This window comes from Nesoenas mayeri (genome assembly GCF_963082525.1).
Source record: "Nesoenas mayeri genome assembly, chromosome: Z".
Taxonomy (NCBI): Eukaryota; Metazoa; Chordata; class Aves; order Columbiformes; family Columbidae; genus Nesoenas; species Nesoenas mayeri.
In genome coordinates, this window is record NC_137542.1 from 24,367,527 (window position 1) to 24,511,705 (window position 144,179).

Genomic DNA, 144,179 nt, shown 5'->3' on the forward strand with positions numbered 1-144,179 from the left:
TCAATGGGGCCACACATTTCACCAGCCTCTTCCAACTCACAGCCAAGTGCTAATGAGAAAAACCTTGTCAAAAGGGAGGCTTTGCTCTTCATCTTACCCCCTCCTCCCTATTTCAACCTGTCCTCCACCCTGTCCTGGCACTGAAAGCCTTAAGGAGGGCTGTGGTCATGCTATAGCCCTGTTTAGTGCCTTTCTGTAAGCAGAAAGCTGAATCTTTAATAGAGTATAAGGAAAACCTTTTGGATATTTCATAGAGAAATAAGCTCTTTGGCTAACTGGACCAAGCACTATTGGATGTCACCTCACAGTGTTGGGCTCTTAGGAGCAAGTGGTGGGGACTAGGTTGCTTTACTCTCAGCTGATGTATCAGAAAGCGTATGGTGCAGGAGGAAGGATATTTTGATAGAACCCGGGAATGCTCAGATCAGCTATTTCTAAAACTTAAGCAGCCAGTGGAAGCGATTGATGGAGAACTTGAAAAAAAAAAATGGAAATTGTTTCAATGAATGACTGTGAATATGATTCTGGGTAAAATGAACTATTCATAGTTCAAAACATTTTGCTGGAGCTAGCAAAAATGTCACCAACAAAACACTTGATATTTCATAGGATACTGAAGTAAATTAGAATGATTTTATTACATTTGAACAAAGATGGGCAAAAAAACCTGCATTTCCTAGTGTGGCAAGTGAGAAGTGTTACAATGGAAGGCATAAAAAAATAAAGTCAGGCTGATTAAAGAACTCATATTTTGTTTTTCTGATGTGTCCAATGGATGTAATTATCCAATATGAAAAACATGTCCTGACTAAACTCAGACCCACCAGAGTTTAGATTGACCATAAACTCTCTTTGAACTACTTACAGAAAAATAAAGCAAGCACAGCTTAATGTCCTGTCTTTTGCTGGAGCTTATAAGCTGTCACAGGATGAAGGGTGCTACTTATGGCTTGCACAGCTTTTCCAGCCATTAAGTGTTGGCTGAGAAACAGTTTGTCCAAGTTGTTTATTCCCCCCCAACCCTCTCTTAAACCATCCAACTATCCAGAGCAACATTTGGTACACTCCAAATCCCTCACAGCCCAGTCTGAATTTTTGTTCTTTCCATAACAAAGCAAGAGCTTGCAACTTTAAATTTATGACAAGAAGATCCTGCTTTTCACACAGGAGTGACAGGTTATCTCCTTGCTCTGTGAATAATAAGACTTGGCCACATTAAAGCCAGAGTAAGCATGCAGGTAACAGTGTTCAGCCAGGATACGCTAATTTCTGCATACTATATCACGTCAATTTATTTTGTTTGTTACAAGAAATGGCAAATCCAGTGATTAGCCAAGGCAGAATTTTTATGTCCTCTAAATGGGACAGATTCGTGTGTCCTCTACATGTTCTTTGCTCATTCCAATATAGGCATTGCACTATACAAAACCCCCACATTTGTTACTAAATGGCAAGGTTTATTTTGAGAATGCAATTAGTATGTAATACGCTGGAAGATGAATAGCTATTGTAAATACAGAATAAAGGCTCAAGCACCATAGCTCTTCTGTTCCTGTATTTGTGTTTTCCAAGAAAAGACACACAGCACTAAGCTGCGTAACTTCCACAAAAGGTGCTATAACTGATTTAGAAAGACAATGCCACAACAAATTAGCATTTCAGATTGACATACATGTGCATGCATAATCATAAGATTTCAAAACATGGGCCCAGAGCCCTGTAACATGAAGTGCTCTTGATCCTCTTCAGCTGTGCTTTGAACTTTGTCATCATGCCCTATACTCAGCTCCTCTGCCTCAGCTCTGTAATGTAGGCCACTAATTTTCTCTAATCAGTTGTGTGAGTGTTAGTACACCTTGTCAGCTCATTTACATCAGTGAACACTAATACAATAGGAAATGAACATATTGATTTAACTCAGATCCCTGGGCAGCCGCCACTTAAGAACATACTCAGCCAAGTTTGAAAACAGCAATGCTCTTGATTGCAAAATGACTTTTTCCCTGCTGCTGCCCTCCCCACACTCACTTCTGATCAATACAGCATTCTGATTCACACACACATCTTCCTCAGGAGGCTTTGAACCAACTTAGTACAACTGCAAGCTCAGATAAAACATTGGCATTTATTTTCTATGTTGCAAACTACTTCTACATATCTCTTCTCTCAGGATTCACAGAAAATTTGATTCTTTTATTGAAAGGCCCTGTAAAACTGAAGTAAAGTACAAGATTAGAAAGGTAGAAGTAGCAATGACAGAGGATGAAACTCATTGCATATCACACCCTAAAAACACATGGCAATTTGTTTAAACGAGACATGGGTGAGTTTCCTAGTGGAAAGGAATTCAATGCTAAGATCTATCAGAACTAATGTGTCCCATCACTCTTGCATTCAACAGTTACAGTATAAATCTGTTCAATTTCACTGTAACTGCCCCAAAATCAAATGTTTGTTATGGATATACACCAAGAATGAAAAAGGCAAAAAGTTGTTCCTCCTCTGACCAAGGCTAGACCAAGTAGAGGCAATTTTCAATTTTTTTGAGATTAGCTTCAAAAATTATCTTTCAGTTTTGTCATTAAACCTTTGAATTTCATATGTATTAACACCATTTAAATACACAGTGGCTTTTGCCCACCTGTACAATGAAATAAGGCTCTAACATCTCCCACCTTCCAATAGGAAGGAGTGGGGGCAACAAAACCTATTGTTAATGCTTAAGCTTCCTGGAGCAGGTTGGCTACAAGCATAGCTAAGATAATAATTTGTAACTCCTTCAACAACACATAATACAGTCTTTATTCAGCAAATAGCAAAGTCATTTCACACCATGCCAAAGGTCAGCTTTTCCTGTACTAATAGCTGATCTGGGAGGATCAGTGTTTTGCTATCCTACATTTTTTCCGGGGCCTGGAGATGCAATTTCCTACAATCTGCAGGCAATTTCCCACCAATTTTCTTGGGGAGCTAATAGGCTGTGACAGGAGATGGAGCTAGCAAGCAGCAGGCGGCTTCAGAAAAGACAAATTGCATCTCTGCCACCTAACTGGGCAATCTAGAAAGATAGAGTTTATAGCTTTGTGGTGTTATTGGGCCCCATGCTAACAGCAAATCATTCAAGCTGCTACCTGAATTTCATATTCTTTTCCTTCTGAATTTGTTATCACCACATCTTGCTTTGTAGCAGTTTTTCTACAAATGACAGTTAAGCACAGATCATGTATGATTACTAGTTTAACTGCCTTTTAACTAGACAAGCCTTGCTAAATGCTATTCACACTCAGAAACAGTGAAATATACAGTCTCACTGTCAAACACAGTGATATTTTTGATTATTTTCATACTTGTCACGATACAAAGCAGATGCCAACAGAAAGGGATTGATTTGTAAGCTAAATTCAAATGAACCACACAGTGCAAACGATGGGAACATTTTAAAAAGCCACTACAATGAGCACACCTATTGTGATAAGTCCCACTGATCATATAGAGTACAAAAGAAAAGCATTAAAAAAAGCCAAATATGACAGCTAACTTCTCCCGCTACTCTAGCGGTGCTTGAAACCTAAGAAGTTAAATTGAACGGTCTATGATCAGTTCAAAACCATCCATACCTTACCGATTTAAAATTATTTAAAGTCAGTAAAACTAGCAAATCTCTAAGAACGATTCACCATATCCGCTTTAATAGAAACAAAACTGAGTTAAAGCTGCTAACCTTCACCTAAGATATATAAAAAATAATGAATTTAAAAAAATTATTCAAAGGCACATAACACTAGCAACTATTGCAAGTCATATCTGTCACTGTACTTCCCCTTACTATTACAACAAACCTAGGGGATAAATACTGTAAACACATTCTATTACAGAACCCTGTATATCTGTATGTTTTTCTTCAAAATACAGAAGAATAAGTTTCTGAAAGCATGGAGATTACTAAAACCAACTAACAATATTAATGAAATTATTATAATTAGCAAAATTTGCAGGCTTAATGATACCTTCCATAAGAATAAATTAGGTAGAGTAAAAACAATTCAATCTAAATTATTGCTGTCCACCGGGAGACAAAATTAGTACTGAGATGTATAAAATTTTACTATAATTCAGCTCTAAGGATTTTTTTTAATTACTTAAGTAATGAAAAAATGTAAAATTACAGTGAACAAAGTGTTGAAATCTAACATGCACTTTGAAACTCTCACATTAAAACCACTTGTCATTAATATCCCCATTTCATATTTGTGGTTTTTAATAAGTTACAGCTAGATAAAATACTGAAGAACCAGGCAGAATTATAAATAAGAGTATCGGGTCAATAGCTTGCACTCAACAGAGAAAAGTGTCTACATAAACAAATTAAAAAAAAAAATATGAAAACCATACAAAAACCAGAAGTACTTCCTTAAACAGATTCACTGATTAAAAACACCAAAGAGTATCAGGACTTGAGAATCTTGAAATTAACAAATGAAAATTAACGATTTCTCAACACAAGTCTATAAACTTCTTGTAGTACACATTCAAAAACTCAGTTATATCACTCATTAGTGAATATTCACTCAACTGCTGTCAGAAATACACATCTTACATAATTAACAATCAGAAAGACAGAAAACGAGAAGCATTATGTATGTATAATGCATTAAAATATCTCTGTAGGATTAATACATATCCAGGAGGAAACACAGTGGACCACAGTAATAAACTGGTCCCTGTATGAAAAGGAAACTTGTTCCACGAAGCAAATTTAGTGTGGCTGCAAAAGCTGAAGCACTGAACTCCAAAGTTTTGTTGCATGCATGGCATGCTAAGCAAATACCAAACTGACATTAAGGTCACCTACATACTTAGCAGCAACATTTGGCTGATTCATCAACAATCAAAAATATTTTGAATTTGCAAAGCCACCAGATTGTTTACTTCAAATCTAATTAAGAAAATGCTTAGGTCCAACTGCAAAAAATAATAATATCTAGATTATTTTTTAAGAATAAAGGAAAGGAAGCTTCATTGCCCTTCAAAATATTTTGCTATATCAAACCACAAAACAGGAGTTATTAGCTTACTTGTATCCAATTTTTAAAGTAATGGAGTAATCCACTGTGGATTGCTGTAAGGAAGTGGGACAAAGACTAAAATGAACAGATGGATTTTATTTTAAACACATTAGGCTCACTACCAGGAAAGAAACAAGTGATTTCTAAGTTTCCCAGTGCTATGGGTTAACTTCCATTTATGACCCCTTCATTCTGCTTGTGAACTTTTTAAAACTGCCATTAAAATCAGTCCTTGAAGAAATCACAGCATTATTTGCAGTTCCAAGCTATCATCTCCACTCTCTATGCTAATGATAAGAGTATACAAAAGGGATAACGATAACAGTATGTTTGACTGCTTAATCTCCAAATATGTGTTATCTTCATCTCTAACTCATTTTTGGCAGAAAACTGATAGAAATTAGGTTCAAGAGATACTATACCTTTGTACTGTGAACACAGAAAAGGCAATCCATGCCAAGCTTTATTAAACAGCAACTGCCTAGTGCTCCTTGCAGCATCTCTTCCATGAATTAAAATAACCTTACTGTGGGCAAAATTGAATCTGAAATTTTAGGAGAGGAATGATCTCCAAATTTAAGTTTTACCTCAAAAGCCACCACCATTTTATTTATTTTTTTTTTTCTTTCCATGGCAAGTCAACTACAGCAACCACAAACAGTAAAAGTATGACTATGGAACAATGATGCTACCTTATCTCTGGGTGCTTGCTTTAGTAAGGAAAATTATTACAACGTAACACTGGCTGTGTTCAGCTATCCACTAAAAGATTCAGTCAGATTCTCCTGTGGTGGGCATATCACCAACAGACTTGTTAGCAACAAAATTCTTACTAATACTTGAGCCAGAGGACACAGCCTTTCATTCAGCTTCTAGGAGTGAACTGTGGCTTCTGGCAGTAAGGAATATGGTGGGGAAAAAAAGGCAAACACACACACACACTCCAAAACTCTGCTCAGATTTGTAAATAACTAACATTGGTCCCCACACCATCAATTTTTTTGATATTCAGTTTTCTGAGCACTTTAGCTCCAAGGAAACACAAATCCGGCTTTCTCAAGAATTAATATATCATAGAAGCAGTAGGTTCTTTTGTTTTGAGATATAGCATCTTTCAAGAACATTCTGCCCTCTAAAAGCAATTCATTTATTCTTCATATTTTTCTTTGTATTTTCTTATTGTATTCCATGTATAGATTTACAGTTATGTGAGAAGAAAAAAATGAAATCAAACAAACAACCCAAAACAAACAACACCCAACACCCATGTGCCTAATGTGTGTTCAAAGCAGTTTCTGCTGGTTTAGAAAATGTTCAAGTGTTTGTGCTCTCCTATATAGTTTAACAGAAATTGAGTAAACTTCTCAGAAATGTCAAGTAAGCTAGACCCACGGGGAAGATTTTTAGAGCACCTAGTTTCTACATGTCTGGTTTTCCTAGCAAAATCTACCATGCTGCACTAAGCACTTAAGCTGCGGCGGGACATCTGGGAGCATGTTGCTGAAAATGGGATTATCAATGGCTGGAAAGCTGATCTTGAGCTAAAAAAATATTAGGTAATGGGAAATCCTGAGAACTGGCTGTGATTTAACTCTTTCCTCTTAGGATTAGATGACTGTTTATGATGTCAAAGAAATGCCCACTTGCAGTTCCAATACCTGGCTCAGGTGTCCTTGAATTATTATGCAGAAACATCTGAACAACTTTATGGAGAAACAGAAGTCAGTGAAATCACTTACTGGAATCTCATTCTAGGTGAATTTTGTAGATTACATGGTAGACTATGACAAAAATGTATGTGTGTGTATCTTCCTGTTCACCCTTGTCTTTCTCTGTATTCTCTGCCATGAATGCTTTGTTCTGATGTTCATCAGGTCCTACACTGAGCAGCTTCACCTTTCCCATTCCATAAAAAAAGACCCCTCTCTGGCAGGACACCATGGCTGAAGTCTTGTATAGATCTACATTCTCACTTTCTTTTCATGCAGTTGTGGTAGGAAAAAAAAAAATTCTTCAAAAAGACAGCACAGTTGGAGCCAGTCGAGCTCCTCCAGTAAAGTGGCTTAAGGGCTAAACACTTTATCAGTAGTGCAAAATCTGAATTCAGTGTTCTTCCTTAGCCTGAAAACATTAAAATCCACCTTTCTTAGTTACCACAATGGTGGAAATTCCCCATCGACTCAAAATTGCACCCACATAATACAAAATATGAAGAACTACTCTAACAAGACTACATGATCCCACAGGCTCATAAAATTCGTTTGTCAATAAGGATTTAAGTTACTTAAGTAACTTATATACTTCTGAAAATTATACCTGCATTACCAATGCAAAGATGTGACAGAAATATTATGGTCCATCATTTATATACAAAACTGTGCAGGTGACTACATGATAGATTCTACTATGATGTTTATATTACAAAATAACACTCTTACTTAAACAATCTATGAGCTTCATATTAATTTTGTGCTCTCTCTTCCCTTTAAAGGAATAAAAGCTTTTAAAATGCCAACAAGTTTAAAAGAATTTATATGGATGAAAATTCTCTCTCAGGGACTCACAGCTTGTGGGTTGATGTGAGGAATTATCTTTGCCTGGAACTACTATCAAAAAGAGGTACTCTGACACACTGACAAACGTATTGTGTGGAATATCATCACAATTTTCTGCACGATTGATTTATAAAATGTTATGCCAAGTGCACATATAGAGAATATACAAATTAGAGCTGGCAAAGGATTTTGTTCACTTGAATTGATATTACCACAAATGTCCTCTTCATCAGTTATTGTTTGCACTGACATCCAAATACGTCATTTGTAAGGACTCCCTGCTTCTATCTGGCACCAGTGTTAGGCAGAGTGGCACTGAGACATCTCTGAATACTTAGGGCCACCCAGTCAACAAAGACTGTCCCAGAAAGGGGCTAATAAAAGGAATCTTTCAGGACTGTAATTAAATTGACAACAAAAAAATATTAATTACCTACACCATAGCTACTGCTGTACTTCTTTTTCCATGTGTTTTTCCCAGTGCCTTTTATGTTACTGCTGGTCTGGGTCGATCTATTTCTTCATTCAATATGCACTTATTTCCAATCACTATTTACACAGGCCAGAAGAACTTACAGAAGTTTTAAGCTCTACAAGTTTTAAATCTTGTAGGTAATAGAGTAGGCAGACATGCCAAGATGTCACCAAACGTACCTTTTAATTAAAAATGACATCTATCAGTGGTATAGGCTTTACTGTTTGAAAAATGAAAAAAGTTTCACAACCTATACGTGGAATCTGGGAAAAAAAAAAAAAGAGAGGACTATTGTATGATGTGTCCCCAAGTTTTCAGACCCAATGCTTAAACTAGATTTGACTGGAGAGAAAAAGAAGTGACTCCTTAATTACAACCAAGAAACATATGGTCATTCACATGCATAAATAATGTCCAATTCTGTAACTGCTGACTCACTGTGCAAGAAAACACCAGGTATTTTGGTATTTTCCTGACATCGTGATTTTGAACCTTCTGATTGATAAGAATGTGGTCTTACTAGCAACCACTACATTGCAACTTACAGCAGACCCATGTACATGTGTGTATTTTTTTTGAAAGTTACATGAATGTGTTAAAATACTTGCATTCTTGGTTCCTCTGATATCTACTTTTAGGAAAGGCAAAAGAACACCTATGAAGTAAAAGTCGAGGTAATAGTAGTTTGGAAGAAATCCAAATGTTCCTAACTACAGCAAATTTACCAGTTTTGCTGAACAAAAACCAAACAAATAAACAAACAAACAAACATCGATGATCATTGGCAGAGTCAGACTTCAGAAAAATTTCAGTATGAAAACAGGGTTGGCATAAAATTCAAGTAACCTAGTACATACTCTTTTTTTAAACTTTCAGTTTTTAAAATGGCATAGCACTTCACATGATTTCATAGTAATAAATAGTATTTGTTTTAAAAGCCTGACAATTCTGCTTTTTTGCCTCACTCTGAGAAAGTAATATAACCATTACCTAAGCTGGTCTGTTATTTTCATACAGATATTCACAACACAGCAACAGACAAAGATATAGATACACATGGATAAACCACTAATTTTAAATGTCTACGAAACCAGATTATCATGAATAGTGAACATTTTAGATTCCAAATGCAAAGTTAATATATTAAGGCTATGACAATTCTAGATGCTATAGAATGGTTTCAGTAGAATGGTCATGTAAATTGAAAAGAAAACTGATGTCTCCTCAGACTGGAAATTGAGAAAAAATTTGCCCCAAGATGAGAAATTCCCTATCCAGTCATTGCATCTGTCAGTCAAACTTGTTTCTTTCTAGTTACATGTCTTTGAAAGAGCAGGGATATAGGTCATGGTCAAATGCTAGCAAAATGAGAAAGCAGTTCTTCACAGATGAGTCTTAACCTGTCTACTTGTTTGCATAATCTGAATTATTTGCTCAAAGATATCCTTCTGTTCACCTGTACTCTCCATTAGCAACACAAATTCTAATTAAATTACAGAATTTAGGAAATGCATGGTCGTCACTGGTGCAATAGCTACGTTTGTCTAGCGCACAGTGGTAGAACTCATTAATACGAAAAAACATAGTTAGAATATAATGTAGACATTCTCTCCTCATCCATTTCTCTTGAGTACATCAAGAAAACTTGATTTGAAGATGCATAGGCTTAGTAACTGGCTGCTTAGCATGGCTCTTCACAGATGTCACACACTGATGCAACAGTGGAAAGGACTCAAAGATTGCTCAGTATGAATACATAGAACCTATAGGCCTGTGTGGCTAGCATGGAACACTCAGGAAAATTAATTCTAATTAATTTGTAGAGTGGATTAGTTAAAAATCAAAATATTCCTGTGTCAATATTGCCAGAAGAAGAAGCGAGTTTAACTTAGTTTAGGTTAATTCACTTCACTTGCAGCCCTGCAAGTATTTATAATAACGTTGTTTAAGTGATCCCCTGTAAAATTTACACTTTTGGTAATTTAAATTTACCTGAGTATCTAAGGATAGACAAGACATTAAAAACGGAATGGTCATTAACTACCACTTCTCTGTAAAATACAAAGGGTGCAACTTATCTAACTTTGCTTAATCCTAGACATCCTCAGTTAACGAATAAAGACTGATGTACTTAGCTGAAAAGTAGTCTTGCATGAATTCTGTTCAGCTGGGTGATAAAGGAGAGGGAAGTCACCTCTTCTTCTAGCGAAATGACCAAATGACTTATGATTAGGCACATATTACTGTATTTGCCAAAGAACAGATGCATGGGACATCAGAATAAACTTAAAATAAACGGCACAACTTTATGAAACGTTCAATTTTTATATTTACACTATAATTAGTACAAAATTGCCTTTTTTTCTGTAGCACAAGACAGTATCTACTGGACTTGGTACCCTAATATGTCAAAACAACTACTTTGAAGTATGATAAAGGAATCTAGGAAGAGTTATAAAGAATAAGACACCATTTTCAAACTATACATAGTGTTTGCTTTTGCTTCTAAAAAGGTTCTTATATCCCCAAAAGGTTTTTAATTTTAAATAAGCAGGGTGGGAAGGGAAGGGGTGAGGGGGAAGACTGGTTGTTGGTACTAAAGCCTTTACTGTAATAAACTAAATATATTTACAATTTATACAAATGTTTGACCTTCAACAAAAATACAAAAACATATCACAAGATGCAAAACCAGCAAACAAGTTCATCTGAGACACCATTGCTTTACACAGGACAGAATGCAATTTGAGCTGCAAGGAACATAAAGGTATTTATCCCCCATATTCAGGCAATGAGAACAATTTGTATGAGGTCACGAAGAAAGAAAAAAATAAAAGGCTCCAACATTCTTCAGTAGATTCAGCTTTTAAAAACTATGTCAAAAACCTAGGCTACATCTGTCCATCTTGCCTCTGTGTTCCGTTTGGTCCACGTAGCCAGTATTTAGTTGCTGGATGTTGCCTTCTATTTGGAAAAATCGGAGTAGTTTCATGGCAAGGTCTGGAACCTCAATACTTTTGTTCCTTTTTAAAAGGCAAACCCTTTCTACTTCTACAATTAAGAACAATTTTGGCCCAGTTCAACTTCTAAAATTTATATCCCCATCATATTTTTCAGTAGATAACTTCATAGACTGTAGCCTTTTTGTCTCCAGAGCCAGTGACTATGTACTTATCATCCACAGAGATGTCACAGCTAAGCACTGATGAAGATTCTTTGGACTAGAAGAAAAATAGAAATATATTACATTACTTAAAAACCAAAATCTGTTACCCTCACCTCAGCATCCCATTTTGGGTAGATGACATAGGTGAAGAAATCTGAGTCCACTCTTGGGACTCCAGGTGTCCTAGTTTTTCTTTAAAAGAATCATCATCCTCACCTGGAAGATACTGGCCCCATATGGAGTTCTCCATGCATTAAGAAGGTTGTCTTTCCCAGTACTTACAAACCATTTACCTAGAACAGAAACCAGAAAGACTATGAAAACATGGGAAACAGACATCTGACAAATTTCAGGTTTTCAACTCACATCTACAAAATCTGTTAAGTAATTACCATTATAAAAAGCTCACCATTAGTCAACATAGTACTTTTGTTTAAAATCAACAATTTAAAATCATGCTTTTGCAGTGTGTTACATACTAGGAAATCCCTAGACTCTGAAAGTAGAAATAGCTTTTTACACACAAATCAACACTTGCAGAAGCCTTTAGACAAAATGGGTGGTTGGTTATAGATAAGTATGTTTGAATTTATAAAGCAGAAATACTTATTCATAACTTAATGAAATTGAGACACTAAATAAATTTTGATTATCAAATGAGCTATGACTATGTAATAACTAATCAGCAAAGCATGAATTAGAGCTCTGACCTCCAGTTCTGTTTTCAGGGCAACTTACCACAGTAAGCAAACTTGAGTGACAACACGCAGCTCTCATGAAGGTGCAGTTGATATTTATCTGGTTTATTTACATGCAGCACTTCCACGTTGCTGCTCTCCATTCCCACAGCTAGCCATTCACCAGTAGGACAATAACCAAGGGAAAATATCTGAAAATTAAACAATATTTACACCTTTTATTTTTTTTCCTACACTTCTATTTGTTTTTCTTTTTCTGCAGTGGTTAAATTAATCACAAGAAGGAGAGAAGGAGAAGGGCCAAATGAAATTCACATAGTTTAACAGCAAGACTGCTGTTCAAAATTGAATTGACTAAATAACCTCTGTTCTTACCATTAACTTAGAAAAATAGGAAAGGATAGTAGTGTCGGGCTATCATTTTGTTCTGGAATTTAACCATACAAAAGCTCCAAACTATTGGGTTGTGAGCAGCCAAAAGGAAGAAAAGGAACAATCTGCCAGTTGCACTGGGCTCAATCACAGCTTTCACTTTAAATGCTTCCACCATACTACACTCCCCCTGGCAAGATATAGGAAAATCCAGTTACCTGTGATGTGAAGTCATGCTGTTGTAGTTGTCTCCCCTCTCTCAAGTCCCAGGATCTGACAGTGTTATCCAAACCTCCTGTCCAGAGCTTGGTACCATCATTAGAAATGTCAATACAGCTGGCTCCGTCTGTGTGGCCCTGGAATTGTCTGATAAAACAAACCAGATTGAATAATGATTTCCTGCCAGAGTACAAGGTAAACACTGTTCTGGTGTTAGTTTTGGACTCTGTACGTGCGTGTCATCTCTTCTGTGTCTGCTGATGGGCAAAAATCAGCCCCTCCCTCTTACTGAGCATGAAATACAACAGTATTATAAAAAACACCTTTTGGGTGCTAGAGAAATGAATTGCATCATGGCCAGCTCAATAAACTGAAATATTTCCTACCAAGATTTGAACACTAAAAAAAACAAAAGCTCGTGAGAACATTACAGTACAGTAACTATAGTTAAAAGCACTAAGGACAATGGAGATTAAAACAAGTGCTGAGGGAACAAAACTCCTCAACTCCTCCAGTTTCAGAAAACAGCTTCTGTATTTTTCTTTGGCTGCAAGTCAAGATGATAAATAATGAGCAAATATTAACAGGAAGGGATCCAAACAGAGATCCAGACAGTTAAAACACAAGCATTGCTGAGTCAGCGAAGTTGCATTCTCTATGGCATGAGATCACAAAAGTCTAAATGGTGCAGTTTGTTTTAACATCTTCTCATTAGTAATTCTCAGCTTTCAGCAACCAGAAGGTCATCTCAAGTTTTCCTTAATCTTTTTGGCAAAAGCCTTTTGAGGCTCCTGTATTTTTCATCAGCAATTTGCTTTTAGGAAAGTCCTGTGCCTCAATGTGAAAGGTGGAAGGCGGGGCAGGGAAAGACAACTAGCTTGGGAATGAACGGTATGAATCACTGGGAGCTGCCACAGAAAGGTCATGCGGCACATTTTGTTTTGTAGCTCTGGTCTCAAAATTCCACGTGTTATCAATTAGCAGGATCAGCCAGCAAGTGGTGGGAACATATAGAGCAAACATTCAAACTGCAAGACAGTCATACATGGAGAGAGTGCATCTTTACAGAAACTAAGCACGCATAGGCCAAACTGAGGGTTTTATGTAACTAAAATATTTGTTGATCTAAAAGTTCAACAAACAGTAAAATTTGCCTGCACATTAATATGTCTTTGCAGATAAGCTTACCCTAATTATTGATATACAGGAAGCTTTACTGAAACACAGGAAACTAAGCAGACTTTTCAGTGTTGTATTCAGAACTTTTAAGATATCACAGCCTTTCCCAGTTTAGGCTTTCTCATAATATTGTAAGCCACCACTACTTTGGTAACCATAAACCAAGATTTAACATCTAGTAAATGTCACAGGTAATTGCTAAGAGCCATTTCACATACGGCTCTATTTTTTCCTCATAGCACTGATACCAAATATTGACCTGCCAGACATTTTATTCTTTTACTGATACATTCATTAATCAAAGACCTAATAAAAGATTTTTAAAGTAACTTACATGGCAATCCATGTATTATACTGTTTGCAATATGTTCTGAAAGTTTTAGAGATCAAAATCCCCACCCAAACTCAAAGACTTTTCTCTCATGAATAACAAAACATCAGTAGTCCTTTATGCTTTCCTAAGGAACTGAGAGAATCCAGACTTTCAACTGCTTTTGTAAGATTCATTTTGTTACTTTTCATCGCTAAATAAGAACTGAAAATTCTCTTTATCACTTAACAAGGCTTAAGACAAAGGAAAATAACAAACCTCAAATTGTTCCCTAACAAGCACGTTCATTCTACATCAATCACAAACCAGCAGAAACGTTGCTTGTAGAAATCTGCAGACAAATCCCAACTGACTGAAACCAATAGGAACTTTTACACCGACCTCAGTAGGTTATGGACCAGCCCTTTAGGGCCTGGAAGTGCACCTTTCAAGACAAGGTTGAAACTACCAAAATTAGTTTCTGCCCAACCCGGGTGCAAACTGGAGTCCTTGGATAAGAAATACAATTTACATTGCTGTCATGAATTACTATTCAGGGAGATAAATGTTTATGTAGATACCCAAAGAGTAACTTCTATTAAAGTCTTCTGTTAACAAGTAATGACTCACCTGACCAGCGTCTGATTGTGCAGATCCCACACTGCGATGTTCCCATCACTGCAGCAGGAAAAGCAAACCTTGGAATCAGGGCTGATGGCCAGAGCGTAGCAGGCAGGGGCTGAGGATGTCAGCTCTGCTTTTATACGAGGAGTTGGTGCTGCCAGGTCCCATATGGATAATGTGCTGGCTTCCCCGCCAACTATTAGGGTACAGCCATCAGGCAGCAATTTACATGAGCGGATGTAGTTATCTCTGTTCTGTACAACACAAATCACCTCAGTTATGTTAATACATGCCTGCTAATAATGACCACCAATATGATTCTGACTGCATCCAAGTTTTAAAACAGTAGGCTATTTTTTCCACTATCAAAGTAAAGAGGAACCAGCAGATCTTAGAAGGTTTCAAACGCCTACAACTCATCACTAACCAGAGACTGCAGCTGCAGAAATTAAACCGCAGACTCCTGTTGCCACAGTCTACTCTGTTCTAAACTTGATGAAAGCTAAGTCTTCCAAGTCATTACACAAAAACAGAGCCAAAGAAAGCTTGCATTTCTGCAAATGCACTCCATCAACTAAGGTCACCCAAAATAGAAATATTAAAGCAAATGACCTTTCACTTGGCATTTAGGCAACCTTATACAAAAATGCAGTTCAAGGACCATGCCTTTCAGGTTTTGGAGTTTTTTTCAAATACTATTTTGCAATCACCATTTTAAAGTTAAAATATTAAGTACTCCCATACTGGTCCTTCACATTTGTGATACTATTGCTGATTGTGAGGTTCTACAGGGGATTTAGAGGTGGAAAATATTTCAGCCTTATTACAGGCTTGACCCCTTAAGTGTATTGGATGCTCATTTCTCTGTAACAGCTGCCAAATTAACATGGTAACAGTTGTTTAGGAAACGGAGGGTTAAGGTCTGTAACTCAAAACATAGAAAAAAATGCTGTAAGAAGTATTAAACAGCATTACTACTACTAACTTTCTTTTTCTTTTCGTTTTTTTAATTGAGAGCAAAGAAGCAGCTAGTAGTGCAGTGGAAATGTTGGCTTACTTAGTCAGCCATTACTGCTCCACAACTAAAATGAAGGCAGCTAGAACTGTGCATCCAGACACATACCTTCCACAGAACAGAATACATATTCAACCATACTTTTACTACTAGACAACATAAGGGTAGCAGTAAATAAAGGGTGAAGTGTAAACAAACAAAAAGCCACACCAAACAAAAAAATCCACAACATCTAATTGAATCAACATTGAAGCTAGCATTTCAGAATGTGTATCACTGTGCTTTACAATATTAAACCTTCTCAGTTAACAGTTCACAAATATCTATGCTGCTTCTAATATGAGCAGCATCTTTCACTGAGCCATTAACTTTTTTGATTTAGCTTTTCAGCTACCTATACTACCACACTCAGTCCCTTTTATACCCTGCAGACATCTAAACAACCAACCAAAATGTATTAGTTGTGGATCACCAACAAAAAGCATAGCGAGACTTAAAGCGACTCTGGTACCCTGTCATATTCTTTCATTATGTGGTTGCTACACTCTTACAAAAAGAGAGGTTATTGCTCCTGTTTTGAGTGAAACACCTAGGAAGGTTCTGTGCAGTCCTGCATAATCCAGGCCACATTCCTTCTAAATCGATGCACGAAAATGACTAACATGACCAAAAGGAAAAATAAAAGAAAAAAAAAAATCAGGTACACTCTATACTCATAAATCTTATCTGTTATTTCACCCTTAGTGACAATATATATCCCTAAACAAACAAGTACTCTTCTCTGTAACTTGACCTGTTTTGTGTTAAAAAAACCCAGCAAAATATGTAACACAGGAAAACAGAACTGCCTGCTATTTCCTTGTAATATGAACAAAATCCAGACAAAGACAGCTATTTCCTTATTGAGTCTCCAAGGAGAAGCTACCCTTGTGAAAAAGTTCCTGTTCACCTACCAGGCAGTCTAGCTGAGAGACAGGGCTCTTGTTGCCAGGCTGGCTGATGTCCCAGACTTTGACGCACCCCTTCCCACCCGTGTACACGTGTCTCGTGGGGTTGCTGATGGTAACTGCACACACCACTTCTCCGTGGTTCAGAGTGTTGATCTGACGGGCATGGCGAGGGATTCCTGGACCGATGAGGGCATCAGGAGGGAAAGGAACCGGCTGCATCTGACCATCTGCAGTAACGTGAAAGGAGTACGCTCTTTTGGGGAAAAGAAAGGAGAGAAAAAATAAATCAGCCAGTTACAGTACTATAACAGAAGAAAAAAGTTACTTTATTTGATTTCTTTGCCAATCTTTGTCTCATAAAAATGAGAGCTACAGTTCCAAGTAACACAGGTGCATGAAGCCTCAGAGGTAGACAAGAATTCACAATAGATATTTTCAGCTTGCCTCACCTGAAGTAGTCATGCAGTGGTGAATGATTTTAAATTCTACCCTTAACTCTAGGGACAAAGGTCATGGCTGCTATCCCTCAGCCACCTTGCTAATAAAAAAAACCCAAAAAAATCTTCTAGCCATGGTTTCTAGCCAATATGTCCAAGTCGAAGTACCATAAGCCTTGCAGCAGCAACCCCTTATCAGGCACTACTCTTTCAGACTTCTTCCATGAGGGCAGCACCTGTTGCCTTGCAGTAGCACTAGCCAAAGTTGAAATTTTGCTCCATTTCTGCACCCCATCTTTAACATCAGCATCAGCTGTACTCACATGCCTCTCTTTCCAGCTGGTAACTAGTGCTTTAAACAGAAACTTCTTCTCAGTGAGCGTGACAGAACACTGGAACAGGCTGCCCAGGGGCATTGTGGAATCTCCTGCTCTGGAGGCATTCAAGACCTGCCTGGATGCCTTCCTGTGTAACCTCATCTAGGTGTTCCTGCTCTGTCAGGGGGATTGGGCTAGATGATCTTTCGAGGTCCTTTCCAATCCCTGACATTGTGATTCTGTGAAAATAGAAACCTGCAGGGTGGTTGCACACACCTTTCAGCAGAAAGCTGATACTAACTTCTCATAATTATGTTTTCCTGAGTAAGTACTTTGGAACAGCTGAAAGGTTTAGTTTCACATGTAGTTTTGGTACTTCTGTAACACCCTTTACTTGTATTCAGTGCATGACTTCCAGTATACAGAAACTGAGAGTTGAGGAAGTGACTCCCAGTACTAAATAAAAGCACTTCTCCTCGGTGAAAGTACACAAGATTATTTCTTCGTGTTTACTGTACCATTTAAAGCCAGCTCTACTCAAAGATGAGGGCACAAGTAGCAGCTAAAAAAGGTTTTCAGGGGGGTTCTTTCTTTGTTTTAAATAATAATGAAATTACTGCTGCAAAAGGCTGCTTTTTGTCATACTGGTGAACTCCTTTTTTGCTTCTTCTGTTTTAAGCACATTCATAGCTCACATTTTTTATGCTGTTGTTACATTAACAGCACTCTTCAAGAGGCCAAAGTGGATTAAAAAATGGTGAGACATAAGTATCCTTTTTTACTAATGAGCTACCTTTTCCCTACTGATACCTTTCTTTATCTAATATGGCTTTGTGTTCAGAATTGCCCTTTTCCAAATGTACCTTTTTCCTCAGAAATCTCCAGTCACTGTAGTCCAAGTATTTGTATTGCATTCCTCTTCCAAGAACACAACAATCGATAATACAATTTAAGCTTCTGTTCTGAGCTCTGAGCTAGTATTTTCGAAGTATTTTATTGCATGTTTCCAAGTATTGCACAGTTTGAAATAACAGAACAAGCAAGACACCTTGAACCTAACAGGCATCACAAAACAAGTGAATATGCCCAGAAGCAGAGCACGAGATATTCCTTTAAAACCCAGTGACAATTGGAGGGCAGAAAGAATTCCATAGCTCTTTCATACAGAAGGTAGCAGTGGAAACAGTCACCCCATGCAATACCAGCACTTTTGCAGAAGGGAAGGTTAAAAACTGTTTAACAGTAATTGCTATTTAACAAAGAAGAAATTAATAGTGCATGTATACGCAATCCCCATACCTCAGTACCTCATTTGCTTCATGGTTGGACACGCAAATTGAAATGGTGGATGAGTGAGTGGAAAAAAAAATTTAAAAAAAAAAAAATTAAAAAAATTGTCATTATGGAAATGTCAGGAATAGGAAATGCAAGGTAAGAAAATAAGTGCAAAGTTTACTCCTTTACATGCATACAAGATGCACAGCATATCAAATGTATTTCTTCCCATTGGAGTCTTTCTTTTTTTTTGTATGAAGAATTACAGTAATGATACAGGCTTAACTAGAAATCTGTATCATTTCTGTAAAGAGGAGTAGAGACAGGACTGTCCCAAAGCAGTTATTCCCTAAACAAATGAGACACAGGATGGGAGAAGAAGCAGAAGAGGAGTGGCAATCAGACTGCTTGAGGCTGAACAACTGCTCAGGTTCAGGTACAGAATCCAACTATAGAGTCATAGCACTTAAGAGGCTGAAAAGCTGCATACCATCCCAGGCTCTAGATCAAAGTCAGACGCAGAACATTTGTTAGCAATAAGAGTACACCGAAATGCACAACTTTGAAGTCTCAGCCTGCCCTTGCTTTTATCATGGACAGAAGAAAAACAATTAAGCAATTTTTTCCAGCATGTTTAAGATGAATAATCCACTTGTGCATGATTATTTTTTAATGGAAGGTTACAGCATAAATGTTCTGTTCAATTCGAAATACCTAAATAATTGGTGTTTTGAAATGCTTCTGTGCACACACACACAGCTTCTCAGTTCTTGCTGACATGGGTGGGAGGAAGACAATAGGAACATTTTTCAAGTGCTTCATGCATACTATAGAATTATGATTATTCTTCTGCTCTGAAATGCCAGAGACTTATGCAGTGTACTTTTAATCACATAGAATTTTACCAGTATGCCCATGTTTCAAGTGCAGTTATACAGATCATAAGAGTAGTCTCTTTTTTTTATCATCATGAGCATGCATTTGCTCCCAAGACTGGTTGGTCAAGACTCAGGGTGGCTGAGTTTGAGTGCCTAACAAACAGACCAGTGACAGTTTCTTACAAGCCAAGACAGCTTTTTCTACAGGGCAAGTTACCAGCAATCCACTGTGTAAGGACATGGCTATCCACTGCTAAAGCCCTCTGCCCCTGCCGAGACAAGCTCACAAAAAAGTAAATGGTGCTGTTTGCTTGAAGATGTGTGGCAGGTCATGCTAACATCACTGCTGTCAGCATATTTATGTGGTCTAGTAACTTGTATCTACTAGGTATTATGGTATAAATTTTCATTAGGCATACCTTCTACTTTGAAAAAACTTCCATCATCTGTGTGACTGACACTCCCTAGACAATAAAAGCTCATCTCCAAAAGAACACAGTACTGGAGACAGCAGTGCAAATGGCACTCAGCCACTGGCTGCTCAGTTGTTGTTGTCCTTGACTACCTCTCCATCAGGTCACCATGACAGAGGGCCTACTCTGCTTCATCTAGGGAAGACTGTGCTGCCAGTGCTAGAGCTGCAGGTACACTTGCATGCGATTAAGAAATGACACTAGATATATTCACAGACCTGAATTCTCAAAATTGGCAAGCATTTTGGCTATTCAGCCTTAAAAAAGTAAATATTACATAAAAGTTGGTATCTTGAGTTCTCTAAATCTCAAGGTATTTCTTGACAGGCACTTCTTACCCACCCATCTTTCTCCTCAATAAACTGCTATTGACATCTTAATTCCATAACACTGCAAAATATAATGTGCATTTTTGTCCTTTTGACATGATCTTTTAGAATGGACAGTATACACTAGAAACTGCTATTCAGCTTCACGATAATGAGTTTTCTGTCTCACCCATATCATTCTGCCTCTATGAAATGACTGCATTTTATGATTATCCATCTTCTGGCAAATGACTGTTGGCATTAAAATAGCCCTTCCCCATGTTGGGCTAACAGCCACAGTGAACAGAGGAACCATTCTTGTACAATGTAGCTATAATTTAACATAAAACAAGCTAAGTATATATCAACTAATATGTAAATATAAACTTGTAATTAATTGCATATTATGAAAAGAATAGTTACAAGACAAACACATGCCTTTTATTTCGGAAAAAGTTCTGAGAAACAGTATACTGTCACTTACGATTATATTCTTTCTGAATAACAGAAATATTCTTCTGATCTATTGTATTCAAAAACTTTCCTCCTCTCTGTCAAAGCAGCACTGAGAACCTGCAGAGTTCCTATACATTACAACACAGTAGGTAATACTAATACAACCCAGTTTCTCAGTTTAAATCTGGTAATTATGGCCCTCTAACTTCCAAATAAGCATAAAGTAAGTAAGCATCATCTGACCTGCTGAGGAGCATTCAGAACAGTTTTCTCCCGTTCGAGGAAATATTTGAGAGCAGGCCTCCACATCAATTCACTACTGAACAAATCAACTAAACTGCCTGTCAGCTACTCTAAGTATTCAGATTGACATAATGCATGTAATTCCTGCCTACTTAAAGCACCATGTCTTATAAAAAAAAACACTTCATCCCTCCAATCCATCCCTTCATACCAAAAACACGTCATCCCTCCAATTTAAACAGAATTCTTTAACTAGCACAAAAATCCCCCAACTACAAAACATGAAAGCAGACATTTCCTTCTATTGATGACTGCATTTTACTTTCTGCTCTTCTTTGTACTCCTGCTTATTTTCAGCTGTATTTATCACAACAAACAGTGAATATCTGAGTATAGTGTTTCATTATATAGGACAAAATGCCAAGAAATAAGGATAAAGGTATAGAAATATTTGTACAGAAACAACAAAATATTTAACTTCATACATATCATCACATAATTCTATCCAGAGGTACAAGGGGGAAAAAACAAACAAACAAACACCTTGTTATTTTAGAACATAGTAAAATTAGCTTTCCTTTAACATATTTCTTATTGTATATTCATTGAACAACTGAAGATCAGGAGAATTGAAATCTCTTTAATTTTTGCCTTGAGCAATTCTAGAACAGCACACTATTCCTCTTCAAAAACACAAAGTCAGCTCATTCCTAGGAGATGAAAGAGTTAACATTTATTAATACCATGTGAAATTCCCTGTTCCTACTAAAACGAGAAACGTGTATTTTCAGCTCTTTCTGGTGTCCGTGTATAATATCTTGTGCTTCATTTAAAATCACATTTGAAAAAAATACTGAGAAATGCATTTGCCTTAATGCTGCCATTAATTCACAATTGTAGACAACAGGGAAGCAATACTATGGACAAAAATCTTACCACTGAGCTTGAAAATCTGTGTTCAGTGTACAATTCAATTATTAGAAGGTATGGTTCACATCAAGGAGAAATTCACAAGAATGTTAATTTAGCAACTATGGAAGACTAAAAGCTAAATAAGTACCTCGCTAGAAAGGTTATGCAAAGCAAAAAGCACGATCACAGCAACACACTAAGAACTAATAGTCCAGGGTATAGTTAAATATACCAAAATGACAGAGTGCAAGACTCAGCGACCACGGATCCATGTCCAAAACTAGTACTGATTTCCCACCCAAACCTAAGACAAATTATTGATTAGGTGATGACTCAAGGCAATCTCGAAGGAAAAAACATACACTCTCCAAAAAAACCTAAAACAAAACTAATTGCTGCTAAGAAAATAATCTACTGATGGGAATCAACTTTGAAACCAATAATATGACAATTTATTTTATACACATTCATAAACACATATGGATAAAATCCTTGTCCATAAAATCAATTTCTGAACTACAAAGAGCTAAAGAGAAAAAAAAATAACTAATAACAGGTCACATGTATGTACACCAAAATATCAAACATGAAAAACCTGAAAAGCCTAACAGGAAATTAAAAAAAAAGTAAGTAAACAAAAGTAACCCAAAGCAAAAAAAAAAATCCTAAATCCACCAAAACCAAACCTGCTACCAAATGCAAAGACTAGCTCATTTGTAAAATTCAGAAACTGATGAAGACACTGATTTTCTAGATTGCTACCCAGTCTCCTAAGTACATCTGTACCACCACTAACAAGGTTAGACTCTGCAAAGAGGAAATCTGAAGGATTCACATCCAGATACAGAAAAACATGGTAATAAAAACTTATATTTAATCAAGTTACAAAACAAGGCAAGCAAAAGACAAGCTTTACAGACAACAGTCCCTTGGTAAAAGCACCTAGAGAAGTAGGAGTGGGGTCTTAAGAGGCTACTTACTTTCCTAACAACTCTAGTCATTAAGAGACACACACTAGTTAAAGAAAACTGGGTGCTATCATAAATGTCATTCCTTTGGAAAGAAAATAATTTTCTCTTGAAAGCAGGGCAGGGTGAGAAAAAGTCCCACTATAAACACTGATAAAAATGTGCAGTCGTGAGCATACACATATGGCTGGGGATTCAACAGTTCAGTTTGAAAATTCTCTGTACCACTTGCAACAAGACTCAGACTAAAGCTCCACATCTCATAAAACAAACCTTAACTGCACTCTAGGAAAAGGCCAATTTTTAAAAGAAACCAGGAATACTCCACTAGTTTGCACGATTACATAATCCATGTACTTCGTACCAAATATATAGGAGACTTTACTAATCTAGGTAAGAGATACTCAGAGATACTGCAGGTAGCAGACAGCATCTAGCTAGCTGTAGCCAACCAAGACTAAAACAAGAGGTCTTTCTAAAGCTGTCAGTGGAAAGGTAACAGATCAGTTTATGGAATTTTAGGTTTGCCTCACAATAAAGATAAGCAAAGAAGTCACTTCAGAGGAAATGACTGGCTCAGTCAAGCAACATGATCACAAGAAAAAAAACCTATGACAAAACACACCAAGTCAAGTGGAGAGTATGGAGAATGTATTGTAGTAGGTGATCTACGAAGCAGTGTGAGTAAAGTGGTAAAAACACTAAATAAAAATATTTTTAAAAAGAAAACCACACAGACTAATTTAGCTATGAAATACCAGGATACTAAGTACAGCAGCATACCTGCACTGCTTTTGTGCCTTGAATAGCACAACAACTAGAACTCAGACACAGAAGATTTCTGACTGAACAAAACCAGGTTTTCATAGCTTATAATGTGAAATATTGCCAGGGATTACTAATTTAATAAGTCATTGAAAGCTTATAAGTATACCTGTTTAAGGGTAAAAACTTACAGCCACTGGAGTATGCAATCTCCAAAAAAACGTTATATAAGTAATCCAAATTCTACTAAAGTCAGCAAGGATGAATCTGACCATTAATAAAATAATTTTGAGAACAAAGCCTGTTCCTTACTGTACTAAATTTAAATATGCCACTATCTGATATATATATATAACACCATCTCACTGAGCCCCCACTTTGGTAATTTTGTCAACATACCACCAACTTTTCTCTAAGTAAATCCAAGATTTAACACATTTCTCACACTGCCAACAGACAGTTAGCTCTCTTCTCAGAAGTGTGGTAGATAACAAGGAAAACACATTCAGGATGGCTTTCCTAACAAAAGTCTGATGCTTTCCTACTGTTATGGAAAAAGAGTAGAAGGAAACACATACTTTTTTTCCTGTAACCTGATGTTCTTTCAAGGACATTTGCATGACTAACATTACAATGTATGACCAGCTACTACAAAGAGTTCAAAATGAAGGCAAACAGAAATATGCGTGTATGTAACTTCCACCACAGTAAGTCTTATAACTTAGACAGTATCCTAACGGTAATAGTTTCTAAGTTTTTTGAAGCTGCCAAAGGAAAAATTAAATCATGACAGACTGGCAAAGAAGAAAGTATGCACAAGGAACACACAGCACAGGAAGTGCAGTGTTAAGTGAGTTTCAAAATTATCTAAGTACCTATTAGACAAAGTAGTACATCTACATAGTTGTAACTGCAAATTTTTGTTGCAAGAGAAAACAGGACAGAATATCAAGTGTAAAGGGACTAAGAAGAGGGTCTAACAGAGTGTCAAAAAAATCTATTACAATTATGTCTGTCCAACTCTCCCCAAGAAAAAAGATTAGTCAAATTTGCAGTCCATGCTCTGTTTGCGCCTACATAGACTGCCTGTCCACACATACTTAAAAACTCTCAAAGACAAATTGCTGAAAAATTTGACGTATGCTGTTTTGGTGACCTTATTTTATTATAACATCAATAAGCCATAGCATCATATTAGTATTTTATTTAACCACCTCTTCATCAATAACTAAAACTTTGAAATAAGAACAACTTGTTTTGAAAGCTATCCTACATCTATGCACCACCTGCTGTGCAACTGCTTCATCATCCTTCTGCTCTTCAGCTGCACGCTCGCAAAAAACGTTTCGCAAAGCCTGGTCAATTACGCAAGGTGTGCATCAGTTGCTAAAGAAACTGCTTCAGATACTCACCATCATCAAGAGCTGCAGACTCTCAGGGCTGGTGCCAGGCAAGGTGTCTGCGCGTTTGCATGAGACATTTATGCTCAGTATAGTACAAAGTTTAGTTTCAGTATGTTTTTATCTTACACATTTTACCACTGTCTCCTAGTTTGTAGTGCCCTAAACGTCCCCCAGAAAGGAAGAAATAAAAAGCATTAAAGTATACCTTCAGCAGCTTTTCCTTGAAATAGGTATATGTACAACTATTTTGGGATATAACAACTACCATCTGAGAATTCATATACTGCATTTCTTACTAGCAGAAGTCTAAAACAATCTCTTGGGAACAACCAGACACTATTGCCTTTGGAATTCTTGTTCACTGACACAAGATAACTTTATTCTCTCTAGATGTTACCAAAATGTTAAAAGTTACTTACGGTTTTCCCCCAGGAATCCCTGCTAGATTTGGAGGGATTCCAGGTACTCTCATGTGAGGAGGAGGATCAAACCCAACCTGACAACAAAAAATGAATTAATCTCACACTTTCAATTTCTCATTCAGCAAACCCCTTCTCCTCACCCCCAAGATACCAGGCATTTAACCGAAACGTTGCTTTTACCCACAGTATTAGGTAAATGCATGTCATTTTGCAGGCAGAGGTGGAAACAACATGTTTTCCTTAGACGTGCTTCGGCTAGAAGTATTTGTATGAGAATAGAAAACCAATAATGCATATCATGCGTTCACATCACTAAGCATAACACAAATATCCCCTGTGTTAGCACAGAGCAGGCCCTGGAGTGAGTCCATGGCACGTTGGGGTGTAGGCACACCAGCGCTCCCCAGCTCTGCAACAGCCAGCCTGCACCCACACAGGCACGGCGCTGTGACAGGCAGCAGCTTCAGGCCCCAGCCAACATCTCTGCTGGGCTCCACGTCGCATCATGTGGGCACGTCAGCAGACAGATCTCTCATGTGGCTACACCATAGGGTGTCTTTCCACTAAACTTTTATATCCTCAACAAATATTTATGTCAAACAATTCAAACGGAAATTCTGGCCTAAACAGCCTGAGTTTTTCTTCTGAAGACTATACCTGACTTAAAATTCTTCACGCTTGAAGGAGTGCATATGTGATTTAGAATTGCCACGTTTTCATATAAAAGCCCTGTTTGCCAGTTTGAAAAAAGTAGCCGTATCTACAATAATGAGATGATGACAATGTTAAGTCCAATCTTGCAAATACACAAGCAGGTAAGTCTATCTACATGTAAAGCTGCCACCAAGCTTATGTTTGCAGAATCAGGCCTCTAGGTTTTTCTGCTCAACAGCAACTGTAACTACTATGCTCCACTTACTATACCCACAACAACAACTATTCTTAACAATCCTTATGACAGAGGTCCAAGACATGTACCAACCAACATAGAGACACAGGTAAAAAGACTTGTGTATGTTTCAAGATTAATTTGTTGTGTCTGTGCAGAACACAAATCTGGTTCAGTAAGAGAAAAGCAGATGCTGACAGCACCAATCAAATGTTTTGTACCTACCACAGCCTACTTTTTAATTTAAAGCATACAATTATTTTTTGGCATTTATTAATCAGTGAAAGCACTGATGAAGGTAAAGAAAAAAGGAAACATTCATAAATACACCAAGTTTCTTTGCTTTCAAGGTGCAAATGTGTTTCTCCAGCCACGCAGCAAAGTGAAACGCACAGTGAAGCTGTCAAGCCTCTGGCGCTGCTGTAACTTGGGAATTTGACAGTGCTAAATGAAGCATGTAGCTCTTCTCAGTCAACCACAACTCACGCGACTGAGATTGCATGCAACGTATGGCCTACCATAGGAGACCTTCCATAGGCAACCACAGCAGCTGCAGCAGCAGCAGCACTCATCTGGGGTGACATATTGTGCAGACTGGCATAGGCTGCCCCTGGACTGGTTAATTCTCCATTCATGCCAGCATGAGGTACCATTCCAAATGGAGCAGGGTACGGTCCTGGAACTGCCAATGGTGTCCGCAAACCTGCAGCTGCAAAATAAAGAAGTAAAGTAGTTCTATTTTTATATTCCTGCATACAGGGAAGAAAACAACCCCTTTTGTCCCCTACCATACCTAATCTTCCCACATACTGCCAAGAAACACTGCCATAATTTATCACTACCACCACCTCTTTTCACTCAGTATAAATAAGTTCTACTGAAGTCTGAACTTGCTGATTACTTATAACAATCTCTTCTAGAATTACCTATTTCCATTTCTGTAATATTTCCCTGTTTACATTAATCTCTCCTTTGCCAAATTAAGCACTAAAGCTGACAGACCTGGTTTACACAGCTCATGTCTGAAGTAACTGTGCTGAATAGCAAAAGTAAACTTCCCCCTGCATTTGTCAAGATTTACACTGCAGCAAATATTAGTAGCTTCAGACAAAAAGCTAGAGAAGAGATTGCATTCAGAAGAAGTACCAGAAATTTCTGAGAAGTCTTTTTATACTGTTTTCAGTCCCTGGGTTATTTGTGTTAAAAAAAAAAAAAAAAAGTAAACAAAGAAGGATAAGAGATAGAAAGGTATTCAAACTCTTGATAATCCAAACATCTGCTTCTCATCAAGCCCTCTCCTGATATCAAGAACAAAGCAATACATTTAGTTAACATTCACATAGAACCACACATGTAAAAAAAAAAGATTAATTTTGGAACCATAAAAACACGTGAGGTAATGCATTACCAGCTTGGTTAACCAGAGGGTCCATTGTTGGAGGCTTGCCAAGGCCTGGACGAAGTCCTGGAGTTGCGCTAGTGCCTGGGGTTGGCACATCACTTCGAGGAGTTGGTGTGCTGGATTTCAGAACAGGCGTGCTGGCTTTTTCATGCTGGTATCATTAAACAAATTAAATGAGTATTATTTTTAATCCAGGCCATATTATACAATTTATCACAACAGCAGCTGGGATGCTGGGCACCTACTACTTAGTCCCTCAGCCAGTTTTCATAAATCCACGCAATGCTGACAACATTAACTTGTGAAAGAGAAATGCTGACCTTTTTGATTGCTGCCAAAATTAAAATAAGAAATGAAACGTAGAAAGTTATTTTTCCTTCTTCCATTGGCATGAAAAAAAAAAATCCTGAACTTATTTTTTTTCAGGACAATAGACTATGCATCACCAAATCATTTTAGCTTGAAATCCTTACTGTCTCAGTTATTACTGGACACAGTAAGTCTAAGTAGAAAAACAAAGTATCACCATAGTTAACAGTATAAAAAAATTGTGACATAGAAGCTATGGAGAATCTGACCAAAATATTATTGATGTTTCAGGAAAAGTTTTCAAAGAGTAACAGCTTATTTAGAAGTTTAACAAAAGCCTGGAAAACTCCTTAGTCACTATATACAGACTGTGTTAATCCATAAAACTACTGCTCAAGAAAGAACAAATAATGCTAAAGTGATTCTTGTACTATGTAATAAATTTGCAACTCATTTGACAGAAGTGCAGAAAACATAAGAAATCAAATTGAAGCAGGAAATATTGCTGAGTAGGGAAGCAGAATAATACTGTAAAGGCCTGAAAAAACAGCAGTTGCAGGGAAATGGAGAGTGAGACTTTACAAGAAAGAAGACCACTTATCCAGACAACTACCCACCAGACTCATTTCTTTGGATTTTAGGGAAGTGGAACTTCCTGAAGAGGCTGTAGATGCTGGACTGCTAGAGGCATCTTTCTTGAGCAGGCGGGTTTTATCTATACCGTTTTCACGTGGTGAATGAGTGGGACTTGCCCTTGGAGAGGAAGGATCCTAAAACAATGAGAAGGGAGGAACAGCACAGAACTGTGTCATGGGTTAGTACATAACCAGCACTAAGAAGCCTATGGGGAAAAAAACTAGAAGAATTTAAGCAGTAGGTTCAAATGACAAGACATTTTGTTATCTCTATAGAAAAAAAAAAAAGCTGAAATCCCTCCACATCAATTTAGAGACATAAAAGCATATAGTAAGCAATCTGGTTTCATTTTACACTATATGCAGTCATAAACGGTTTCCAAGCATAGAGCTTGAAATCTAAGTATACCCAAATACAAACTAAAGCAAGCACAGATGACATGTGATAAGACCAAGAAAGACCGAAAGGAACTGCAGTAATTTACACTGTTCTCTACACACTGCTAGTGACAACAAACATTTCAATAATCTATTTTAGGCCACACAAACCTTGCTTAACTTTGTCTTCAGAAGAAGAGATAAAGATGCGTGCTTTATATGCCGTAATATCTGCCACTTCCTTCTAAATATCATCTGCAAATGCCTCACTACTTAAATCTACAACAAAGATGGAAATCACCTCTCAGGTGGTTATCTTCCTCTCTTCCAGAGCACTGTCTGTATTTACTTTAACATGAAATAGCCAGCCCAGCCAGCTACAATGGCATCAGAGCTCCAGGTCCTCAATGCTCCTCTGGCTCATGAGAACAGCAGCAAGGAGGAAGCAGTCCTCACAGGAGGGCACTAACTCCACAGATCGATGATTGAGCAGTTTCACTGTAACCAGGGCTTCTGAAAGGATTACTAAAGTCCTTAATTGGTTATCCATTTTTCTACTTGGCTGACATCATTTGGGCACTTGAAGCTGCTGAAGACACTTCTCTGTCAGATTTTCTCCCTGTGCTTTTCACAGAGCAGCAGAATCTCACTACCATATTCAGGCTTCCTAAACCTCTTTGTTGTATGAAATAAAAAATGAAGGAAAGGGAAGGATGTTCCTTTCACCTTCATGCCACCGCCAAACCTCTGACTTTAGCTGACTTCCATTCTAAAAACTAAACATTTCTGGAAAATGCTGTATTTAACACAGCATGTTAAAATACTACTAAGGTACCAAAAATCTTTTTAATAATACTCCTGCTATTAAATCCAAGGTCAGGTATTGACTTCCTTTTTCATTTGAAGACAGTAGTTTGAGAACCTCTGCCCTCTACCTGCCTCTCACCACAACTGTCACCACTACAGAGCAGCTGAGAACTGTCAGAACATAACTGCTGAGAGAACAGTCCTGGACAAAGCAGTAGAAGGAAAAGCTGACAAGGCATCTAGATAAAGCTCAGAGGAAGACATAGTAACTGAGGTACTAACAAAGAAGAAGTTGTGAATATTTTAACATATCCACACAGAAGATTCTTTTTCTTCTAGCATCTAAATGCAGTTTTCCTTAACTTTTGGGCAAACATCAAGACTACAAAAATGAAAAAAGTTACCTCATTGGACACATCTACAACCAAGTTATCGTCACTCTTGTCCCCATCACTGTCCTATTAAAAATAAATAAATATAGTGTTCATTTCAATTAGTACATTAAGAGCCCAGAGAGAAAGACTACACATCTACTCAGACATTCTTTTTCCTAAACAAAAAGCAAACCATCTTTTAGTACTTACGAGCAATACGGTAAACAATGAAAACAGGAACACAACACCTTATTTCTGCTTCAATAATAAAACCCAAATAAGATAGAAATAGTTGAAAGGTGGTGGTCTCACCAACAGCGCAAGACGGTCAAAGACTCCTCCCTATTACCACTGTAAACAGTGTTATTACTACTCCTTAACACAAACTCATTCTTTTCATGTGCATACCTAAAAAACTCAGTAAGTTGCAGAAAGCTTTTAGGAATTCGTTTAATGAATCAACTTCCTCAAAGTAGTAGAACAACTTTTGTTCTTTTACAGAAAGGAAAATTTTGAAATGTAAAGTTCTGGGGAAGAAAAAGCTTCAGAAATGACAAGGCATTTCAACATTTTATGCCTAAAAAACCCAAAAACATAATACTTTGACATTCCCAAACTGAAATGTTTTATTGTGGCTTGTCAAGCTTCATTTTCATTATTTCACATAAATCTGTGTTCACCTGAGCTGTTCTAGTGCCTCCTGATAGCTGTTACACAAGTGCCTCCTGGTCCCTATCTCCAAAATGGGCTGGGATGTCCCAGTAGACACATGCTATGGTACACAGTGGTCTAGTGATTTCCACAGAGGAACGTGATGGTTCAACCAGAAGATGAGTCTTAACTCCAGAAAAAAAAAAAAAAAAAAAGACAGTGAACAACAAGACTTAAAATTTTCCTGTGGGCAAGTTTGATATTTCCAGTACTTTAAGGTAAAAAGTTTCTAGGCAAACAAATCAGCTATACAAGACTGCTCAAACTGTCCCCTATCTCTTGCTTTCAATGTCTGGGCTATCACACTTAACACTGGCAGAGGAACTAGAACACCAGTTCCTTCTTCTCACTCCAGGCCATAAATATTTCAAAAAACCCCTGAAAAACCCAAACATGTACTTTCAACCCTTTCCTTCTTCTTTAGCAGCTGAATATTGCTGCAAGAAACATTGCAAACATAGTGGAGAACCCAGAGTGTCACTGAAGACAGAATGGTGGCTCAATCTGCCACTCAGAAAGCTGTCCAACCATAGGGTGCAAAAGGAAAAGGAGCTGGAAAGCTTCAGCTTGGGTTATCTGCCACTCCTTGAAAAGTATGAAGCACCCAGAAGGCAAGAATAGGTTAGAACATATTTGTGTACGTGGGAACACAGTAAGTGGGACAGTTGTTCACCAGAAATGCCACCCCTGAGGAGGGCAAAAATAGCTGCCAAGCAATGATTAAGTGTACTCCACTGCCTTTCTCATCTTGAGAAATGGAAATTTACTGGAAGTATCAAAGGCATCTCTTATAGGGACTTTTAGTATCAGAAAATTCTGCTCACTCACAATCGCACAGGTTGAAACTATACAGATTCTAACATGAAAATCACTCAGAAGACAAAAAGAAAAAAAAAAAAAAGCATTTTGCATGTTATTTCCAAAAGCAACAATTCCTAAAACTCATTTATCTCCCTTCTGATGAATGCAGTACTTCCTTGTCCCTCATAGGGCCTCACTTAAAACAAGCTCAAAAGCAGCAGCTCTGTGTTTGCAGAATCAGGAAACCTTTAAAAAGAAAGATCATCTTCCAGATTAGAATAAATCTGGAACTTTCAAATATCCTTATTTTGCTCAATTCTTTATTTTGATACTGCTTTTATCTGTAAAATCCATTTCAAGGAAATAGCAAAGAGATCCACATGTTTAAAATGTGGATTAAAACAAACTGCTTCTACAATGCAATAATATTTTTTTTTCCAGTAGAAATACAAGAAAGAAAAAGCAAAATAAGTTTTTCCTCTATTTTTTTTTTTAATTTAAATAAGAAATGTAGCTTAAGAATGCTTAATCTTCAAATATTCAAAATGAAAAATTCCCATAGAATATAAAACCCTCAAAGTTGAGGGAATAAGATAGGGACATTTGCCAAACCCTTATGTATTCAAAATGTGATTATCAGAAAGTGGTGAGAATACAACTTGCAAAACTGTAATAGTACTACAATGCCACAGTGTGTAGAAAGGGGAAAGTAGCCTCATCTATTCTTAATAGTTCCAGGCTATCCAGTAGCTGCTCAGAGATACTCTAGGTCCAAGGGGAGAAATTTCCCTAACAAACAGTGGGGAAATAAAGTGATTTTCTCTTGGGTTTCAATAACCAGGAAGTAATTAGTGATAGGCTTTGTAGAAACCAGACAATCTGCCACACTATTGCTGCCTAGAGTAATATTTTCTCTTAGATTTAAGTTCTGCTTCTTAGTACTCTTTCACAGCAGTACTAGTGTCTAAAGCCTGTTTAAGTATTATCCTGTGATTTGATTAAGAATTTAGACTTGAAGCTGAAAGCATATGTGAACTTTTTCAGGTTCATGTACCATTATACGGAAGGGCCTCTTCAAAACCAAGTAGCAAGCAAGCTAGGTAAAGATGCAGAACACAAACAGTGAACTTATTTCAGTTTGCGTTCTGCTGAAACTGTCATATCAACCAAAGCAAACTTTAATAAGCTGGCACAGCCTCTTCAGATACGCAATTTGCAATGGTAATTATTACCCAAGGTGGTAGCAGCTAGTATCAAAAAAATGTACTAAAGCCCCTCAAATCAACAAAATCTTCCATTTCAAACCAACCTGCAGGTTTAGAGCAGTCCAGAAAGGATCTCTTGCTTGGACTCTGAGAAATGCCCCAGAATACCTGTGAACCCCAAACAGCTACACCTAGCTCATTATTCCCCGTTGAAGAGTATTACTTGGCAATAGCCCAAACTATCGAGTCACAACTCTTCAATGGTAATATGGTCTCCCTGGCACATATATTCATCAGCCTCTGGAAACATCCTGCCTTGTTCTTCTTAGCTCTTTTACTCCTTACATCAGAACAGTATGTGCAAATAAATTAATCATTTCTTTGACTCAGATCTGCTTACATAGTGGCTGGAATCCTTATCATCCACCTTTCTCTTTTTGATGTCATTGGTATATTCAGGGCCATTCCTGCGTTTATCTGTGCTTCGCAGACTGTCTGGGACCAACAGAGAATTACTCTGCAAAGACAAAAAACAAGGTTAATCAAAAATTCTTTTCAAGATTCCTTTACATATGCTTAAAAACTCAAATTGGATATGATAGATGCTTTAGAAATGTGATACCTACATAGTCTTTCATTCCATTTAATTCAACTCAAAGTCCTCCAGGCAAACATGTACAGCTTCATGCATTCTAAGAAGCTCAGCTTTTCGTTGTTCAACTTCTCAAAAGTTTAGTTCACTTGTCAGTCATCATCTATTTAACTACTTAATTCAACTGAATATATTGTTCAGGAGAAGCAGGATTGCTGTTTATTCATGAGCACATAACAATGATTTATTTTTTTTTTTTAAATATACAGATCTCATATAATAAAAGAGACTTACTAAACATAATCTGAATGATGGCTCACCTCAGACCATCATAAACAGTTGAGGCTTTGATATGTCTAGACCTGCAGGCATGGATAGATATATGGCAATGTGCCTTTAACTCTTCAAATAACAAATATTGAGCAAATAAAGTTATGCAGTACTCATTTGTGAGCTGCTGTAATCTCTAGTTGGATGCCTTCAACAAATGTATGGCAAACAAAGATCAAATATTTTACTTCCAGCATAGCATTCACGACTAGTGTAAAATTAAGGCTAAAGTGTTGTTTAATAAGACTTGGTCTGAAAAACTGAGGCGCACACAAACACACACACAAAAGACTTATCTTTTCCTCAAACTACATGGACTGCTTTCATTCATGCTAAGTTATGCTAAGTACAAACTGTTGACTCAAAGAGAAAGGCATTTTAGACATTTTTCAGTCACATGACAATTTGACATGCCCGTGATTCCCATCTCTGCTCCAGCTAAAGCATTAAAACAATGTTACAATGAGTTCTTTTAAGTGCAGGATTAGCATATGCAAGAGGGCAATTTGTTCAGTGATGTGTTAATGCTATGAACAATACCGAAAGAGTTGAGAAAAAAAAAATCTCATTTCACAAAGACCTGGTAAGCTTAGTTCCTAAAAGCCAAGTACATGCTTACATAAATAAATATATGCTCACATAAAGATATAAGTAAATACGTATTTACACACATACACATATCTCTCACAAGGTAAAAGCCTAATACTGACAGATATATACAATGATATAAGTGTACGCCCTCAAAGGAAATACTTAGATCTACCCAAGAGCCAGAGATATTTACTCTTAATACAACTCAAACATATACTAATAGCCAGTGAACTGTGCACCAAATGGCTTCCCGTTTAAAACTTGAGGACAGCAGGCTAGTTTTGCAGAGACGTTAATGTTTAGTCCTAAGGAGAGGGAAAACAAAACAGGGTACATAAGCCAATCTGAATCCTCTTTTTCCTACTTCAGAAGCTGCACTTTAAAGGCAACCCTAAGCTCTTTTATTCATGACTATTCAAGCTAAATAAATGCCAAGGGACTTACATAAAGCATACAGGAGGGTATAATGAAATTCAGTAAAAAGAAGCTCAAAATAATGTCTTTACCACAATGTTTTGCAGCTAAAAGGTGGGCTTGTTGGATCACTGAACTAATTGCCTTGACAAATAGTCTGTATTTAACCCCTTATCCACTCCCAGATGCACACAAACTCAGGGATTCACTAGTGTGAAAAGCATTAAAACCCATCTTCTAAATTTAATATAAATTTAATATTAAGAAGCAAGCTGTAAATTCAAACTTGAGCAGAGATTCATGCTTTACAAATGTCTTTTCTTCAGGAGCAAAGTCTTTTAGTTAGGAGATACTTCCCTTAACAAAAATCATTATTTTACTTCTGAAGAGTTTAGAATGGAACGATGAAGGCAAATGTAGTAGAGTGAATAAATGCAGTTTCTCATTTTAAATTACCAAAACTATGCACAAATAATGGAAAGGTGGCAAAGGGGCAGTGGCTGGGAAAAATTTACCAACCCTGTTATTTGAAGTTACTACACAAAAGCGTACAGAACAGCCCACAAATTCTGGCATCAAATGCATGTAACTACAATGGCCAATATTTTTTTCTGGTTTAATGTAAAGTCTACCTAGAGAATGCTGTCAATATTCTGTACAGTTTGTATTATGGAATTTCAATACTGTGAAGCATAGGTAAGACCTCCTATGTACACCTAGCTCCCACTGTCTCCTAAATGCCAAACAAACACTATTACATCTCCTCAAAAGACTGATGGCTTACTTATCATGTTAAAATACAATTATAACAAGCCTGTTCTGCAAAATATTCCCCTCTATAGTCATATTTACACTGCCCTTCTCTGACTTACCACATTCATTTAAATCCCTGTTCTCTGAAATCAGACTTTCCATGCTAAAAGTTGTAGAGCAGCCTTTTTCACAATAAATCCACTAGCAGTTGCAAATAAGATCATGCCATTACTCTGGCAAAATTTAACTGCAACCTCAATAATTACAAACTTGCTGTTTTCTTTCCCTTAGTAGTTCAAGGAAGTTCTAACAATTGTGACTGAAATCAGGTAAAGCATAACTTTTGATGAAAACCAGTTTGCTACTGTAACCTACTACCATAAGATTATATTCAACAATATGAAAATATGCATATCTTAAAGTAAGGGTGTATCCTGACCCATAAAGTAACAAAGGAAATACAAACGAGAACTGGGAAAGAAGATCGTATGTGCTTTGGGCTATTGACACTTCTTACCCACTTAATGTTAAGGTTCAGGGAACAGTGAGAACAGCCTACTGAAAGCGACCTTTCCTCATTTCAGCTCCGGTACAGTTTATATTTGTTATATGTTCACTACCAAGCATACGGTTAGCTAGCAGACAGCAGCAACAGCTTCACAATGATAGAGTTCTCCTTATCTTCTCTTTAAAAAAAAAAAAAACAAAAACTAGTTCTTCTACCACACCTACTAACATCTGATTTGTTTGCAAAATAGGACACTTTTATTTTAGCTATAATATTTACATAATTTTCAATAATGCTATAGAAATTTTCAGCTGGGATTGATCTTCAATAATAACATTTGTACATAAAGGGAAAAAAGATATCATTTTGTCTTAATTTCAGCAGACTAGACACAATTGAGGATAATCCTTGCTTTCATACTTGGAGTTCAATTTATTAGGGATTACTAATGCAACATCTGTAAATCATGTCTCTCAGATCAGAATGGTCAAATCAATTTTATGTAAATGTTTTATTTTTGTCCCAATAATTCCATATTTATTCACATAAATTCCTTCTTCAAATAAGACCCAAAATAAAACAAAAAGCCTAACGTAGCACTACATCCTGTAAGAGTTACCACACTGGATAAGGGCTGTGTGACAGGAAACTGAGGATCATAAAGCGGTCTTGTTGCCAGCAAAAGTTAAACACTGAAACCACCAGCAGCAAATTTGAAAGTAAAACCTAGTAATGACACATAGAGAAAAGGTAGGTTCCCTATTAGGAGGATAACACTCGCTATTCAAATGTGGTTCTTCAAGGGCCCTGCAGTTCCCCATTGGAACTGCTTCCAAACCACAACTACGTGTGCCAGCGGTATAGGCTCAGCACCCACTGTATCTCACTTAGCCCTAGTTATCATACAGCACAGACACCCCGCTAGAACATCCAGAACCGACAATTAACTTTATACTGATCATTATAGCAATTAAATAACAGTATTTACGTGACATCTGTACTCATGGTTCAACTACACCTGGTCTCAACTAAGAACTTCTCTAGTGCTGGGCTCCTTATCCCTCCCAGTCCCCTTTCCCCCAAGGACATGCACACAGACACTTGCTCTGTGCTTGGCCATTCACTGTCTCTGCACATCCAAACCAACTGCACTCACCTGCCATCAGAGCCTGTCATTACAGCTCCTGACCTGCGCTTGCCCATATTAAGCAGTGCCACTGTGTTTATTTAACCTTACACCAGACCTGTGCTGCTGCACCACACCCAAGTGTTATCTACAGATACCAGTTCTTAGACAGTAACAAATGTACTCCCTTGTTGAATAAGCAAAACAGGGTCAAGTCTAACAGCTACAGCCACATCAGTTACTCAGCAGTCCCACTGCCCCTAGTTGGGACTCTCTGATAGGACTATAGTGGACATTTGAAGAGGGACTAGCGGTTAACCATCCCCCAGCAAGGCACGAGATTGCACTCAAAGTTATTTAAATCAAGAATCATTAACTTCCATTTGTTGAATATGCTTCTTACAAACATGCATCAACAACCCGAAAGTTGACTTACAAAGTCAGTAGAGTTTGTTTTAAATTGCCAGTGACTGAAAGCTACTGACTTCACCCTCTTTTCACTCACAATTTTAAGTTATATTTATACTAGTATGTTAGAAACAATGAAATCCAGAACCCTAAATGGATTTGAGTCACTCTCCACATTGATTCCATAATCAGGAGATATTAACAGAGAATAAGACTTCTGTTGATTTCAGTATTTTCTAGCTGATGTTTGTGAGAATCAGGGTATCCATAAAAATTTGTACCAGAACACCCCAATCCTCTTATTCTTTGCCATCAGCCTCATGCTGCTTTCTATTAGTTACAAACTAAACTGCAACGTGTCATCCTACATCTCTTCTGTATGAAAAATTTCTGCTGAAACTAATTAGCAGTTTGCATCCATGACGACTGTAAGATTTGACTTACTTCTAAGTTGACAGAACCAATAAAAATAAAAGATATAACTCACTAAATAAACTTGCATTTTTAGATTACAAGCTATATAATGGAAAATAAACACTATTCACAAAGGCCAAGATGCATACATGTGCTACACTGACGAGTATCCTACATTTTCATGTAACTCCTTCTTTGATTTTTCTCCCTTATTTAGAAGAATTAAAATACTAAATGAAAACAGCTTGCACATATCAACCAAAAAGCAGCATCCAAATGTGCATGCTCCATTCCTCCAAGACTGGGAGAGGAGGAAGAGGACAGAGAGCTAGAGACACTGAAAATTCTTATCCTGTAAGAAAAAAGCATTTGCTTTGCAAAACAAGAGCAGCATTTATGCTCAACAATGTAGGTTAAAAAAAAATTCTTGCAAAATGTATGACTACTTCGTAAGTCTTAGAAAACAAGTTCAGTGTTTTCGTGAGGACAAAAGACAAACATCAGCTTTAATGTAAACTGCAAGTCAGATTTCACTGTCTACAAATTATTACTGGTACAACAGAGCGCTTCAGAACATTTGCATTTTGATTCTGTCCAAACAGCATACCAGAACAGTGGGAAGACAAGCAATAAATGAACATCTAAGATGAGTTTGAGAAATGTTGCCAGTATGTTCCCTAGAGAAAAAAATGCAGACATCAAAGTTCTTTTCCACTGATGTCTCCCAAATCTTTATTAATCTTCAGTTGCAAAATTTGCTTACTTCACCTGGCATCATTACCTGCAGCCAGACTATGTCACAACAGTAGGGATGCCTGTCTTCCCACAATAACATGACCCAGTTTTGAATGGTCAGAGATACATCAGCCAAAACCCACCTGCCATTACCTACGTAGTCCTGTAATTTAATTTTGACCAAATAATTTTAGCAGTTCATGTATGAAGTATGCTATTATTAACAACTCAAAGGTTATATATTACATAAACATGCATTTGCAAATAACTTATTTTCATTTTACTTCCCAAAACTTTAAGCAATATAGAAAAAAAAATGTAGCCCTTGCCATTTACATAAAGTGAAAGAAAAATGGTCACTGATCACAATCAAGAATAATGAAACCACTACATCTTTATATTCAATTGTAAATACATGAATCTCACTGCATTATTAAGTATTTCTAAAGACATGATACATAAAAGCTCATGACTGCTTATTTGCCTAAGGAGACTTCAAAAAAAAAAAATAAAACCAAATCTTATTTAAAAAACAATATGCTCTATCAATATGCCACAATGTAGTTTAACTCAAAGTTATGTAAAAAACCCCTCACTTTAAAACCAAATAGGTAAGCGCTAAATTGTAACATTTCAAACTTACACATTTAAAGCTGTCAGCTTCTACTGATGACAGTTGAAGGTCACTCTAAACATATGTGATGGAAAACATACTGTAGAACTGCACAGTAATATCAAAAATGAATAATTTAGATAACTGACAGACAACTACAGGTTTTGCAGTCATGGATGATGAAAGCAAGCCTTTGTGAGGATCTCTAGCAGCACAATTACACTAATACGTTACTTTGAAAATCAAATTGATCTTATCTTGGTGACCCAGGAGTTATAAAGTAATTTGCAAAGTAAGAACTTACTGCTCAGTTGAAACCATATGTAAAACTTAAATAGACCTGCTGGTATGCTTGTGTACTTGTGACCAATTTTATACTATCCCTAAAAATGTATTTTATATTAAAAAGGAATCCATTAAAAATAAGAGAATTAGAGAAGTTCAAAGACTAAAACATTCCCAGCTGCTCATTTTAGCCACAAATTTGAACTGTCACTGAAATTATGATTCTTTCACTGAAGACACCATTTACTGCTAAGCCAAGATTCTAATGTAACACGGTATTCAAAAAAGTTTAAGTTCAAATTCAAGTTCACCTGTAGTCAGCTAGTAAAGTTTAATTTAATTACAAAGCATTATTCTCCATGGGGATCAAACAGAAACTACGGACACCACAGTGTAGTAAGCTGAACTTGATATATCCATACAGCAAAGTTATCTTATGAAATAAAGTCTCAGATTGTTTAAAGGTTACTTAGGCTTTTTTATCCTGTGTTTCCGACTACAGATAATAACCAAGAAATCATGACTCACACATATGGAGATAGAAGTGACTCCAGTGACAGTTTTATGTAGTTTAATTAAATAAAACTGACATATGCAGTAAACTAAGCAAGTGATCTTGCAAATTTCCCACAACATAAAAGCCAGATTTATTTTTTGACAGTTCTCCTGCCATATGCAAGAACTATTGTCAGCTACAAGATGAGTTCAGAGTCCAAATCTCACAATACTGTGAAACATTTGATTTTAACCCAAAAACCCTTCAGGAAAGTACATGATGGACAGGGGCAAGTAAGGATGGGAAGAGGGCAAGGCCAGGAAACTTAACAACCACATCAAATCACCAAGTCATCACTCCCACATGTCCACGAGTGTGTGTGTCCATACACATGGACTGCAATCCTCCTTCCTTAGCTCTTAAGATAACTTGATGAGAATCCTGCAGTTGACTAACACCACTCAAAGAAATACATACTACTCAAATAAATATGTCCCACTCAAAGAAATACATCCTTAAGAACTCTGAAGCTTCAGGAAAACCCAGCCTAAAATTATTTCCACAGCTACACTGTCATTAATAACATTAGGCAAGCAGAAATGAATCCTTCTTGCTTAGTAATCTAGAAACAAAAAAGTTTGCTGCAAAAGATATGTAGATTGTTTCCAGTAAATAACTGTCAAGCCCTAGTACAAAAAACTAAAAACAAAAAAACCAAAACAAAACAAAAAAAAGAGCAGCCAGAAAAATCAGAAGTTTAGTACCATAAAGGTATCTGTCAAATAACTTCTCCTAGTTATTTTCTAATTGAGAAAAGGAAACAAAACAGAGCTCAAATTCACCTCCAGCATCAACAAATAGCATTAGTTTTGTTACTTGAAATGATGTGAAAGCTTCACCAGTCCATCTCCAACAGATTAATATAGCAATATCACTCAAAACACAACAGTATAAGAAAGCTGTAACAAAGTAGTGCTTGACTGGTTTTCAGATAAGATTGTCTTAGACCAATTCTATTACAGCTTACGTCTAAAAGGAAAAAAAGTATTGCTAAGGAAGTTATACCTGAGGCACAAATTAAGCAGTAAACACATTTGTAGGGCTTAAGGAGATTCCATCAAAGAAACTTCTAGGGCCAAACACCATCATGACACATGAATTTTAAATTTCTCACCTGTTTCACAACTGTAACTCCTGAAAAACCTACAGGAAAAAATTTTAACTCTGACTAATGACATTACACTTTAATTTCCAGTCAACATTCTGTTTGATTTGCAGCTTCCCTTACACCCTAAATATGTAAACTAAAGTTCAAGCTTCCCCATAATCATTCTGCCCAGAAACAAATCCAATTCATACAGTCCCACAAACAAATGACTTGGTGTTCTGCATAAATCAAGAGCTATCTTAACAGAGAACACCTATGCCCAGTATCATGAAACTAACTAAAAGGAAGACAAAACAGACAAGCAGTGCAATGTCTGATTATTACATTATACAGAAGGGGAAACATTAGCAGGAATGTTGGTACTTACTGTGCCCGGCTCTCTGTCTGCTCCCGCAGTAACCAAGAAATGCACAGACATGCCCGTTCAGACACAGAGGCAAGAACAGAAATAAAAAAGGGGGGAAAAAATTAGAACACAAGCCGCAAACAGTTTTAAAATGGCTTTTATTTATATAAGTCATTGCACATTCCTAATACAGTGATTTCCTGAAAATTACAGTATTTTGTAAACATGATTTACAGTTTAACCATACACAAAGCCTAGTTGTATTTCATGACAGAATAAATTACTTTCTTTTCAAAAATTAGTCAAGTGCAATTTTGCCCAATATTTAATTGCGTACTAGATTTTAAGCCTATGAAACTAAAGTAACAGATGCAATTATCTAAATCTTCTGTTTGAACACATTCACTTCAAAATTTAATTTCTTGTTCCCCCTAACTTCCCACCCACCCATTTAACAACATGACTTTTTTGCAAAAGTTACCCATTATGCAATTAAACTGTTTTCCACAATACGGTGCAGGCCACTTGTGCTACAACTAAGTATTTACTAGGATGTCAACATGCCTTGTGAATTATAGAGCAGGTGACACCTAGAGATCCCCTTTTAAAATACTGAAAGCTTCAAAGCTGAATTTTGCTTCAGTGGTATATATGCAGACATTTTTAAGTTTGCCAACAGTTTGGTTTTGTTTTTTTCTCATTTTATATAACTTGATTTCTTTAGAGATGCACATGATTTGCAGCAATGTGCAAATCTGACAATGTCCTAATCAGGCCTGCCATGCCTCTCACCTCTGTGGTGTTCTGCATCGTGATGCTTCTTGTCATCTTTTATTGCCAAGTGAGACTGCCCACCCAAAGCACTAGAAAGGGCAAGAAGGCCAGCGCTGCTTCCGAGTGGAGGGATTCCTGGAGGCTGAAGTCCTGATGGATGTGGTGTTAGAGGCACTGGAGGTCCATGGCCATGGGAGAGATGTTGAGCCTGCAACTGCTGCTGCTGTTCCCAGTAGTATCATAATCCCAAGAAGAACAATGCAGACCACACAGTTTGGGAAGGAAACAGGAGAAATTTGGTTAATTACTGAGAATCAACAGTGGATTTTTTAATTTGTTTTAAATCTAGCCTCTTCTATTTGTCCCACCACACTACACACCCTGTATTAGAATCACAGAATTATGGAATAGTTTGGCTTGGAAGGAATCTTCAAAGGTCATCTAGTCCAATGCCCCTGCAATGTGCAGGGACAGCATTAAATCATGCTGGATGTGGACTGCTCTGCTCATGCCCCATAAGCCAAAAAAGTTTAGCTGTATACTTGTTCTTCAGTCCAAGGAACTCATTCAACTACTGTAGGTTGTTCTGGGCAGCTAATGCCTGCTACAGCACCATGGGTGACAAACAGCAGCGACAGAAGGCCCATATACCCTTCCCTCTCTATAGAAAGAAGTATCAGTGCTCTGGTAAAAAAACCAAGTTTCACTGGCAAGACTGATTTAAAGTCTGCCCCTTCTCTTCCCCCAATTTAGAAACAGTAAGTAGGTTTCTACTTTGAATATTAAAAAAAAATAATCAAATTACACCGTTCAATTTCATATTTAGTGTAGTTAAATTTATATTTTGTTCTAGCTAAGCTTAAAAAAAGAAAAATCTTTAGCTAACACTGTGTTTAGGAAACAACTTTGAGCTTAAAATCCAGGTATTCCACATAGCATAAATAAAGTCATGGAATCCCCAACAAGAAACATGATATTAATGAATTAAAATACCTCCATCTGTTTCAAAAGCAGCTTGCAAGATCAGTGTCATAATGAATGAACATATAACACTGTAACCAATCTGGCAAAATAACCTATAAGCAATTTTAGAAACAGAGTCCTTCTAATGGAAGGACTTCCTCAGAGTTTAAATACTGAGATATTTTCTAGTTAAAGTTCTTTTCCAAGTTCAGGTAACCATTGGATTTTTCCAACATGCTAAGTCAGATTTATTTCGAAAATTATGCTCCAAAACCATCTTTAGCTTAGTCATAGCTCCCCTTTAGTCTGCTACAGGTAAACAAATTTTCTGCCTCTTTCCTGCTTTCCTGTGCCTGGGTATATTAACAGAAGACAGAACAAACCTCTCCACTTTGGCCATGCTCCATCATCTCTCTGCTGAAGGTAGGCACCATGAAAAAATCTAAAGTACCACTCAATTCACAGGATCAAAGAGAAGACAGACAAGCAAATGCCTGAACAGGATGAGCTCAGTTAGACATGAGAGTTTGACCTGGTGAATACCAGTCATCCTGTAAGAGCAGGCAAAATTGTTACAGTACTGCTGACAGCTATTGAAATCACACCTAGACCAAAGCTCACAATATTTCACAAATTACTCCAAAGTAGCTCAACTTGAAATAATCAAAAATATTTTATCTGCTTCCATAGGCCCCAAAACTCTTCAAGACAAACTGTCAACAATACCTGCATAACATCTACTGGTATATGAATAACTTAATTTATTACTATTTAGATAATTACTGTGCCCCTACACTTTTACTTCTCCTCATCACATGCCAAGACATGCCTTGAGCTGTTTATAAATTTACGTAGACACGAGTGTCTGACATTGAAAAACTCTGGACTGGACCTGCTAATATTTCCCTTTTCTGCTGTCCCAACTGTAAAGCAGCCATCATTTACTTATTTTTGAAATACAAGACTGTTTAGTGACTTCTCTAAGGCCTCAATTTTACAAAATATTTCTCACAGTATGTACCAGGAACTTCTACAAAATCAAGCAGCTATTGCCAATGAAAGTTCATTTAACTGAAGAACTCTCAGTAAAGGTGTTTTTTGTGGGTGTTGGGTTTTTTGTTTTTGTTTTTTATCCAGCCTCTAAAGAACAAGAGGACATCTCTCTTTTCACAGACTTTATCAAGACTTCAGTAGTTTCCAGTATGTTTCCTCAAACCAGAAGATAACCTGAATGTTTTGGCAGACTCTGTCAGGGAGATGGTACCTTAGTAGTTTCCTTCCTCATTGGCCATCTAAACCAAGTCAGTAATCTGCACTTCAACTGTGAGACAACACGCATCAGCAGTACTGTACCACATGCATGGCATTTGCCTTATTTGTCTCCATGCTGCTACTATCACATGGGCACAGTAATCCCCTCTAACAGATTCCAAAGCGGAGAGCATGTGGCAAGAAGGGCTAGGTCTTGTTTCTGCGGTGCAAGTGCGTACAAGTGGTGGAAAGTAATGCCCACAGTAAGGTGTGGAATGGAATAAAAGAGCTGCAAGTAGAAATGCATCACTCTGCATTATCCCTTAGAAACTTTGCAAAATGGTTACTGAGGGTAACACAGGAAAATGGTACCCTAAAACGCTTAAATATTGAGCTATGTTAAAGACTGAAAACTTGATCATGGTCCTTTATGCCAACAAAGGTATATGGTAGTTCAATGTTTATTATGTGAGGCTCACTGCTGTTTAAGACCAAAGTATATCGATTTATTGTTTATATATTACCTATCCATAATAGGTTTAAAGTTCTCCCTAACATATAGATAAAGATGATCCTTTCTGGAAGTTCTTGCTTTTTTCATTTAAAAAATTAGAATTGTTAAAAGTATATTGTATTCTCTTCATAGAAGGGGAGAAAGGAAAATGTGCTGCACACAAAGGAAGAAGCTAAAAACCAGGGAGATGGATAACAGCAGTGCTCAGCAGATGTATTTAGTAACTAGACATTTGCCATAGTAGATCCTAGAAACAATTATGCTATGCATATAATCACTTTCCCGTCACTTCAAAGACACTAATGCTTGCTCTGTCACCTTTTAAGAGCTTAGCAGCAGTGAGATATAAAACGGAATAAGCTGGCAGCAGTACCATGGTCTACTAGGCATGTTCATTAGCACTTAATTAAAAACCAGACACCTGCCATAAGAAATATGCTCAAAAAAGGATGAGTAACAGGTCTGTCTTACTACCAATTATTACCATTACTTGCAGAGCAAAGGCTGTGTCCACTTTCAGAGAGAAGTGGGAAGGTAGAGGAGAGTGCAGTGATGCATACTTAAGTGACTGCACTGAGATAATTAGCCACAGCATTGATTTTAAAAGCATCAGTAGTTCACCCACCATTTTGTTGCAGAACAGAAGTTCTTCATATTTTCAAAGGGAGAAAAGGAATGGCAGACAGCTTACTTTACTATCTAGATGCATGGTTTACTGGCTTTTTTTTTTTTTTTTAAACCAATATCCCCCTAACCAGATTGCAAAGACCCAAAAATCCACATATGAAAAGCACAGCACCTGCTGGTCTGAGGAAGCACCTGCTAAAAATTTTAAAGGCAATATGTTTTTTTTACCTCCAACATTACAGGCAGGTTCCAGCTACAAAGAGCTCTATAATTAATTTTTAATCTCTGCCATAGAATTCCAGAGACACGGTTAGAAAATCTGCTTCTCAAAGACTTACTATACATAAACAATGACACGTCTCTTTGGGCTCCTTCCTTATCAAGATAGAGCATGATCTCCTACAATCACACTTCCCACCTTAAAGTAGCTCTGTTGATGTCACAAACACCTATGATTTACTTTAAAAATCTAGTTTTGAATTCCTAGCTTTAAAAGGCTAGAGTAATGTTTTGTTCTTAAACAGATGTGTGATGTGCTATTCAGTATCTGTTGAAAAGTGCTGAATTAAGAATTCAGATGTAATTGTACGTGAATGGTGAAAAAAAAGTTTATACCTGGTCCCAAATCACAGCAGCTGTCTTCTCCTGTGCCCTCCTAAATTAACACCAAAGAGTAGGAAAGTTTTCAAATCCCTATCAGCGCTAGCACCACTAATACTATCAACAGATTCCCTAAAGCTCCACAGAGGTGTTTTGAGAAAAGTAACTGGCAAGCACAAGAGTCATTTAGAGACCTAAAATGTAAAGGGCATTATTTCATGTTGACTTCTGTAAAGTCAAAGAAATTAGATTTTGTTAAATTCAAGCAGGCAGAAGGATATGAAGGGAAAGTATGTATTACTGTGTACAATTTTATGGCCATATTCTCTTCCTTCCAAAAGGGAAATCTTCAGGTTTTTTATTTGCTTGCTTAAGTAAGGAAATGAGAGCCTGTACCATGCATCTATGGCCAATGAACACATAAAGGTCACTTTCTGAGCACAAACAGCTAGCTGACCAAGCAGTAACCTTCTCCCTCCCTCTTTAGAAAGATTCTTAAAACTGCAAGGTTACATTGCAAATATAACCTTAAAAAAAAAAAAAAAAAAAAAGAAATTATTCAAGGTAACACTCCTATGGGATCCAGTCTTCTCTCTCATTCCAAAAGAGTGCACAACCTCACAGTAGAATCTTGCAGGAGTAAACTCTAACTAGACAGTCTAAGTCATTAATTAATACTTGCATTTAGGTTTGTAGGTACTTTTCCAAAGAGTATTTCACCTGCAGGGAAGAACATATTGCAGGACAACAACCAACATCCCTTAAGAATACATCCACATTCTTCTACAGTGGAGTGACTGCACCAGCAGACAGGGCAAGAGCCACAGACGTCATCTACGTAGACTTCTGGAAGACCTTTGACATGGTCCCTCACAACATTCCTGCTACTTAATTGGAAAGATATGGGGTTGATGGGTGGATTGTTAGACAAGTGAGAAACTGGCTGGATGACTTCATCCAAGGAGTCAGTGAGACTCAATCCGAAGAGTCAATGGTGCAACATCCCCCTGGAAAGCAATAACTAGTGGTGCCCCTCAAGGATCCATAGTAGGACTAACACTATTCCATATCTTCATCAAGGACATAGCTAATGGGATTGAGTGCACCCTCAGCAAGCTTACAAGTGACAGCAAGCTGAGTAGTGCAGTTGATTCATCTGAGGGATGTGATGATGTCCAGAGGGACCTTAACAGGCCTGAGGAGTAGACCCATGCAAATCTCATGAGGTTCAACAAGGCCAAGTGCACCTGCGTCAGGGCAATCCCCAGTACCAATACAGACTGCAGGATGAATGTATTGAGAAGAAGCCTGCAGAAAAAAACTTGGGGGTATTGATAGATAAAAACCTGGATGTGAGTTGGGAATGTGCACTTGCATCCCAGAAAGCCAGTCATTTTCTGGGCTGCATCAAACCAGCATGGCCAGCAGGTTGAGGGGTGTATTCTCCCCCTTCTCCGCTGTCATGAGATGCCACCTGGAGTATTACATCTAGCTCTGCGGTCTAGGGAAGGCTCCAGGGGCACCTTATTGCAGCCTTTCAGTATATAAAATGGGCCTATAAGAAAGATGAAAGACTTCTTAGCACACAGCCTGTAGTGACAGGACAAGGGTCAATGGCTTTAAACTGAAAAGGATAGGTTCAGATTGGACATCAAGAAGAAAATTTTTACAGTGAGTGTGGTGAGGCACTGGAACAGGTTGCCCAGAGAAGTTGTAAATGCCCCATCCCTGCAAGTGTTCAAGATCAAACTGGCTGGGGCTTTGCACAACTTGATCTAGTGAAAGATGTCCCAGCTCATAGCAGGGGGGTTGGGCTTGATCTTTGAAGGTCTCCTCCAATCCAACCATTCTATGATTTTATGACAGATGAACAGACTGACGTATGGAGCTACCCAATATGGGTTGCTCATTACTCCACTTTCAAACTTTGCGTCACCAGCAGAAGCTGAGTTTCTTCTTCATTACTTTTGAATATTTCTTCTTCCTTGATAATATCACCATTATATAATACTAACTAATCATAAAGCAGTCCCTGCAAGACATTTCCTTCTGATCTATTTGAACCCTAATCTCCAGTACTGTAGCAGCAATCTGCAAAACTAAGCTGCAAAACTAAAGTTCAAATTTGCTTTCATTTGCTGATGACACAAAACTGCGAGGAGTGCCTGATAGACCAGAGGGCTGTGCCACCATTCACAGGGACCTCAACAGACTGGAAGAATGGACTGACAAGAATCTTGTGAAGTTCAACAATGGGAAGTGCAAAGTCCTGTACCTCAGGAAGAATGAACCCATGCACCAACATATGCTGGGGGCCACCCAGCTAAAACGCAGCTTTGACAAAAAGTACCCAGTAGTCCTGGTAGACACCAACTTGAACGTGAGCCAGCATTGTGCCCTTGTGACAATGCAGATAAATGGCATCCTAGGCAGCGTTAGACAAAGTACTGCTAGCAGGTTTCCCTCTACTCATCACTGCTGTGGCCACACTTGGAATACTCTGTCCAGTTGTGCGCCTCCCAGTACAAGAGAGACATAGACATACTGGATAGCATCCAACAATAGGCCAAAAAGGTGATTAAGGGATTGGAATACCTCACATATGAGGACAGGCTGAAAGAACTGTGACTGCTTAGCACACAGAAGGCTCAGGAGGGATCTTACCAATGTATATAAATACCTAAAGGGAGGGTGGAAAGAAGACAGAAGCAAGCTCTTTTCAATGGTTCTGAGTAACAGGGCAAGAGGCAACAATCACAAACTGAAATACTGGAGGCCTCCTGAACATAAAGATTTTTTTTTATTTTTATTTTTTTTTTTTTTTTTTTTTTTTTTTTTTTACACTGTGATGGTGACTAAGCACTGGCACAGGTTGCCCAGGGAGGTTGTGGAGTCTCCATCTTGAAGTTACTCAAATCCGTATGGACACAGTCCTGCATAACTGGCTTGAAGTGGTCCCACTTGAGCAGTGGGGCTGACTCAATGACCTCCAGGGATCGCATCTAACCTCAGGCATTCTGTGATTCTGCAGTTCTTATTGCTTACTGTTTTCTCCCCATTTAAACATGTTTTAGAAAAATGAGTCAGCTACTGCTATCATTCCTTAATTTTCTACTGAATTCCTTTGAAACATACGCATTTATTTTGGTTCATTTGGTTTCCTTACTTCCTCTTCTAAATATTCAGTTTTCTAACAGATAGGAAGCTACATTATATCACAGTAAACAAGCATCTCCAGCTAGCGAGCCAAGAATGAAGCCTTTGTAGCTTTGTTAAAGTTATCTGAAAACTATCTATTATGTGAACAAGCCACAGTGCCTTGGGTGCAGAAGAAAGTCTTAGGCAAGCCTCTTCCATCTCTAAACCATGTGAAATGTCATTGTACTACGAAGACTGAAGCCCACAGGACAATATGGGCAAAAGCTATTCAAAGCCATATATATCAAACATATAAAATTTGTGTGGCAGTGGCATGGTTAAATACCCAACTGACTCATGGGAAAAAAAAACATTCCTTTCTTTCATGCTTTATTACAGAAGATGCATAGGATGGCACCTGTGGGTCTCAGTGTAGAGAACAGATATGAGAAACCAAATATCATATTCAGAAAGAAGATGAAAAAGTTAAGTTTGTTCTTTGTTATTATTTTCTACTATTGGAATCTGTTTTAAACTAATGTTAAATTTCTGAACAGAAGCCTCTTCAAAGTTTTTCCACAGTTCCTTTTCCCATTTTTTCAAACAACACAAGCCATCCTAATAAGCCTCAATTGCACATCAACTTTTTTGAAGCAGTAAGGGGTTGCATAAATTGCCTCACATAAACCAGAAAACTGATGCTATATTGGGATAAAAGCAGTTTCTCCCCTTACACAATCCTCAGGCAGTCCTCTTCTCACAAATTAGCTTCATCTCTAAGGTAAGTGAAATAAGGGTGAGAAGTTTTATTTCACTGCTTTGCTGATATAGAGATTATAAGCACACTAACAAACTAAGCCCTTTACCTAATAAGAAAACAAAACAAACAAACAAAAAAAGCCAAAAAAAAAACCACCAAAAAACTCACCCAAACAATAAAAGAAACAAAACAGAAAAAAAAAAAAAAACCACAACAAAAAAAAAGGACGCTCAGAATGTCCAAAGTACTCCATGAAGCTACTGCAAAACAACACGAACTCCATGGTTCTCAATTAGAGTCTTATCTGTTTTCCTTTCTTCACCCTTTTTTCTATTTGGTCACTTGATTCCTTCCTCCCTGTGTTATTTCCCTCATTTTCAGAAACCATTTTCAGTCCTCTGCTATGCAATCCTCCTTCAGGAATCAAGTCTTGTCTCTTTGTTCTTCGGAAAACACAAAATATGAAAAGCAATATTGATTTCAACTAGGTCATGAAGATTAAAAAGACCACTTAATGCACTGGTGCTCTCACTATACTTTTACACTGATGCATATTTGTCTCACTGTAAAACGTATTTCTGCTACAGATTTATGCTACACAGTTTTGCCATAGAATACTCAACCTGGCCAGCTCCAGAATCTGGTTTGTTGTGGTATTTTTCTCCTTGCATTAGAGATGAAACTATGTTCTTTAATCTTGCTAAAGTAAGGAAGGTTAGCATAAACACTTACTAGAATAATTCTCCATATACTTGCTCTATAAGGCTAAAAGTCATTCTCTATCTAAAGAAAGAAAATAAAACCTAATTACAGTAATGAAGCTTCCACATTAACTTTTCTGTAACAAAAATAAGTATTTTTTGATTGGCATAGTTCAAGTGAAAAAAAAAGATCCAATAGAAAAAAACACAACACAGGAAAAGAAGGCATTTTGACATGGGGCCAGCAAACCACTGATATACATGGGTAACCTCCAAATTGCCCACAGAGGGCAACTGAGATTGCCAAGAAGGGTCAAAGCAATTATACCAAAGCCAGCTTTTTCCTACCAAAACTCTTCAATTCAATTTTCCTTACAACAGGAAAGTTTTCCTGGGAGCTCCTTAAAATCCTTATAAGACATAGAAATACTTAACACTTCTCTAGCTTGTATTTCAGAATGTGTTCTGTATTCCATAAGAATTTTTTTTTTAACACAGAAAATGAAATCTCTCAACATGAGAAAGGCTTAGGTTGCTATCAAGTCAAATTACATAGCCAGTACCTGCCGGTACCTATAAGTACACACACAGTACTTCCACTGAATAACATAGATATTAATACTGTAGGTAGGTTTATACCTATAAAACTAGGAAACAAGTTCTTCAGTACTCCCCGACATAATGCAAACAGCAAATTTAATTTCAAACGGTAGCTTATTAACAATTGATTAGTGGTCACCTCACCATTATAGACTGCAGACATACAGACTGCAAGAAGGAAAGAAGCACTCTATCTTTTCCTTAACACTACGCTGAGCACCAGCTCTGATCATTGCTGTTCCTTTCTGTTTCACATTGAACAGCCAGTTTGCTCTGCCCTTCCAGCACTTTGGAGGGCAAACCCAGGCACCAGAATTAGAAAGACAGTTATTACACTTCAGGGCTCGCTCTTCAAAAAGCTCACTCTTGTAAACAGTAATGCCAGATGTGGGTGACCCTACCGAAGCGATGAGACCGCACCCAGTGAATGAGCATATCAGCCTTTTATCCACTAAAGTGATCAGCAATTAACAACAGTTTAGTGATAATTGTTAAATGGCAAGATTTTTAACATCCTATTGACACAGAGGGAATAATTACAGAGTACTGTCAGCATGACTGGCACTTTCACAAGAGCAGATCTGCACTTGCAGCCCAGCTACGCTGCAGAGCCGCCACAGATTGTCCCGCGCCAGCAGAGCCCTGCAGCCAGGACACCGGACATCGCCAGCACACGGAATTCTTCCAGTTCAGCAACATCTTCTCTCCAAGGTGCATTAGCAGTCCACTAGTGTGGATGTGTTCACATAAAGGTTTTTTGCCAACAGAAAAGGGGTTTCTTCCCTCCTCCATGCTTTTAGGCACTGTAAGTCGACCTAAAACTTAGTAGGTTGTACCATGTACAGACCCATTGACGCACAGCTAGTGTTTCTGTCAGCAGCTATGCTGGCAACACAACAAGCAGCCCACGAACTACAGAAGGCCTTTTGCTAGCATAACCTTCTATATATACACACAACATTTTCTATATCATATTTACACAATTATATAGTTTATATCATATCAGTAATATATTGTTATATGCTACATATACTACGTTATATATTATACATGTTATTCTGTATATATTACATATTGCTATATATTGCTTATGCTTCTATATAAAAATATAAAAGTTCTTCTGTGTTTTTGTATATATAACTTTTTCACAGAGAGCTGTTCTTCTAAAATTATGTATTACAGGTCTGCTATGAGAACAACTCCCTTCTCTCACAGTCTCTGGCAAATAAAGGAGATAGAAACAAGTCAGAGGAATAAGTTCTAAGGGTCCTCGTATTAATAATGGTACTTTTTTTCCGTGGGTTAAATAATGTTCTTTTTATTTCCCTTGGGCTAAATACTGAAGAAATAAGGGACAAACAGCAAAGTTGAAGTCACACTGGAGGAAAGAGACTCTGCAACAATGGAGGAACCAGAGAAGCCTTTATAAAGGACAGATGTCAGAAGGTAGGAGGGAGTGGTAGAGTCAGTGAAAATGGCAAAACTGATCCTTGCAGAGGAAAATGTTTTCACCAAAGGATTTCCCAGATTCTGAAGGAAAGTAACAAATTCAAAATCACAGAAGATGACCTTAAATTCTCTTGGTCCAGACATGACAAAGGCTGGTTTTCTGAAGCCAGTTACGTTCTTCTGATCACTGTCAGGTTAAGTCAGTTTGTGAACAATGCTTTTCTTACATTTTAGACAAGTACATATGGCTTTCTCTGGAAACTCAGAAGCAAGTCTTAAGTCTCTATAATGAAGCTGCCTACACACACTGCTTTTGGTTTGTGGGAACCATAAGCACATTTTTCTTCTAAGGCAACTCTAACTTCCTGCTATTACCCACCTTTTAACCTCATATCTACACACCAAAACTAACTAGTTCAAGCATGCACCAATTTGGAAATGACTTAAAGATATTAATCTAGGGGTTTTTATTACTGACACATGGTTATCTCAAAGTATTTACTTTCCTCCAAGGCTCTTATAGTCCACAGAAGTTTAAATCTTGCAAAACAGAAGACAGTAATTACAGAACAGAAAGGCTTTTTGGTAAATTAAAATCCATAAGTTTAATACAGTATTTTAAATCATATTTGTCACCCTTTTGTCCCAGCTACTACTAACTACAAAAGCATTTCAGAGATATCAAAGAATAAAAAATACGAAAGTCATGAGAAAAACATTACTTTTATTTTTATCTACTGTTCCAAACCACAGACCAGTTTCTTGGAAATTCCTTATAGATTCTAATGACTTCTTCCTACCAAATGACAATCACTTCTGAACATGCATTTGAGTAATCCAGTTTTGCTAATCTTTGCTTTTACTACCTCAATACTACTGCTTGTCAGTATTCAATTTAAAGAGCTACAGTTAGCCAGCACCTTTAGAAACAGTACTGGACATTCTCAGGAAACTAAGTGTTATACAAGACAGCAGCCTCAGCAGTTCAGCAAGTAGTCTGAAAAAAAGAAAAATAATGTGGCCAGCAGATACCAGGAATCCTGCAGCTGATGCAAACTCTTCAGCATTTTGAAGAGTTAGAGCAAACTGCTGTACCAACTGTCTTTATTTTGCCGTGAGTATTTCCTTAAGTTATCCCAAATGCCTATGCCAGTCTCTCTCTGTGCACTAACAAGGAAAGCAAGCTTCTCTCCTTTCTCTTTCAGTCCTCCTACACAGCCCCCTATCTCGACAGTTTGCCTTGCTCTTCAACCTCGAAAAACCACAGTGGGTTGGTGTTTTCTTGCACATTTCCAGTGTTTAATATTTACAGTATTTGTGTCTACCTATATCTTCCTCTAGCTTCTCTTCACCCATCTCTCTGCACTTTCCTGCTCCACTGACTTCATCTTTGCCACAATCACCCAGTTACAGGTATATTTTGCCTGTGCAGTTCACACTACAGGACTCACCCTTTCTCCATTCAGCACACTGACAGTTCCTCTCAGTGCATCAGTGTTATCAAAACCAGACCACAGTTCCTTTTGAATCTGTATGCTTCATTTTTTGTACCTTTCTCTCCTACCACAAAGTAGTCCAGCTTACAGCCCTACATCATCCAACATGTAAACTCCCACCATCTTTCTCTATTCCTACTCATATTGCAGGACAACGCCACAATCATGCTTCGTTTGATTTAACCTCATGGGCAGTCTCAGCTGAGTTTCTCCTTTGTCTGGGCCAACCAATTGATTCTTCCCAGCCAACTCCTCCCTCCTCCAGATCTAGCATATCTCAGACTTCTTTCAAGAGAAGCAGTGAAGGTCACATCATATTTTTATCTCAGCCTACTGACTCTTCACCTACTCCAATTCCCTCGCACGTCTCATTTCCAGTATTAATGCAAAGCAGACATATTGTAAGAAAGAAGAAGGTATGCTCATCTCTTCAGTCTGTCTCCTTTCATTTCCTTGCTAACTTGGGGAAAAAAAGTGGACAATATACAAAAAAAAACTATCTTCAAACATAGAAAGCTATTCTGCTTATATATACTTAGATCAAGAGAGGTGCTTTGAATCACCCTCTGGAGGAGACAATCCTCTGGGATTAAATAACCTACTCTTCCGTGCCAATGACTTTTATATACACATATTGAAGCTCCTCTACCTCAACCCACCTTCAAAAGTAAACCTATCCCTAACCCCTATTTTGTCTTTCCGGTAGCCCTTCCATATTTTCTTTATTAAAGTTCACTGAACACACTTTCTGTAAATCCTTGCTTTGAAATGTACTCTTCCAGCACTTTGACCCATTTTTAGTCCTTTCCATTCCCCTGAAACTACTTGTTCCAAACCAATGTGTTTAACGGAACCATTTGGAGTGAAGTTCATAAAAAGAAGGAATCATTTCTTACACCATTATCAACCTCCTCTGCTTCTACCTACTTAGCCATTCCTGAAAAGACATTCTCCATTTAATTTTCTGGTCTTCTGTTTACTATTGCCAAATACACAGGTTTTTCTAACCTTACCGGTCCCACCTGTGCCCCTCTCCTGCTGCAAAACAGAAAAACTTACAGCTCTACACCATTCAACATGTATATTCCATATCCCCAATTTCTGCTCAGTAGACAGTAGTTTAGCAAGTGGTACCTCGCATACTCATCTCATCAGAATCTACCTTCTCTCTGCATTCATAGCTGCATATCTTCAGGTTTGAGCTCCAGCCAACAGGAATTTTTTTCAGACATCTCTCCTTCACTCCTTTAGCGAAAGCTGCTTAGCTTCCGAAATTCATATCCATATACTTGGTCTCACCTTTAACTTGTAGCTCAGATACTAGGTCTAGATGAGAGAGCCACATAAACATCTTCTGTTCTTTTTGGACAAGATCCAAGATCTAGCTTTTTCTATCCACCCACATATGAAACCTTTAAAGGAAAGGGAAGTCTGGCCTGCAGTTCAGTTACATTTAACTTTTGAATGCTATTTTCCCCTCTTTGGAATGACTGAGAATATAATCTTCTCCAGGAAATGTCTGTCTCATGTAGACACTATCCTCTTCTACATTGCTGCTCCTCTGTTTCCCCATCAGTCCAGAGTGCAGGGAATATAAGTGTGTTGGGGGAGGAGGGCTGGTCAAGGGGAGACCAAGTTTGGTCAACGCGATCTATTAATTCACATCTTACACACCTTCTCCCAGGTTTTCTGTTTTTACTAGGGCAAACTACAAATACACATCAATAACACCTTCCTATTTTTCCTCAGACTTAGTGGCACTAAGAATAAAAAACTGACTGCTGTGTGGGGACTGGTATTTAGAGAATACCAATTGCCACACAGATGAATAACATCTACCTTCGCCACCCATTTGAAACTCAGTTTACAAGTTTGGAGCCTTTGTATTCTAAAAGCTCATGCTGTGACAGAATCCTAGCATGTAGTTAAGGTTTCCACATATTTTAAAAAACAAATATGAAGAATAACCCAGGATGTTGCCACACACTACAGTTCCTATTGCCAGAGTTTAGTAATTTAGACTTGAGGTTAGCTAGCCTATGTTAAAAGTGAGGACACTGTGTCTCGTGCTCACTATGTCTCATTTTATTTAATTTAAAAGAACCAGGCAATTTCCCCTCCCTCGGGACATAATGCAGATCATGGCTGAGGAGGATCTAAACTAATGCTACAGCTGCTTAGCTTTTCCCTTGCTTTAAATTCTGCATTCATTTTTGCTCTAGTCTGTATTTCTATTTTATAATGAAACATACAGCCTAGTTATTTATAGGCTTTCTAGGGATTAACTACACACTCATAAGAATAAACCCTCAAGAGGTTAACCTCATCCTCTTAAGCTTCACACACTACAATCCCAGAGATAGCTGGCAACCACAGTCAAGAGAGAAAAAAAAATAATCCCACATCTTGCTAATCCTTTAGCCAATCACCTCACGCAACAGTGGAGAGGCCTCTTGGAGGCCTACAACTCAATCTGTCTCAAGAGTACTGTCTATCCAAAAGATACAAATTTCATAGAATCATTATCAACCCATCTCAAAAGGCAAAACAGGACATACCTGACTACTCAGTGGTACAATGAAATCATGCAACTAAAATGCAATGCTGAAAAATATTCCAGTTTGCTGCTTGTACTTCCCATTCAGATATTTGCATATTCTACTCATAGAACTACCTAGTTTATTAATTTGAAAGTAAATTAACAAATTTGTCATTGTTTGCAGCCAGACAGACCAGTTCACCTGTCCCTTATATTTCCTAGAATGAACTTTCAGTATCTTTGATTTTCACGGCAGATCACATCTCTAACAAATAAACAAACAAACAAAACAAATAAACAAAAAAAACCCCACAACAACAATAAAAAAAAAAACCAAACAACACAAACAACAATAACAAACACCGCATGATAATCTACCTAATTATTTCATACCACAGTCTGGATTCTCCTGTAACCGTAAATGTAGACACTGCCTGAAGCTGCAGCAGTACCAAGGACTTAACAGGTACACTTATCTTTTAAGTCAAAGGTTTCCATTTTGATCATTATTTATCTAGCATAATTGCTACTTAATTCAACTTTAAAATAACAAATGGTACAATTAAAAAAAAAATGGCAAGAAGTTGCTTAGCTACACTGCTGCCCCATGACTGGAAGGCACAGCCTTCAAGAACATGCAGGAAAAGTATAAGGCCAGAGATATGACTGTTGGTAACCAAATATCATCCACATTTCTTTCCTGAAGTAAGAATTTTTAATCAACACAGAGGATTAACACTGCTTACAAGCTCACTGAGTCCAACTGTATTACTTTAAAATATATATATATATATATCTATACATAAAATTCCTTCATTCTCTTTTTTACGTTCTAAAGATACACCAATTCCAAAGCCTGGATTTTGACTTTGTAGGTAAATTCTCTGAAAAATCTTGGTCTTATGAGACTACAAGTCCCTATCTTCAGTATGTCCTCTAATAGGCTTCCACTTTTTCAACTGAAAATGGAAAAAAGTATAAAATAAATATAGTTCAAAACCTGGTTGTATTTCCAACATTTTTCCCACTATTTAAAGGCTTTTTTCCCTTCCCAAATTCAAATATGGCCCAGCAGCAACAGAATTGCTCTAACTCAGGAAAGCCAACTGGGAAACACTTGAATCATCTAGTGTCAGGAAACAATGGCATGTAAAGAGAGAAAGGAAGGAGGGGAAAAATGTCAAACCCTGACAAAACTGCAGCTTTTATCTAATCATGAGTGAGAAACCATGCAAGTGAACACCAGCTAGGAAAATTAAACTTTCCTGCTACCCTCAAAATTGCTTGTACACGTGCACCCTCAGCAGTATGAGGCCAGAGGCTACTCGATTTCATCCTCTACTGTTACAGATTGCTCCAGCCTATTTGCATTCTGAAAAGAAGTTTCATGATCTTTCATGCTCATAATAGATGTCTAAACCGTCAAATTACTATTTCTTTTCTTATCTTGAAAGCCACTGAACTTTAACAGCATGGCCCTTCCATTGTTCTTTACACTAAGTCAGGTCCCTGAACAATACTGACAGCTGCTATAAAACTGGGCCGTGCTCATTCTCGGTGCAGCTGCTGCTTGTAGGAACAGACAAGCTTCTGATGTCTCCTCCCCTCTGGGGAGAGGGCTTGACATGCTGTGTGCTCAGTGATGGGGAGCAAAGGTCCACTGAATTGTCAACCCAATTTTATGCTATTCAGATTTTCCAGGATGCACACCATCCCTTTCAAACAAAATCAAGCATATGTCGGAGCATGAAACTTATTGTGCAGCACAAGATAATTATTGATCATGTAAGACTGAAAAAAAAAATCACTGTGACATATATCTAACTTTAGCATTACGTATATGCAAGATCACTGAAAATTTTGTGCCCAATGTGTTCCTCATTTACAATTTTGGACTTGTATGGTATCACTCAGAAGTCTTTCAGAAGACACAGGAAAGTATCTCTTCCACTGATTCTTAGATAATTTAAAAAACTAATTCAAAAGGTTCAAAAGGAAAGTTCTACTCCTGCTTCCAAAGAGCCTCTTCCCCTTCTTCCCCCCGCAAAAAAGTTGTTAATTGCATGTGGTACTTGTAGATCCTATTGCTTTTAAAAGACTACACTGTGCAGACTTTAAAAACATGCTTGAGACAGCAAAATTTGGTTTGGCTAAGCAGCGCTATTTTAAGTCTGGCAAGAATATTTTAAAATATATTTTAATACATATTTCCATTTACTGCATAAAATATTCTTTAAAACTAGTTCATTAAAAAAGGTTTTCCATTCCATTTTCATCGTAAAGAAGTAATTCATTTAAAAAAACTGCAGGAAATACAGTTCTCTAATCTTTGCTAATCAAATACCACAAATGTACATGTGCTGTATTTCAAAGATCAAATCAGGTATTCATAAAGTAATTCATTACACAAGCAAAGCACAGAGGAGATTGTGACAAATACAGATGTAATTGTGTGGGTTTCTAAGATGTGATTAGCAAATCAACTAAGTAACAGTCAAAATTTCATACGAAGGGAAAAACCAGCTCAGATTTGAAGGGGGGTATGTTTATGCAAAGCTAATCTGTCAAGTGTAATAAAGCAGCTTGAATAAAATTTAAGCTGAAAATCCACTGAAGCTCCCCATTTCAGGGAGGAAAAGCTATTAAAAGGAAATGAAGGTCACCCTCCCAGTTTATTTCAACTAATTGACTGCCAATAGCTTACCACAGGCAAACCGACTGCAGATCTGCAATTGAGAAACTGATGAAAGGAGAGTTTTCAAGCTGAGGCTCATTCTTTTAATCCTCCCTCACTCCTATTTTTTTTTTTCCATCTCCAGTTGGGATGTAATTTTAAGCACAGATGGATTAACTGGTTCCATTGTCTGTAGACGTCATTGGACTATGGCACTGTTAATCCGTACAGCAGCATGTCTAATTATCATTACAAAGTGTCTGAGGGAACTATAAAGACCAGCAGGGCATCTTCTCACAAGCAATTAACATAAATTGATAAATGAGTAATTTGAATCTGCTCAAGGCGCTCACATATGAATAAAATCAGAAAGGACGGCTTCTTGTTTCGGCTACTTCTTTCACTTAGTCTGGAAGGGCAGAAAACACGAGAAATATTCTAGACTTAGTGGTGGAGAAAATGCACTCATGCAGTGGAAGGAATGTATGGTTCAGAAAGTTCATTAATACAAAGCAAATGACTTGTGATTGACAACCAGTCACAAGCAAGCAGTATTAACTTATTTCAGCATATTTAGAAGTACAAACTTGGTGAAAGGCTATTAGAACACTGTGTCAGACAATTAATACTACTTCAAAAGCAAGTGAAGTTTCTTTTCAGTAGCTTGCTAATTTAAAATTCATGAAAGATTCACAAGAAAGGGAAAAGAAAGAAGAATGAATAGTTGTACAGGCTCCAAGAACTCAAGTGTCACAAAAAGCATGAGGCAAAGGCAGCTAGATCAACTGACATACAATACCTACAAATAAACAAGCAACTCTCCTAATCATTACATTTCTTGCAAGAAAAGTTTTGTTACACCCAGCATCACTGCACAAAATGATGCTCTGACGAAGTAAACTATTAACTTTATCCCTTCTAAAAATCTGTCTGAAGCAAGACAAACACTTCAGCAACATTGGGCATCAATACAGTGTCACATATCAAAACATTAAGCTTATTGCAAAAATAGTAAAGCAGTAAGATATGAAAGCAAGTTATACACACTGTAGGAGGTAGACCTGGAAGGCCACGTACCCCGATGATGGCATTCAGTTCAGCCATGGTCACTTGTTTGGCACGTTCTACGGCTTGGGCCACTTGCTGCTGATGCTATCAAAAGAAGAAGGGGTATGGGGAGGAATTTGTGTTAAGGTATTGCCCACACCAAATCAAACGTGGATCACAGACACTTGCACAACCAGTTTTCTTGCAGAAGCCTAGCCTACCTATTCCAAGACATCCCATGCAAATAAATAACAGTGCCTTATTTCTCACCTGTTCAAAAGCAAACAAGAGCCCTGAAGGCACCTAGCTTACCTCTTCCCCCATGCCAATTCAATATTAATTTTCTGGCAAATGAGTAATCAGTTTCTAATTGAGTTGACAGGAAGATAATGTCAGCTTCACATTAGTGTCAGTTTTAACATTTATATACTTTGCACTCACACAGCAAAACCTACTGAAATTTCAAACAGGGAAAACAAGTGCTTCACTGACCTCAACAAGAGTTACAAATACTACTTGTGAACTGTAGAGTTTGAAAAGGCATATTCAAAATAACAGGCTTCAAAGTGTAACAGCAGCTGCCCACAATATGCTACAATCACAGTCATCCAGACCAGATGCAGGCTTGTAATCTTAAAGAGTGTTTTGCATCTGAGCTAACTACTCACCTTTTACATTAAAATTTGATACAAATTACATAGACAAGATAAGCATGCTGATTTCACTGGATTCCCATTTGAGAACCGAATATCATATAAGCAATTGCCATGATTAGAAATAAAAGCATTTTCTTACATTGGTAATATTATCCAAACTCCCACTCTCCTCAGGCAATGAATAAGGCTGAGCCATTGTCACTAGTTTGAACTCAGATTTGTTAGACTGAATTAGCAGGGGGTTTGCACACTTCAGCTATAACAGATGTTCCTTACACTTGTGTATTGTGACAAAATTAACATCTTAAAACTAGCTAATTTGCAAACAGAAAAGCAACATAATTGCACTTTAACAGCTGAACAGTTTTACTTACTTCCTGAGACAAAAATGGGATGACTTGTGCACAAATTGTATTCAATCTCTTGGCGATTTCTGTCTATAGAGGAAAAGTATTTTGATTAAAACTGTGGTTTACATTTGTTGCCATATATCAACTAGTGTACAGGATGACATTACGTTCACACAGTTAAGGAAGGAACAACAAATCCACATTTTCATACTACTGCCAATGTAAATAGTTAATATATAAGCCCAGATGAGGACAGAGAGTTAGTTAGCTACTCTAAGACATCTGCCATGTCTAAAGCATCTAATCTGTATACACATTTAGGCACAAATCTGGTCCTTGTATATAGCTCATTAACAAGTAAAGCATTTTTGAAATCCATTAAGTTCAAGATAAAGCCTTTTAAAAGATAGATTTATTATTACTCAAATTATCAAGCAGCATAACATGAATGCGACAGGCATGGAAGAAAAATGTTTCTTTCATGATCAATTTTATCTGCTTATTAAAAGGTAAAATTAGTTTTGCTGACAGAAACACACCATCAGTCATACAAAAGAAACATCAAAATAGAAGCAAGACAGAATGGAGACAAATGGTATAGACTTCTAAAACACCCATATTGAGAGAAAATTAAAATTATGCAGAAAATGAATCAGAAAATGTGATAATCAATAACAACAAATTAGTGAAACCAAGAATAAGGCTAGGAGCTAGCAGAAAACAGAACAATCCTTCACTGAAAGCAGCAGAGAAGACAACAGGACAAAGTCCAACTTTTCCACAGCTTTATCTATCTCAGGCTTTTATATCTCCCACTTCTAGCACATGAAACTGAACACAGGATTTCTGGTAGGGCACAGGTATCTTCTTCTCCCATTACTCAGTCTTGGATGTACTTACAGCTTTTCAGACCTATACATCTGCCCACCATTCAGAACCACCATTAGAATTAACCCTCAAGTCTTAAAGGTACTTAAGACGGTCCTACAGTTTTCCTTAAAAACACTTCCTGCAGTCACTGTAGTACAGTTGCACAAAACTAAAATTAGCATCTAGATTTAAACAATCTATATATAAGACACGCTGAACAGCTCCTGTCCATCTCTGTTGTATCATTAATCCATGAAGATATTTCTTGGCTTTATTTGTTTTAAGACACAAAACTGCTGACAATCATTAGGCCTTCCATGAAATGACATGCATAAACCTAAGCAAAGATAAACTCTTCCAAAGAAGAGTTAACATTGTTAACTCGTTTGTCTAGTTTTTCCCTGAGCCCTCCCATCATCCTCAGTTTCTTAGGAAGACATTACTATGCACTGATCCTTACATATCAGTCAAGCAGTAATTAGGATACAAAAGCCAAGTGTGGCTTTTGTGCCTCAGCAGACAGGTGATTTGGGATTTAAATACAGCTGGCAAGCTTTAACACCTCTTTCCTCACCTCTGACAGACACAGGGAGAATTGTTGATAGCACTGAGACTAAAACAACATGTCTCTCTGACACAAGCTGAACTATCCTACCAGACCAAAGTTTGGCATTTGACACATCCACGCTGAAGTTTTGCAGAGACAAGCATCTCCAAAGCAGTTCTGGGATGGTTTCTTTCTATGGCAAAAGGGTTCCCCTTAAACAAGTTCAATGAAGTGACAGTTGCTTTACAGCAAAACCTTTCTCCCCCTGCAACAAGGGGAACAGATCTCTGTTCACAATAGCAACAGCTGCCATGTCACAACCATAAAATATCCGCCATTCTGTAGCCTTTAGGACTTACAAACCAGCACAGGCAATAAAGGAAGTTACCAGCTTAAGTATTATCAGACTTCACTATTACCAAATCGTTGTTAATTTCAGTGTCTACGCCACTGTGAGAACTTATGTACTAAAGGGCATTTTTCCACGTACTAGACATGTCTTCCCAGAAAGCAAGGTCTGTCAGGTATGGAAAGAAAGTCTGTTACACAGTAGTCTGATTGGCTGATGTTTAGCTAAGATATTTAAGGTTTGAGAAGTTAATTACCCTAGACCAACAGGATTACCTTTGTTTTTCAGGACAGAAGACAGGATGAATCACAGGAGGTGATAAGAGAGAAAAGAAAAAAGTAAATAAGACATTCATCTGCTTTTTACTGGAAAGTTCTTTGGTCCATATGGCCTACACAGAGGTCTCCCTGTTTCATAATACTGATATACGTATACTTATTGCAGCTGAAAATGAAACAAAACAAACCTATTTTGAGTAGTCTATACAATATGCAAGTTGTTCACGTTATTAGGTTTTCCTGCAAAGGTCCCAAATATCTGAGCTTCTCTATAACAAATAAGATAGCATATTAGTAATATTCATCTGCAGCACTAGGTGAACTTCAAGGTACGTGCCATAAATCAGTTTATTTGGGGACTGATTGTTCCTATTACAAGTGCCAGTTAAGATATATTTACATTGAAAGAAAACTGAAAAGACTATTCTACACTTTGTAACAAAAGTCTGCTTAGATTTAAAAGGCAGTTTGCCTACTAGTCGTATTTCCCACATACAATTAAAGTACTTAGAATTACTTATCCACTATGAGATCTCATACTCTGTTTACTGCCCCCAAATGTTCAGTAAAAACTATTCTTATTCACAAACATGTTAAAAAAGTATTTTTTTTCTCTAGTGAATTGCAGAAGTTAGATTTTAATGCACAATTCACCTAATCTTGCCCATCAGGAGTTGCAAGAGTTTCTTTTCAGAATTGAGAAAAAGGAACTTTCATTACTTTAAATATGAACCTAGCTGTTCAAAAGGCAATGTACATTCACCTTTCAAGGTAAACCATCTTGAAGTATACATGTGTGCATGTATATATATACATTCTGAAAGAAAAATTTTTTTGAAGTGTTCTAGAAGAGCTTCATTAATCAAGACCAGACATTTGGTGGCATTTGAATAAGCTACGCATTCCAGATTTGGGGCTCATGCATTTGAAAGTCTTAAAAGAAAGATACTTATCAGTTACTTCTAGAGGCCTCCCAATAAAATGTTAGCTATTATCCAAGAATGAGTAAACAAAGAAAATTTTGCAGAAAGCTGCTGGAACATAGACAAACATGACTAATAGCCCATGTTCTTTGGGTCCTTGGTAAAGCAGACTGTAGAAGCCTGCATCTCTCATGAAAGCCCTCCTAGCTCTACAGCAGCTCTTAGCAGTATCTGAAGTGCCCTTAATTGTTTGTGTTCTTAATGCAGAGCCACTTGAATACATTCATTTTTAATAGAGGACTTGAGTGTGGGCCCCATCAAAGAATGACAAAACTACATCATTCACTGGTTCTTGCCGTTGTAATGACTGTCTTTTGATTTATTTGCAAATGACAAGCTCGTCAGGCCCCTGAGTGAAGAGCTACCCTCCTTTCTGAAGTATCATTAAAAATTAACATGAAGGAATTCAGCTGCATTTTGTAAAATTAAGTTGAGCTGACAGATTTTTTTTCTTCACTGAAGTATTTTTTTGCTTCTGTTCCATCTAATTAAGGACTTAAATGTTTTGACCTAACCATTGCCAAACTCAAGTGTTTGTACTTAAGTTTGTCCCTTGCTAAAGTGAATTCTTAACATAATGGCAAAGAACAAAGCAGCCAGACTAGTTACTAAAAAGAATATGCATTTAAATAAGCCATTTTACTAAGCAGTTAAGAAAGAGCTTGTATATACAATTGTAAGTTTTTTCCCCTCTGCACTGTTTAAAAAAAAAAAAAATGAAGTGTTTTCCTCTACAGTAGTATATCCTAGATCATTTTGAATTTTGACAGCTTGTACTTTGCAAAGCACCATGTAAGATATCATACTTAACACGATTTCTTAAACACCTACAGATTTTTGCACTGGAATGACACAAGGGAAGTACAATACAAGCATCCAAACTCTAACGGTATTTCTCACCACACCTAACACTCATGGTGTTATCACTAAGGCTGGAAGCCCTAGCCTTGCTAGCCACGGCTGTGGGTTGTAAGTGCAACCTTTCTCTGAGGAGAAATAGTTAATCACCTTTCAGCTTCAGAGATTTCAACAACAACAATTCAGGGTTTGCTCCAATCAGTGTCTACCGTATATGTCCCAGTGGTGACTATAGGTAGAACAACCATGGTGATCTAAAGCAAAAATTAAATGTTAACATGATGTTACTTTTAACAATCAGTTGTATTGTGACAAGCAGCCTGTTATCAGAGTTAAGACTCCCCAAAGTTGTCCAGGCCCACCTATACAAAAAAGTGCTCATCTAAAAATGTCTACTGTATAACAGAAGCTTTTTTTTTTCCTTTTCTTTGCAAACTCCACTTCCTTCATCACAAAGTTAGATCACTATTTGAAAGCACTCTATCACTACTTCTTATGGACAGTGTCATGTATTCTCATTTATTACTTTTTTATTTACTTTAGTTATGTCAACCCAATTTTGAGAATCACATTTGTCATTAGACTGGGAAGCATATAGCTTAGGAACAACATGATTAAAAGTAAAGCAAGAAAACCCAGAAGTTCTGATGATGCCAAAAAAAGAGCATGTCCTAGTCCATTCCTCTAAAGCAAAAGAATCAGAGAATCGGCCTTTAATATACAGAAATAATATACCATTAAATCACATTCACAAAACCTTTGGAAGGTAATTCTGAAGTACTCTGCCTCCACTTATATTTTCAACATGTAGAAAGCCAAATACAACACTGAACTCCTTCTGGAAGAACAAAATGGACTTCCTGCCTTTTACAGCATGTAACACAGTAATCCACCAGGGACTAAAGGTCAATGTTGCACTTTTGGTCATTACTGAATCATTTGAGATTATCTGTGGTGAGGATGGGAAGAAAATCGAAGGCTATGAAAATGCTGCAAATGGCTTGACCTCAAACCAATTTTCATCTCCATCCATCTAACATACATGTGGATAAAAGCCCTCTTTATGAGACATGCTTGACCATTTTTTTTTAATCCTTGTTGCTAGCCATAAATCAGTTAAATATTATATCACTGCAATAAGCAGTACACTTAAATAACACAGCCTTTATTCTTTTTGTGACTGAGCTCTTCAAAGACAAAAAGTATACATATTCACAGAGCAATTACAAAAAAAAAGAAACATTTCACTGTGCTTAGCTCTCTGCATGCTTTGTTAGAACTTCGCCACAGAAAGACTCAGCCACTTACAAAAATGTGTTGCTAAAAATTCAGGGGGTGAGGGGATGTTTGAGGTATAATTAAATCTCTAAACTTAAATATTCAAAAGCCTCAAATGATTAAGGTTAGCATTCTGTGAACTTTGTTATTCATGAGCTATTGAATCCACGTTGAGCACTGAGATATGCATATATTATTAATGCCCTTTTATTTAAAACTAATACACTACAATCTGTTTTGGCAATGGCCACAACAGGAAAAAAAAATAAAAAGAAGAAGAAAAAAAAGGCAACATGCCATTTAAAAGTTTAGGCCTCCATAGTATATCAATGTCAAACAACAGCATGTCAAGCTAAGATTCAATTCAGGTAAGTGCCACTGCCAAATTTTCTTGTTCCCAGACGTGCTTTAAGATTATTTTATTGCTTAAAATTTAATTTGTTCCAACTCGCGTCTCCATGACAACGTTGGCTAACCCTGCAAATCATTTGGGTAATTGGATATCTTATCTTTCTATTGCTCTCAAATCGAATGATTCTGCTAGAACTGCAGCAGCCAATCAAATTTACAGGCCTCTTGAGTAATAGACTCGCACAAGTAGCCACATTCATCTCCCCTTTACCGCCGTATTAACTACCCTGTGACAAACTGTGGAAGTTGGCCTTCAAACTCTACTTTAAATTATAAACACTGTCATTACTAATACTCTCACCAATAGGCGGGGGTGGGAAGGTTTATTCTCAACAGATACTTGAAATTCAATCTGACAAGCGTCAATGGGTAGCACTCATTTCAGCGACAGGAACAATCTCTGTATTTTGGGCTGAAGCTGTCAGTTTAACATGACATATCATTAACAAATAGAGCTTTTCCTCTGCCCCACATTTGTACTACTCATTTTAATTGCAAGGTCAGCCACCCACAAGATGATGATACTGAAACCCCAGAAGACTGGCATGAAAAATCTTTAGCTATGAAAAAACCCAAAACATCACCATATTGCAAGTGGGAGTAGGGAGAAGAAGAAGTAACATAAGTATTAACAGAATCAAAACTCGAAATTATAAAGCTACAGAATGCCAAATAGTTTCCAAAGTTAAAACAGTAATTTTTTTTAAATTCACTGCCTTAACTACATTTATCTGAATCCTCTTAGATGTCAATTTGAATTACAGAAAGGTCAGGTTAATTTAAAGAAGGTATATATGATGCAGAAGTCAACAGGAACTCTTGCCAAACATCTACTACAGGTTTGGACTTCATTCAACTGTAAAGTGAAGTGACTAGATATATTTCAGGTGTCTAATTTCAAGGTTTTCTATAATAATAAAGAGAGGCTGCTGCGAAGCTCTCAATGAACCAATGTACACAACTGTCCATTCCATTTGCAGCTGTAAATCCTGTAGAACCTAAGCCAACTGGCAAGAAATAAGCTGTTGTCAGGATGTTAAAGTGGTCCTTTCACAGATCTTCACTATATCAAGACTCTTCTTGAACTTGACTAAAAAATATAGCTATCAAATTTCTCCTTTAATCCAACTTCAGCCCATCTTGGTCAAGCACTCACAACTACAAAAAGTTTTTATTCAAGTTTTAGTTCCACAACTTACCTTCCACGCCTAAGCTAACCTTCAATACACAAATAAGTGTTTAAATCTTGAAATCAGTACACAGCTTTATTTTACTTTCCAGCACACAGAGTTCTGACTTTTTTTACTTTCCATGAGATGCTGAGCAAGTCCAATGCTGACTCCAATCCAGAAGAGAAGGCCTTGCTACCTTTGCTTCCAGAAGTACAATTTCTTCACACAACACTGGAGACATCTGGACTTGTCCAACATCTCAACTAACTAGTCAAGCAGAAAACAGCAAAGAGCCAGCTTAGACCACCACAAGAGTGAGTTAAATAGGCTCACAGGAGGCATCCGTCAGGTAGCAGAGCAGCCCAAAGTATCAGAAGAACCAGGCTGGGAGCAGAGGTTTTTTTGGGGAACAGCAGGCTCCCCCTTTCCCACAGGACTGAAATCTCATGTGCTCTTACAGTGCTCCAGAAGAAGTGTGGTCTCTAAAACTACCCAGCATACTTTACATTGTTACCCTTCAGGACATTACAAACTAAATTTCCTCTGGACAACTGAGCTACACTATACAAGAAATGAGATACAGAAAAACAGTATATCTGCAACCGCTAAGCCCCTATCAGAAATGAGCCCTCTTGACTTCTCAGTCATTATTTTAAAACTACTTAATATTTTGCCCATCCTCCCTCCCACAAGCTGCATCCAAATTTCTGCATACATGGTCACAGCACTTGCCACACTGAGACACTTTATTGGGATGGTAGTAGAAAATCAGAGCTGAAAAAGTGCCTAGAACCACACAGCTTCTAAAACTTAGAGAACAAAGTTCCTCAAACCAAGCACATATGTTTAGAGTATATAAGTCAATAACAAAACTCCCAGTCAGGATTCAGTCCTTATCAACACTCAAGATTATAATAGCAGTAGAATCTGGATTTGACTAGAAAAATAAGCATGCCACCTGCCAATAAACAAGACATATCAAAACATGGGCCTGAAATATGGAGGAAAAAAAAAATACACTATGTTCACCAGGACTTTAGAAATAACTTCTAAATCAAACTTTCCAAGATAGTCACATGCACTTTTGTATCTTAAATGCAATTTCACCATTTTACAATACTTAGTGTATTCACAGCTCAGTTTCAAAAATTCCTCAAGTCAGAGAAACAACCAAAGGCCTTATAAAGGTGTTCATATCAATGCTTCAGGTGCCATCAACTGACTCACTAATGAATAACATGAAGAGTGACAACTCTTTTTAGCAACTAGCAGAATAATCCGCTACACAGGATTTGGAAGGAAGGTGAATATAATAGAGGTTTTCACTACATGGGAAAAGAGTTTGGAAATCTTTCAGCAAAACCTTGGGAACACGTTAATAAGTTTCTTCCCCATTTTATTATTTTATTATGTATATTCTGTTGCTCACAGAATGGAAAAAAAATAGTAAAGATAGCATCTAGATTACATTCTAATAGAGAAGAATTGATTGACACTGTCAAAACAGAAATTAATTTGATTGAGACTGACAATCATTGCAGAGTTAATAATTACTGGGACAGGATAGAGGAATGAAAAAGCCAATAAGACTTCAGGAAAGCTAATGCCAACTGGTAAGATCAGCTTTATAGGATCTGTTAATGAGCGGGGAGATAAAATAGCATTACAGAGAGTTGACATTTTCTTTATGAAACAATATTAAGGACATGGATCACAGTTAATACACCTGAGAATGGAAGAAGGGACAGAGGAAAAAGGGAACGGATGGAATTGTGCCAGGAAAATTCTTAACTGACTTCAAACAAACAGGAAAGCATACAGGAAGTGGAAACTAGGTCAGGTGAGGCAGTATGAACATATACAGCAGCAGCACACATTTTTGTAACTATGTGCCACTAGTAAGCTACAGCTAAAGTAAAGCTAGTGCTCTACAGGTTGGAATAGTTGGAGAAGAAAAAAAAATGGTCCAGTCCCCTCAATTAGAAAAGGAAAGATATGGTCAAGGGACATAAAGAAGGCCAAATTAAGCTATGTTTTTTTGAATGTGACTTAGCTATAGAAGAATCACTACCAACCACATAACATAAATCACTAGTTATGCAAGGTCAACACTACAGCTTACAGGAAAAGAACAGGTCAGAGTGTTCCAAGTAAAATGTCTTCAAACTGACATGGCCTGATGAAATAAAAAGAGCACATTAGTGAACAGTGAGCAGCAAGCAGACACCTTGCAGAACCCACACATGTCAAACAAATAGGAAACCTCAAAAGGACAATGCCTAATAAACAGAAGGCAGCCAATGAAGGAACAAAGACACTCCAGTTTAATTACCATTCCTTAAGTCTAGGGCATTAAAAAGCCTCTTATCCATGAACATCTGTGTGAAAAAGGGATATAAATCACAACTCAGAAATATTTTTTGGCAGTAAATAACATCAGAATTATGCAATGTCCAAAAAGAGAAAGTAATTATAGCTAAGAGAAGCAGATGATGTTAACATCCTCGCTAAGAATTTAACAGTCATAGCACTCTTAGGAGTAACAAACTGCACAACCCAGCTAAAACTTCAGAGGAAGAAGTATAGAACTGCTTGATGATTAAACCGTGTATGAATACATCATTCTCTTCTGTAAATTAAGAAGGCCTGCATGCATGATAGGCCCAGTATTTTTCAGTGTTTCCCACTAACAAGCATGAAGATCTCTTCATTTGCCCTAATCCTTAATTTGCAGAGAGCTTCAAGCTGAGAAAGACAGAATATGCCAGAGAATAGCTTCAAAACTCACTTTGCAAAGAATGAGAAAGTGGACTACAAAGGAAAAAGGACAGGGATAAACAGGAATAAAAGACCATAGCATGCCTAGACAGGAACATAAAGGAAAAGGAAATAATGGGCCAGGAAGGAATCTCTCGGTCACAGCAGATCAGAAGTTGAATGTAAGTCAATAGCATGTTGTTGCAAAAAAGGCTGCCACCACAGTATGCCAGAGGCTAAGTAAACCCTCTCTGCAGCTCAGCACGGCATTTCCTCCCAGGAGTACCGCACTTCATCAGGGCAACAGCATTCAGAGAATAAACATTAGACTGTAGAGGCATTCAAAATCGTTCTGGAAGGCAGGCGAATGATCTGTTCTCCCTGTCCAAGGTGAAAAAATGCATAGTAAAGGAGCTGAAGCTGTAACAGAAGAGAATGAAGTTGTAACTGAAGAAGCACTTCAACAGCAAGGACATAAAAGCACTCTGCTACCTGGAGAGCTTGTGAGTCACCACTCCTGCGAAGTCTTTGCTAACAGATAGGACAAGCATTCTATCAGGAATGACACCAGTATAGCCAGTCTTGCTAGAGCACAGGGAGCCGCTAGGTACTTTCCAGTTCTGTGATTCTACAGTTCATACTTCAGATTAAAGAAACAGCATAAGAGCTTTCCATAGGTCTTGTTAATTAAAGATTTTGTGTTTGCTTAACTGGCAATTTACAGCCATAATTTGAGGCCACAGACAGCCAGCTGCCTGCACAGTAACAGCTGGAAGCCTTATATCCATTTAAAAAACCAAAAATTTAGAGTGACCTTATACCCAAACTCACACATCAGCAGTGATAAAACATTTCAGCTTTTTTGGTTTTAAACAAAAAACTTTGTTGTAAATGGAAACTATTGTGGTAATACCACAAAAAAAATTATTTTGCTGTTAGTTATTTTTCACAAGAAGTTGTGGGTTTTTCATTCCCTGCCCTCAGGCAGTTAATTCAAATCTATACATTAAAAAAAAAAAATTGAGATCATCATACCATGAAGCAGAAACTACAGCAATTTGAGGGTTTTAGAACACTTAATTTAATAAATAGGCAGATTTCCATAGCTCATAAAAACTATCCAGTTTCAGATGACCTTTCATCTTCTTGACTTAACAAAAGCAGGTTTCCCCATAAACTTACTACCTAAACAAGGCAGCTGAACAAGCATACCCATTCTTGCTTCCCTTCTCCAAAACTGAAAGCTATGTTTTTGTTTTTGCTTGCTAATCCATAGAAGCCTTTAAAATGGCACAAACAGAGGCAGCAGTAGTTTGTTCTCTAAATCAATTTTATCCCCAGCCATCAACTTGATGTTCCAGCACAGAGAAAGAACAGTCTTTCCCTTCTAATTCAAAAATCCATACTGCCATTGCCCTTGCAAACTGCTAAACAAGCAGTATCGGCAAGTCACTTGTGTTCTGTAATATATTTACTGCAAATCCCAACGGCTCGCCTCCTAATGCAGTTTTCTATTGTGTCTGTTCGTGTCAATACACTGACTGGTCACCTTACAAGTAAGTTCCTTTGACCGACTGTTTACACAAACATCAAAAAGCTTCAAGAAGAATAAAAAAGACTGAAGAGAAAAAAAAGAACTTTCATGCTGCTGGGGGAGGGAAACAAAAACAAACAAGCTAACACCCACACACAAACAAAAAACACACAACCCTACAACAAAACACAAATTAACCTCAGTTTTCAAGTTCTGTTATCACATAGCCAAAAGGGCTAGTTAGTTCTTCAGATCACCTGAGAAGTACAAGGTATTTCTAGATAAGCAGCCCCTATACAGAGCCTACCTAACACCCCTTAAAACAACTTTAATTTGTAATTTAATCATCTATGCCAATTTGTTCACCTCTGAAGAACATAATGAAAAGGCAAGAGCAACTCAACCAGTCCTCAAGCAGAGATTAGAATCTTAAACACTGTGCAATTTATCATTAGCCATAGAATACTATTATCATTATCAAAAATTCAGTGAAACCTACCAAACTGATTAATTTCTTTAACTGTTTTGCCCATACTAGAAAATATATTTTATAACAATGAGACTTGCTAACAACTAAAATATGCCTCAACATGTACGAACTTAAAATACTACTACCCTATGAAATAATGCTATAAACATTTTTCTATTCTCATTTCACTTAAATATACTGTGAATATGGTTCCAAGTGAGAAAACTCAACATTGTTTCAATTTATTTTTATGAATCTTGACACAGCAACAGAGCGGGCTCTTTTTTTAAGTACCAAAAAAAGTGAATCACTAGACCTTCTTTCAAAAAGGGACAACCTCAGGAAATAACTGATTTTTAGAACCATTCAGATTTAAACTAGAGTTCAGTTAAGAATAAACTGGGTTTCAGCAAGCTCTAATCTAATCTTCAACCCTCTCCAGCACTACGCCATAAACAGGTCACCAGTGGAGTTTCATATGAGCCTTTACTGCTATCTGTTTCCTGAACACTTTCAGCAGCTCAGCCTGGAAAAGAAAAAACAATGACGGAAGAACTGCAAAGAGACCTTACAAGTCTAAGCGGGCAATGAAAAGAATTGTATATTAACAAAATTTATGTACACAGCGAGTAGCCATCCCTGACCTCAATGTAAAGGAATGGCTCCTGAGCTTATAATCATCATTCAGGAGCAAGAACCTAAATGTGAAAGGTGACTCCAGCAGTTCAGCACTCCCTGGCAGCGAAAAGAGCAATCTGATACTGGGAATTTTACTAAAGGGAAAAAAACAAACCAAAACAAACAAAAAAACAAACAACAACCCACACAACAACAAAACAAAACCAACCAACCAAACAAAAACAACCACACACAACCAAAAAAACCCACACACATCCAGAAATAATATAAATCTCTGCTTCATCTGCAGCCTGAGAACTGCATTTAGTTCTAGTCCCCTCATTTCAACAGGATAAGTTAGAAATGAAAAAGGTTGAACAGAAAAGCAAAGAAGATGATCAAAGAAATCTACACAACTGTGTGGGCTGTGACTGCCCAACCTGAAAAGGAGTCAACAGAGACGGGTTACAACAGAGACATAAAATTTTGAGTGCATTGAAAAAGCAGCTAGGCATCGATAACTTGTCTATTCTGAGAGCTAGGAGACATCAAATAGTGGAAGCATGGTTCAAAGTAAACACAGGTTGGTGTGTGTCCTGCACTTGGGAGAGCCTCCCCACAACAGCACAGCCAGGATGGAAACACACTAGGAAAGAGTTCTGCAAAACAGGGAATGGGTGCCCTGAACAACAAGTTGAATACACATCAGCACTACTCCCTTGTGTTGATGAAGGCTACATCTCACACTAGGATGCAACTGTATGACTGTAACAAGCTGGCTGATTAAAATCAATTGTTCTTCTTTTTGTTGCGCTTGTGTGGCAAGAGGAAGCAGTTGCCAAACTGGAGCAAGTCACTAAATGACGCCAGTAAGATGATCAGGCAATTTGAGCACACAGTGTACCAGGAAGAAGTCAGTTTTGTTTAGTTTCAAGAAGAGGAGGATTAACGGGACAGGAGATCTGACTGTTGACAAAGAGTTGATTATGGAGAAGACTAAAACCTCCTCTGAGAGGTGCACAGCAGAAAAGCTAGCATCACCAGTGCAGAAAGGCAAAGTCCCAATCCCTAACATTCTGTGATTCTGTGTGAAGGTCAAATACTGGAAAGCATTGCCCAGAGATGTCACATAAGATTATCTCTGCAAAATATTTAAGATAGAAATTTGATACTTGCAAAAAGCACAGCCTGTAAGCTCAGGTTGAACATGAGACCGATTTGCATGTACTTCAGAAGTCATTGCTTAGAAGTGATTGCAAGGACTGATCTGTTAAACTAGCTGTTTTGACAAAGAGGTGCTGAAAAATTGGGAATTATCCCCATCTACTGTAGTTTTTCCACTTTCTGAAAGAACTATGAGAACAACTACTATTGCTCAAATAGCTACATCCAGAGTACAACTAAGTAATATGATGTAAAAGACAAAAGGAGTGGTGTTTGACATAATTGCCCTTTGATATCCCTAAGTCTTATTTCAAGCAGAATGATAACAGCTTTGAGTAGAACTAATTAGGTTATCATTTTTAAAATAAGAGTACTATGCACTCTTCCCATAAGTGCCAGTTAATCTGAAACAGTTTTTAAAGGCTTTTACTGTATGCCAGTGGTGACCAACTATCAAACCTGTAAGATCTTCCAGTTTGCATAGGAGACACAACACAATTGTACTGCTTTGCTACAAACACTTAAATGCTGGAATAGGGTGGGATGAAAGGCTATTAAAATACTCAGCTTGATTTGGTATAACAACTAGCAGAAGGAAGAAAAGCATTTCCCCAGAATCTGTTGTAACAAAAGGGGTACTGCACATTCACAAACATCTTACTCTTCTTCTTGCCCAAAAAAATACCAGGATTTTCTTTTGCCCACTTGAACCAATCCATATATATACATATATATACACATATATCAACAGACATTTGGCAACCTAAGTTCCAGCAATGCATGTGGCTGGTAGGAATGCACCTCCTCTCTCCCTCCACAGTTCCATGAGGAACCTGAAACCTGGTAGACAAAGTCTAAAATGTGAGATGATCAAGCAGTATTTAACATATGCACAGTGTTTACACTGTGACATACTTTCACATCAAGTTGTATATGGAGTTGACACAGTAGATGGTATCTGACAATATGGTTATCTAAAAACCACACAGAGGCTTATTTCACACAGTGCCCCGAATCTGTCAGATAACTCCTTAACAGTAATAATGGTCTTGAGCTTGAGTGTGGTTCAAAAGTTGAGAAAGTTGAGGTAGTTATTCTAGTCTTTCCTCCCCATTCAAACTGGCAACTCCAGTTGTGGTTGAAATGGCTGCACTGGTGATAAAACTGTACTCATTTAGAAACCAAATAGTTGTAGAATAAGTACAATTTTGGAGTGAAAAACATTATGTTCCAATCAACCTTACAAAAAACAGATTTTGTAAGCCTTATGTGACAGGGCCAACTGTAAAATGCTCTTGAAGCACTCACTGCACACCACACCAAAACCTTAAGGATTATGCATTTTTCATTCCAATAATTAAAATGCAAAGAGGAAAGAAATAAATTCATTTATCTTTAAATCCCTTTCAACAGCACAGCCATCCTACTCGGGAGCTGTAGAGAGCTAACTAAGCTCCTTAATTCTCTTCTATTTAACCCACTCCTGAAAACTGATATTCTGATATACCCATAAAAGTTTCTGTCCTTTGCTGTTGAGCATTAGAAATGATTCCACAAAACAGTCCAGGCTAAAACATTTAACTCTCATACAATTGGTTAACGTAATGCAGTTTGGGAGTTTGTACACTCTCCTACAAGCCTCAAGGTACCAAATGACAGATCTGCCTCCAGGCGGGTCACAGACATCACAATAACCCATCCAAAGAGACGGAAACCTAGCTGTCACCATTGGGATAGCAGAAACCCACATACTGTAGTAGTTTATATAGTCTGTCAGTTGGTTCAGTAGTGATGAATTTTTCTTTCTTTGGCTGCCTGCCACTGAACAAAAGCTAATCTTGCACCTAAACAATCTAGGCATTAAACGCACAGGAAGCCTTATCTTCTGACTTATGACAGAAGATGACAAACAGAGCCAGTGAAAATAAAGAGGTACTGCCCTAATAGCCAAGAGCAGCAACCCGTTACGTACAGCATGATTTTTAACACCCAACCAACTCTATATCTTGGCACTAACAGCTGATGCATCTGCTTTGCCAGCCAGGTTGTCACAGTGGGAAAACTCTGACTTGGATGGTATAACACAGAAGACAAAGTTAAGACCATTCTGTCTTCTTATGAAAATAACATCTGAATCAACCCTAAATTAATCTTCAGGTGCTTGTTTGTTCCACCTATGCAAATCTTAGTAACTATTCATCTTAAAACAATTAACTCTGAAAATGGCATAAGAATCCACACAACATCCTCCTAAGACCTAACCTTTGAAATTCTTTAAAAAAAAAAACAAAACAAAAAAACAAAAACACCACACACAGAAACAAGACCAAAAAAAAAAGACCCTCACAAACCAGCCACAAATATGCCAGAAAGATTATTTCCTGACCACTGTTCAGCCAGCAGGTTGAAATGCAGCAGCACCTGGACTTTAGGACACACTCCTGCAATTAAGCACTTCAAAATGCCCAAACCGAAGTTGTGAAGGAAGCCTTACTATGGCCATTTCTGGACTCAAATGCAACATATTCAAGTGGAAAGCTCTGCACTGCGACTGTTTGTGTATGGAAAGTTCACCTCAATTAAGTTTATAGCAACATGCAAGTCCTGACTAACTTTTAGTCAACTTGTAACAGATTACTAATTCAAATGAAGACAGAACTGCTGCTGCAACTGTACCAATACAAGAAATCAAGCCTTTCACAAGCAAGCAGACTTCAAGTACTTCATTTTATCAACGTCACTCTACCTTAACAGTGATATATGCACCACACTGCATAAAAAAACCACTGCTGCAGTGTAATTTTTCGGTTTTTTTCCAATCAGCAGCGCAAGCACTACGAAGGGCTTCACATAGAGTGAGTACAGCATCCAAATAGGAGGCAGGCCTTAAAAATATTAAAGCTCGTTCAGTGGAAAGTTTCCCCATCACTGCATTTTTCAGTAACAAAGACGTTGTCAGAAATGACAATTTTTCGTGTCCCCTGATGATGCCTTGCTAGCATTTGGTTATAAGCCATAAAGCAGGAATAATTTCAGCCTGTCAGGAATCTAGCTAATGCCCAGTTTCCCCCCAGAGAGAATTCCTGTCAAACGTAATGAGAGCTCCAAAGGCCCTCTCTACAACATAATGAGCACTTAGGCCATGCTGGTGATCAGCCAGCAAAAAGCATCAATTTGAGCCTGGCTACACCCTTGGGGCTAGACGTCACCATTTTTAATAAGAATTATGATTATTATCTGCCAAAAGCCTCCTCAGAACTTATCGTTAGCCATGGAAATTCAGAAGAATGTCATTGGTAGGTTACAGGAAACAAAAAACCTAAGACCACCTACATACCGACAAACTGTAACACCATTTGGCATCCTCATTGCAGGCATCTAAATCAAAAGTCTTTAACAAGAAGGTGCTACTTTTACTGGAAATCAGAATTACTTAACATGTAAAAGCATAGTATATGAGACTCATATCCAGGGAAACATATTTATGCCTTCAAAAGCTTATTCTTTTCTTAACAATGTAACATGCAGAGCAAGTGTGCTCTAGTTCCCCTGGCTAAAGCCAACATAGGTATAATGCTCTGTTATAAATCTTAAAAGCTTCCAAAGTAGCACTGCCTACTGGCTATGTAATTATAGTTGCCATACATATAGAACATTAAACCCTTGCAACACACAGATGTTGAGGTCAAAGTGGAAACCTGAGTTCTGACTCTCTTTAATCTTATGCGCTTAATTGATTCTATCTAAAGATAATTCCTAGTACATTTACTAAGTCACACATTCTCTTCAAAGATCTTCTGAAAATAACATCCATTTCACACCAAGTAAGGCTCCTATACAGATGTTGGCTTCCTCACAGGTTACAGTGTGCCAAAAACTCATTTAGTAAAATTAAAAAAAAAAAAAAATCCCAGAAAGAAATCTCCAAATCACAATTAAATCCCCAAATTATGAAGTCACCTCACAGAATAACTGATGTTCTTCTAAAACACAAGACCCAAGAAAACCAATGCAGCTACAGTACATAATCAAGTTAAACACTACTCTAGTTGTTCCGTCTACCTATTCAGTGCATTACTTAAAAAAAAAAAAAAAGTTGTCTTAATATTTTTTCTTTTACCAAGATTTTAGATTCAAACAAGTATACCTCTGAAAACCAAGAGAATACCTACCCATGTAGAAAGATAGCATGGAATTATTCTACTACCTTATCAAATGTAATATTTTTAGGGGAAAACAAAACAAAAATCAAAGACCCCAGAGTTACAAAAGCAAACTTCAGCTCTGCAATTCACTCGCTTAATGAAAGTCTTTGAATACGCTGAAGATCCGAAGCCTGAACTAATCAATTTCTTCGCTGTGCCCTAGCCGGTCAGCCATGCTCTTTAATTTAATGAAACAAGAGTTTTAGATGAAATAGCACATACACATAACGAAAGAATTGTATTGTTGCACTTTGAAATGTGTCCAACTGTGCAACTCCATCTAATGATAATTTTTTTTAAAAGGCCATCGATTTCTGAAAGACTTATTGTACCAGTATCTTGATGAAAAAGTGAATGTCAGCATATCTACAGAATACTTACACCCTGCCATTAATGCTTTATTTGGCAGACAATGACTACTCAATTGAGGGTCCTCTGGGCTGAGCAATCATTTAGCTTTTCTTCTCTTATGAGGTCCTTAGTGTCTTGTTCCAGTTCAATACTCTTTTTATTCACCATTATAGTGGCTGTAAGTGTGAATTTTATGGGAACTTGCAAACTCATAGTCATAACTAGAGCTTTCCAAGCCACTAATCTTTTCATACCTTTAAATGGCAAGGATTTGAGCAACTATCACTACAGGCTACACAACCATAAGACCAGTTCTACATATCAAAAGCTCTACCACCAACAAAACAAAACCATGTAAAGCACCGAATTATACTTTTGAAACCACAGACAAGACCTTTCCTATTTCACCAATGTATTTCAGGAACAGTACGAAAAAAACCTGGCATTTAACCTAATCTCTCAGAAATCTACCTCACTGGACAGCAGGTACGCAAAGGTATACTAATCAGCTACAAATCAGCCTATTGATTCAGACACATGATACAGTCATCCAAACATAAACAGAACAGCTACATTTAAATGCACTAGACAGACGGCAGATTTTGTGGTAAAAACAAAATGCCTTACCTGTTTGTGCATTTCAATGTTTAATCCATACGACATTTCATAATACTGCAAATGAAGAAGCACACATTATTTTCTTCTGCTAGCTTACATTGTATTCGGAGATATTTACTGAAATCAATAAAAAACAAATACACTTACCATGACATAGTGCCTCTGCATTTCAGTCTTTTCGCTTGCCAGTTTCTCACATTCCAATTTAAGGCTACAAAATAGATCACACTTTAATGTAATTGTTACATCATTCATTTTGACATCTACCCATTTTCTTTGTATTTTGACAGAAGCAGATAATTTTAAAATATCTCATAAATTAACAAGCAAACACAGGAAGACTTAATTAAAACTTTAAATACAAAGCCTGAACAGTAAATCTAAAAGGCATTTCATGGGTGTTGTGTCAGACCTAAGCTGTTTCCAGAAGCTAAACACAGTCAGACTTCATGTTTTGATAAAGAGCTGCTATGAAGTGCTACAACTTTCAAGATGCAACAGGATCTGAATTTCTCCAAAGTACTTCTCAGTAGTAAAATAGAGATATTTCTTTGTAGATGACAGCAAATTACTGCCAAATAACACAACTGAAGTTTACAATTACAACTTGAGTATGTCTATAATTCTTAACCTTCTAGCTAATGTTATCTTGCCGGCAACTTGAAAATCCGTAACTTTGATTCTCATTTACTGGAAAGTTTATTTTCTATTTTTGCTTCCATAAATTAAGTTGCATTTGGCACTTGCCTATCTAATGGCATCTAAAAACAGTATAATTCTGACTAATTTCACTAAGGGTAAATGCCTCAACATCCCCTTTGCTCCCTGGCAAACTGATTTTTTTTTTTTTAATAACACTAATAAACATCCTAAGGAACAGTTAGTGTGTAAGCCAGCATTTTTCAGTCATAGCTGCAATAGTACATGTTTACACTGCATTTCTAAAGTAATAAATGGTTTAAACAAGTGAACGATTTTAGATAAGACTGAAACCACAGCATCATAGGTAAGAAAGAGGAAGTCTAATCAAAACCAAGCAATTTTTAACTGGGAAACCTGGAAAGATTTTGTTCCTATCCAGATCTTGCAGGTGCACATAACTACAAAATTAAAGAAGATTAATCCCCCTTAATGCCAACTGCCTTTTTTATGCAAGAGCCCATACCCTAAACCGCTGTGGGGACCTCAGCGGCAAGCACAAATACAACAATAACATCTGAAGGACAGCATAGCAATCAGAAACTCATGCCATGGCTTCAGTAGATTAACATCAACTTTGCGTCAGTACTCTAGTACTTGTGTGCTTTAACACTCCTTCTTGGCTCTTCTAAGAACCGCATGTTAGCATTTTATTAAGCTGTACATTAACACCACAGACAAATGAGCAAACATGAGAATTAGCCTCCTTAATGCTCTGTGCCACAGAATTCGCACTGGTTTTCTCTCAATATACTTAAAGTCCTCCACGTAAGGATGCCTAATAAATATTTTTTTTTTTTTTTAATTGCATATAAGCGCCTAACTCCTCCAGTTTCGACGTTACCGGCCTTTCGCAGGTGCCCGGGCAGCACATCGGCAGGAAGACCCGTGCAGAGCAGCAGCGTCATCTCCTGAGCGCCCCGTCCTCCGCGCACCCCCCACCACCGCCGGGATCAGAGCTCCCCGCGTCGCCTCTTTCCAAACCGTCCGGCGGAGGCCGGCAGTGCCGGGGCGGTCGGGTCCCGCGGCGGGACGCAGCGCGACGCCGCACGCCACCGCCTGGACGCGGCCGATCAGTGCAGCCCCCCGCGCCCGGCCGGGGACGGGGCAACTACCCCCAGGCTCTGAGGCGGCCCGCCGGCGCTCACCTGTGGTACTGCGCCTGGAGGAACTGGAACTCCTCCTTGATGCGGTCCAGTGACTCCGGGATGGTGAATTTGAAAGGCTGGCCCGCAGCTTGGTGCGGGGTCTGGTGCGGCGGCCGCCGGTGCGGGAGAGAGAGGAAGGTTCAGACACAGTGCGGGCGCCCCGCGAGATGGTGGGGGCGGCGCCGCCCGTCCCGGCCGGGCCGGAGGGATGCAGGGAGGGATGCGGGGAGGTAGAGCCCAGCCCGGCCCGGCCCGGCCCGGCCCGCCCGCCTCCTCCCCGGGGCGCTACGCACTTGTTACCCACCTTCCCGTCCCTCATCTGCGGGGGACGAGGCTAACCACGCTCTGGGAACCGCTCTGGCCCCGACCCACCCGCTCCTGCCGCCGCCGTCGACCCGAAAGCGGGGCGTGCCGGCTCCTCCCCGCCGACCCCCGCCGCGGGGACACGCCCGACCCAGGCGCCGCGCTCGGCGGGGAGGGGGATGCTATGCTGCCCGGCCCAGAAGCAACCCCCCGCCGTCATTCATAAAGCAAATAAGTTGCCGACGAAACAAAAGCGGTCGGAGGAGGGGGCTCCTACCCTCCCTGGCCGCGCCGGCAGGCAGGATGCACCATTCCCCCGAGAAAGGGACAAACTTGGGGGGGCGCCCGCCACCCCCATAGCCGGGCGGGGGGGCGCCGGCAGTGCGGTGTCGCCCAGCCCCCGCCCCGCTCCCCCACCCGCATGGAGCGGCGACCCGGGCCGTACTTACGGGGTGCCGGCTCTGAGGGAACATGGCTCTGGCCGCAGCGGGGTTCCCTCACAGCGTGGTTCTCACGTCGAGCTCTCCGCCTTGTCCCGGCTTCACACTCCGGGACGCCGAGGAGACAGGAGCGGCGACACTCGCCGGCCGCTTTCCCTTCGCTGCCGCGAGCAGGAGCGGTTGAGGCGCCGCTCAGTGTCCCCTCCGCGGGGACATCCTCCGGCCGCGGCGTCCTTTGTTGCTGTTGTTCCTGGGAGGGCTGGGGTTGCCCGGAGGAGGGGGAGGGACCGCGCTCGCGACGGTCACCGCCGCTCCGCGCTCCTTCAGCTACGGTCCGGCCGACGGGCGGCGCCTACAGCACCCGGGCGCGGCGGAACGGGACCCGACGGGACAAGGGGGTGGGGGACGGCCGCCCCGACGTGGGAGCGAATAATGGGGCTCTCAAAGTGCCGATGCAACTGTAAGGCCGGAAACCTCGGACGCAGGCGACTTCTCTCCCCACTTCTGCCTCCTGCCAAGAGGGGAAAATCCAGGCGGACGAAGCGGTTCGCGGTGTCAATGATGGGACCGTCGCAAGCCAGGGGGGCGAGGGAAAGTCTCCGGGGAGGGCCGCGATGCTCCCGGGCGTCGTCGGAGGGGCCAAGTCATCGGCAAGATACGGAGCGATGAACAAGAGAGGAAGGCGGGAGCAGGAGGAGGAGGAAGGGGGCGGAGGGGGCCTCTGCACAGCCGGCCCAGATCGGAGCCGCTCCAGTAGCACATGCACGAAACGCAGGAGGGCAGAGGAGGGGGAACCACACACGCAGCAGAGACTCTTCCGTTAGTTGCAGCGAGGTCCCCTAGGACAAAAGAAAAACGAAACTCCTCCAAATGTCCGTTGGTCCGACCGGTCAAGCCGCCCGCTCGTCGGAAAAAAAACAAAACCACCACCAACAACAAAAAAAAACAATTAAAAAAAGATAAAAGCGTCTGTTTCGGGCTAAATCAGACGAGAAGCTCCTTCGTGCAACGGCACCACTGCAGCCGCCTCCGGGCGGGTGCGCATCGGAGACCTGCGCTTCTCACCAGGACCCGCCGAGCGCGTTACATCGCGGCGGCATCAGCAGCAGCAGCATCCTTATCCTCCCCTGCTCCGCGCTGACCCGCCGCTCCTGGCCGACCCAGGATGAAGTTCTCCCCGGTGCAAAACCCGGACCGGAGCTGCCGGAAACGCCACCGGCCTCCTTCCCCGCTCCGCGCTGGCTGGGGCAGCCGGGGCGGTCCCGCGGGAGGCGCTCGGCGGGACGGTGCGCGGCCCTGGCCGAGGGTACGCGCCGGGCTCGGCCGCGCCGCTTACATTAGCACGCGGTTTCACACTCCGCCAGCTAACCAGCCGCCCGGCCCCGCCCACGCCGCCGCGCAGGGGACCGCCGCCGCCTCCACCCAATCGCCGGCGTCTGCACCAACGTGGGGCCGTGATGCGCCCCGGCGCCGAGGACCAATGGGGAGAGCCCGAGCCTCGCCGCCTCTCAGCCTTTCGCTGGGAACAGTTTCTGGCGGAGCGGCAGGAGCTCTTCGAGCTGGCCAATAGGAGGGCGCAGAGCGCGGAGAGCCGCGGGGAGGAGGGAAAGGTCGGTGGGAAGGAGAGTGGAGAGGCAGAGCTGTCAATCAAAGTAACGTGGGGCGCTCTGGCGGGCGGGCTCAGTGGGGAGGGGGGAGCGGGGGTGCCGGCGGGCGGCGCAGGAGGCGCCTGCGCGCACCCTGCGCCGGGGCCGGCGGCTCCGCAGCGGAGCGGGGGGGAGCGGGGCGGGGGTGCGGAGCGGAGCGGGCGGTGCGGAGCGGTGCGACCCTGCGCTGCGCCTGCAGCCCGCGAGGGGCCTCTTTTCCAAGGGGCTCGGTGGCCAGGGGCGGTTTACCCACCAGCGGAGGCGCTTCTCAGTGCTCTGCGTGCCTATTGCGGGCGGATGCTCGCGGTGCACGGGTCTGCATCCGCCATCTCTTGCGATTCACTGCAGGGATGCGCGTCGCGGCCGTGGGAAGGATCTGGCCCCTCACCCAACCAGTACGCTCACGGAGCGTGGCACGGGGCACTCAGGGAAGAGGCTCAACTTTCCTGTCCCGAGAGTTCGCGTTCTAACGCCGGCAGGCGGGTACGGCACCTCTGCTCCTCTTCTGTTTGTAAAGATAGGGGTGCATGCTGTGGCAGCTGCTGGCGGTGCTCTCAGCTATACAGAAACACCGTGAAGAAGGATGAAACCTCACACTTGTGTGCATCACTCGAATATACCAATTAGAGTGACCCTCTGATCAGATGGAAGTTGTCCTTTGGGCAAAACAAAACTTTTTTTTTTTTTTTTTTTAATAAGAGAGGTCTGCTGGAGAGAAGCTGTCAAGAACTTCGCTGTTGTAAATGGTTTATAGGCCCGCTTGAGGTAGATGAGGGTCAAACAAATTCCACCGACTCTCTGTGACTACTGAGATGACAAACGGTGACACAGATTGCAGTGGGAAGTAAACTTCAGAACATATCCTCTATTAACAACCATGTTATTCATAGCAGAATTACATGATAAAGCATGAAATAATGGTACCTTCAAACTTAACATCTTAAGACGTATTCATGCTGTTAGTATACCTATACACTACCTAGAAAGAGGCCTTAAAATGTTGTATCACATTGTTTAAACACAGTAAGACTAGTTTTATAATTTGCATTTTCTTACAATTCCCCATTAATGTTTACAAAATAGACTTATTTAGAATTGTACTATGCTTCATCTTTTACCCTAAAGAAAGAGCAGTCTATGTTTAAAATTTGATATTACGTTTTATATGAAATTTGATATGTTGCAATATCAAGATACAGCTTTCTCGTTCGCAGCACTAATTTCCATAGCACATTATTCCCAGTTCTACATAGAAATGAGCAAAGAAAAAGAAAGAAAATGACATTCCCTCAGTCTTCTGCAGTGAAGTGTGTACTTCATTCTGGGACTGCAGAGCTTTGACAGTGAAAACAGATGCATGTGTGTCTCTTTGTGTGTGTCTGTGTGAATGTATATATGTACACGTAATAGTGTCCTTACCTATACATATGTATGTGTGGTCACATGCATGTAATGTATATGTACATACATCTTTGTGAATACATAAAAAAACGTGAAGACTTCTAACATTTTTAAAGAAATTAGGCAAAATACCTTTGGTAGTGACCTTTGATAGATTGTGTTTCCCGGGCTGGGAATGTAAATTTGTCTAGTGTTCCATGTGCATAAGTGAAGTTAAAGATCTTGGATTCTGTTCCTAGATGTTCCCTTGTAGTCTTGGAAAAGGCAACTCACTGGCACTGGAAAGCTTAATTCATTAATGCTTATAGAGTACTCAGATCTTCAGATTAAAGATGCCATAAAAATGCAAGCTATTATTATATACTTTGTGTATGTACCTAGTAGCTATGGAGTCTGTAATAATGTAACACTTACCTAACTTCGGTTGTACTTTGCTTAACCTGCTGGCACAAGTTGTTAATGAGATATTAACAGATATGACATTAAAACAACACTATGTTTTGGAACATAAACAAAAGCTTTTTTTTTTTTTAATTGCTCGCCTACATGAAAGTTGAAATGTCTTGTAACCTTTATTTGTCATCATTAAAATGTCCAAGGCATGTTTTAACAGAAACAGAAAAGCTCTATTTTCCTGATTTTTTTTTTTTAAACAAGAGCTTTTAGCCTACTTAGACGCTGGAATCAGACACTTAAGGGCATTTTGAATGTTCTCCATAATAACTGAGATAGAAGAGCTGTAAAAGCAGTAGTAGAATAAAATGTGATATTTTTTTTTTTCAGATGAGAGCCACTGACATTACGTAGTATGAACAACAACCAACATGATCTGATATTTAATTTGAATTTGAATTTGAATCTGAATTTATAATGCATCATCATTGGCTGACTAGAACATAAACAATTCCCTTTTATTGGATGACTAAAAACCTGGATTAATCCCAGAAAATAGAGCATCCATATTCCATGGCAATACTCACTATTTACTCCACTGAAAGGCCAAACTATGGCTAAATATTGTAAGACCTTTATTCAACACAAGGTAGTATTTTATACCAGATCATTATGCCACAATACTGTACATACTCTACCCAATTCTCAAACTGGACTAAAATAATTGTGTTTAAACCTTTGTCTCGTGTTTAAAAATCCAATAAAAACAGTGCCTTCAATATTAACCCCCCCAACCATTTTGTTTAATCATCCATTTGACTCTGCTGTTTGAAATAAATTATTTTTCACTGTAAGCATTTCAATGCAGTGTTCCTAACTCATATAGCAAAGGGCCTAATACTGCACTGACTATGTACTGAAAACTGTCACTGAAAGCAGTTGGAGCTTTGACTCAAAAAAAGACATTATTGGGTCCAAAAGGTACTTTGAATATACTGAAAGGGTTTCATTTGTAGCATCTGTTCTTTAGGGAAATGATGTATTGTATGATGTTCTTTTTATCATGCTGTTTATATTTTTCCCTTTACGGTTAACAGTAATATTTGCAAGCAATATTTTTTAACTCCCCACAAACTGGCACATATAATAAATATGTTGATGATGTTAATCACTAGGCGTTTGCTGCAGGTGGGTGGGAAACAATTTAATAAATTCGTGATTTATCCCACTGTTCTACTACCTCTGTAGTGAGAGCAAATCAGTGGAGGAAGCAAATATGTAATTCAATAGATGTTATGCTTTTGAAGTTTTAGATTGAGAGATCATTGGATTTTCAACTGAAAGAAAATCAGAGTACATTTAAAAATTACGTATATGTGCATGGGGGTGTTATTTTTTTTTTTTCTTAATGGCAGGAAGGCAAATGTGGAATAGAGAAAAAAATAGTATCTGAGTCATACAGTGCATGTGGTGTAGTAGTGACTACCTATGCAGCTGCAAGAATAATAATTGTTATGAGAGCATGCAAAACAATATAACTTTAAAACTATTTCTTTATTTATGAAGTGCAAATGATGTGAGCAGGGTAAAGCAATTACATTTCTAATTATTCACTATCTTTTGGCTAATAGCCATTGCATACCCTCTTTGTAATTTGATTTCTTTTTAATTAGTAGCTTTCCTTGTAGGCAAGAGTGTTCAAAACATTGCACTAAGTCATTTTACCATCATGACTGTACTCTCTTCACCCATTCTTTCACTCTTGAAAATTCCCTGAGTTTAATTTAAAAAAAAAAAAAAAAAGTCAGTAGCAGATCGTGCAGCAGTAAAACCTCAAATAAAATCAGATCCAAAGAATCCCTTGTGGTTTCACACAATACGGTAAAATTAGAGATTGCAGGAAACCAACAAAATTAAACTGAGAACATTTGAAGAGAAATGACCAGGCTTTATGAAAATGACACATTGACTGGCCAGTGTGTTTTTTTTATCAACAATATCTTTGTTGAGGCATAGATCAAAGAAACCTGCATATGTTTTCATTTTGTTCTAAGTCTAACCAGAAAATTACATCCAGATGTTTAATAGGCGTTCTGTTGGTTTTTCTGCATTGATTAGATATGTTGGTACTGTTTGCTTACAAGTGTAGCCGGATCATTAGCTAATGCAAAGAAATGTTTGCAGCGAGTTGCTAATTAGGTCTTTTGGAAACTCTCCATACTCAGGAACAATTTGTACAGTGGCCAGAAAAACTTGCGGCACTTGAGAAGTTGCTTTCCCTTCTGCGTCTGGGAAAAAACAGTCAGTCGCTTTCCCTAATCTTCTTTTGCCTACAGGGATTGCAGTGTGATCCCAATGGGTTGAAGTGCAAATAAATTAGGAAGAGACCACACACACACACGCACGTGCACGCGCCCCCTCAACACCCCCCCCTCCCCAATTGGCTCTTTCAGTCAAAATGCAGTTGTACAATCTTACAAAAAGCTAACCATAATGGAGTGTTTAAAACTAAAACCTGTTAAATTCTCAATCTTCATGTTATCAAATATACAGCATTTGTGAGCATACTTTAGAGACAGATGGGTAAGCCCTTTATGATAAATGAGTGTACTTGAATTCATTACTGTGGTACTTATAATTAAAGCAGCTCTTTCACAACTTCACCACTTCTGCAGGGTACTTCAAGACAAAGCTTAGAAGAAGTGTATACATGGATGACAGAGGGGTGAAAGAGATGCAGAATAACTTTAATCTGTATTTTGTTAAGTCTAAAAACAGGGTCAAACAAATTACCTGTCTACAATATTGTCGGGGAAGTTTTTGTAGACTTCATGACTCTGGCCTGATAACCTTCTAGGTGCAAAGTCACCTTTCAAAAGATGCTTGACAGTGTCAATGACCTTTCTAATAAAGACCACCTGCCAGTATATCACACTTCAGTCTGTTGCAGAATGAGGTCTCCACCACAGGAGATGACAGCAAAAGGAGCAATGTGTGTCTGTTTTGTACAGTAAACAGGGACACATGCTCATACCAGATCCCTGATCCTGTTGTCATGCACATGACTAAGTTTACTCCTGGAAATAGTCCTTTTGAAGTCAATGACAATGCTTGCATGAAAAAGGATATCTGTGTCAGACTTTACCAAATCAGGGCCACATATACAGAATGCAGTTGTGTGTGACATACATATGCAAAACACATGTGTTTTTACCAATGAGGCTTAGCAAGTATAGAAGACTGGGTTATATCCCCTTTAGTGAGAATTATCTAACAGGGAAGAGTGTCTCAGAGGTACAGTTAACAATTTCACTTCAGTGGACTAGCTGTGGTACACTATATTTCCTTGACTTACAAAATCCTAAAACTTTTCCAGCCTACTTTTTTTTCCCCTATGTATTGACATTTGACAGAAATAGTAGATTTTTGTTTGTTTGTTCCCCTAAGCTGTCAATAACAACTTAGCAAGAGTCTACAGATCACCGAAGATCCTTAGAATTAAAACCATGGATGAAATAGCATTGAGACAAATGGTCTTGTGGAAGTATTCCTTCCATAACATATGTTGAAATGAGTGAAGTTTCATTTTAGAAAGAAACAGATTATCTGAGTGGGAGAGATGGCTCCAACTGAACTGGCATTTCAAGGTTAGGAACAACAACTCCTTCCTTCTGCAGAGGTACATGAATCCCTGTCTTTTACCCTAATATCTGTTCTCTGTGTATGAAAGCAGCAGCCTTGAGGAATCTTTTAAGTACAGATGTGATAAAGAAATATTGTGTGCAAAATCATGACTCTCTGTGAGCCAATACGAACTAGGTTCAACTGGAAGTTGGCTGGAGTTTGGCAGCTGTTTCTTTAACACTTCTGCCTCTCAGTTCTCCGTAATCTGAGTTCTTGCCTAAACTGAGGTTACAAACCCCAGATGAGCTTCTTTCATACCAACCATCTCCTCCAGACCTCAGATTTCAGTCTGGTGGAGTCTAGATGAGAGCAGATTGTGCTGTCCTGCTGTCTTTTCATAACGCTGATGCTGTAATGTGCTGGCATGCTATGGCTGCAACATCTGTGGAGATGCTTTTCCAGCACTGGTGGCAGAGAGGCACTAGGTCTGTTTCCAGCTTTCCCTGTACTGTAAAAGCTCTGGGCTCCCATATTATTGAGGGAATGGATTTACCAATATGTCTGTTAGGATCCAATGGGGAGCAGAGAGATTATGAGAAAGAAGTTGCTGGACAGGGATAGTGATGGGGAGGAGTACTGGGGAGAGGGAATGGGATTATACTGGGAGGGAACACTTCAGTAGCAACATGATGCAATTCTTAACAAATCCTTAACAAAGGAAATTTCCTTAGAAAAACAACATTGAACCTCAGGCAAGATTGTAAACAGTTATAGTTGCTCACAGTATAAAAAGAAAATAATTAAATGTCTCAGTCATCCAGCACTGTCCACTTTTCTGTTTTTCTTCTCACTCTGAGCTTACTGTTCTTCCACTAGTTTCAATGGAGGTATCTCAGTTTATATCCTAAAGGGCTAATATATAAAGACAACTGAAAGAGCTTTTATAATTTTGTGAAAACAAAGGCCTAATGAGTACAGTACAGCTGGGATCCTGTATGTTGAATTGCTTGGGTGAGGAGGGGATGGTTGTATGGGGTTTTTGGTTTTGATTTGGTTTTGTGTGGTTTGCACAAGAATGATTTACCATCTATCCACCTGAGCTCAAAAGCAATAAAAAGTATGTGCATATCCATAATTTACCATTATAAATTCAACAGTTGGTAGTAAAATATTTTCTATCCAGCCTATCACATTTTCTACTGTAGCTTTACTGTGCATTAATGTGCTTATGCATACTCAGGAGCTCAGCTTTCTGAGTTACGTAGCATCCATGCAGGATAAATTCTCAATGTTACAGGACCCCAGAGCATAGCTCAGGAGAATGTATATGCCCTGAAACTGGCAGTAGATTGTACTTTGGGAACAGACTGGATCACATAAGTGAAATAATTATATTTTCATTAAATTTACAATAAAATAGTTCGCAAATCTCACCAATGCAAACCATGAAAAACAGGGAGAAAGCAATACAAGGCATACAGATGTGCACATACACCATTTAGCATAATTATATATTGGATTAAGTGTTTTCCTATTGCCCATATGGACAGATAACAGCCCAGTGTCACTATTTTGCTTCTGAATTAAGGTCTTTCACTTAAATGAAAGATAGATGTGATTAGTCTTCTGAAGGTGGTTCGATACAAGAGCACTTTCACCAGTGTTCTTCACATCTGCAAGTGAGCTATCTTTGAAAGAAAAAAGACAGTATTTGGGGATTTGTAGAAAGTTGTGTAGACCATTTTTAATGAGGTCCTATGAAGCACCTTTTCTGAAAACATTCTATTGCATAATAACACACTGCCAATACGTCCCTCTCCCCCAGCATTTTGCTTTTAGCTCAAAAAAGCTGGCGAATATTTGTCTAGCAAAAGGAATAAGTGATTAAGCATTTAGGGATATTTCCTATGTGCATTTTGCATGACAAACTCTGAAGTCTTGCAGAACAATTCAGAATATGGCCTTTAATTTTCAAGGGAGATGTACTACCTGCAGTAAATGGCAGTTACTTCAATGCAACTCCTCTAAAATAGTGGAGGTATTTAATTCATTTAATTAATCTGGTAAAGTTTTGTCCATTTTGGTTTTACTTACATCCTTAGGAGCTTGATTTTCCCAATGTTTCTGATAGATTGCGGTATGTCTGAATGTAGATAGACTCCTGAATATCTATCACAATTATCCATTTAAGTAGATATTTTTATTTTAGAATCACACAATGTCATTTGAAGTAGGGGGTTGTATAGTTTCTTTTCTTACACTATCAGTTCCACTGAAAAAAAAAAACGTTAATGAATGTGGGAATAAAAAAAAGAACAACAAATCATTGTTCTACTTCAGGTCTGTCCTAGGCTGAGATACTATGAAAAAAGAAAAGACTGTGTTCTAACTCAGTTTTCTTTAAGTGGATCCCATAGAGCTTCTGCTGAACTGGCCAGATGGTGCAGAGAAGGTCACACATGTTTTTAAATAATTTTTGAATATTGGTCGTCTCTCTCCGAACTAGCCAGCCAAGCCACAAGACAACTTCTGAATCTTCAATTGAGCAAAACTCCCACAAGCAAATTGCTCAACAAAGCCTGGCATATTTGGCCCCTGTGTTTGAAAACAATAGGAACAGGAAGAATATTTCCTGACTTACTTCTGTCCCAAGCTGTGAGACACCTCACAGAAGGCCCTAGGAGAGGAACAGGTCATGTACAGAACAAAGGGTGTAGCACTGGGATGGCTGTCTTCTAATGGTTTCCCTTGAATGTGGGCTGCCAGCTGCAGCACAGCCATAAACCTGGTCTCCTTTTCTCTGTCCCACACATCACTCTGCCTTGTTTAATACCATAAATCATGCTGATGTGTTTCCCTGTCTACTGGGTCATAAAGCATGAAAGACTAAATGCATGAGGTACAGGGCTGACTATAGGAATATCAACTGTGTAGGTTTCTTGCTCTATGCATTCCACAGGTCCTGTTCACTTCAGCTGGGGTAGCATTTCATCCCAGGTACCTGAATTGTCTAGAAAAATACACAGAATGTCCTAAGATATACTGAGAGCTTTCCTGCTTGAGATATATAAGAAGAGATAAAAGCAACCACCCAGAATCACCTATTTTAACCTGATTGTCAAGCATAGTTTTTTCTTAAGAAACCTGTGCAACTGCAGTAATGTTGCTGGGTGTAGTTTGCAGAATTTTACTGTAGGACATATTTGTCCCTTTTTGTCCACTCATTTTTTATTTTAAGGTCTTTCAGAATTGTGCTGCCCTGCATGAATGCCTTCTTCTTTTGCCTGCATAGGACATCTGGGACTTGTTACTTACTTGCACAGATAAGTGCTTAGAGTATAGCTTATCTGGAATACAGTATTAGAAAATATTTTATCAGCAGCTGTTGAGTTCAGAAAAAAAAAAAATATGTGTCTTTTTCTAGATAGCCTTCTATCACTTACGGGTTTTTTTTATTATTTTTAAATACCACAGAATTTTTTACTTCTAATGGGAATGCAGTGGAACTTTAAAGATAGACATCTTCAAATCAATCAGTTTATTATGTTGGCAGTCCCCTGGAACATTGTTATATCATTGCAAGAAGTTGCAACTCTGCAGTAAATCTCCAGCAGAAACGAAGAACACATTTATCTGGGTAATAAGTATTTGAAAGGCATGAGAGAGTGGAAAATAAAGTTAAATTTATTTGTAAGTGCTGCTTTAGATACATTCTTTGCTGGATTCTTATTGTTTTCATTGAAAACATTTGAGAAACCATTACACGAAATCTGGGGCCTAGTTAGGTATTTCCTTAGTGAGAGGAAGACTATTACAAAAAAGCTGAACTACTAGCATATGACTCAAGCCAGAAAGATTATTCTTTTATAGAAGATAGACTGTATTGCCTCAAGCCCCTGATTAAACTCTATTTTCTATCTAGTATGTGACTATTATTTGCCCTCTCACGGATAAAATGCGTCACTTTCAAAGTGTTACTTTAATGACAAAGTGAGCATTATGCTTTCCCAAATTTTCTGGAAAACCACAGTTTTATAAGCATCCTGTATAGATAAGATAATAGCAAAAATATATAAATTTTATTCTCATCTTTCTCTTACTTTACCTAAGAAGACAGGGAGAGTCACAGGCACTGCTTAGGGCAAAATGTGTGGTATATACTAAATGATGGAGATGACAGAAAAGCTTGCATGATACAGGGTATAATTTTGTGTTTCTTGGTTGTTCTGAATAAAAAAGAGATATATGTTCTTCAGGAAATCAGGAAGTTATTTATGCATACATACATACATATTGGTAATACACGTATGTGTGCACATATACCTATACATGTACAAAAGCACGAGGTACCAACTGATCCATTCAATTCTCAGGCAGGCTATTCTGTGAAGCCAAAGGGCTGGGAAGGGAGAACCTGATCCAGAGGTGTACAGCTTTCAGTTCATGCCATGATTAATTGAAAGTCAAGCCAAAGTAACCTCACTTTTTTTGTTGTAGTTTTTTTTGTGTGTGTGTGGTTTTGTTTTGTTTTGTTTTGTTTGTTTGTTTGTTTCCTATCCCTGTTCTAAAAAGAATGCAGAATGCTTAAAATTGTCCCTGTTGGAGTGTGAGATGCCAGGGAATGCTGTTGTCTTCTGTTTTCACCATTTTCTATTTTCTGTTCCTCAGTACAAAATGGCAAGCTGCAACTAGCACCTGAGAAAGTGTTAAAACACACTGAAAGTATTGAAGTGATGCTGATAAGTGCAAACAGCCTGCCTGAGGGAATACCACCTTCATTGAGATCATCTGTTTTCAAATGTGTATATCTGTGAAAACACATATTTTTATAGCTTTTACCACCAAATCAATACTTGGAGAATTATTTAAATGAAATAATAAATATCCGTTTATAGCTTCAGAAGAAAAAAAAAAAAGCTCTTTAAGATAATTCTGTAATTAAAGAGTCCAAAAGACCTTAACTGTTTATCGTATGATAAAAAATGGTGAAACATTCTTCTTGCAGTAAATAGTGCAAGAGTTCCTGTTGTGTTTTTTTTCTTCAAAGTTTTATACAAAAACAAGACAAAGTATATTTCTCTCTTTTCAATACAGAATCTGATTTTATTAAATGCTAACTCAGTTGTAAAAGTGTGCCACCATATTAACTGATTCAAAGTTGTGCTTTACCTTATTTTGTTCTATTGTTGCACTTTCCTTTTAAGCCAGTCTGTCCTTTTCTGGGGCAATACGCTTCATTCAGGTGGGATTTAACATTCACATTTTTGAATATGAGAATGTGCGTTCAGCTTTTTTCTCTACCTCCATAAGAGCAGGTGTGAACACTCACACACATTCATATATTCACATAAGCAAATACAACACTAATCAAGAGATGTTTCATGATTGTGGAGGTAGAAAGCCACTGGGATTTGTAATCAATGTATGCAGAATAGGAGAAATTATAAGAAGTATTTGATTGTGTACTTGGTGGAAAGGATATTCTACATGATATATAAGCTTGGTCCTTTAGCTTTTTAGATGGAGGTTGATATGACATTTTACATTTCTATATAGGAAGCAAACAAGCTGTGAACTCACCATCATCCCTGAGTCTGGTTAAAGGACAGCACTAGAAGAGATACAACTTTCGGCTGCATGCAAAGGGTGAACCGTGAGACTGTGTAGGTAGCCTATGTGTGGTTCATGCTGGGTCTGGTCAGCAAGAGTAAAGTGACCACCTTGTGTACTCAGTACCAAAATGAGATTTTAGTGTAGTGAAGAGTGACGTATTAGAGCTCATATGGGATGCTGATGTACTTCCTCTGTTAATTTAAAACTCTCAGATACAGTTTTTAGAATACATGACGCTTTTTTACAGGGATGCTTTTTCTGTTCCACATACCTTCCCCGCATTTCCCATTTGCATTGATCCTGGTGCTAGTGGTGAGAGACGGAAAAGAGATGTCTTGCAAAACTGCAGAGCATTGCAACAGGGTGTGCTCAAAAGTTATGTCTTGCTCTCTGGCTGCTGTACAACAAAGTGAAAGAGTCCGTTGTTTGTTAGGGGAATCCAGCAACTTCCTCTGTGGTGAACTCCCCTGGTTTTATGAAAAAACACAGAGCCAGGCAATTCAGAGATTCCTGTGTTACTTCATGTATTTAGTCATGTTGGGTTTGTCCCACAAAAGCACTATTAGGTGCCAAATATATATATATAAATAATATATATAAAAATAAAAATAAAAATAAATATAAATATAAATATAAATATATATTTAACATGCCAAGTAGCATCCCCAGGTTTCAGGTTAAAAACAGCCACAATTATGAAACCCTGTTTCATCCAGTCTTGTAATTCCAGATTAGAAAAAGTATTTGGTTTCATGTGTAATCCATTTATTTTAAAAGGGAATGAGAATGTTTCTGTGAACCAAGAAAATAATTAATAATGTAATTTTGTGCATTATATTAAAAATATTCTAATTCAAAATTTTGTTTTTGTCAGTCTAGATCAAAGAGTTTGTTGTTGTGTTACCACTTCAAACTTATCTTTTACTTAAATCTGCTGAATATTTAGGTGCCAAAGGTATTTAAGAAAGAAGATTTAGTCAAGTGGAGTTATTAACCATATTGTTGCAAGTAGATTTGGCCTAGTGATTTCCCAGCCTTTTATCTGTGAGTGTCTGAAGGAATGAGAGGTTTCTGTCACTGAGGATAGGGCTGGTTATGTGTTTAGCAATTGTTTTCAGTTCAGAAAGGACTTACAGGTCCAGCTACAGCTCACTGCTGAAAGACCTCCTTTTTCAGTTCAAAAGGAGAATGTCAGTAGTTCACAAATGAAGTACCAAGGTTCCAGTTAAAACGTCTGTAGGTGTTGAAGGTTACTGAAGGGAAGCATCCACGTAACCAAGGTTGGGTTTTATCCTTTCTGATTTTTTATCAAAAAGAAATCACATAGAATTTAAATTTACAGCTGTATCTTTGGCAAACAGAATACATTAATAATGTTGGCTAGAAAGTGAGTACATATTTTAAAGTATTTTTTAATAACTGCTTTGCAATATTTTGCCAAGTACCTATATTTAAAATTCACCTGTCTGATTATTGTGCCATCTTTGTAGGAATTGAGTATAGGGTTAAGAACACTAAAAACATGAGTAACACATATTTAATTTTTTCTTTGTGTTGTCAGAGGGTAGTAAGGGTGAGAAAGTTCAACCCATTGCAATGGGGAACTAGCTGGAATAGCAACAAAACAACCTTGCAGAACTGAAGAAATATAAGTGGGTGCTAATGTTATACATTAAAATAATTTCCAAAGAGCACCCTCAGGCCTCCACCGGGAAAAACAACAGTCAAAACATTGAATTTTTTGTTTGGCATTTATGGTTGCTGACACACAGGAACAGCAACCCTACTTTATTGACCAGTGCAAAATACTAGGAATGACACCAACACAACACGATGATGTGGCAACATGAGAGAGGAGCAATAGCAGCCATTGTGAATCTTGTCTTACTTTTCCAAAGAATATGAATATAGCCAGTAGGTACAATAGCAAGAGGAGAAGCTTACTTTTCCAAAACAGACTGGTGTCTACGTTCTTTTTCAAGGAACACTGCCTGTGGCTCACTTCTCCTTGTGTCCCAGAGGGTGCTGTTCACAGATACTTGGACTTGCTGGCTGCGTAACAGTGATTTCTGATGTGGAAAGGTCCTGTGCAGGTTCTTCTGCACTGCCACAATTTCCTTCTTCTTGAAAAATTTTGATTGCATAATCAGATATGACCAGGAAGATGCCTCACTTATTTTCCATTTGTTTTGTTTTATTTTGTTTTCATCAAATATTTGCTTTGAGGTTTTAGACAGAAATTCAAGATAGAAAAGTTATGCCATTGAAAAAATAGTTTAAGACAGCTGGTGTACCCAGAATACAGCAACAAAACTAATAGGAGAAGAAAGAACTCCAGACATTATGGATGACAGCTTTGCGCTCTTGTATGTCTAGATCTAGAGCTGCAGTGATTGCAAAGGGAAAGAGCCACATCAGCAGACACAGAGATATCATGCTAACAATCCCATGCTGCATTGGTAATGTGTGATCTTAAGCCATGTTTTCTTTCTGATGGAGTTTATCCCAATATTTAGCCAAAAAAGAACTTTATAACAACCTTTTGTGGGAAGTCACAGCAGTTTGGAGAATATAAGCAGACATTTACATATACACTGCATGGTTTATTTTATGTATACTGAAAAGCTGTCTTTAAAGTACACTTAAATGATAAAAAACTAAGGAAAGTACAAAAAATCAATTTATCTGCATTTTTTTTTTCATATTATCCATTTGGCAAGCATTGACTCAGCTTTCTCAAACCTGTGAATGCAGCTTAGAGAGAATTGATGAGCCTCACATAAGAAAGAAACCTCATGGCTGTGAGTTGCTATTATGTGGTAGAAGTCATACTCAATTCTCTTTCAGTTCTACAACTCACCATCTACCCAGACATCGCTTCAAATCTCTACCAGGTGTTCTTCTTAATTTAGATTCTTACGTATGAAATCCAGCATAGTGACAAAAAGCAAACACCTAGTCTACTCGCAAGGAAGTCTGACTCTTCCTAATGGGAAAAAATATCTCTCTGTCAATCACAAATGATATTTCCCCAGAACTGAGACCTACATTTTCAGAGTACTCTCAACTGAAATTAGAAGATTGATCAACAAATGGTCACAGCTTTCAGTATTCAATGACCTTGACTGAACTTCCTGGCATATTATTGCTATTACGTTATATTTACTTCCTTGTCCTGCAGAAGTGGCATTTTTTGTTTGGTTTTTATTTGTTTGGTTGGTTGGTTGGTTGTTTTTGTTGTTGTTGTTGTTGTTGTTGTTGTTTTTGTTTTTTAAAAAAAGGCTTGTTATAGAAATGCAGTTGTATCTAAATTGCTTGAAAGAAGAGACATTCAATTTCTGCATCTTCTCATGTAATATCATTGCTTCCTTATAGCATATTTGCCCTATACCTATCATCAGGTTTGCACATTATGAGGTTGAAAGTACTCACAACTTAAAACTTATATTTAAAAATACCACTTTTACTAAAGGAAAAGAATCCTTATTAGAATGAGCTCATAAGCTTTTCAGAAATATTGAGGTTCCCTTGAATCATCCACTGTTTGTTGCATGCAAACATCATTGCTGCATATCAATAGGTAGAAATACCAAGGATGGGCTTACTAGCATTGAAAAGTCATGATTTTTGGTGTGAAGCAGCCCAAGAAGGGCATTAACTGTTGAAAGATCTATAACCTTTCATAGACTGAGTCTTATGGAAGTAAGACTCCATCCATGGAAAGTTGATGGAACAACTTATTCTGGATGTCATCTCCAAGCATGTGGAGAAAAGAAGGCTATCAGGAGTAGTCAGCATGGATTCACCAAGGGGAAATCATGTTCGACCAACCTGATAGCCTTCTGTGATGGTATGACTAGCTCAGTAGATGAGAGAAGAGCAGTGGTTGTTGTCTCCCTTGACAAGGCTTTTGACACTGTCTCTCACAACATCCTCATAGATAAGCTTGGAAAGTGTGGGTTGAGTGAGTGGACAGTGAGGTGGATCATGAACTGGCAGAATGGCAGAGCGATAAGGGTTGTGATCAATGGTGCAGAGTCTGGTTGGAGGCCTATAGCCAGTGGTGTTTCCCAGGGGTTAGTACTGGGTCCAATCCTGTTCAACCTGTTTATCAATGACCTGGATGAAGAGACTGAGTGCACCCTCAGCAAGTTTGCTGATGATACCAAACTCGGAGGAAGGGCTGACACACCAGAAGGTTGTGCTGCCATTCAATGAGATCTGGACAGACTGGAGGACTGGGCAGAGAAGAACCTAGTGAAGTTCAACAAGGGCAAGTGTAGGATCCTGTACCTGGGGAGGAATAACCCCAGGCACTAGTACAGGTTAGGGGTGGACTTGCTGGAAAGCAGCGTTGTGGAGAAGGACCTGGGAGTTATGGTGGACACCACTTTCACCAGGAGCCAGTGATATGCATCCTGGTTTGTATCAGAACTAGTGTGGCCAGCAGGACTAGGAAAATTATTATCCCACTCTGCTCGACACTGGTGAGGCCGCACCTCAAGTACTGTGTTCCATTTTGGGTCCCTCACTACAAGAAAGACACTGAGGTGCTGGAGAGAGTGCAGAGAAGGACAATGAAGCTGGTGAGGGGTCTGGAGCACAAGTCTGCTGAGGAGTGGCTGAGGGAACTGTGGCTGTTTAGCCTGGAGAGAAGGAGGCTGAGGGAAGACCTTATTGCCCTCTACAACTACCTGAAAGGAGGTTGTACCAAGGTGGGTGTCAGTTCCTTTTCCCGAATAACAAGCCATGGGACAAGAGGAGATGGCCTCAAGTTGCACCAGAGGAGGTTTAGATTGGATATTATGAAAAATTTCCTCATGGAAAGGGTTTTTGGGCCTTGGAACAGGCTGCCCAGTGTAGTTGTTGAGTCAGCATCCCTGAAGTGCTGAAGAGACATGTAGATGTGGTGCTTCGAGACACAGTTTAGTGGTGGCAGCATTAGATTAATGGTTGGACTTGGTCATCTTAAGGTCTTTTCTGACCTAAACAGTTCTATGATTCTATTTGATGATTGTACTGCCTTTAGAGCTCTGCAGAAAATTTCCAGTGAGACAGTATCTCACCTCAAAATGCTGATTCTGCAAAATAAAAAATTCTGTGAGAACATGGTGCCTCTGTTGTAAAGCTGAGTGGATGCCAGGAAGACAGGTAGGATTACTCCTGGGTGGGGCAAAATAATATGCAGAGGTTCAAGTTAGGTGAAAAGCAGAACTGTCGTTTTGTGGAGGGGAGAAGAGGGGAGAGGAGGGGAGGGGAAGGGAGGGCAGGGTCTCCTGCTTCCACATGCACCGCATCATAAAAATATTCTTGATGAATCATAAGATTAAACTGTCTGTCTTGAGAATTTTGTATTTAATAGTTAAACAACGAAAATTCCCACATGCATCTTTTGGTTCTAAGTGTCACTTTTGTAGTGTGTGACTTCATTATGTTATATTACAATTGAGTTTTGATTGATCTTTAAAGGAGGTTCAATTTACTTATAGAAAAAGAAAGTATTTGAGACTGGAAGATGATTCAATTTAGAATACAAATTTAATGGCTAAAAATTTCTTATGAGCTTTGTATTTATAAAACCTTAAATATTTTTTCTTATTTATATTGTTTTAAATACTTTTCTTGTAAATATTGCAACTCAATTATGTCTTCTGTTTGGAAATAATTACTAGAGCATCACATTTGCCATTTCTATTGTATGAAACCCATATTTCATGGGTTTACAATTGCCTATATTAATTTACACTGTAATTATTAATATTTTAATTCACAGAGGTTGTGAAATTTTTTTAGGTGTTACTCTGTTCCTGGACTATAGGCTTTTCTATTGTTTTCTAAAAATAGAAATTGTTTCATGTTGTAAAAAATTGCATTCTTACACATATGATAAATGTTTTATGCTGCAAAATCTATGCTCATATGACTGTGCTTCTTATGTGCCTTTCACAGAAAGCCATTAACAACTCCTTACTGCAGTGACCCCAGGTGAGGCTTGAGATCCCTTTGTGATACATACAACACAAAGGAAAAAACAAGACACTTCCTGCCTCTGAGACTCACAATCTGAAATTATGGTTTACACTCATCCCTCCTGGAAGATGTTTTGCCTTCTCACAGATAAATAAAATCTTATCTACCTTCTTTGTAGTCTGGGTCATTGTGCAAAATGCAATGCAGGAAGAGAAAAGGGAAATGTCATCTCTCCTTAAGTGTCTTCCATGAACTACACAAACAAATGCATGCCAAAGTTCTGCACCCTGCTGTCATGGACAATTCAGAAAAGCACATAATGAGTAAGTGGTGGGTAAGTTCTTTATTTGAATTAACAGCACACTAAATGTCCAAATGAACCAATGTTATGAAATCCAGTGACAAAATGCAAGTGTGTAATCGTCATCTAATTAGTAGATTATCTTTAAAAAAACCTTACAAAAGAGTGGAATTATTTCTAGATGGAAAAAAAAAATAGGTGAGGAAAAGAGTTTCTGAGTTATTCTTCTGTCTGTTCTGACTTTTCCTTTTGTTGATTTTACGAAGTTGTTCAGCTACTGCACAGAGACTAAAGCTCTGCCCATCTCAAGGTCATTGCTTCTTAACACCAACTTTTACTGTAACAGATGCTGTGTCGGAAGTTCAAGGCCTATATAGTCAAACATCTGATGAATAGTATACTGTCTGAGGAATAATATCCTCAGCTATTCTTTCTATTACTCTTTTTTATCTCCACAGGTATGCTTTAGCATACTTTGGCCTACAATAACTTGTTCAAGACTGTTAAGGATATTTTTCTTTTGTGTAGTTTTGATTTGAGTCAGCGTATAGAAGGGAAGTAGTTTCCTACTTTTAATCCTGCTTCTTCAGGATTTAAAACAACTTTTGAAAGTCACTTTACATTAAAGAAAATGTGATGATAATCTTATGCAAAACATACAGAGCAAACACCCACTTTCGATAGTAAACACTCATTCTGAATAGTGTCATTATAAGGGCATTCAGGCACTGAGGAAGAGACTGAACATCATAATTTTCATTTTGGTTGGTATGTCAGACTATCAGGGTCATGTCAGCGGCAGCGCTTGCCCTGCTGCATGGCATGTTCAGAAGAAGAGTGGCAAATGGAAATACTGCTCTGAGGCAGAAAGCTAACACCTGTAATTGAATTTTTGGCAGATACTAGAATTTTTTTATGATTTTCTGCAGGCAAGGAGACTTTTGAACAGAGGGATACAATTTAAATTTCATTGCACACACCCTTCCAATTTTTTCACCACCCACTTTCTTATAGAAAAATGTCATTGATCCTCATAGAGAAAGTGACAAAAATTAAAGTTCTTCTTAAACATAGTAACAGTATTACATAGGAAACTAATTGTTCATAATTAAAATGTGCTGTTTCTTTTCAAAGTAGTACACTGTTAGACTGTACCAGGACTGCCAGATGGCCATTTTTCACTATGACAAGGCTAATCTTGGTTCTGTGCAATGTCGTGCTTAGTGTTAAGATGAAGGCCACAGTTATAGGGATTTTGAAGAATGTAGGAAGAAGAATCGTTTAAAGAGCCTTCTGGGTGAAAAAATCCTTCCAATATTTTTTAATTATATTTTCCTCCATTTCAAGTAAAACTGAAGCTTACTGGTAGTGCAGCTTGATCCTTTATTGACTTGGGTAGGGATATGGTCAGACCATGAACTAAGACCCTGGTCTATGCAGGGATTTAGGACTTTTGATGACCCTTGTTTGTAGGCACTTGTCCCTCATATTCCACAGTGAATGCGCCCTTTCTTGTTGCACACTCAGGCTACTGGTACAATGCATGTGAAGGGTGAGGTCCCTTGAGAATCCTGGATACGAAACCGCTGCCTGAACTAGCATGCAGGGAAGTTTCAGGACAGTTGATGTCTCAATTTCTACTTCAGTCCATCACTTTGACTTGGGACTGTGGGGAGATATTTCTCACAAGGAGCACCTACACCCATAGCCTTTTCTTCTGACAGCTGAGCAAGGAAGTCTCTTAAGTGCATTGAAGGAATAAAGGGGGGAAAGAAACAGTAGAATTTCACTTCTTTTTTTTCCAGCATAGCACCCTGTTTTATTTGAGTGCCAGTCAGCAGAGTACTGCCCTGGGAAAGGGTTCAGCCTGAAGAATTCAAAGCTATTCTCATGTAAGGATACTTTCATTTTTTTTCCATCTTTGCACTAGCATAGCTGAAAGGCTTGTGTGACACATTGATCAGCAAGATATAGGGTAGGATGAAACATATTTTTCCCTTGTCAGCTATTAATTTATAAGACTTAATTCAGTATGTATATTAGACAATTATAAATAAAGAAAACAACTACAGACTTCAGAAGTGACATGGGACACCATCCTGCTTACAATGAGAAACCTGACTTAGAGCTTCTTGACTTTTTGGACAAGAATTTCCACTTAATGTTGTTCTAATGTTGCTTTCAAGTATAATTTCTGCATATGTTTTATTTTACCTTGCCTTCCTTGGAGTAGATAAAAAACATCCTAGCTACAGTTCAACATCCCAAAGTATTTCTGCATATTCTGATTAAATACTATTTCCTAACCACAACAGCATTTCTTAGAGGGTGTTTCTTACTCTTCCCCAAATAAGAATATATTTCAGACAACTTTTTTGGTTAGCATAGCATCTGACCAGACAAATGAACCTCTGTAACAAAACTGCTGAACTGTTCCTGTCTACCACATTACTAGTAAAGTGTTATTTTGAAATGCATTTTGTTATAAACGTCCAGATAAAACTTTCATCAGGAAATCTGCCTAATGCCCACATTTTCTGGGTACAAAGTAATGCCTCAAGTCTTCCAGTATTTTGGTAATAATGATAACAGTGGAGGCTCAACTACAAAGGTAATAACCAAAAATACTTTAAAAAACCCAACACACACACAAACCCAAAAAAACTTAATGTACTTGGTGTTTGTTGTTGTTTTTGTTTGTTTGTTTGTTTTATGACTGTAGTATCAATCAAGTAGCAGGTCTACTTATTAAAACAAGGAATTACACACTGAAGTCAAACCTGATGTAAGAGGTACAATGTCACTGACTTCTAATTGGCTGTATTAGGTTTGCATTTTCCCTGAATATCTAAACTTCACCTGAATCATTGTCTCCTGACAGAATCACAGCATGGATGCAGTTGGAAGTGACCTCTCAAGATCTCCTAGTCCAACCCACCTGTTGGAGCAGGCACACCTAGAGAAGATCACACAGGAATGTGTCCAGGTGAGTTTTGAATGTCTCCAGAGAAAGAGACCACAATTTCCCTGGGCATTCAGTGCTCCTAATGCACTGAAGGACTATGATAGTTTTAAAATCAACTCTGTCCTACATACTGCATATGAGTAATAGCATCTCAATTAGTGGAAAGTAGTTCCTTCCTTTTCCTCTTGAATGCATATTGCCAGTATTATAAAAAGTATTTTTGTGAGCTTTTACCCACTCAGTGTATTTTATAGTATTTTCTCAGAACAAGAAGCTGAAATGCCATCTGGTTTTGACTAGTCTTAGCTAAATTTCAATTATTTAGATGTTCTGTGACATCGCTTTATAAATTATATACTGATATAATACTTTCACAAAAGTAACCATACGGGACTTCTGATCCTATGACTATCTTTGTCCACACTTGAACCAGCGATCTTTAAATTGGTGGTGTATGTGTCCTATTGCCACACCCCTGAACCATACAGTCCTTTGACATGTATATGTCATATTTGTCATTTGTAAAAACATTTCAGTATTTGATAATGTTTAGCCCTTGGCAATGGCATAATGGTATGGTAGGCTATTATTAAATATATTGAGTCAGTTTCATTACCCTTCCTTGTGTTGAATGGAGCTATTATTTTTAAATAGATGCTCTCATTTTAGTGGGATTGTCTGTAAAGTAGAGAAATGGTGTAAAGAGGGGGCAGAAAAAAATAATATTCACTTTGATGTAGTCTGTAGTACTAGGTTCATCTACGCTAGGATTTTCACGTATTGTGTTCTGTAAAAAGAAAAAGCTTACAATTTAAGAATATAGCATATTCTCCACCCCCACTCCCCCCTCCAATTGTATCTATTAATTATCTCCTGGGGATACTTGCTGGTTATCTGAAGTACTTCATCATATGTGTTATTTTTTATACTCCGTGATCTTTATTCAATTCCATAGGTAAAGGCTGCACTTTCTGTATGGGAGCTGCCAGAAGTAGCTAAGTGGAAAACATATGGGAACACCAATATTGATCTGAGAGAAAAAAGTATAGGCGACTCTATGAGTAGAGCTGGGAAGGGAATCTGACTGCTAACCCAGCAAAACAACAATAATCATCCTCCTTTCTCTTACAACAAACTGCTATGTTTTTAAGTATCTACTTTCCTAAATTCTGGCAAGTGTTTATGCCACTTGCATATTTTTATGTGTAAAACGGCATAGACTCAATGAAAGGCAAAAAATTCTTCTGTTAAAAAACTTCTTGAATACTTTTCCTTTATTTCTAGGAATGATGAACTGCAAAATGTGGTATTTGTGAAACAAAGTCAAAGAACAACTCTGAGAGAACTGTTGAAGTGGACAAACAAGAAAAAACAGTAAATATAGGAGGGTGAATCAATAGTAAAATATAGTCTGAAGATACAGCTTCATTTAACACCATCACATTTAATCATGTTCATATTTGAGGTAAGAATAGCCTTGGTGATAGAGTTTCAAGCACAACCAGCATGAAATCAGCTACAAGCTTTTTTTCTGTCAAGTTTTTCAAACCTAAATGTGTACATGAAGATGTGTTCAGATTTCCTCTAAACCTGTTACTCCTAAGCTCAGAAGTATGATGCCTTCTGCTGAGGTGCAGTACTGCCAACATGGCCTTAGGGAAACAAGATACATTGAAGTTTTAATGTTTAAGAGGGAAAAATGCTGCCCCCTTACCTAGGCTGTGGCTAAGCTGAAGCTTGCAGAAGTTTGTGAAAAGGAGGGCAAGTAAATTTAGCTGTGTAGCACATGCATGGGAAAAGATCCTAACTCTGTGGACTATATGCAAAAATCTGTCTGTGCCTGAGAGCCACTGAGACAGACTACATACTTTGCTGACTCGGGGGAGAGGAGCTGTGTGAGCTGCCTATGGCCATGAGATGTATCTCTATGAGAGATGGGGAAGGACATGGTGTAGAGTCCTCTTAGTAATATCAGGGATGTGGTTGATGTTTAAGAAGACTAAACCAGAATGAAGAATTGACCCTGGAAATTTCCATTTATAAGGCAACCTCCTCAGACACCTGTAAATTCAGTTTGCATGCCACTTTATACCACAGGGGTGCCAGAACTGGTGTGATTCTTTTTCCATTCCTGGTTTGCAAGTACAGGCCTCAGAGCAAAAATTCGAAGATGTAATAAAAAAAGAGCTTTGATGAAAGCTCACACCCCCATTGTTTCCAGCAAAATTCAAGATAATTCAATGAAATAATAAAGATTTTTATTCTGAGGCAGTTAAACTGCCAATAAGCTCCTAGCTAAAATCTAGACAGAAATGCAGTCGACATCGACCCTGTATCAGAAGATTAACTTTAATGGCAAACTATTGTTCTGAATTTGGTGCTTTTGTTGGCCAATCCCATTAAAAAGCATTATATTACAAAATCTGTATTTGCTTAGACCACCGTCTGCTATTATGTGGGATGTGCCTATTCTTTTTTCTTACATAAATTTTAGAGGCAAATCTTTTAACTAGAGTTAGTCTGTGGTGGTATAGAGTCAATGAGCAGTATACATTTCTAATTGTGACCTACTTTACAAGTGAATGCTAAATTTCAGGATCATTTTCATGCAGATCCTACTTCTTTGGCTATGACTGTGAAGTTTAGGGCATACATAACCATGCTAGGATATAGTGGAGGAATTTTAGTAATTTTTTAAAACTAATTATGCTTTCTGGTACCTCTCTTGCTTTATATGCAAGTTTTTGCTTAATTCATTTAATGCTATGACAGTTTCTTCCCACCTCCCACTCCCTTAGGCCATAAGGTGCAGAAAGGAGCATCAGGTCCAATTTCAAATAAATGAGATAAGAGACATCTCCTGGACTATACAGACATCTGAAAAATATTTTTAGTATTCCAAAAGTCTGAATTGAACAAGTTCATTTAAATACTTCATTACAGTCATTTTGGCAATCATTCACTAGAATGCCATATGTTGCCAATAAATAAGCCTTCACTTGATAGCCATTGTCCCATACAACAGACATAAGCACTAGTTAATTAAACCTAATTAAGCCAATAGCATACATATTGGAAACACATGCTGACCAATTTGCTAACCAAAGTTGCCCTGGCCAAGTCTTCAGCTTTTGGCAGATTGCTGACATTTCAAAGCCATTTACATTAATAAAAAAATCAGGCTATTTGGGAAGATTGACATGAAAAAGGGTTTTGTACACAGACACAACCCTCACGTCTGTATAGATGTAAGGCTCATTTTCTCTGTGGCCTGAGAGCCAGCAACACTTCAATTTTAGAGAATTCAGTCATGGAAAGTGTCTCAGAGAAAACAGAGATCACACACAACTTCTTTACTGCTTTGTCAGTGGCTATAGACAGGGAACACCAGTGAGTGTATGGCCAAGAAGAAGTATTGTGCCATTGCAAACTCACGCACAGCCACATCATGCCTCCTGGTGCAGACACGAAAGGCTAGTTCCCCTAAAGAACCTGCCCACCAAATACTGTGACCCATTCACAGGATGCCAAGAGTTTTTATAAAATCAAGAGCTCTTGCTTCAGAGGTGTCTGTGTGCTTTCAAGTCAGTAGCAAGTTATTTCCAGTTTTTTTCATAGTTGCATTGATACTGTGTGGACCCCTTTAATACATTAGCGCCTGCTACTGTGATATGAGGAACAATAGGAGAACAATACATAAAGCTACATAACAACTGTCATTCTGCTTTAGAAGTAAAGCACTCTACTGACAAAAACATTACTATACTTTATATCCTTCCTTCCTTCCTGCCTACCTGCCTTTTCCCTTTCCTTTTCCCTTACTCTTTCCCTTTCCCTTCCCCTCTCCCTTTCCCTTCCCTTTTCCCTTCCCCTCTTTCCCACCACTAAAATTCATCATTTCAGCACTCTGAAAAGCTCAGTCCACCTGAACTTTGTCACCTGGAGCCATCAACATAGAGGACACAGATAGTCACCCATGAGACAGGCTGCAGGTAATGGCAAAAGGGCTGCCTGAAGTGTTAGTGCACATTTATTGTTCAGAGTGTCTGTGGCGTTTTCACTTTAGTGGTAAAGCTGCCTGATAGCTGCCATGCAACAGTGTTTCTTACAAAGCATACAGTGTAAGAGTGCAGCAGGCTTACATTTTCATGAGGTTATTTTCTTAAAATAATTCTTATTTTGACTAGCAAATTTACTAGTCCCATGTCACACCTTCTGCCTTTTAGAGGCTGTGACCAGTGGTGTACCATAAGGAACATGACTTAACTTTCAACACAACAGATATACACTGTAATAGAGACATTTTTAGGAACATGGACAGGAGAAACATAATTGTGTTTGGTTTCTACCTACCAGACATTGCAGTTTCTTATCCAGATAGATAAATTTTTGTATAGAATATATTGTTAATAAGATTGAAGAAGACCAATATGATTATGTATGTTCTAATATTCATAGTTGTCTTAATCTTGCTGTGTGAATTTATTCACTTTTCCAATGTCTAGTTTGACATTTTAAGCCTAATGCAATAAAATGAAAGCGCCTTTACTTTTTATTTAATTCAAAGCAAAATTTAATTCAGATGTCTCATATGCAACCAAACATTTGTATGAAACATCCTTGTTTTATGAATATTATATTAGGAACATTTATTAGTTGGCAATTTCAATTATCCTTTATTTACATATGCAATATTAAGGCACAAAATTGCATAAATTTCCAATTAGTATAAAAGAACTGAAATTATTTACAATGTTTAAAGTAACAGCAGGCAAGTTGCTGTGTTGCAACAGTGCGACAAGAACTGGTTTTTAAAACACAGCAATATCTGTGGATTCCTTAGAGTGATGATGTATACACAATTGCCCTCACTCAGGAATCAAAAGAAGTATCGCAGTCCTTTGAAGTTTAGAATATGGTGCCAAGAGATGGCGAAATTATGGTGGGATGATGAATTAGATCAAAATACTACCTCATACAGAGTGATGGAAGTTTGCAGGAGAATGTGCAACCAACTCTTCCTACTGGAAGTCATTTGAATTATTTCCTCTCCACATACAAAAGGGAGACAACAACATGTCCAAGTGTTTCTGCTGGTTTTCTAGTGGTCTAGGACTACACGGGAGTCACTAAATGAATATGTATACTTCAGGGAAAATAATTTATTACAAATACTGATTTACCTCTCCTGATTTTTGAGAAGCAGCAAATAAAACAAAATTAATTTTCCAGACTATTTTTTTTTTCTTTTAGTAGAATGTAAGCAGAGGCAAAGACAAACTTAAGATGCGAGAATATACATTCAAAGTCATAGGGAAAACATTAGTTCTTGTTGCTTTCTGAATAAAATACTTTTTTTCTCAAAATGGCAAATGCAAAATAAATCCTTAACCTCAGTTATATTTTCTATTGATTAAAGCAACGCAGCATTTCACATGGGCAATCTAAAATAGACTCTTGTTTATAGAATTACTAACTAGTTACAGAAGTTTGTGGTTTGTGATGTTCTGGAAACAGAGGCATTCAAACTAGTTATGCCCATCAGGTTTTCTAATTAATCTTCCTTGAAGAGCTATCCAATTTACTTCATTTCTTAACCGTGCATTTTATGGTTACAGAGATTATTTTCAGATTAAATTTCTTTATTTGAACCTGCTTTTAAAATATACTACATTAGTTTGTGTGAAGGTTCTGTGTGTCTTGTGGAAACTATGTGTATGACTAACTTCATGAATCCCAGAAGCTGTGCTGCAAGAGAACAATTGTGCTTATGGAGTTTGCAGATATAATAAGATACACTTTATTAAACTCTGAAGAACTATTATAATGTATGCTTGCAGAAAACAATTTGTTGCAGACAGGTACAGGTGAAATGCAGCAAACTTCATCATGCCATTGATAAAATATCCATTGCAAATCTCTGATGGGCAAAACTGGATTCACATTAAAATGAAGGATTTTTCCTCCTCATTCTATCATTTTCATGTTGAATCTGAAGATTTTCCATAGAAATTTGACCACAGATTTCCTCAGAAAACATTCTGATTTTCAGGTCAAAATGACCATTTGATGAGAAACCATTGTAAATTACCAGTCATGTAAACATAGGGATGGATAACCAGAGAAATAGAGTCTAATTTGAAAGTTGAAACAGATCAGGTCCCAGTATTTTTTCTTCAGATTTTTGTTTCATAAAAGTTTACATAACTTATAATATTCATGCCAAGATGAATGCAAAAAAAGGTCAAAACATAAAAATTCTTGTGGGAATTTTGTTCCCAATATGATGCAGAAATTATACTATTCTCCAGAGGCCTTTTCATCTCTTTTCTTGAGAAAGATATGAGAGATGTTCCTCAGACTGACCATTAAATTTCTTCAGGTTTTCATATGCAAGAGTGCTGTACCAGCTTTTTTTCATAAGAATGGTAAAAGGTTCACTGCCATACCTTTAATTTTAGCTTGAGTAAACCATCTTTATCTCATTACTTGTCAACAGTTTAATACATAAAATTGGGTAATAGTCTATATTTTGTAGATGCTTGTAAAAATTGTGGTTTGGCCACTAACTCTTTGAAGATTTTTAAGTAGAATCATAGAATAAGAGAATGTCCTGAGTTGGAAGGGACCCACAAGGGTCATTGAATCCAAATCCTGTCTCTGCATAGGACAACCCCACAGTTCCCACCATGTGTCTGAGGGTATTGTCCAGTCTCTTCTTGAACACTGTCAGCCTTGAGGCCATGACCCCTCCCTGGGGAGCCTGTTCCAGTGCTCCACCACCCTCTGCATGAAGAACCTTTTCCTAATGTCCAGCCTAAACCTCCCTGGCACATCTTCCTGCATTCCCTCGGGTTCTGTAATTGGTCACCAGAGAGAAGAGATCAGTGCCTGCCCCTCCTCCTCCCCTTGTGAGGAAGCTGTAGCCACCATGAGGTCTCCTCTTAGTCTGCTCTTCTCCATGCTGAACAAACCAAGTGACTTTAGCCACTCCTCATATGGCTTCCCTTCCAAACCCTTCACCCACTTTGTAGCCTCTTCTGGACACTCTCCAGTAGCTTTATGTCCTTTTTATCTTGTGTTGCCCAGAACTGCACACAGTGCTCCAGGTGAGGCCGCACCAGTGCAGAGCAGAGTGGGAAAATCACCTCCCTCGCCCCCTGACTATACTGTACTTGATGCACCCAGGACACGGGTGGCCCTCTTGGCTGCCAGGACACTGTTGCCTCATGTTCAACTTGCTGTTGACCAGACCTCCCAGATCCCTCTCCACAGAGCTGCTCTCCAGCATCTCATCCCCCAGTCTGTATGTGCAGCCAGGGTTGCTGTGTCTCAGGTAAAAAATCCAGCACTTGCCCTTGTTGAACTTCATGCAGTTGGTGATTGCCCAGTTCTCCAATTTGTCCAGATCTCTCTGCAGGGCCTCTTCACCCTCAAGAGTGTCAACAGCTCCCCCAGTTTTGTGTCATTGGTGAACTTACTATTCCCTCAAGTCCTAAGACTAAGTCATTTATAAAGACATTGAAGAGTGCTGGCCCTAAGATGTATCCCTGCAGAACCCTGCTAGGGACTGGTCACCAGCCCAACATTGCCCCATTTACTAGAACCCTTTGAACCCGACCCATCAGTAAATTACTCACCCACTGCATTGTGTGTTTATCCAGCTGTGTTCTGGACATCTTGTCCAGGAGGATACTGTGAGAGACAATATCAAAGGCTCTACTGAAATCTGTAAAGATCTCATCAACAGGCTTCCCTTGGTCAACTAGGTGGGTAACCTTGATGTAGAAAGAAATCAAGTTGGTCAAGCAGGACTTTCCCCTCATGAACCCACGCTGCTTGGGACCAATGACTGTGTTGTCATTCAGATGTTTTTCAATAATTCCCAGAACAATCTTCTCCGGAATTTTGCCAGGAACAGAAGTGAGGCTGACATGCCTGTAGCTACTGGGGTCATCCCTGTTGCCCTTCTTGTAGATTGGGACAACATTTGTCAGCTTCCAGTCAACAGGGACCTCCCCAGATTCCCAGGAGCATTGAAAAATCACACAGAGAGGTCTCACTATGATGTCAGTCAGCTATTTAAGCAAATCCCGTACAATTCCCAGATTGACTGGGAATTTATTATTCTTGCAGCCATGGCTTTTTAACCCACGGTTATGGGGGCCCCTAAGTCCATCATCAGTGTTGAAGACTGAGGCAAAGAAAGCCTTAAATGTCTTGGCTTTGTCTATATCTCTGTTAATAAGGTGACCATACTCATCAAGTAATGGGCCAATGTTATTTCTATGTTGCCTTTTGCCACTAATACATTTTAAAAACCCTTTTTTGTTGTCCTTCACAGTACTGACCAGCTTCAATTCTAGTTGAGCTTTGGCAGCTCATGAATTGCCTCCCTACAGTGGTGAGCAGCATCTCTGTAGTCCTCCCATGTTGCCTGACCTTGTTTCCACTAACCATGTAATTTCTTTTTATTTTTTATTTCAAGAAGAAGATCCCTGCTCAACCAAGCTGGCTTTTTTGCTCATCTGCTGGATTTTTGGCATCTTGGAATTGCCTGGTCCTGTGCTTTTAGTAGGTGATACTTAGAAAATGACCAACACTGATGAACCACAGCACTTTCAAAAACTTCTTCCCAGGGAATCTTACTAAGTACTTCTCTGAGCAGGCTCAAGTCTGCTCTTCTCGTATCTAGTGTTAAGATCTGGATGGCAGTTTTCCTCCTATTAGCAAAGATTATGAACCTGACTGCTTTGTGGTCATGGTGACCAAGGGAGCTACCAGTTGCCACTTCTCCCATGAGACTCTCTGTGTTAGTGAGAATCAGGTCCAAGAAGGCACCTTTCCTGGTCAGTTCCCTTAGTACCTGCTTATAGATCTTTGTAACTGTGTATGTAAATGCTAATCAGCTGGTCTTCCAAATTCTTGCCTATGAAAGCATATTGGGTTCAGTAAGAATACTCCTATGGAAAGAAATATAAAAGGACTGGTTGTGGAATCAAGCACAAGAATTTTTCAGTCTTTAATTATTTCTTTCCAAAACTGAAAATGTCATCACCCACAAAGAACATGATTTCTAAATAGTTAAGTCAGTATAACAAAAGACAGCATGTGTGTGTTAGGTTTTGGGGGGAGGGATGAAACGTCCAATAAAATTCATTTTGTTTAACAAAGCTATTTTATCATCAGTCTGTTATTGCACCTGTGATGATGCATAAAACTATGCAAAGATAATCAAGAACCTGATTTGACATGACAACCTTGATTACTGTGGCTAGAACAGCAAAGAGCTTTCTGAAGGGGATTATGTTAAACATAGGCTCTCTGTTACTGTCACTTTCAACAAATCTGTTAACTGTTTTAACACCTTACTTAGGTAGGAAGGTCAGGAATGGGAATGTTACAAGGAGGTGAATAATGAGATGTTTCCTCTCCAAATGAGAACAACGTTACTGTCTTAATGTATTTCTGAAACACATCAAGGAAAGAGAGATACATCACTTAATGTAATGCATTCATTTATTCATTACAGTTTAGATAATTGGCAGAAATCCTTGAACTATACTGATAAAGGCTTATGTATCACAAAACAGTATTTTGAGTAAGTGTTTTCTAGGATTGAAGCTGTAGTGAGAAAGTGGAATGTGCTGAAGAAAACCAGGGTAGTTTTGAGTGAAGCATAATGTATGACACATGGTAATGATTGCTGATAAAAGCAATGCAACTGGATACAGTTATTACAGAGAGAAATTGTTTGAATGTGTTACGCATTCTGCCATTTAACTGTTTAACTGTTTTACTGGGTCTGGCTGAGGTGGAGTTAAGTTCCTTGTTAACAAAGAGTATGGTGACATATTTTGGATTTGTGACTAAAGCAGTGTTGATAACACACCAGTGTTTTGTCTGTTACTAAATAGTCCTTGTGCAGTGTCAAGTCTTTCTCTTTTTACCCACTCTGTCCATTCCCACAGTGAATAGGCTGAGGTCAGTCAAGAAATTGGAATGGGACATAGAGAGGAAAGCTGACCTAAGATGGCCAAAGCAATGTTCTGTATACGTAGTGTCATACTCAGCAATAAAACTGGTGTAGCACAAGAAAGTGATTGGAGATTTTGTGTTTTCTAGGCTGGCTGTTGCTCAGAGGCTGGCTGAGCATCAGTCTTCTTTTGGGAGGTGGCAATTGATTACCTCTGCATCATTTGTTTTTTAATTTTCCTTCATTTACTAAACTGTCTTTTTCTCAACCCATGAGTTTTCTTGCTTTTACTTTTCTGTTGTCTCCCCCATCCTGTTGGGCAGAGTGGAGAGAGTAAGCAGCTGTGTAGGTGCTTGGCTGCTGGTCATGGTCAACCTACCACAGGATTAATTATGCATATGAAGATTATCTGACTCCTTTTTCAAGTTTGAACCTATATGGCTTCCTTACACACATACACATATATGTGCATATTCATACAAACTATACAGTCATACTACTCATAATTCCTACATCCCTACCTCCAGGCTTCATCAGAAATGAGGGAGATTCTGGGCCCTTAACTCCATGGATAATTTGGCTGATGCAGATTTACCCACTAAAAATCTGTTAATCTGCATAAAGACTTACCTGGACTTTCCTTTTTTCTGTCTTAAATTTAGATTTTATTTTTTTTTTTTTTAACAAATAGACTTCCTCATATCTAAGCAAACTCATATGTATTTTCCTTGACATCAGGAAGTGTTCTAAGAATGAAGAACATTCATTTGATTTAGAGATTTTATTCAACATTACTAGTCTTGATATGTTTTGTTTGGCACAACATTCTTGGTGTAGTGGCTCCGTGGTTGAATTCTGCAGACTTTGTGCAACAAGATCCCCATTTAATGGTTTAGTCTGGCCATGTTTCAAGAGTAGACAAAATGTGATGCACTTCTGATTTATAGGCTTCTTTTCCTACTTGTGGCTTTCATTTGGGATTTTTTTAATAACACAGTATGATCTTTTTACATATGAATGGCAGCAGCCTGCTAAGAAAGAGTGCTTTTTGCAATATTTGATGTCAATAATGTGTTTACATGTTGCTGTAATAATTTTTAAACTTTGAATATCACTGTACTGATTCAGATTGTAATCTGACTGGGGAATTTGAAGGGTAGCAACAATTTTTGCTAAGTAGATGAAGAGTCAGAATTTAAGATCTGTAAACACAGTGAGATGATTTGTAGATTTTCTTTTACATTGAGAGATGCAAGAAGACAACTAGGCTGAGATACAATTCACCTAAGTGTCTTACATTGTGAACATCTATGTCTTAGCTAGGAACCTCTGAGGGTCAATGGACCACAACAGGCACTTCTAGAACATAATTCATGTAAGTTATTGCAAAAAAAAAAAAAAAAAATGACCTTAGCATACGACAAATGACAGCCTAGAATTGCTTCTTTGTGCTGACTATAAGGAAAACCCAGAAAACCAGTTTATATGTAGACATGTCAATTTGGGCAGAGTAATCCCACCACTAGTTTAACTTTCAAAGACTGCAGGATACCTACAGATTTACTTTATTTCTATCATATTCTTAGGTATGTAGACACCTTTAAAAATGTCTGGCCTACTGCTCCCAAGGAATTGCTTAGATAACTGCAAAGGCATTAGACAAGAACCCGAGTACCACAATTCCTGCCCTTGCAAGGGCTAAAGAACCTAGAACTTACTGATCAAGTGTGAGCCTCAATTCACAACATTAGAGCTCATTGACCTTGGTAACAGAAATACAGTTAATAAAGAAGAAAATATAACCTAACCTAATGTAATACCCTAGGTCTTCAAGGATGACCTTGAGAAAAATACTTGAAGAACAGTGACATAGTTCATGGTTTTCTCAATTGCTCAGCCCTAAGTCCTGATTACAATTCACTACCATTTCTGATTTAAACAGAGGTTCTTGCTTTTAATTTAGATTTTAGTTATATATTGCATATATTCTTACAATGCTGGTGATATGTTTTTAGAGCTAAAACAGTTGACAAAAACTGGTGGTGTGTTTTGAAGAGGTATCATGTTTTCCAAAGATTTCAAGATATGTTACATTAAAAAACCTATTTTTACTACTACGTAAGATTAAATCATTGTTGGATTTTATACCATAATGCTTTCATATGGAGGCTTATAGGAAACAGGAAGAATCAGATGCCCTTTCTTGTAATTTATATATTAAAGCTTTGATGAGTATGCAGTTCAGACACAGTAGTCAGTATAGTTAATAGGAAGCTTCCAAGTTTCAGTAACTGGACTTTGAACAAGTAAAGTACAGAGAAAAACAGAAAAATAAATACTGTTTTTATACTTCTCAGCAAAAAATCTCTAGTATCTTGCAATCCTTAAATACTAAGGCAAGCAAAGAGAACCTGTGCCATATTCAAAGATGTGTTGTGCCAACATAGCACAATGTGATACTTCGCAAGATACTTTCATAGCCACAGGCTGTGTGCAAGGAAGTGACTGCATTGATTCAGTTCAGTTTCACCTACAATGTCTCTGCATGTTACCACTTCATACTTCACAGGCCCACCCAATCTGCACATAATTGAGAAAGCATGTTCATTACCTTCTTCATTATTAGATTTCTGTGAAATACGATTTGCCCTACCTATTGCAATAAACTGGTGTCCAGCTGTAAGTGAAGGGCAGAAATGTAGCTTCTGGATAAAGTCAGTATGGAAGGATAAATGACCTAACACTTCTGTACCTTGTTCTTATACCTTTCTCATCCTTAGATATCTGAATTTCCTTCAGCTGATCATTAAACAGCCATGACTAATATCTGCCATATGTGGTTTGTATTTCATCTTATATACAAAATGCAGTCTTGTAGAGTCCTATTTATTTTTACTATACCCATATAAACGTGTGTTGCATTAATGTACTTGGTCTTGGATGTAGGAGTATAAAATGGTAAAAATTGTGTTGAGTTTCAGTTTAATTTCATATTCTTACACTACTTCACACAAAAGGCATTTCTATAATGACTAATTGGCCTAAAACTTGCATTGTTTCAGAGGTACTGGCTGTCAGACATGTTCTTTACCCTGGCATATGTCTTTTAGACACAGCGAGACTGAGAAATGAGCATGATGAATATAAAGGTCTAAACCTTTAGCCTCTCTCCACTTTCTCTGATAGACCAGCGTTATGAGTACAGTGTGTTTATTATCTTTATGTCAGCCTGTGCAGCTGAGGACATGGGTGCAGTTTTCTTTATAGGACAGATTCCCCCAGACACCGAGGTTGAAATCTTTGCTGTTGTTTCAAAGTGTAAGGCTCCAAGTAACATTTGGCTCTCACACAAAGGGAAAATTCTGGATCTTCTTTAATCTCATTTGTAATTAGCCAAGAAGGAAACCAACTATAGGTAAGCATTCATTCCCATTATTGTCCTGTATGAGACAATATGTTCTGTATGTGCTATGTCAAAATGTCAAAATGACACAACTATGCAGTCATGCCTGATGCAACAGCTACAAGCATAGTGTCGAAAATCAACATTTCTATTTTGCTGGAAAAGTTGGAAAAAGCAAAAGCTAAGCCCTGAAACAAACACCACTTAGAGTTCAATTTTTGGAATGTAGAATACATGTTTTTAAAAAAGACATGGGTGGGAAAATTACCCATAAAAATTATACTAATTCTGAATTAATCAAGATATTCTGTGTAGAAAACATGAAAGCAGAAGAGGTTTGGTGTTCAGCTCTGCGAGGAAGAGCGGAAGTCACATGAACAACACTTCAAGCCCTCATTCTTGAGGTCTACAAGCTTCCTGCTGAGCTACTGGGTTTTCTTAGGCTTCCAGACTCCATTTCACAATAGTATGAAGTTCACAAATCAAGCTATCTTGAGCCACAGTCCAGCGCCTTAGGGGCAGATTGTACAACAGGTATGCTACCGAAAATCCTTGGGTTTTAGGCCTTGGAGAACCGCAACAGGTGAGACAGCAGGAGAAGGAAAAGCTTTACAAATGAATGCTGACTCTATTTCATCAAAAGTTCATAAAAATGAGCTTTTGTGCCTCCTGTGACACAACAGAGCCTTAATCAAATCAGTGCTCTGAAAAAATTGTTTTGCTGGAAAATTCTCAGCCAGCGTCAGTCACATAACAATATTTTCCAGAATTATCTTCCAAGTTTAGAGGCTTTTTTGTGGTTACTTTGATGAGGAGGGATAGTGAAAAAAGTTTTTCAAATGTCCACTTAAACAAGTCAGTCCTGTTAATTTGATGACTTTTGAAAAATGCAGTCACCAAATGGAACAAGATATCTTTAAAACAATTAGGTGTAAATGCTATAAATCAATATTAAATCCAAGTGGACTCCAAGCACAACAGCAACAGAATTAATCCCCCTGTTGGAGCATTTACATAGTATCTCAAGTCTATAAATATTTCTTCATTGCTAGGAAAATATCTCCATCTAAATTAATGTAGGAAGGTATGTGGTGGTTTGTTTCTTCCTTGGGCTGTTTTCCAGTAATAGTCCACAATGAGCACACAATATTTTTGAGTTTCTGTGGTTGGTTTTCAAATGATCAACACATCATAACTCTCAGCAAAGTTTTACATGGCTTTGCTGTCATCACCCTTTAATATCAGTCAAGTAAACACAGAAAAAATAAGTCTCTGGTGGCTGGTGATTGCTACTGAGCAAGCAAGCACACTGAAAAGTCCCTTACATGGTGGGCCTGTGGCACAAACCAGAGAAAAAGCATTGTTCGTAATTGGAAAGCAAACCTAAGTATGGAAGAAGCCTCCATTTATAGATTTGACCATTTCTTGCCATAATTTTGGAGATTCACATGATTTCAACAATACATACATAGCCTTCAAGCTAACCTTCAAGACTTTCTTCATGCGTTTTGATTGAACTAGAGATCGAAAAAACTTGATACTGACCTTTGATCCTTTATGGAGGTACTTTCAGTAATCTTTGTAAGGGAGTAGTAAGACAGTCATTGGATTGTATTTAAATTTCATAACTCTATTTGTATTTAAACATTGAATTTAAAAGATATGTTTGAAAATGAACTGCAGCTTCAATAATTTTAGAAGTTCCCATTGATCTGAGTGAGATACCTTTACAGTATCTTGTCCATCCATTCTCAGTTAAAAGCCACACTGTTAAGTAACCTCTGAGTATAAGTAATCCAGCAAGGAACTTTATGATGGTAGATAACTGCTTTCCAAATCAAGTGCTAAATTAGTAGCTAGATTTAGAATTGGTATTATTCAGAACCTGTATTACAAAGCCAGGCTTCATAACTTGATAAGTATGTTGGCAGCAAAACCAGTAATCAAAGATGTTTCCTGTCTCCTTAAAACTCTAACAAAATTTTGTTAAAATCAGGTTCACAGATCTTTCAGATGAATCTGCGTTGACATGTGCATCTGCCTTGTGAATACTATTTGTTGACTCTCTAGGAATCTTCACAACTGTCTAAAAGGACCTAGAAAATTTAGTTTTGATTTGCTGGACACATTTTCAACTTGTTCAGTTGAATCCCAAAAGCATTGGCCACATGAGCTGGCTGTATAGCAAAACTCACAGCTTCTGTAATGCTCTCCTCATGAACCTAAGAAGCCTGGTTCCCATCTCTAACATTTAGTGAACCATTTCTCAAGGGTGATGTTCTTTGTTGCATCACCCCTTTTCTTTCCTTACCTCCTACACAGACTGAGGTGTCTGATTGTTTGGAGATGATAGTCAGACAGAACCTAAATGCCAAGAGCTTTGATTCTTCTTGTGATGCATGGAAAGAGGAAACAAAACTCAGTTTCTCTGGAGGACTGTGACATGGAAAGGTCTAAAGATTAAACACATCTCACAGTGGATCCATTCTGAACATGGTACTGCTTTCAAATTCCAAAAAAGTTATCCTTGATTCTCCTGTCAGCAACAAGCCATCCCTTCTGTTCATCCACTCCCTGTTAGTAGGTACCTGCAATGGGAAGTTTAAAAACCTTGCCACTCCTTTTCAGATGTTACCTTCCTAATTGCATGCTGTCAGCAAACTTGAGGGTTGTTACAGGGACAAAAAACCATGACTGCTGTAGAAACCACATGTTTTCTATCATACAGGCGAAAAATTAAGGTCAGTGGGGGCTTGAAGGGTTGTAAAGCTTTAGTCTGCCTGAATTATTTTATGCTTGTGAAAGTTAAGCAGATGAGAAACACATTAAATAAGATGACAGAATTTAGATTATAACTCCTCCCCTCCTCGTGCCCCTTCCTGGTCTTTAACTCAGTGGATGAATTCCTCCCCCAATTCCTCTTTTTTTTTTTTTTTTTTTCAATTTGTTAAGATGCTGAAATCTACTTTGTGTGATTTATGAAGGAACTTGAAGCGATTAGTTTCACAGTGCATGAAAATTCCTCAGGTTCAGAGGGATGTCCAATCTGTTACACCATGAGCTGTTGACTGGATGAGAACATGACCAGCTCGGAGCCATAAGGAGATTGTGTTGAGTTATTAAACACTTGTGGTAAAGCTGCTTACTGTTAATTCCCCCATGTCCTGCTGAAGCGATCGGATAAGATCAGATCGGATTAGATCAAAGAGCCTGGGAACCAGCCTTTCGAGCAGATTCATTTAATCAATAAAGAGGACCTACAAAGCAAGAGAGAAGCAGTACCAGGATCACGAGAGATTAGTGTAGGGAAAATAAGAAACAACATATTATTTTCCTCTTATTTTTTTAAATGTAAGTCCGTAAAACAAAGAATGATTTTATGTGTGTATTTACATGTGTATGTGCAAATTCTTGTAACCAAAACAGCCAAAAAAGATATAAATCTTCTCTTAAAATTTCATTACCAAGAAGACAGTTTGAAACCAAGTATTTTGTAATACAGTAATACTTTGTAAGTCAAGAGACTGTAAAAGTATTATTAAAGCAATCAGTACCATTAAATACCTACTGTGAAAAAAAGAACTCCTATTAAGTGTGTTTCAGCAGAAGCAGTTTTTGCTTTAATGATTCCCTAAGAATAGGGGATTCTGGGTGGGTTAATCTGCACAATTTCCAATCTTTCTTTCATCTAAAAGAAAAAAAATAAAAGACAGTGAAATCCAGAAACAACAATAACAACAACAACAAAAATGTCTACCCACCAACACTGCATCAAGATCTAAATGTATTGAATTAATAACACTGACAGATGTTACAGAATGTACGTTGTTATAATACATGTAATTACAGTACCACTGCTGCTGTTAATGCTTGTACAGTGAATAGACTCATGTATAAGTACTTCAAGAACCTTGCTAAATCTGTACTAAAAGCTAGAAGCTGTCAGTAAATGATTAGAAAGTTAACCCACTAAAGAAGAAGGAAAAAAAAAAAAAAAGGAAAATAGAAATAATCAATTGTTGTTTCTTTTGAAGCCATGGCAAAACTCATTTCCATTTCTAGAGGAGCAGAATTTGGCCAAGAATAATTTGGAGAGAGGGAAAAACTTCCTTCAATTATTATTAGCCCAAATATCATTGTAAAAAGGAAAAAAATTACATCTACTTTTACAGATTATAATTTATATTCAGAGTTAGGTAAGGATATGTATCTAAAAATCCCTTCTATAAAACATATTTTTCCATCTAGATAGGCTGATGACTTCAGGCCCTGCACACCTTTACCAATTGTTAATTACTATGGGATAGTTTAACACTATTTTCCAAATCAGCATGCATGCATAAAATGACTGCAATCTAATTTGACATATTATTAGTGGTGATTATTGTCATAGATAAATTAGATTGAACAGAAAATAACCTTCATCCTTAGCATGTTTTAGCTCTCAGAATTAATGTGATTTGGTGAACACATATAAATAAAAGTCTGATGAGTCCCTGCTGACTGCAGGGCCTGCTGGTGCTGAAGTGTATCAATTTCATGCAGATGATGAATTCCTTAAGCATTCAATGATAATCATGCTTGATTTGACAAGACTTTCTCATGCTATTTTAGGGTCTTAATTTTCTGTGAAGTTCTGTCAAGTGTTCATCAAGCACCCACTTATCTCCCTATCTTAACCTGGCAGCCAATCCAAAGGTTGCCTACCAGTGCTTCTACCAGTCCCAATCCATTAATATTCTCACCATGTGACTGTCCATGGAGAGAAGCCAATCAATGGCTGATTAACATTCAGGTCACATGATGCCCAGGGAGAGTAAATGAGTTACACAGTAAGACATCAAACAAATTTTCATCTTGAAAGAGTGATTGCTTTTTCTGCTGCTGTGATGTTTGTCAAATTCGCTCTAGCCTTGTCCAATTAAGCTCCATGAGCTGAATGACTAATGAAGAGACGGGAATGCTGTGCCAGCGTGACAGCTATGAGAAGTACCACTGAATAGAACTGCTAAAAATTTTTATAAAAAATTAAAGAAAACCCACAATGATTGAAAAATCACATCTGGATAACTGGCGTAATTGCTTTCAAATTTCACATGCTATTTAGAAGTCTCTAGCAAAAAATATAAATTGCAACTTGCTGTATAGGACATTTGCTTTCTGTCTAACTTACCATTGGAAAATGAGTTTGCATTTTCTTGTAATAAAATTTTTTTTGAGATTTTAAACAAATATACATTAACTGGATTATTGCCAGCAAATGTGCTAATGAACTTTCACAGCCTCCTAGAGACGCACCGGTGACAGAAGATCTAATCTTAAAGTGTCAGCCAGCATGGCTAAAGCAACTCTTCACATTATGGAATGGAATGGAATAGAAAAAGAGGAAGAAGAAGATATTTAACAGATGAAGTGGGGGAGAGAAGCATGTTTATGCAGTGGACTTTAGAAGGGTGTAGCTATACAGGACATTCATTTAAATATTGAGTGAGATTCTTCAATAACATAATTTGACACAACTTCATTTGCATAATTTTAGGAGCTGAAATAGTGTGGATTGATTATTTTCTTTTATTTTATTTTATTGTGTTTATTTTTACTTTATTTATATCATTTTATATTTGTTGCTAAATTAAAATTGCTGAGAGAAACAAAAATGAATATTTGAATAAAATTATAATCCTGTTTAGTAGAAAGCTTTTAAACTAGATATCCAAAACTACATTCTGGAACATGATTTAAAGTCTACTTAGTCAGAAAGTCAATTGCATTTCAGTGTTGATACTGTACTAAATTCTGGTGACATGTTTAGAGTAGAGACTCTATGACTAATAAAGCTTTCATCTAGTCACTGAAAGGAGTTACAGTCACCTAATGGATTATTGAAGATATGAAAGTGTCAGATCCTACTTATTAAGTTCTAGCATGAAATTAGTTAAATTCCCAAGGCATTCTGAAGCAATATTTTTCAAGTTGGCTTAATAAGGGTGTTAGAGCATGCCAATTAACTGGCAACCTGAAATAAACAGTAGTTGGAGGCATAAGACAGTGTTTATATCTGCAAAGTTAATAGCATTTTAAAGGGGACTTCTTGCTATGATGGCTCAAGGTGCTGTAAGGAGGCAAGATGTGGAACCTACTGTATTCAAAGGACCATAAGTCAATACTTTGCATTGCTAGTCAAGGATGGAGACTGCGAATAGAGAAGTAATGAATTTCTGAGCATCAGTAAGAAGGGAGACAAGAAGGTAGGAGGCTAACAGTTCAGTGAAAGAAGAAAGGGACATCTACTGGATACTGTTGAAGCAAGCTGTGGTCAGTGGTTTGGCCAAGTGCCTGCCTTTAAGACATCACTGCAAAGGCACATGATAGAAGAGACAGTGCAAAGGGGGCTGTGTACAAAAGGGAAGAATACGTTTAAATAGCAATATGACTGACGTACTGCTTGCATAAAACATTGTTTGTAGAGAAGTAGCTCAGTAAACTTCAGATATGAAATATTAGCTGTTAGATTACAGTTTTACTTGTTCCTGCTGTAACCATGCCACAGAGAATTCCTGGGCTTTAAACTATTAGCTGCTCAAATGTTAACAAAATAAAAATGGTGAATATTATTATAAGCAACACCACTTGCCGATACCTTTAAATCAGCAGTGGGGAAGGTGTCTAACCTTCTGTCAGTCACATTAGGTGGTTATGAATAAAAGAGTATTCTACTTTCTGCATAACTTTCCATAATTAATAGTTTTTCATGCAAACTATTGTTTGCCTTAATTGTTGTTTCAACAGCTGTTTTCATTAAATTGTAAAGCTCTTTGTGTTTAATCCTTTGAGCTGCACTATTGATAACAAGAACATGCTGGAGCTAGCTTTAGAAGAAGAGAGTCTCTGCCAAGCTGGAAAGCAGTCATGAAGTTACTTGAGAAATAAGGCCCTACAGTGGGACTGGTTGTGTAGCTAATCCATTAGTCTTTTCAAAAGGACCTTGCTCTGCACCCTTATGGCTAAATTGACCCAACAACCTATCAATGCCTTTATTTGCTGAGTGGTTGTCCATGAAAGGTCTCCGTGCTGAATCCAAGCTGTAATCAAAGCCTCCATCAGTACCAGGGTCCTGATGACACAAATGGCCAAACTTTCGATGAGGCTGGCTGGCTTCCAGCCACACCATTTTGAAGATACAAAGAGGCTGTGTTGTGCTGTGGAATTCATTTTCTTGTTTACTTCCTACAGAAACAAGAGCATAATCAGCACTCAGTGCATTGGATCAGACCGCTGAGTTGTTGACAGAAGCTTGGAGAGGCTTGCCAGCTTTCCACATGAAACACTGGCTTTCTTCTAATACACCCCCCACCGTCTGTGGCCCTGCCAATTGTAGCACATCAGAGCGGCCATTGAGATAATGACCGTGAAGTCTCATGATACACTTTGATGAAGTGTAACATTTTTTAAAGGATTTTTGTCTGCGCCAAAATGATAGAGACAGCTGACTAAAAATCACCCCATCAAAATCAGGGCTGATGAACAGCAGGCAAAGACGTGCTTCCACAGAGAAAAGGGAGGGGAATTTACAGCCAGAGACTCTCAATGACTATGTGCACTGCAGATTCCTTTATTTTGCTTTTAAATGATCCTTTGTTTCAAATGAATATATGTAACTCTGCCAAGAGACCAATTTCTCCCAATATTTTTTTTTTAATTTTACATCAAAAAATGATTCAGAATTTAGCTTTTAAAAAGCTGATTTTATTTCGTAACATAAATTTTTGCAGCCTTGCAAGTGGTGTTTTGGAATAGCTTAATTGTCTCCTCAACCATGTTTAAATTATGTAGTGGTAACTGGTTGAATCAACTTAGCTTATGGTAAAACAATTCGAGATGTGTTTTCCATGCAATCCATAAGCAAAAGAAAAAGTAAGACAGTCACTTAAGCTTCTACCCTACTTGCATCAGGAGTGCAATATTTTTCCTAACAGGAAATTCATGACTAGCAATGAATCCATTGATACACACTAGTGCTAAGAAGCCTGGTTTTTGAGGTTAGAGAAAACATGCAGAATCTATTGAACTGGCTATTTACTATGGATCTAGACCACCCCACTGTGTTGATGAAAGTGTGGTTAGGACATCTTTGAGCTGGATCAATTTGAGTTGGAATTTTCACAGTGTATCACAGTTACAGAAACACCTGTGCAAAATATCTTTGAACTGAATTAATGGCATAAGGGTGCAGGGGAGAAGGAAGGAGAGAAATGGAGCGGGAAAGGGAAAGCTGTTTTCAGTAGTTTTCAACATTTCCTGCTTGCAGAAAATTGATCTGAAGGACTGTATTTTAGACTACCTTTACTCTAACCAGTACAAGATTTTGTCTCCTCAGTATAGTAAGACTAGAATAATTATCCTTAAAGTCTCTTTTGCTCTTATGCTGTATTGATATTAGAATATATTTCTGCCAAACTCAAATTTACAAAGCACGTTGGAGATCTACAGTGGCAAAGAAGTATGCAGTAATCTTCTGGATTAGAGAAAAAATACTGGCAAGAGAACAAAGGCACAAACTTCACTTTGAACCAGGTACATAATGTGTTGCAACTAACAGTATTGTAGGTGTGCAGAATGCAGAGAACTTCACAAGATATATGTAGAATACACCTAGCTTATCTCATTTCAGTTTGAACCCCACGTTTGTCTTTGAATAAAGAGTAAAACTGGAAAACAAAAAAACTTCTGCAGTGGGGTTGTATGGATGTTTCAGCAGTCTCGTCTACTTCCCTGGAAATGCTTCATTAAATAGAAAGGCGTTACTTCTGTGTAATAAGATACTTCTTTCTATTATGACACAGCCTCTCTGGTAGAGTAAAAGACATACTGGTAATTTGCTCTCTCTGGACACTGCCTCTTTGCTGTCCTCATATAAAATAACATAGTTCAGCCAGAGAGTATGCAGTTGCTTTTTGTATCTGTGAAAAAATAGAGATCAAAAATGACTAGATTTTGTATGGTTTGTGCACAGCAAAACCAGGCCAATCTTCCCATTTTATTAGTCTTCCTCACAACAAATACAGAGCATCTCAGATTTGCCAAGTAGTGGCACAGACTTGATTAGCAAACTTGCAGGTTTCAGCATGTCTTTCAAGCAGTTCCAACAAACCAGGCTTTCATAACTCTGTCTCCATTTCTAAGCAGGGCCTAGGTTCTGCCTTCCATAGGTGATGTGCTATGAATCACAGAATCATAGAATCACAGAATAGAATGAGTTGGAAGGGACCTTCAAAGGTCACCTAGTCCAGCCCCCCTGCAATGAATAGGGACATCTTCAACTAGATCAGGTTGCTCACAGCCCCATCCAACCTGGCCTTGAATGTTTTCAGAGATGGCACAATCTACCACTTCTCTGGGAAACCTGTTCCAGTGTTTCATCATCCTTGTTAAAAAAATTTCTTCCTTCTATCTAGCCTGAATTTCCTTTACAAAATCACATAATCACAGAATGGTTGGGGTTCAAAGACACCTTTGGAGATCATCTAGTTCAACCCACCTACTAAAGCTGGTTCACCTAGAGCTCATTGCACAGGAGTGTGACCAGACAGGTTTTTGAATATTTTCAGTATTTGAAGGAGACTCCACAGCCTCTCTGGGAAGCTTATTCCACTGTTCTGTTTAAGACCATTTAGTTTAAAACCATTACTGCTTGTCTTCTTGCAACAGGGCCTACTAAAATGTCTGGCTCCAATTTTCTTATAAGCCCCCTTTTAGTACTGGAAGGCTGCAATAAGGTTTCTCCACAGCCTTCTCCAGGCTGAACAACCCCAACTATGTCAGCCTTTCCTCATAGGAGAGCTGTTCCATCTCTCTGATCATTTTTGTGTCTCTCCTCTGGGGCCAACAGGTCCATGTTTTTCCTGTACGGAGCTCCCCAAAGCTAGATGCAGGACTTCAAGTGGGGTCTCGGCAAAGCAGAATACAGGAGCAGAATCATGACTGTGGACCTGCTGGCCACAATCTTTTCGATGCAGCCCAGCTTAAAATTAGTCTCCTGGGATGCAAGTGTACATTGCTGGCTCATGTCTGGCTTTTCATCCACCAGTACCCCCAAGTCCTTCTTGGCAGGGCTACTCTCAGTCCCTTCATCCTTCACCCTGTATTGATATCGGTGGTTGCCCTGAGACATGTGCAGGACCTTGCACTTGGCCTTGTTGAACCTCATAAGGGTTGAATGGGCCCACTTCTTGACCTTATCCTGTTCCCTCTGGATGGCATCCTGTTCTTCAGGCCTGTCAAATGCATCACTCAGCTTGGCATCATCCACAAACTTGCTAAGGGTGCACTTGATTCCTCTATGTCATTGATGAGGATATTAAACAGAATTGGTCCCAATATGGACCACTAAGGGATACCACTTGGCACTGATCTCTGGACACTGAGCCATTGACATGTAACTATCCAACCAATTCCTCATCCACTGAACAACCTATCCATGAAATCCCCATCTTTCCAATTTAGAGAGAAGTATGTTGTGGGGGATGGTGTCAAAGGCCTTACATCTGTGAATGTACACTAGGAACCCTGTGCCTGAAACCCTTTCTAGTCACTAAGTGTTTTAGGATGAGTAACTGGTTTAAGAAGTCCATCTTTATCATTTAGCTTGGTTAATGTCCTGTACACATAATGCAGACATCCTAGCACAAATACTAGTCATAAAAAGCAGAGAGTACAAATGTACCACCATCGTCTTCCCTTCTCAAAGACAGAAGTCCTATGCAAGTATTCACCAGCACATATCCCAAGTGCCTTGCCATCTGTTAATGGCAACAAATCTATTGACATAAATATCACACTTGAAATGCTGTGTCTGTGGAAGTGATGGACAAATTTTTAACAACCTGGTTTATCGGTGTTAAAGCAAAAGAATTTTTCCTGTCTTACAGAAAAAGCTAGAGGAGGCAAAGAACTGAATCCATAATTAGACAAACTTCTGGCTTTGCACTTGGTGTGCGAACATGAGTGAACCAGGAACTATTCATACAGGTTGAGAGCGTTATTTCCCATCTCCTTCCTCTTTTTTCTTTTTTTTTAAAAAAAAGAATGTCCTAAGATTATTCATTTTGGAAAGCAATTCAAACAATGAAATTACTCAAGCTGGCCTTATTTTTGCAGACTGGTGGATTCCGGAGTACATGGAATAGGTAAACTTCCAGGAGCCTGGATGGGAATCAGAATAATTAGAGCACTTAGAAAGTTTGTAACTTAGAGGTAAACTTTGTCATCCTCCCACCTTCATTTTCATTCACATATTGTGAAACTAGATAGGAAAGCGAAGACTGAGTTAGGCACTTTTGCATCTCTGAGTGGGCATCTGCCACTGATAAGTAATTTTGATGGAACTTTGCCACAGGGAATTTTCAACAGTAATATATTCCTAGCTGTACCAGTGAATTTATTCATTATGGATGCCAGCATGAGAAAGCTGAATGAAGTATAGGGATATGAAGAAAAGGTTGTGGGGAGAAGAGAATGAAAAGAAGAGGTGGGGGGTGGGGAATGACAGTTAGCAAAGTAGGCACATATGTTTCAAAGCTTCTCAGATTTCCTGAAACTGAGCCTAACTGAAATGAGTAATAGTTAGAATTCAAATGCAGTATCATGACAATCCAGGCATTTTGGAAACCACTTCCGCACAAAGTCTTAAAGGACTACTTGATGTTGTGGATTACAGCTGGAAGAACTAACATATGTTTTGTTCACCCAAATCCATGTATATGATTCCAATTTTTCCCCTGAATTTTAATGATCAGATTTTCCTTTTTGTTTTGTTTTGTTTTGACTTGTTGAATCAGAACACATCAAGTAAAAAAAAAAAAAAAAAAAAGAGGAATGCAGGAATGCATATGTGTGGTTTTGTTTTTCTTTGTAAAAATAAACTCACTAATTAGAAGAAATAGAAATTATTGAGAGGAAAATAATGAACCAGGTAATGTTAAGTGATTGTAATTCCTGCAAAAGAACCCTGCATGTCAACATATAGTATAAAGTTAGTTGAGAAGGTTATTGTGTTATGCAGCTATGAATGTATACATAAACTATCAAGATTTTAACATGAAATGAAACAGAAATATTCATGTGAAATTGTTTGGTTTTTTACATGTACTGCTATTTATATATTTTTTTTAGTTGATCAATTTTTATATGAGGCGGTAATAAGTAATTTGGAAACAATTCAAAGTCAACACCAATTCAAACAAATACATATTTCTTCCATTAAAATAAAAAATTATTTAAAAAATCACAAATATCTATGCTCCCATGTTCAAAGGGGGCAACAAAATATATTTTCTTCTACCATCCCACTTTGCATGAAACTCCTTGCCAAATAAAACCCTGATCTATTAAAAGACATAGTATTGGAAAAAAACACTATCATTTTCATGCCAAGTTGATTGTATTTAATTTGCTGTGGGCTCAAAACCTATGATGTAAAATACAGCCAACATACAGTAATGAAAAAAACTTTAATATTTTTTCTGTCTTAGAGGCAGAAGCTGGTAGATAAAAGAGGCAGTAAGCTGACCTTGTTTTAGACTCTAACCTGTTATAAAGTATATTGACCATTTTAAAACTAAGTAATGAAACATATGTCATTAATATAAAAAAAACCTTGAAGGCTGAAAGACTGACCTGTTTAATCACAGATTAAAAGGTAGGAGGGGGATGTGACTGCTCCACTCCTTTCCCCTTCATACAGTACGTATATACATGCATATTTAAGCAATGCTGCCAATTTGTAGAATTCTTTTTCCATTCAAAGTCTGTCACTCTGCATATACAGTCAGACACTTTTTATGCACATACTGGTCATGGGGTTGCAGAGAGGCACTTTCTGATTTGACAGAAATTAACGTGTGTATTTACATATGTATGACAGCAGTGGCTGTTGGCTTTACGAGTAATAGAATTCATCTGATTCCAGTACTTTTGATCCTTATTGAGGAGGTTTGAATCTTTAGAAGAATGAGGTCCCTTCCCCCTCTTGCTCTTTTCAGATGTTATGTTGATATTTCAAGATGAATGTGGAGGATGTATTTAGTCTTCTTTTGGATGAACTGTATTTGCATACGAAAAATATGTATCTCAAAGAGTGACACTAAAGCTGGCCAATCCTTTATGCATCATCTGAAAGTAAAAATTTTGCTGGGATGTAGGTTCATACACCCTTCTCCAGACTATCAGAACCTATAACCTGGCTCAACAACAACCACAGGACTTGCTAGAGACTGCCAATGCCTTGGGTCTCAAATACCTGGGGTTAGTGGCAGTGAGAGTGAATTTACCCAAAGAATTGTTAAGCTTAATGGTGAATTTTTCAACTTGCTAATTTATTCTTACATTATTATTGGCTATTTTAATGGGTTTTTTTATACTTAAATTGGAGATATTAACTAAAGTTAAATGCACTTTCACTAAGAGCAAAACAAAACCGTCATCTCCCTGATTTGGTGAAGCTTCATGAGTGGGAAGTGAAGCTATCAGCAACATCAAACTCCAAGATAGACTTTTACAGATCATCCAATTGCATAAGTAGAAATAGTGGCTCTAGCCTGAATGCAACAAACAGGTTGCTGTGATCCAGTGAGAGATTATACTTCATATACACTATAAATCCCCTTCAGGTACAGTGAGAAAGATTGTTTGCTCTAGTACTCATTGCAATGAAATATTTTTAGCTGCTAGGAAAGCAATGGATTTTTCACTCTTGTACTATTTTTTGAGAATTATCTATCTCTGAAGGACTGTATGCCTCTGGCAAATTCTGACTTTTAAAATACAGAGGCACTAAATGAAATCCTGAGCCCAGGATTGGTCAAAACTCAACTGAGTTTTGCCATTGAAATCTGCACAGGCAGGATTTTGCCTGCTGTTTGGAAAACATTGCTTGCAGCGATCAGATAGAAACTATTATGGACATCTAGCAGAGAAAACATTAACTACTCAGCTACCAGGAGCATTCAAGCATTTGTTCTTCTCCTTGTGTGGATACTAGGGTTATGTGACCAAAACCATGTAAGTGCTTAGAAATAATTAGTACTTAAGCTAGCAGAAATCATAGGCTAAACCGTTTCTCCACAAAAGGACCGCTGTCGCCTTATATTTTTTCCTTTAGTGACATTTCTTAAGGTGGACAATGGCAGAATCTGTTCAACATAGGAGAGTAGAAAAGTCTCAGAAGAGACTTCAAATATCTACTGGTGTGTTGACAAGCATGAACATTCTTGTGCAAAGTTATGTAGACGTGGTCCTGGCTTTGGGACACACAATCAGAATAGCTTTGATGGGATAGCTCATGCATTTATCTTATGAGAAATCTATCTTAATGAGATTCTTTTATTGCCATAAAAGGAAAAGCACAAAAGCCAGATCACTTAACTTTCCTTTATAGCACCACAGCTTGAAAATACATGGAGTCATTCATCAGGGATTCAGACTCAGGAAGGCATGAAAACTGAGGCTCGGTTTTGATGCATTTTACCTTCTTGCTTTGAACTATGCCTGCTCTTGCTTAGACAAAATATCTAGACTGTTTCTACTGTAATATGGCCTCAAGGGATTCATAATGTTTTTTTAGAGTATATTCTGTGTGTTGAAAGTGTTTTGTGAGAGAATTACTGAGAAAGTTTAGTGAGACATCTTTTAATGGTTGCCTCAATTCAGGAATCTTTGTCTATAAACCTCAAATTGACAATGCTGCTGTTCTTTACATCATTTGTCTTTGAGAAATTCTGTATTTGGTGCCGTGAGAGAAAAAGATGCACAGAAACACCACTGCAACAACAGTAGACCTAATTTTAAGAGGAGGGTCTAATTTTTAAAGACTACTACAATATGTTACAAGAAGTGATTATTTGGAGGATTCTGTGAGTCCGGAAATAAAATTATGGTAACTAGCTTCTCCTTTAGGAAATTGCTCTAAATTTCAAGGACATTGTGTGAAAATGGGACCTTCAGTAGAAAACTGGATTTAATTTCAGTGAGAGAACAATAATATTCTAAACTTTAAACCAATACTTAAACCTGATTTAGACATGTTTTGAAAATGTGTTTTTCTTCCCCGCTCTGTGAGCTCGATGGTATTGTGAGGTGTTTCTTTTTACTTCTTCTTCTTCTTCTTCTTCTTCTTCTTCTTATTATTATTATTATTATTATTATTATTATTATTACTATATCCCCATTTCTTTTTAGTTAAAAGCCTGACAGAATTAAGAAAAGGTATACTAGTCCATGCATGTAAACAAATATCTTTGTGAATGTAAGGAACAGGTAAATAACTGGCTTTTGAAGGAATCAAGCTGTGTAAGTTCTGAATCCTTAGCTCATAGTTCATTTGATAATTAAGGAAGATTTAATGCTTCAATATGGACTACTCTGTATGAACTGTGCAAGAGACATCTGGGTCTGCGAAACAACATTTTCAGTCACTTCTCAGCTTAGACCCTCACTGGATTTAATTTACTTTGCAGAGTCAGACTAACATTTTCAGCTGTGGATTTGACTCTATGGTTGTACAGTATACTTGACTTGTTTCCAGAGGAACTAGCCAATAATTTTACTCTATCTATTGTGATAGATCTGATGCTAGGTAGTGTTGCGAGTAAAATCCATGACTTATTTATACTAGAGTCAATCTTGCAGTATTTCCTAACCTTTCATTAAACCTCATTTGTCTTTCTTATAATTTGCCTTGTTCTGATCACATCTAAATTGTTACAGCACAGTAGCTACCTGCTACTCGCTCAACAGAAATTAAGTGATTGCTTTCCTTTGTGATTTGTAAGCTCTTCCAGGCATAATTTTGCTTTCTGTCAGCTAACCATATTTACTGGTTATCATTGCTTTTTTGTAGAATAAGTATTGATTTAGACATTCCCAATTAGAAAATGTTTGTCACACTTAATTTTATCTTGCATATGAATGTGGACTGACTAATGTGCTGAAATTCTAAAGTCAGGTCATATAATTTATTAATCTATGATGCCACAACTCATCTAGATGGTGAGGGGCCTGGAGCAGAAATCTTATGAGAAGCAGTTGAGGGAACTGGGGCTGTTTAGCCTTAAGAAAAGGAGGCTAAGGGGAGACGTTATTGCTCTCTACAGTTACCTGAAAGGAGGTTGTAGCATGGAAGGTGTTGGTCTCTTCTTCCAAGTAGCAAGTGGTAGGACAAGAGGAAATGGCCTCAAGTTGCACCAGGAGAAGTTTAGATTGGATATTAGAAAAAAATTCTTCATGGAAACGGCTGTCAGACATTGGAACAGGCTGCCCAGGGAAGTGGTTGAGCTGCCATCTCTAGAGGTGTTTAAAAGGTGTTTAGATTAGGTTCTTAGGGACGCGGTTAATACTAGAGTTAGGTTATGGCTGGACTCGATGATCTTGAAGGTCTGTTCCAACTGAAATGATTCTATGATCAGGAGAGGGGTATACAATATTTCTGTAGTCTCAGGCCTCCAACAGTTGGCAAACAGAAGTATCTCATGGTTTGTTTTCTGTCAAATGACCACATTCAGCAACATGGCTCAGCACCTTGTCTCTCCAAATCTAATGTGGCATTTTCTAACTAGAGGCCCAGCAAGTTGTATTATTTTGTTGAATATATACTCTACTGGTGACTGGCAGTTTAGCAGAAATATCTGGGAGGGTTATTTATTAACAGCCTGTGAATACTTGTCTGTACTGTGCTGTCAAGCAGGATGGAATGAAGGCCAATTGGCTTAAACCATCAAAAAGGAATATTAGTAAGTCATCAATCCATATGCTACAGTACCTTCTTATTTAACACTTTAGAAATTTTTCTCTCTTTTAAACAGGCAATTTTTAAAAGTAATTTTTTATATAAACAAATTCTGAAGAAGACAGAACATAAAGAATATGTATCATTTGACTGGCAGGATGGAATGGGGCAGAGGGAATTGGGTAACTATTATATATGGAGAAAAATTGTAGGCAAGATGCATATAAGAAGCATACATCAAATATTAGTAAATTATGTTGCAGAAAAGTTGGGAAGTAACATAATTTTTCATGAGAAAGTTGGGAGGCAATATTGTTGAAGAAAGTCAGTGCTACATTAGATACCCATTTACAGTGCTTGACGAAAAACATTGAAATAAATTCTGGTAGAATACATGAATCTTGAAGTTGCTTTCAGGTTTAGTATAACATTACAGGACTTAATAGTGTATGACAAAGATCTAGGGAGAGTACAGAAAATCACACACTATTAAAACAGATTTTAAAAGTGCATAAATGAAGTCCTGTAATTTAGTAATCTCTTCTTAGTCTCCATTAATGAAACTTGGTCCATGATGCCAACTGTGTAAAGGACTGAGGACAGAGGAGCAAGTAAATACAAGAACTATCACTGTCGTTTTCTAAATTGCAGATATTTATATATTGGCATTCCTTTTTGTAGTGTTTATTATTTCAGGTGTGCAAAGAATTGTATATTCTATGGAATAAATTCTTTTAGCTTCCCATCACCTAGTCTTTGTACACATCAGTTACTATTTTGTTTGGGTAGCTGGAGGCTAGTTTCAAAATTATGAATGTCCATTAACAAAAGGCAGGACTCCAAGGCCTACTTTCCTTGAAGTCTCATTCTGAAGGGAAGGAGAATTAAGGTAATGTGCACAGCTTTACCTCAGGCATCCACTCTGTTTTTGGGAGATCAGGAATGAGAGGCCATTTCTTTTGTGTCTAATTTTCTGGTAAGGGAGTTTAGTTAGGAAAAGGAACTTAAGTGGAATCTACTCTTTCACATCTCCTTTGCATAAAGAAGAAAGGCAATCAGTCCAAAGGAAGGTATCCTCTTGGGGTTTTTTTGTAGTTTGCATCTTTAATTTTGCAGTGATTGGACTGTTGCAAATATTGGTGGGGGGAGGGATGGAAAACTAAATCAATGGGACTGCTTCTCTGGAAGTATGCTAGAGAGGTGTACTGTCCTAGAAATCTATAGAGAAGTACAAGTGAGAGAACACTGGCAGCATTCAAGGCACTAAGCAGTTGAGCATGGTCCTTATGGTGGTTCCAGAAGCCCAAGCAGAATGCTCTGAGATAGCTGGTTATATTTTCCTGGCCAACTTGATTGTGAACAAGGACTTAGAAGGGAAAGCCTTACCACTGGAAGCCCTCTGCCTTTCTCCCATGAGGTAAGACTGCAAGTTGACCACAGGCAGCTTCCCTCTACAAAGTGCAACAGGCAAAACTTTGAGTCACTTTAAAAGATTCTGGTAAAACCTGTACCACTCACATATGACATAGCAGTTTAGTTCCCATAACTCCAGTATTTAGCTAGACCTTTTCCATATTTCCCCTTTCTAAATGTTATTTCTAAATGCTATTTGCCATTAGAGCAAATCATATATTCAAGAATGTTGACGATAAATATTAATTCAGTTTTTGCTGCACTACACAATCTTGTTATTCCATAAAATATATTTTGCCATTATTTCAGATAATAAATTTGGGAAGGTGAACACTCACTACAGGTTTTCCTCCTATAACAAATACATGAGCTTATAATTAAGGAAATGCAATCTAAGGTTGAATGTTTCACCATAATTATGTTACCATATTTCTGCCAGTCATTTGTCTAATAGTTACTAACTTAGCAAAATCATTATCAGACCAGCAAAGTAAGTTCAAACAAAGGGAATTGCTCCATCTAGAGTTCCATCTTGCACACAAGCTTATTAAACATTTTAATCAATTATTTTTCTGGCTGTCATGGTCTATAGAATTAGCTGTCTTTGACTTTTTTCTTTAAATAATTTAGGAACAATGACTTTGCCAACAACCTTAAAAAAACAGTGGTTCATGTGATCTTGTGGTCTCGAACTAATTATGGATATCTGATGGGAGGTATGCACATAACAAACGATAACTAGTTTTGCAATAGTCTAGCACAGGAAGAAGTTTTTTCCAAAGGTGAGATGCTCAGATTCTGACTTAAAGCATGAAGATGATAATTCATATAGTTTTTTCAAAGCTAGTCTAAATCCAGTGCACACTTCTGCAAATACTTTTTTTCATAAGTAACTGCCTGTGGCAATGAGTTCCACAGAATACATAGTTATCACCTAAAATTACACTGAAATATATATATATATATAGTTTGCATTTTAGTTTACTGAAAGTGCTTTCTGTTTTCTTTTCAGACAAAGTATATAGTTCCTGTACTGACCTTTTCTTGATCTTCTGTATCTAACTTAACATATCTAGTGTCCCTCTTACTAACGAGTTTAATTTCCAAATTGAAACAGCAAAAAAACTTTTTGGATTTCTGCTTACATGGTACCTCTCCTCTCATGTTTTTATCTTTTTTTTCTATTTTTTCCAGTGTATTTTCTCAAATTAGTCAATCAAAATGGAATGCATTCATTAAGGTGAGAAAATTGGTAATTGCTTTTTAACTAGTTAAATCTTGTGCAGTGTTACATCAAGGCAGGTATTTTAGAAAATATCTTTATACAATTCAAAAAGCTAGTAGGGTAAAAGACCTAGCTACTGAAAAATCACATAAAAATACAGCAATGCCCAGTACATTTTGATAACTGAGGGGTGAAACAGCGTGTAGATCATGTCAGCCAAGCCAAAACAGCCACCATTCTGCCTGCTCTCAGCACATGCAAATAACACATGCAGTAAGCTGATTTACTTCAGTCATATTGAACTGAATTACTTTGCAGCTGCGAAGGACTATGTGTGTGCAAACAGCTAGCACAGAGCAGCTAACAATGACAGCTTGGTTGCATTTGGCAAAACTCAGTGCTAAGTACAGCAAAGGCAATTTATTTGCTGAGTCAGCTTGCCTGATGTGAGAGACACCATGCTCCAGACAGACAGTTTCTGTTGTCACTGGTTTAGAGTTCACTTGTATCTTAACACTGCACGGCAACCCCCCCAAATCCTATGTCTCCTCATCTGACAACACTGCTTAATTTCACCTTATCATAGTGTGGCTAGGGTTAAAGTTAGGGCTCTGAGTCCATTCAGGAGGCGGGACTAATTCTTAGCAATATCCAGATATAAAGCAGAAAAAGACCATGTGATCACTGTCCCCAGTGGAATAATAGAAGAGGAACCATTAGTAGACCTACTGGAATAAATGTGCTAAATTTTAGGGTCTGAATGTTTAACTGGCTGTTAATTTTTCTAAATGCTCAGGGACTGTTGCTACCCAAGGTTGTTATTCTGAATCAATGTACATGATGAGAGTCACAGCAAAGAGATCTCATTGCAGATTTTTAAACTCCTGAAAAGATATAAACAAATAAGATATATAATTTTAAATGGCACTGCACTCCTTACATTTTTTAGTCTTGTTTTCAATTGAGCACAATCAATTATACTCCAGGCAAGCAGTTATCTGACTGATCTTTACAATCTTTCCAAAACCAAAAGTTAAAGTTGAAGAGAGCTTAAGCCTTTTTTCTCTCTCTTAGGATCATTGGCTAGTAAAGCAGCATGCAGATATATTAAGAAAAAATGGTAAAGAACCAACCAAACACTGAATTATGCAAGTTGTTCTTCAGTGTTTCTATGGAATATTTGTGTGGAAGTGAAAGCGTGCCTATTTTATGTGCTGGGTAAAAATAAAGTATTAATTTATTTCACTATACATTTTCTAATGCAAGAGCAGGTATGTATGCACTCCAGAGGAACTGAGAGAAAAAATCCTCCCTCTATTATCTTCTGGTTTTGTCTATGTAAGAAAAAGTAAAAAGAAGCCAGGGAAATGTACATGTTGTTCTGGAACTTATGAGCTTAATGTCTTTTATTGTATTATGGATATCTCTTAACATTTTCACAAAGGAGCAGTAACGAGGAGCAAGTAGGAAAGATTGATATGACCCTTTAGCAGGACTAATGGAACAGTGGCAAAGCATGCTTAGATGCCCAGGCAAATAACAAAAGCCTGTATTTCTTTTTTCTTTTCTTAAATTTAGCCTGCTCTACACTAGATCAAAATACTGCCTGGAAGAATGCCAGCTTGTGGCTTTTTACAGATAATTTAATTGATATTTCAAAGAATTCTCACAATAAAGCACAAACTTTATCTACTGTCAGCCTATGTGCATTATATTTGCCTCACATAGTAGTTCTGCAAGTGAAGGAAAGTGCTCACACACTAGTCATGATTTATTGCCAAAACCATTTTGAGGAACCCAGTTGGCAGACCAGGTTTATTTTAAGAACAAAACAGAAGGGTCCATATAAGAATCATGTAGACACAGGAAGAATCTCTGTGAAGTTGCTTGCAATGGCTGTAAAGTATGCCTAGCTTCCACCTCAGAGGCAGCATCCGGATGAGTCTCAGACTGCATCGTCCATCTGAGAGATTACTGCTTATCCTGAAATATGCTGTAAGACTTTCTAGAATGTGTTCAAACAGACTGAAAGCTGGCTTACTAGTAAAATTTTTCAGTTCATAAAGAATGCTCAAAGCTCATCTTAAAAACACACCTCTGACTCTCAAATGCATCCACTCCAGCCGACCCATCATTCCACAAAACATCAGTTTCAACTTTATACTGAAATAAACACAGGGCATATTTTAAAGTGGCCCTTTTCAATAATTCTGTTCCAAATAAAGTTATTATTATGATCAGAGAACAGAGGAAATTCACTATAATTGGATCCTCCTCTACTAATTCAATTATTTTTTTCAATTGCTCGTTCAATCTTTGATATTAATTTTGGTACTACCAAAGGGGCTAGGGGTGGTGGAACCCTCTCCTTATTCACAGCCAAATAAGCCTTTCAAAGATATTTTATGGTAACTAACACATGCTCTAGGAATAGACAATAAATCTGCATAAAAAGAGGGCCTGAGGAAATAGTCATGAACTGTATCCAACCTCTGGATCACAAGTTCCCCACCCTTGTGGTTCACAGAAGAGAAAGAATCAGTGATGATTGCTACAGATTAGGGTACTAAACCTACAAATTAATCCCACTTTTAATTCCACTAAGGTAGGGAGGCTTAAGAAAACAGAACTTACAAAAGTGATGAAGGAAAAGTATAATAGATTAATATATCCACAATGGGCAGCTGCAATGGAATTATCAGATCCTCTGTATAAGACAGAAGGTACAACATTTCACCGAATTATTTCTTCTGCTTGTCCTTAACTTGCACTTAAAAAAAATTATAACATTCACTGAAGTATTCAGGGAAAAGAGAATCCACTGCAATAATCTAAAAAGTAATAAGCCAATAAGTCACATAGGAGAGGTGCACTTTAAAAAGCATGCCTGTGCTTTCCAAAAGTCTTTTAATGTTCTTTATATATCAAAAAGAAACAATTCATCCCATTCCAAAAACTATAGTGATATTTCCTGTTTCTTACTCCAATATTTCCCTCACATACTGTAAAGAGGAAAAAAAAATTTTACCAGATGTGTGACCGTTGTCTGACAGAAGTAGGAAAGCTGTTTTCTAAACTTAATTTCCTAAAACTTAACCTCTGAATACTTCTTTAAAAGATGAATGTCAATGAAGAAAGCAAAAGATTTCAGCAAAAGGAGTGCACATTTGAGTTGTATGATAGCAATATTGCATCAACATTCACACTGTACTGAAGTAACTTGTAAGACCACCTGATTAACTTAAAATAGGCTAGAAATGTACCAGGGAACACTGCTGATACTAACATGAATATAAGAATTCACATATGTTTCATTTTGTGTCTTTTTTCTTTGATGACTTTGAGGATATACGTATTTTTAATATGATTAACAACAAAAGTTAATCAAAGAACTCAAAATATTAAACCACAGAAATATGAATTCTTACAACTTTGTAATCAAGAACTGTAAACATCTTCAGATTTGTTTGGTTGCAGGTTTCTATATTATACAGTTTACTTGAGATTTTTAAACAACTGCTGACATTTAAATAAAAAATGCATTCAGGACTTCTAAGTAAAATTCATACTGATTTATAGAAATTGGTCTCCAACTACAATGTTGTCTAAAATACTTTAAAGAAACAGGTACTTTAAAAATAATGAGGATTTTAAAAAGTGAGTGGCTACATTCTTCAATATTCTTAAGGTATGTTTAGGAGTAACTTGTGGTTTATAGTAAACCTCTGAATTATGACACTGCCTAGCCACAATCATGTACTTTTGTTTTCTGAAAAACATTTAATGGAGTACCCAGCAAAAGTATGTATCATCTTTGTCAATTATGTTTGTAACATATTATTTTTCATAAGATACAATGATATCACCCTGTAATTGTGTTAGTATCATTCGAATACATACTTTTCCACTAATTATATAGGCTATGATTTATCACAATGAAAATGGAGTTAGATGATTGATATTCTCAGTTGTGTTAGCTAGTCCCAGACAACTAACATTCTGTTGCTTAAGCTGCCTTTATCTTGACTCATGAGGGTTTTTTCTGTCTTATTTTGTCCCTCATCCTCTATTGCTGAGGAAGTGAGTGAAGTGATAGAGCAGCTTGGTGGTCATCTGACATCCAGCCAATGTCAACCCATCACAGGCCTTTTTGGTGCCCAACGTGAGGCCCAAGGCATCTGCAGTTTTGTATTAAGCATGATATAACTATAGCAGTTATTAAGTGGCAAGCTCCTCTGTGGGTCAGGGAGTTTGTTGGCTGCACTGCTTATCTCTTTATTTTGCTGAGCTTGGAAACATATTAATACAAATAATGGCTATGTCCTGGTCTTGATGGCTGGGAGAGCTATCTTGTGGAGATTATGTGGGAATACATCTCCCTCTTACTAACTGAGACTGATGTGGGTGGATTTATTATGCAGGTTTCTGAGGCCCTTGCCTCACCCTTACATGAGCTGTTTAATACTACTAATTAACACTGTTAGCATATTATGGGGTTTGTGGAATCTAGTGTTGTCCTGGTATAAGAGAAGACAACTTTTGGGTGAGGCCATACTGAAATACACCCTGGATGGCAGGGTGTGTGGAAGGATTTGGGCAGGTTTCTATGGTGGTTGTCACCTCCCATAACCTGAGACTTTACATCTGAACATGTAAGCAGACCTGGTAAAACTGACATGCCACCTGATAGTAGTGTGCCTTGCCCACCCCACTGAAAACCAGCAGCTTCTAGCACTGTACTGGGGACTGGCCTGTGCCTACTGAGCCACAGTTCAGTGCTCTCAAAGAACTGTGGTTGAGGCAGGTACCCAAACAAGTACAATTATAGGAATTGCCCCAGTAGTGAAAAAGAAGGAATGGACAAGGAAAACAAATGGTCCGTGTCACCAGTTAGTATGGGAGGAGGAAGAAGAGGAAAGGTTTGATCAGGAAGCTGGTCCTTTGATGAAGAAATTGGAGGAAGGAGTGAGACAATTCAGACAGGAAGCAGAAACTACCCAGTCTCATTAAACTACCTCATTAAAACTCTGAAGCACATGGAAAGAGCCAGGTGAGCTGATTGCTGCCTGGCTGCTCTGTTTCTGGGATCATGGGGCTGACAGCCAGCAATTGGAAAGTAACTGCCCAGCAGCTGGGATACCTTGCTAGAAACTGGAGAATTGAGTGTGGAAGTGGAAAAGTGGCAGCAACTTGCAGTCTCTGGAAATGGCTCCTCTCAAGTGTGAGGGCAAGATATCCATTCAAGGAAGATCTTGTGAACTATGCAGGGAAGTGGGCTACTGCAGATGAGGACATTTAGTACCTGAGAGAATTAGTGGTGCTGGAAATCATCTACAGTGATCTAGATAATCATGAGGTCTCCAAAGATTCAGAGGATGTCCTGTGCACACAGATCAAGTGAAGAAAAGTGATTCAAAGAGCCCCAGCATCATATTCTAACAGCTTGGCAGTAATGTATTGCCCAGATATGCCACATTTGGAGTGTCTTCATGGCTCCAAAACTTAGAAGAAAATCTCTGTAGCACCTCATCCCTTTGGGCCAGCATATTGGCTGTCAGGAGCATGTCAAGAAATCAGTCTTCTCCTGACCCAACCAGAGGGAATGGGAGCCCCAGATGCATGCTGCATGGCACACTCTGGTTCTTCCTGCACGACCAGGGGGATGACATGAGGAAGTGGGATGGTGAACCCACCTTTAAGCTGGAAGCTTGTGTACACAAACTAAGAGGGAAGACAGCTGTTAAGAAGAGACCACCAAAGAAGGCTGTCAGGTTAGTTCATGTAAAGACATAAGAAGGCAACCAGCAATCTCTTAGCACAAAAGAACTGGAATCGCCTTCCTTGATCCTGATGAGGGAAATTCTGTTCTGTCACTGCAAGGGTCAGACAGTGAATACTCTGACCAAGAACAGGAATAGAGGGTTCCTGCCTTTGACCAAGAGGAGGAAAAGGATGACCAGGACTCTCTGGATTCAACGGCCTGGCACATCAGATCCACAGAAGTATATGGATCTGGTAGACACTTGTGCACAGCATATGCTGGTGCGATAAGGGTATAGGGCACAGAACACACTTGGATCACTGGAGTGACAAGGAGGCGCCAACAGTTGTCTGTGTTGGAGACTGAGGTGAGCTTAACAGGGGACAAGTGGGAAAAGCACTCGATTGTGACTGGTCCAGAGGCCCCATGTATCCTTGGCATAGACTGCCTCAGGAGAGTGTACTCAAGGGGCTTTTGGTATAACTGCTGTGAACACAGAATATCAAACAGCCATCTATCCTGCATGATCTCTTGAAAGACCCCTTTGTTGTGGTATTGCTGTGAGTTAAAGTACAGCATGTGCCAACTGCTACCAGGATGGATCACCAGTGGCAATATCACATCAACCGAGACACCCCGGCTCCTATTCATAAGCTAATTTGTCAACTGGAGATTTAGATTAGACATAAGTAACAAATTTTTTTATGATATGGGTTGTGAGACACTGGAACAGGTTGCCCA

General features: G+C 38.2%; 1 protein-coding gene across 3 annotated transcripts; it reads right to left on the reverse strand.

Moving 5' to 3' along the window:
* Positions 1–10,652: 10,652 nt before the first annotated feature.
* On the reverse strand, positions 10,653–83,056 carry TLE1 (TLE family member 1, transcriptional corepressor). Of its 3 annotated transcripts, none has more exons than XM_080362717.1 (20): positions 82,977–83,056; positions 82,225–82,325; positions 80,525–80,588; positions 80,387–80,431; positions 61,940–62,002; positions 60,940–61,014; positions 42,569–42,773; positions 41,798–41,814; positions 33,398–33,514; positions 30,311–30,364; positions 28,704–28,856; positions 27,829–27,928; positions 26,894–27,084; positions 25,484–25,560; positions 16,633–16,882; positions 14,671–14,918; positions 12,551–12,698; positions 12,001–12,151; positions 11,479–11,555; positions 10,653–11,317 (listed from the first exon to the last, which is right to left on the reverse strand). In XM_080362717.1, exons 1-20 carry the CDS (start codon positions 82,998–83,000, stop codon positions 11,210–11,212), a joined length of 2,268 nt encoding a protein of 755 aa, XP_080218843.1. In that variant the 5' UTR covers positions 83,001–83,056; the 3' UTR covers positions 10,653–11,209. The 3 variants fall into 3 exon arrangements, with proteins under 3 accessions (XP_080218843.1, XP_080218842.1, XP_080218841.1); XM_080362716.1 differs by having other exon boundaries at positions 27,784–27,928; XM_080362715.1 differs by having other exon boundaries at positions 27,784–27,928; positions 60,910–61,014.
* Between the last annotated feature and the right edge of the window lie 61,123 nt (positions 83,057–144,179).

Bases quoted from the DNA above. Each gene is read 5' to 3' on its own strand.
- TLE1 (XM_080362715.1), bottom strand. From the start codon at position 83,000: ATGTTCCCTCAGAGCCGGCACCCC. The intron at 28,857-30,310 runs GTAACTTTTTTC...TCATTGTTTTAG, and splicing joins TTGTAGATGTGTCCAATGAG to GATCCTTCCTCTCCAAGGGC. The intron at 25,561-26,893 runs GTAGGCCATACG...TTTTGTTGTCAG, and splicing joins CCTATGGAAGGTCTCCTATG to GTTGGGTTTGATCCTCCTCC.